Source organism: Mixophyes fleayi, chromosome 12, assembly GCF_038048845.1.
Source record: "Mixophyes fleayi isolate aMixFle1 chromosome 12, aMixFle1.hap1, whole genome shotgun sequence".
In the NCBI taxonomy this organism is placed as follows: domain Eukaryota; kingdom Metazoa; phylum Chordata; class Amphibia; order Anura; family Limnodynastidae; genus Mixophyes; species Mixophyes fleayi.
Window position 1 is genome coordinate 70,901,233 of NC_134413.1, and position 144,179 is coordinate 71,045,411.

The 144,179-nt window shown below is 41.4% G+C and overlaps 3 pseudogenes; 2 read left to right on the forward strand and 1 right to left on the reverse strand.

The window, feature by feature from the left end:
* Window positions 1-12,635: 12,635 nt before the first annotated feature.
* On the forward strand, window positions 12,636-14,244 carry LOC142108629 (uncharacterized; annotated as a pseudogene).
* A 6,145-nt stretch (window positions 14,245-20,389) lies between these two features.
* Window positions 20,390-115,096, reverse strand: LOC142108358 (uncharacterized; annotated as a pseudogene).
* Window positions 101,075-101,994, forward strand: LOC142108939 (uncharacterized; annotated as a pseudogene).
* Window positions 115,097-144,179: the final 29,083 nt, after the last annotated feature.

Below are 144,179 nucleotides of genomic sequence, written 5' to 3' on the forward strand. Positions count from 1 at the left end.
TAAACAGCTGTTTCCAACCAATCAGATTGAAGAGAATTCTGTGACATCACCAACCCAGGTAGCTCAGTGCCCAGTAATCCCTGATCAGCCATTGGTTGAGAGCCGTGTAACTGTAAATGGCCATATGTATGACAGCCCTATGTCTTAGTTATGTACATATGTGTAACATGGATGAACTGTGTGAATCATGGGGAGGTGAAGCCATGACCTGAATGGTTATGTTATAAAAAACTATCTATATATTGGCATAAGACTACTTAGTGGGGTATTTCCCATTGTTGTGTGTGAAACAAGATGAATTTTTACTTTTCCCCCACATTTTGTTTTTTTATGTTTCACTAGAGATGAGCGGTACGGAGATAGAATTAGATAGACAGGAATTTTAGGGTACAGAGTCGAATTGAGACATGACTCAGTGTCTTGCTCCAAATTCCGATCTGAAAATGAGGCAAAATGTCATTTCATGTAAAATGTCAGATCTCGTGAGTATTGGATCGATATCTTCAATGTATAGCCGTCCTTCCTGTTCTCAGCTGCCATTTAGAAGTGATAGCAGGTGGGTAGGACATTTGCTGCAATAATGTGCTCAGAAAGTTGGTTGCTCGGGGTGAAAGAGACAATGTATATTGACATATCTGTGATATTACTGCACAAATCGTAAGTTTATTTACAGATCAGTCTGATGGAAATATGTGCTGATAAATTGGGTGTGAGAGAGTGAAGAGTAGACAATCAGTGGTTACTGGTAGTAATAGTATATTATTAAACTATTTAAGAGTTAACAAAAACTATTCTTTCTTGCTTTTAAAATCAAAGATGTTTAAATCTGATGACAGTAGTGCCAGGGGCAGTATCAGCGACATCTGAAATATTTAGTGGGGAAAAATAGGGAACTGCTTGATTGTGAGCAGCACCCCACCTCCCCCCACAAACAAAATGTATATATATATATATATATATATATATGTTGCTTTTACAATCTATATGTTTGTCTGTGAAGGTAATTGTGTGTGAGGGGCAGCATCACATCTGTCCTAGTGAGCGGCTATATGGCAGGGTGCGGTGAATGACCTGACACTGTGTATTATGCTGGAGGGATGATGATGATGATGCTGCTGCTACAGGCGCTGCTGCACTTGAAGGCGATACACAACCCAGTGGGCTGTCACGGTTATATAGTCTTTTGTTTGACCAGTGACGCTTGTCACATATCTGTAGCTAAGTGGACAGTCGGTACAATGGCATTTTCTAGGGACTGAATGGCTTTTTGTTTAACCTCACAGTACAGCAATTGCTGTTAAGAAGAAATGGGATTGTGATGGAATTTGGTAACGTGGACACATGATCTAAACTAATCGGTTATAACCTGATGCATTGATGGGGAAATTGTACCCACATCCAATGATAATATAGCTGTCATGGCTTTAGTGATCCGCTGTGCAGCAGGATGCTGGCTGTCACACTTGGTTCTTCTTGCGTCTCAGACAATTGTTGATTATAATACAATAAAAAGATTGGTATATCTGCGCAGGCCAACTGAAAGCAGCCTCTGTTCACACACACACAATCCACATACAATATGCTAAAATAACAGTTTTAAAGAGTCAACTGTGAAATAATATATATATATTCTTTCCATCTTGATGTATGTCTTCCACAAATTCCAGAAGTTTGCAGTGATCAAAATAAATTTCAGATTTCTGGCATTCACCACGATTATGGTCACATAAAAAAAGTGAAAAGAAAAAATCATATCATAGCGTAACATATAATATGTGGTTACACCGAAAACCACTAAATATCCCAAGGATCCAGTGGGGGTTGATAATTACGACAAAAACACCACGTGATGGGGGTTCTCAATCCCCTATTGGATATACACTTACAAGATTTCAACCTTGAATCAATATAAGCCAATATTTGTATTATACATTGCTTTTATGCTTCTTTGGTGCCTTGTCAGGTCAGTTGTCACTTGTCTTTTGAGCACCTATCATAAAGGAGATCCAGTAAGAGGACAAGATTCCAGGAGGATATCCATGTATACATATTGGCTTATATTGATTCAAGATTGAAATCTTGTAAGTCTACTACTGTCTTATATCACTGAGGTAGTATCAGTACAAAGTAACATGATAGTATAATGTGGGCAGCGTGTCTTGAATTTGGTTCCAAGTCACCCTAACAAAATAATAACATTAGTTTAGCCATTTATTTTTTATTTTGATAAAATGTACATACGAGGACAAACTTTTAAGAGCTAATTTCTCTTGTGGTTACTCGTTAACAATTCATATGAATGTGTACACATCTAACAACAAGATCATCCTAGGGGGGAATTCAATCGGCTTCTGCACTATCACCGTTGATAACAGTAATTTGAACCCGGACGTCTGCTCGCTGCTCCCTGAGCAAAACAAACAGCGTTAAAACTTACCGCACTAGCGGTAATAATGTGCAGTATTACCGTAGTAACAGTAATAGTGCACAGGCCGTGTTACTTTCAAACATCTCCACCTTTTCTAACCCACAGTTTCGTAAATATACCCCAATGAGTGTGGTGGTCCCGCCAGCCCCTGGATCACTCACCCCCTCCTGGGTCCTCCACTGCTGGGGGAGAACCTTGGCTGGCATAGAAATTACAGGTAAAATACAGACTTGATATACTAAAGATTGAGATGTTTTGGAGAAAGTATAGCAGGCAAAATAATAAAGATGCTGTAATATTAATGGTGAAAGAAATAACTTCTTTATAACAACCCTTCACTCTCAAATATACAAAAAAAAAATCTGCTTTCAGTATGTTGTTTACATCACATTATGTATTGGTTACAAAATATTCAAATATATATTACAAAGCTCAGCTGTCTGTAGTATGTAACAGCGCACACAAATGTCTGATAACGTCCATTTACAATATCAGGTTATATATTCCACTTGCTGGTCCTCATCATAACAAGTGACAACACAACTATCACTCTTCGCGTTAAATTCATCAGGTGGGATAATAACATGAAGTTCAGGAGTAGAAATAAAATAATTAAACTGTTTTTATTATGTTTCTTGTGTACTCCTTCGTTAATATCGCTTGATGAACGGATACTTTAAAGAAGAAAACACATAACAGTCCGCACCAGAACGTGTCCTTTTACCCTCTGGAGCGCAGCTCTGGGAGAAGTAAGTCACAAGCACTATGTGAACTGTCCGGTAAACAGATGAGCTTTCAGCAGGGTCCTGCAGTTAGAGACCATACATGACAGACAGACATTCTGTGAAGATTTCCAGGGGCAGCATTCAAGAAGGGTCGCAGTCCTGAGAGCAGAGGTAACCTAGGAAAAATAAAGCGTCAACGTGAGCAGAGGGTGGGTACGTACAGATTGTGATAATAGATATAACAGGTGGAAATGGATTGGCCAGCTCTAAATACTTTTGCAATGAAAAGATAATTAAAATGGAAAACAAGATGATTTCAGTAGCAGAACAGTAATTAATGATGGAGAGTAGGGAGGTTATTCCTGCAGCGACTATTTGAATGGACTGTAGGGTACCAAAATATCATTACAGCAAGATGGAGGTTGCAGCAGTCTGGATGGTATGTAACAAAAATTGCTTTGTAGTACAAGAAAAAATGCATTTGTAGCTGTACAAAAGGACTCACCGTCCACACATCCAGTGCCCAGTGGGGGCTTATATATACCCAGTAACCCCCACCTGACCCAGGCCCCTTAAGGAAACATGAAGCTGCCCCAACACTAACAAGTAGCCATTCCAACTTGCTAAACCTATCTTCCAGCACTGTGCACTACAGAGCACTGTGAAGCAGTGACGGCCATTCCTGCAATCACTACCTGGGAACATCTGTAGCGTCTATACCTAGGTCCCGCAGAGTTACCCAGCATTGTGAAGGGGGGGGGGGGGGGCACTTAATCTAAACTGAAGGCCTAACAGGAGAGAAGAGTATAGAGCAGGAGGAGTGTCGGTGAACTTCTAGGATGTCTTAAATTGCCCTTTCGCCTGTTCCCTACAATATACTACAGTGGTTCCTGGTATCCACAATCAATGCCTGAAGTATACCAAAACTTAAAGTTATGGATAAGTGAGAAGGCTGAAGTACGCCACCTAAAAACAGTGCATTGAAATCTGGATGTATTGTTATTTTTGTGAGATAATTGAGGTGTCTTATGTACAGTTTGTGACAAAAGCAATTATATTAATGGCCTGTAATGATAATATCATCTAACTAAACTCTGACTAGATACAGTTAAAAAAAGAAAACCCCAACATCTATGGCAACAATGATCTCTGTATTATTATCTCATTCACTGCTAAGGATCTACTCCTCTTTCAAATAAAAGGCGCCTCTTTCATTTTGAAGTAAGAGAGGTGTCAGGATTGAGGCTGCGGGGCCTGTGAGGTAAAAGCTGGTGGGCAGCAGTGAGACACGATTGTGGGCAGGAGGCCTGTCAGGGAAAAGATCATGTAATACGTGTCATGGGGAATATCTGAGAAAAGTTAGCAAGTGTTGTCAGGTTATTGTTGTTTGAGGAGGGGCCGTGTGGGGAAGAGACTTCTCCTTCACATGCCTCATGCTTTAGTCACACATGTCCCCTCTCTGCCCAGCACCTTTAGTCACACATGCCCCCTCTGCCCAGCACCTTTAGTCACACATGTCCCCTCTCTGCCCAGCACCTTTAGTCACACATGCCCCCTCTCTGCCCAGCACCTTTAGTCACACATGTCCCTCTCTCTGCCCAGCACCTTTAGTCACACATGTCCCCTCTCTGTCCAGCACCTTTAGTCACACATGTCCCCTCTCTGCCCAGCACCTTTAGTCACACATGTCCCCTCTCTGCCCAGCACCTTTAGTCACACACGCCCCCTCTGCCCACATGCTTTAATCACACATGTCCCCTCTCTACCAAGCACCTTTAGTCACACATGTCCCCTCTCTGCCCAGCACCTTTAGTCACACATGCCCCCTCTCTGCCCAGCACCTATAGTCACACATGTCCCCTCTCTGCCCAGCACCTTAAGTCACACATGCCCCCTCTCTGCCCAGCACCTATAGTCACACATGTCCCCTCTCTGCCCAGCACCTTTAGTCACACATGTCCCCTCTCTGCCCAGCACCTTTAGTCACACATGTCCCCTCTCTGCCCAGCACCTTTAGTCACACATGTTCCCTCTCTGCCCAGCACCTTTAGTCACACATGTCCCCTCTGCCCAGCACCTTTAGTCACACATGTCCCCTCTCTGCCCAGCACCTTTAGTCACACATGTCCCCTCTCTGCCCAGCACCTTTAGTCACACATGTCCCCTCTCTGCCCAGCACCTTTAGTCACACATGTCCCCTCTCTGCCCAGCACCTTTAGTCACACATGTCCCCTCTCTGCCCAGCACCTTTAGTCACACATGTCCCCTCTCTGCCCAGCACCTTTAGTCACACATGTCCCCTCTCTGCCCAGCACCTTTAGTCACACATGTCCCCTCTCTGCCCAGCACCTTTAGTCACACATGTCCCCTCTCTGCCCAGCACCTTTAGTCACACATGTCCCCTCCCCAGCACCTTTAGTCACACATGTCCCCTCCCCATCACATCACTACTTCTTACCTTTCCTCCACTACACAGGAACAGGAAGTTATCCAGCAACAGCTCCTGCACTGTGTACCATGTGACTACAGCAGTCACATGACCTCGTGATGTCACAGAATTATCTGAAAGGGATTTAGCTTCTAACAGCTAGTAATGAACGTAGCATATAGCTGACCAGCAGCAATGTTATCACTAGAGTAAAATACTTTATTACTGCATTGTCCTTAATGTAGAACAGCGGCGGCCATTTTCCCTTAGTCTCCCAGACATAATACAGCTGATACAGTTATGTACCAGTGACGTTCCAGAGGGGGCGTGGTCACATACTCTTGCAGGAGCCATTTTACAACCTGGAGAGCAGCTTTAACTCATTCATATATAACAACAACATCCAGGACCTGTACAAGGCTGAGGTAATATCTTCTAACAATATATTATTATTATGCTGAGAGCAGAGATATGAAGGATTATTATACAGAGGAGTCTGTATAGGGAGACATTACAGCTCATATAAAATGCTGTTTATAATGGGAGATTATTATTATATAGAGGAGAGGGATGTTGTAATTACTATATATGCAGAGGGATGTGACAGCTCCCAGCACACACACTGTTTATAATGGGTGATTATTATTATTATTATTATTATTATTATTATTATTATTATTATTATTATATAAAGGATAATAATCTATATAGTGATATATAAAGAGTAATAAGACAGTTCCCAGCACACGCACTGTTTATAATGGATGAATATTATAGAAAGGATAATAATCTATATAGTGATATATAACAAGGAATAAAACAGGTCCCATCACACACACTGTGAGCTGTAAAGAAGTAAAAAATTAGTAGGTACAAAGCGTCCCATCCAATCCCGTTTTCAATATATCATAGTAGAGCGGGTGGGTCCCAATCCTGTTGAGAAAATGGTCTGGTCACTACACTTGCATAATGTGAGTCTGTAAAAGTCTAGGTTGCACGGTCTAATCACGTCGTGCAGGTTCCCTGTTTGTTGGAAAGTCAAGGGTTTCTTAGATTGAGTAAGGAACTGCCCCACCGTTCTAACCCCCGCGTCATTCTAGATAGTGAATAGCTAGGCAGCCTCTCCATTCTAAAAACTAGGGTTCCCAAATAGAGGAAGATGGATAGATAAGTAAGGTTTTAGTTTCAATGTATGTATGATGTGCCACAATTTTCTAGTGGACATAAAATGGTGGTTGTCAAGAACTGTCGCTGATACCTTGTGGTCATGTAGATGTAGGAAAGCAGTCAATTTTAGGCCAGGGAGGAAATTTTGTTCTGGTGAGGTATCCGCATAGGTGTCAGACCCTTGTATCAAATCCCTCCGGTACTGAAGTTGAGCAGCCTGATTATAGAGTTCTATATTGGCCAAATGAAATCCAGCATTAGTCCTGGGTTGTTAAAGTTTCAATAGCCCAATTCTTGATTTTTTTCCCCCCAAATGAAGTTTTGAAATACTCTACAAGTCTAGGGGAGGATTTCATCTTAAGTAAATTTGCTCTACCCATTAAGTAAAGACAAAGATGACCCCAGCCCTCAACCTCGTTACTAGGTTCCCAACAACTTTCGAGATATGATGTTGATAGAAGAGACCAAGGTTCTTAGAAAGTTCTATACCTAGATATGGGATAGTGCTTTACGCCAATTTAATTGCTATGTTTCTAGCCAAGTAGCGTCAGGTAAAGCAAGGATCAGGTATAATGCCAGGGATTTATCAAACGGACAGCTTGATAAATACAACACGGACGCCCCGAAATACAGTATGTAGGTCTCAAGCATAGGATCAAGTACTAGGTTGAAGAGTAAGGGTGACATGGGGCAGCCCTAACGTGTACCCCTCGTCATGGGTGCCGCCTCTCCAATCAGGCCATTGATTAGTAGAGAGGTGGTTGGGCAAGAATAGAAAAAGCTTATGGCCCTGAGTCATTAAGGCAGCATACAGAGCGCATCGTGCAGTTGTTCTCAACGTTACGTAAATCATCTCTGCGTACTCCTGGAGTCGGCAAGGAGCGGATCTCAGGATACGTGTGGTGATGACTATGGGCGTAGGGTCACTCTGCTGTACTAGACCAGACACTGCAGGATGCGTACAATATATATGTGGAATATGAAATCTCAAAAGAACCGTAGACCGTCGTAACTGTCATTTGCGTTGGCATACGCAGCGGACTTGCTTTCGTTGACGGCCGAGTGTCCTCGTTCTGGGCATGCGCAGAAGGGAAATGCGTATGATACACACAAATAACAGAGATACGTTCCTTAATGACTCAGGCCCTATCAGAGTAGTGAAATCCTCTCTGAATGCCCCACGTTTGTGTACCTCATACATATAGGGCCAGGATACTGCATCAAACGCCTTATTGGCGTCCAGGCTAAGTAGTATATTCTTGGAAGGATATTGTAAGGACGAGGAGGCCACCGCCGCGATGGCTTATACATATTTCAATCACCGAGTGATGGGAAAATGGACTGTAAACGAGTGGCCATGATTTTAGCCAGCAGCTTAATATCCAAATTAAGTAGTGTGATAGGGCCATAGGAGGCCATGGATTGTGCGTCTTTTCCTCAGTTTCAATATTAGCGTAGTGAATGCTTTATTAAAATTAGGAATGGATTTTGATTTTTAAATTAGTGCAACCCCAACGGGTCTGTGCTAGGTTATGTTTTACTCACTGGAGTTGTACGATTTACTACACTGTTCAAACTGCTGAAATACCAACTCTGATTAAAATGAGTTACAGATTTTGCTATATTTTTAGTTGTAAGTTTTACGATTATAGAATGTTTCCACTTTCCTGGACTTTTTAAATGTGCAAAATGGACAAGAAGGGCTAGTTTTACAAATCCAACCCCTGTCCTACATGTAAGTGTTTCCTATATGGACTGTCTAGTAGAATGTATCTAGCACTTACTTCTCCTATTATCTTCCGTAGGTTGGCCATTCTGAGTCCTCTGTCTACTACAAGAACCCACTTTAAACTTGTCTTTAAAGGTGAACCCACTGAAGGTTTGGGTGATAGGTGAGCCCACTGAGCTGCAGTAGATGTAAATGCTATATACACTCTACTTTCATGTATATATGAAACAGTTACATATAGGATATTGGTTGTATTTGTAAAATATACTATTATTGTATTGTAGTTAACTCCTAAAAATTCCAAATACATGGAGCTTCATTTATCTTTTTATCCAATTCATTTCACAGGATTACACCGTAGTAATAAAGAGATTTGGTGGGCCACCCTCAAGTGTGTCAGGAGTATTGAGCAGGACCCAGAGTCCCATCACGGTTCCTCCACCTCACTCACTGATATATGAGGGAAACAATGACTAGAAGATCCTGGAACTGATCAACAAGATCATTCCGCTGGTGACTGGAGAGGTGACTGCTGGGAATGTGACATAATACAGTAACACCAGGGGATGTGTCTGCGTGATGACTGTATCATTGGGTGTATTAGGTTCCTATAAAGTGTTGGGATGTCACTGTCTATTTATCCATGCAGGAGTGGACGTATTTAAGATTGCAGAAGAGTCTTTTCAAAGACGTAATGATGGAGAATCACTGGATTCTCAAATCACTGGGTAAGAGGAGATTTTCATTTATTGTAGGGGAGAGAACAGTTTTGAAGGCCACCTAGATACACATCATCTGAGAATCACATATAAACAATGTATTCACTCAGTGTATGTTTCCTACAGATGGATCCAGTAACACAAATACCACAGAGAGATGTCCGTGTCCTCTTTATTCACAGGATTGTACAGAGGAAAATCACAGTATTCCACAGGTAGGTGACATTTTAGGGTCTCGCCAAATACCTAAGTGAATTTCCCAATATATGATCTGTAAAAAAAATACTTGTGTGGATCATATACACTGACATTCCTCTGTCTCATCATAAATTATTAAATCAGTTATTATTAAATATATTTGTATTGTTTTGTGGGCTGTTTAGGATGACGTCATGACTGGTATTAAATTAGAATTTATAGAGGGAAGGAAAGAGACGTATGTGAGGGGTGATCAGCAGTGTAAGGAGGAGGAAATCAGCATAGGTGAGTAATAAACACTTATTACAGACAAGAGTCACATATTCTCCTTGTATAAACAATGTAATCAGTCACTGTGTGTTTCCTACAGATGGATCCAGTAACAGAAATACCCCAGAGAGATATCTCCGTACTCTTTATTCACAGAAGTTTCAGGTAGATGACATTTTAGGGTCTTGCCAAATACCTAAATGCCAAAGTGATTTTATTATATTATCTGTAAAAAAACAGCGTGGATCTTATACTCTCATATTCTTCTGTTTCATCTCACATTATTAAATCAGATATTATTTAATATAATATTCTTAAAGGGGTCGTGTCCTGGACATGCATGGAGTACAAGTATGCTTGCTACGTTCTCCATCCTAAAATTCCTGCATTTATCCTCCATTTTGAGTTTGCTGGTTTATTTGGACTCTGTCTAGTCCTGGAGCTTACTTACCCCTCTTGGCATCCTCTGGGGTACTTCTCCTGATCCGCGGCTGCCGCGCTGCTCTTCGAGACCCCAGCCTGGTGTGCGGAGGCTGCTACCTGAGCGGACCCGCTGCAGCCTGACTCCTTGGTGGACAGCGCTTCTGCCTCTCCGTGCTGCCGGCGCTGACTGTTCGTGCGGACACCCCAGGGACCCCTGCTGTGGTGAGACAGATCACCATACTTACCCATCACTGTCAGGTCGTCGGGTGCCGACACTTGCTCAGGCTCTTCCCTTTACTGTGTGCGACTCGAGTACATGACAATGCTGTAGACTATACCCCTCTGCCCTGGGAGCTGGGGACGGACATTTTCTGTTCCTGTCCTGTAATCTGGGCTGACGTCTTGGTAGTGCCCTATTTTCCACCATAGAGAGCGGCGATTTGTCCTCATGCTGCACAGTTCTGTTGCTCCAAGTCAGCCTTCCATCCTGAGATACAGATTGGATCCCCAACAGCTGGGCCTCAGGCTCTGAGTGCATGCAGGTACCTCACACAGTGGCTGTAATTTGACTTATGCTATCTTGCCTGTTTGTGCTGTGATAACATCCTGGCACTTGACATCTAATATATATTACTCCTCTGGGACAGTCATTAGCTTATTTATTGAACCTCATTCCCATATCTGGATTATCCAGTTTGCCTTTTATAAGTGGTGTCTATACTATCTTGACTCTGTTCTATGATCCTGCCTTGGGTACTTTCATGGTAAGACTTTCATACAAGTGTTTATCCATGAAATACAACACTATTATTATACCCATTCCTCTATATTGGGATGTATTTTCCTCGTTATATGATCATGCTGCTCTGGCTGGATGGCTTGACCGGTTTGCCTATTCCTCTACACCCACTGACAGTTCTGGAGAAACTCCATTATGTGTGCCCTCCCAAACTACCACTGTTCCTAATGCACCAACCTCACCTACTTACCCTGAGGTCACATTGCAGCAGCTTCTACAGCTGGCCGACCTTTCCCTTTTTAGACATGATATGCAACAAATCCAATAGTGAGGGGCTGAAGCGGAGACTCTAGAAGATGCTACAGCACCTATGAAGGGTCAAATTGATAATTTGGAAGCTCAGATGTTGGCATGTAAGCAGACGCTTTCTTTTAGTGAGGGGAGTCTCTGATGCAATAATACTCGTTTTGTGGGGCTACCTGAATAAGTGGAGGGGCCTGCTACTGAATGTTTCTTGGAGAAATGGTTAATTCAAGCTTTTGGGAAGGATTCCTTTACGGCTCAGTTCGCAGTGGAGCAAGCTCATCGCATCCCTTCTTAGGCAGCTCCACCCGGGGCACCTCCCCGTGCCTTCATAGCCAAAATCTTACATTAGAAAGACTGATACAACTCTGCGACCATTCCCCTCTTATATTGTCTGTAGACTTTGCCATTACCAGGGGTTCAATCTTTCTGGAACCTGAACTCTTTTAGTTACCTTTAATGGGCAAGGGACCTGATCTGGTTGTCTTGTGGGAAGAGTTCTTTGTGGATAATGCAGAAACAGTCCAGCCCCCTCTTGCCTTTGGCAACTGCCTAAGAACTGTACCTCTAAATCTCCGTACTCTCACCGGTACTGAGGGTTGCAGTTACCCCTGGCAATCGCCTAAGAACTATTTCCCTAAAATCTCTAGACTCTCACCGGTACTGTGGGTTGTAGTTACCCTTGGCTACTGCCTACGTTCAGTTTCATCATCTTTACCTATCACTGTAAGTTCCGTTCCTTTCCGGACAAGTACCGGTACAGAAACCATTGTGGATCAGGGGACTTCTCTATCAACTGTTCCTTATTTATTCCAGTGGCAATGAGTGATATATCAGTCTTGACACCATCCACTCGGTGTCTCACTGGACTCGCTCCTGCACTTCCTACTCTACGGCCTCTGTAACTCTATTCCTGGGTTCTCCCCAGCCAGTGGACATCTCACAACCCTCTGTCTGCAGCCAAGTCTGTCCCAACAGTGAACACCGGACTTTCGGAGCAGACTCCGGGTTTTGCTGTACTGGCTGGAGGGGTTCCTAACAGTTAGCACTTCTGCCTCACAGCACTGGGGTCATGAGTTTGATTCCCAACCATGACCTTATCTGTGTGGAGTTTGTATGTTCTCCCCGTGTTTGCGTGGGTTTCCGCCGGGTGCTCTGGTTTCCTCCCACACTCCATAAACATACTGGTAGGTTAATTGGCTGCTATTAAATTGCCCTTAGTCTCTCTTGGTCTGTGTGTGTATGTTAGGGAATTTAGATTGTAAGCTCCAATGGGGCAGGGACTGATGTGAGTGAGTTCTCTGTGCAGCGCTGTGGAATTAGTGGCATAATATAAAGAAATAGATGATGATGATGATCAGGGGTGCCCATGAGTCCATGGGGACCCATGTCATCTGATATATACTGTATTATTGTCAGTCTTGATATTATTCTGTATGTTTTTGTATACCTGCATAAGTGTTGGAAATTTACTAATCTTTGATGTAATGTGTCACACCCGGTGATTTATATCTATCACGTTTATTCAGAAATAATTATTTTCTTTATGTTCTGTTTTGAAATACCAATAAAAAAACTTGACTAAAAAATGATCATTCTTTTGTGGGCTATTTAGGATGACGTCCTGACTGATATTAAAATAAAAATTATAGAGGGAGAGGAAGAGACGTATGTGAGGGGTGATCAGCAGTGTAAGGAGGAGGAAATCCCTACAGGTATCGGCACAGGTAAGTAATAAAATGTATTACAGTAAAGAGTCATATATTTTGTTTATTGAGTCATTACAAGAATTCCAATTATGACTGCATCTAAGCAATGTGCTGAATAATGCGCTTTTATAATTGTAATGAAGTGTTCGTCAATTGCAAATTGAAGTTAAACAGCTGAACAACTCGCTCATAGTTTGAAAATTTTGGGTATTGTAATCTGCAGCTCAATGTCCTTCCTTACATTTATTTTACTTTCAGCAGATGGATGTAAACGCAAGAATATCTTGGGGGAGAAACTGATTTTATCTACAGATTTTGAAATGAAAGATAACAACATTACTCAAGATTCTACAGGAGAGAACCCAATTACCCTAAATATATATCCAATACTTTACAGTGGAGATAAATTATCTGAACTCTCTAATCATGAGGAATGTAATCCTGATAACATAGATATTGTTACACATCGTACAGCTCATACAGATGATACATTATTTCCATGTTCTGAGGGTGGGAAAAGCTGTACAGTTAAATTATCTCTTCATAAACATCAGAAAAGTCACATAGCTGAGAACCCTTTTACATGTTCTGAGTGTGGGAAATGTTTTGTATATAAATCAAATCTTGTTGAACATCGGAGATCTCACACAGATGAGACACAATTTCCATGTTCTGAGTGTGAGAAATGTTTTTTACAGAAATCAAAACTTATTAGACATCAGAGAACTTACACAGGTGAGAAACCGTTTTCATGTTCTGAATGTGGGAAATGTTTTACACAGAAATCAAATCTTGTTGAACATCGGAGATCTCACACAGATGAGAAACCATTTCCATGTTCTGAGTGTGAGAAATGTTTTGCCGTAAAATCAAAACTTATTAGACATCAGAGAACTCACAGGTGAGAAACCATTTCCATGTTCTGAGTGTGGGAAATGTTTTTCACAGAAATCAAAACTTGTCAAACATCAGAGAATTCACACAGGTGAGAGACCATTTCCATGTTCTGAATGTAGGTTTTTTTTCCACAGAAATCAAAACACATTGAACATCAGAGAATTCACACAGGGGAAAAACCGTTTCCGTGTTCTGAGTGTGGGAAGGGTTTTGCACAGAAGTCAAACCTTGTCAAACATCACAGAACTCACACAGGTGAGAAACCATTTCCATGTTCTGAGTGTGGAAAATGTTTTCCATGGAACTCAAAACTTATCAAACATCAGAGAACCCATGCAGGTGAGAAAACATTCCCATGTTCTGAGTTTGGGAAATGTTTCGGATACAAATCAAATCCTTTTGAGCATCAGATAACAAACCATATCCATGTTCTGAGTAATGAAAATGGTTTACAAACAAATCAGGTCTTGAATATCACATAGGAGAAAAGCAATTAGACATGAAACAATGAGCTGCAGTACTCTTTATATTGTAAAAACAGTTGATTTTATTAATGTAAATTAAACTAAGCATAATATATTTACATAGTTTATACACAAAATTTGATCACTCATGTGTGGAACTATTTTATCTACCAGATATCGTCCACACTGTACACAGTTAAAACAAGAATACCTTGATATATTGGGTACTGAGTAATATATAATTCTGGCAATGGGTTGGAGATATAATGTGGGATCTGAGACACTGTTAAAGTATGTTTGTTCATACTCTCTAATTGAAGGTGTGAGTTCATATAATACTGTAATCTGTAATACTTTGCCATTGGGGATTGAATATGAAGCTTGAAAAATGTGTCCCACGGCCTAAATGCAATATTGTGATGTCATTTTTGTACAAAAGCTCTCATTTATATTGTATGCCCATGGCTAAGTGGGTCAAGATGTGTGTACAGGGGTGCTTCATCTGATGGGGATCTGAAATATAAAAGTTCAGTAGTATTGACTCTTTTCATTTAATCTTTGCAATAAGACTTGTTCAGAGTGATCCGGTTATAGTAGGTCAGACTAGTGCAGGGATTGTTCTACAAGCCTGGTCAGTGATGGGCTCCATTTGTCACAGTGTCTCCCAGCCTCTGACACTGCACAAGTGAAAATTTTAAATGAGTGATGTGCCAGGGTTAATAATGGTACAGTGAGCCCCCGCAGCCACATAACACTACCCAACCCCCTGTATCATGCAGATTCACTTCCTCTATACATAAAATAACTAAGCAGAAGATAATCAGCCATATTGTGCCTGCCTAGTGAAGCCACTGACAGTACACATACCAGAGACATCAACAGCTTCTTACATTTTATAAATTCTAATTTTCCAGCAGTAATTCAGGCGATACCCAAGGGAGAATTAATTAGGGACAAAATTGTTCTGATGATAACATCTATGCTCAAAGATCAAATGAACTGAAATCTAGGCTTGTACGAAAAGCAGAAAGGTCAGTGAACAGCAAATAGCCAATATCTTCCAGAAACATTGGAACATCCTAAAGTCTGATGATGACCTCTAAGAAGTGTTAGAGGATAGGATCTCTATGACATGGTGTAGATCTAAGAATTTGGGGTTTCATTTAGTCCACAGTGTCTCACCATTTGAAAAGAGAATTTCTAATAGACCAATGGGTTTTTTCAAATATGGCGTGTGCCGGGCATGCCAATTTATGATACAAACAAAGGAGTATAAAGATCGGTTCTTGAGAGTTAAATCAAAGGATTCATAAATTGTAGCTCTCCGAATATTATTTACTGCTTAACCTGCCCCTGTAACTTAAACTATGGTGGCATGACAGGCAGGTCACTCAAATATAGAATTTTGGAGCATGTAGGCAACATAAAGAGAGTCAAGAGAAACAAAGATAATTTAAAACAACTAACATATGTTGAAAGGCACTTTATGAAGTGCCATGACTGTGATCCAAGATCACTACAGGCCTTTGTCATGGAACAGATCAAGATGGGTTTGAGAGGAGGAGATCTCCATCGGGAGCTCAAGAGGGAATCAAAGAGAATTCTCCTTATGGATTGTTTAGCTCTTATCTGATACAGGGCAACTCAGTTATGATATAATCACGATAAACATTTGACATTCTTATTCATATGAATACACTAATAAAAACTTTCATTTATCAAAGGTGATTGCTAGATATGGAAAGCAATTGTTATACAGAAAGGTAGTTACTTGCAAACTAATAGATTAGAATGTATAATAGATATTTACTAATGGCATCATTTGGCATTACATATAGGTAATTATAAACTCCACATATCATTGTGTTCTCATTTTTTACACAACTTATGCACTTTCATTTTTGGGGTTTTATTACATTTTATTTTTGCTATCCACTCCATTGAACTCATCTGTGTCAGCAGTGTTTCACAGTCCTGATTTACAGCTCGATCTTGCTCCAGCACCTTCCCTTGTACTGTGTTGCTCTCTAGCTCCAACTCTACACAGTCCACATCTGATATTATACCATCCTCTACTCTGCACTGCCAATCTGTTATACTGGTGAAGGTTGGTACTGCATCCTGTTGCAAACTCCGTAAACCTGCTAAATCTGGTCGAGGTGCATCCTGCATCCCAGTTGCCATAGAGATCTTAGCTCAACATCTCATTGTGTAGTCCAGGGTTTCCCAAACCCAGTCCTCAGGGCTCCCTAACAGTGCAGGTTTTCCGGATCACGTGACATAATTAGGACCACCTGTGGATCTGTTACAATGTGTCATTCAGTAATGAATACACCTGTGCTCCAGGAAGGAGATATGGAAAACCTGCACTGTTGGGGAATTAAGTTACCACTACTCGGGATTAAGTCCTGGTGACAACCAAGCACCGGCAAACACATCTGGTTCTATAGGAAAGGAGGTTGCTAAAGATGAAGCTCTCATCAACGACAGGTTCTGGTAACTGGTAGGGTGACTTGTGACAAAGTAAAAATTATTATATTGTGACTCTATTGTATTGCTGGAAATAGTGTTGATGAATGTGTGTTTTATTCCTGTACATGTCCGATACATCATTTTTGTATTAGCTTCTCAAGTCTTGTTTTTGAAATAAATAAGAATGTTTAGAGAGCTATGTTTATATTTGGATCAAAACTCTCAAAATTCATATCATGTATAGTTATTTAAATTTAAGCCAAAACTTAATTTCAGAAGTTACTTTTGTTTTTGTCATAGGAAATTTTTATTTGGATTTATGCCTTACTTTAGTTTTTATAGTATCATAAACAAATCCGTTTAATATTAAGTTCAAGCCTTGTTTTGGAGCTCAACATAGCTGTATTAGCTCTGCCATATTCCAGCCCACGTCTCATTTTAGTGCTTGAGGTGTTTATATTTTAGCCCTGTTTCCATCTAAGTCCAAGCCTCAGTTTGGAGCTGAATGTGTTTGCGTGTATTAGTTTTCTTTTATTTAAGTCCAAGCCTCGTTTTGGTATTTATATGCATTAAATGTGTTTCTAAATCCAAACCTCATTTTTGACTCCATCTAAAAGAATGCAGCCTCACTTTGAATTTCATTCAAGTTTCATTGTGAGTTATGCGAGGACTTCCGTACAGGATCTTTGTCTCCACGGCGGCACTTTAATGGCTGCTATACACTTTAAAAAGTCAATTAGTAACATTCAGAAAGACTCAAATCTGAGGAGTCAAAACGCGTTGGTAACTGTGGTGATTCCTCGCTGACCAGGATGTTCACTTGGTTGGTGATTTGAAGGAGAATTCCGGGACTAATTTCAGCTTTACCTTCCTCCGTGTCTATTCATGTGAGCTTTGTGGTAGGGTCATCCACCCAATATTTATGTAGATGGTACTTATTTGTGCACCAGTTTTTATCTATATGGAACGTGAGTGTATTTTTAAATATCTGGTATCGGTGTAATAAAGAATAATGCAGTAGATATTTTTAGGTCTTTTTTCACATTTCCATATTGGGAGCTATATACTGAAAGAAGACTCTATGAAGATCAATGTAGAAAATACAACACAATAATACAAGAAGCTTTTAAGGAAGCATATTATATAAGGGGATTACCCCATTCACCTACACGTGGTTCACTGGTTTCCAGAGACAACTGCACCACTAGGAACTGAACACCAGTTATTGTACAAGAAAAATCATTAGTCTTTGGACTTTAATGCTCTTCTGGGTGGAGGATATTTAAGTGTTAACATACTACACTATGTGTTTTATATTATCCAGCTGGGAAGTGTTGCTTTTTGAAGACTTCCACTGGTCTCTTAACCTACATATACTTGTGAGCGCCCAAGTACGTATATAATATATAATAATTATATATATATATATATATATATATATATAATTATTTATATTATTTCACACCAAACCACATATACTATGTGTACCAGATAAATATAAATTATTTTGCTTATCTGTACAGGTTCCTGTTGGCTCAATATTGCTTGTCTAGTTCACACCATACATAGATATAAAGAATGAGAAATCCCATATAGTATCTTTTCATAAAAACAAATTTATTGAATAATATAAAAATTGCACATTCACAAAAAATAAAAGAATAAAAGTCTTATCTGTAATCAAGGTGTAATTATACCAGTACTCACTGTCATTAGTCACCACCAGGGGCAGGCTGGGCTGGGGGGCACCTGCCCACCGGGCCGGTCACATAATGGGCTACCTTGGGCTGGATCACTTAGCCACTAGCCTTTTTTTCCCTTTAAAATGGTCCTAATAGGCTGTTGAATCGAGGTTTCCCCCCAGGGCTAAAATTTGCCACCCCTCCCCTGATCACCACTCAGTGGAGTCAGAAAACAAAAGATTGAATTACTGGTGGTTCAATTCCAATATTGGATACAGAGAAAGTTTGAGAAATATATCACATGTAATGACCTCAACACGTTTCGTCTACTAGAGACTTTATCGGGAGAACAAATTCACCTATATGTGCATTTATTACTTATACTATAGCTGGTGGCCATTTTGCATATGCACAGTTCATATTCTTCAGTGCTCATGCGCGGCTTGAGAATTAAGTGCAGATCGTTCGTGATTGCACCAAGTAAACACCTAGGAATGCCTCACATTACCTGTAAAATATATCAGAAACAGAGGCAGAGGATCTAAGAGACCTCATATATGTGGCTTAACAATTTCTTACAAGTGGCAGCCATAACAATTCCGTGCACGGCACCAGTTAGCTTATTGTGGTGCACACCTGTCTCGTTTACAAATTAGATAAGAGCAACATAACCCATATACACAGCCACAACATTAAAAACACCTGCCTAATATTGTGTAGGTCCCCCTCCCCTTGTGCCAACAAAACTGTTTTGACCATGCGAGGCATGGACTCCACAAGACCTGTGAAGGTGTCCTGTGGGATGTGGCACCAAGACGTTAGCAGATCCTTTAAGTACTGTAAGTTGTAAGGTGGGGCTTCCAAGGCTTGGACTTATTCTTACAGCATATTCCACAGATGCTCGAATGGACTGAGATCTAGGGAATTTGGAGGCCAAGTCAACACCTTGAACTCTTTGTCATGTCCCTCAACCCATTCCTGAACACTTTTTGCAATGTGGCAGGGTGCATTATTTGTGTTGAAACAGGCTACTACATTCAGGGAATACCGCTGCCATGGAGGGGTGTACTTGGTCTGCAACAAAGCTTAGGTAGGTGGTATGTGTCAAAGTAACACCCACATGAATGCCAGGACCCAATGTTTCCCAGTAGATTATAATCTAGAGTATCACAATGCCTCCACCGGCTTGCCTTCTTCCCATTGTACATCCTGGTGACTTCTCTTCCCCATATTAAACGATGCACACGCACCTGGCCATCCATGATGTAAAAGAAAATGCGATTCATCAGACAAGGCCACCGTCTTCTATTGCTCCATGGTCCAGTTCTGGCACTCACTTGCCCATTGTAGGCATTTTGGTGGTGGATCATCATGAGCTCTCTAACCGTTCTGTGGCTGCACAGCCCCATAGGCAGCAACCTTCGATCCACTGTGTGTTCTGACACCTTGCTATCATAGCCAGCATTACCTTTTTCAGAAATTTGTGCTATAGTAGCTCTTCTATGGGATCGGACCAGCCAGGCTAGCCTATGCTCCCCATGCGCTTGGGTGCCCATGACCCTGTCGTTGGTTCACCGGTTGTCCTTTCTTGGACTACTTTTGGTAGGTACTAACCACTGCATACCGCAAACACCCCACAAGATCTGTCGTTTTGGAGATGCTCTGACCCAGTCATCTAGCCATCACAATTTGACTCTTGTCAAAGTCGCTCAGATCCTTACACATACCCATTCTTCCTGCTTCCAACACATCAACTTCAAAAACTAAGTGTTGACTTGCTGTCTAATATATCCCACCACTTAACAGGTGCCATTATAACGAGATAATAACTGTTATTCACTTCACTTGTCAGCGATATTAATATTGTGGACGACTGGACTATATATATGTATTATATATACACACACACGGATCAATTGTTTAATTTACATTAACAGTTAACTGATTTCACAATATTTGGAGAATTGCGGAAAACTTGTTTCATTTCCAATTGCTTTTATCTTGTGTGAAATTTTTGATGTTCAACAAGTTTAAATTTATGTGTAAAACATTTCTAACATTTTCTCACCTGTGTGACTTCTCTGATGTTTAACAAGATTTGATTTCTCTGCAAAACATTTCCCACACTCAGAACATGTATACGGTTTCTCACCTGTGTGACTTCTCTGATGATTAACAAGAGATGATTTATGTATAAAACATTTCCCACATTCAGAACATGGAAATGGTTTCTCACCTGTGTGAATTCTCTGATGTTTAACAAGATTTGATTTCTGTGTAAAACATTTCCCACACTCAGAACATGTAAACAGTTTCTCACCTGTGTGAGTTCTCATATGTAAAACAAGATTTGATTTCCTGCAAAACATTTCCCACACTCAGAACATGTAAATGATTTATCACCTGTGTGAGTTGTCTGATGTCTTAAAAATAAATATTAAAATATTAAAAATATTAAATAAAATAAATATTAATAAAATATTAAAAATAGATATTAAATATTAGATCTGTGTTTAAGTCAAGTTTGTTGTAGGTGTACAAGATGGACATGATAGGAAATGATAAGAGAGCTAGTTGACCTTATGCTAGTGGTCAGTGGATTTGTCCTGTAGAAGGAGAAGAAGGATGATTTTGGAGCAGGATGAGAAGCAGCAGGAAAAGAGAGAGTACACCGAGTAATTCATAGTTCACCAAGGCGTGTTAGAGAGCGGTGTAACCTTTCAGAGAGGCCATTTTGTATGATGACCTTAAAGGTGTTTTGGCACAAATGACAGCTCACAGTCATGTTGTTACTGGGCTTGAGAAATGATTTGCCAGATTGCAATTTTGTTTGCAACTGGTTCTGTTCAGCACCAGTAATGGGCATGGCCAAGGCACACATTGCATGCATTGGAGTGTGCTTCTGAAATCACAGGGCAAAAATACCCAAAATATACATTTTTGCATGTGATGATTCTGAATAGCAAGACATAAAAATAGAGTTTCCCAGAAGAGCCTTTTTCCCAAAATAGATAAATAGAGGATACATGTGCACAAGATATAATAAATATAAATCCTTGTGTATGTAAAGCTGCTGCAGTCTCTTTAGATAAACATAGAAAACTGAGATCTTACATACGACATATACATAAATGTATGTAAGATCTGAGTTCTAATTGGATTCATTGATGGCCCTTACTGATTGGCCAATATACTTTTAGATTTCCAAGCAGAATTTGGGCTCCATCCTTCTGAAAATATTTCACTTGGAGGCGGAGAAACGCGTCATGTTATAGAGTTGTTGGTTGTACACACAAACACTGTGGCCGCTGTTGGGATATCTTCTTATGGCAGACTTATAAGCGCTGCTCTTTCAATGACCGGAAAACTGAAAACTATCATCAGGAGAGAGGTGACATCCAGCAATTAACTCCTAGTTATTGCTTCAGAGCTATTTGAGAATGGAACAATGTTAATGGGAAAAATATAGACAGGACAATCTCTGTCTCTTCTCTCATATCTCCAATATATATCTAATATATTATTCCTCTGGTGTTAGTGAGAATCATACAATAAATGGAAGTAAATGTTCCCTACAGATTGGATTGATCGATATTGAAATGTGAATATCATCATGTAGTTATATATATATATATATATATATATATATATCTAATATATAAATGCTTAGTGGCGTCTGTGTGTGGAAAAAAACAAACAAGTTGCAGCGCCACCTGCTGGGCAGAGTTAAACACTGACCTACTAAATTCTTAGTGTGTGTGGGAAAAAAAATTCAAAAAGGGCTGAAATTTGGTAGGGCTCAAACTTATTTTCGTGAGGTAATTTTACCTCATGAACACACATTAAAAAGGCCGCTTGCATCGGGAACTAACGCTCTTCCCCTGAGGAGGCCTGGGCTAGGTCCAAATGCATGACAAGAGCCTTTTTAAGACCTTAAGTAGCTTGATTTGACTAGAATGCATGAATATCATGCACGGGTTAACTTGTATATATATATGTATATATATATACACACACACATTTATCTATCTAAATATTTATGTATATATATATATATATATATATATATATATATATATATATATATATATATATATATATATATATATATATATATATAAAACCAGTCATTTTTCCTTCCTTGATTCCCACATGCGTGAATATTGCACCAGTCTGCTCTGTATGAACGATTCCAACAGGGCAACGTGTCTGCAGAGTTGCTGTTATTAATGTATTAAGTTAAGTGCTATTTTTTATCACATTATGTATTGTGTATTGGATTCTCTAATTAAACATTTAGAGAAGTATTATCAGTATAACCTATAATTATGACTCACCATAAATTAAGGCATTACCTGGCCTTTCAATCCTCTTCTGTGTCTTCCTGCTTCCAGCTGGATCATCATCATCATCATTTATTTATTGATCATGTTCAGGAGAACTACCAGTGGTAGTTGTGGTAGTTGTTAGTAGAACAGGTACAGGGTATTCGGCCTCTATAACTCTCTTTGTGTGATATTATTTCCCACCTGCTGCACTGTGTCATTAATTCTCATTAAAGGATCATTTAATTTACATACATATCATTTTTTAACTCTTTTTCTGTCTTTCGTCTTGTGCATTATGAATACTTAGTTAGATCTTTCTTAATTGATTAAATTACACATTCCTTTAGTTGAGCCTACCATACTCCCAGCTATACTACTAGGTATCCACCACTTTACCATCTTATTTTCCTTGACTATTCCCTTGTCCACTCTCCTCTTCTTCCTGGGGTACTCTCTGTATACTCCACCATGTCCTCGTACCTTCACCACATTATCTTAGTGTTTTCTGTCTCTCACACCTTCTACTCCAACATCTCATCCCCCTTCTACCTCATTTTCTTTTAACTTTTTATTTGTAACAGCAGATAGATATCAATATACAGCACAACCGTACATGTTGTTGACATTAAATAAGAACCAAGGTTACACAATCTAAAAATCGGAGAGGAAACAAAAAATGAAATAAAACAAAACAAAGCAAAAATACAAATGACTATAGAAATATAGATTATATTCTATGTCACATTCCAATTGGTAGTTGGGAATTAACGGCCTACGTGGTGAGTGTACAAGTGAGGACTTTTCCCGCACCAAAGATAGACCATGTAAGGTTGGATATATATAACAAATAGAACAAACTGCTGTTTTATTTTTTAATTTTTTATGATGAGGGGGAGAAGGGAGAGGGACTGGGGTAGAGGTGGAGGGATTTTCCAAATTGGAAATACATCTCCTACCTCCTTTTCTTAAATCTTTATAGTAGAAACTGGAGCTTTACATAAGATCTGAAACCACTTGATTCCCATTTCCCGATATACATAATCATCTTGTCACTTCAGCCCCAGCTGACAGCCTCCATTGCTGTCCCAATCAGGAAGGAGTGTAACCCATATTCTGCCACTGACCCCCCCAGCTTCCCCATGCACTGTCTGACAATAGATATAAACTGAAAGTGATACAGAAAAGCTGATTGTGCCGAGATAGGATTACAGTTACAATCCCCCCATACAAAGGTATGTATCTGGTCACTAGTATTTGGATATATTGTTATCCCCATTTGGCACATATAATTCCCACTCTAGAATCCAAGACTTCTCCTGCGCTGCCCCCCTTCACTGGAACGACCTCCCTCGCTCCATCCGTCTCTCACCCAACCTGTGCTCCTTCAAACGGGCACTTAAAACTCACCTGTTTCTTAAGGCCTACCAACCATCCACTTAACCTCTCATCTCTTCGGTTCTCCCCTTTGCCTCACTGGCTCCCTTCTGTGCCTGATTCTGTCCACCCTCCCTTAGGATGTAAGCTCGTATGAGCAGGGCCCTCTTTCCTCCTGTCTCCATACCTGTTCTTCCACTCCGTCTCTACTGTATTTGCCTGCCCGGAGTTTACGAAGTATTGTTATTTTATGTTTAATGTTCTGTACTGTTTTGCCCTGTATGGTCTACTGTTTGTACTGTGTACGGGGCTGTGGAAACCATGTGGCGCCTTACAAATAAACGATAATAATAATAATAATAATAATAATAAAGACTCTGTGGATTCATTTGGTTGAAGTATATGGATTTCATAATATGGTTCTGAATGAAGAGTCAATGGACTAAAACTGCAGGTTCATAAATATATCCAGGTGGGCTCCATGTGCCTTATTTGGACTACAAATTGTCTGCTGTACTATATCCTGGCCAGTTACCCCCTCCCTCAGTGAGGACAGGAAGTCTGGAGCAGCTGGAGCCCCTTTCACAACATAAATGTATAGAAGGGATTAAAACAGGAAGTTGCTATTCATCATCTGGGATTAAGCCCTGCAGTAACCAGTTTGCTACTCTATTCTCTCTAGGACTGTGTCAGACTACTATGCACTAGACCAGCTGGGGGGAAACCCATGTGGGGATGACTTTTCTCCACTCCCATATCCAACCCCTGATTTGGGAGCCAATGGCATTCTGTATGGACTTGGGATAACTTTACAGGACGGCATTTCACCTGTGGGAATTCTGAACTGTTTAAAAAGAGCCTGCAAGGAGACCAAGGGTTGTTTATTGGATATCCTTAGCTTGGTATTGAAGATCTGTCTCCTACCAGCTCCAACGTGTGTCCTGATTACAATTTTACATCTAGGCACATCTCTGGCTGAACATGGTGCAACAGTATAACTCTGCCCCATGGGAGCTGCTTGTGCGTCTGCACATCTGGGGGTAAATGTATCAAGCTGAGAGTTTTCCGGCGGGTTTAAAAAGTGGAGATGTTGCCTATTGCAACCAATCAGATTCTAGCTTTCATTTTGTAGAATGCACTAAATAAATGATAGCTATAATCTAATTGGTTTTTCAAACCCGCCGGAAAACTCTCAGCTTGATACATTTACCCCCTGGTGTGCCTACAGGAGTAGGATGACAGGGGTCCAGGCTGCTAACATCTCGGTAGTGAGCATAAGGCCGAGAGGCCAGGACCAGCAAGCCTAGAAGTGTAGAAATCAGAGGAATCTGGAAGACCTGAGTACTGAGCTATTGTGACAAAAGCATCAGGACCAGAGACTTTTTTACAACTTAGCCCGGCCAAAGAAATACTGTTTAAACATATGTAACGGTTCCTCATATCTTTATCTGGGGATGTGTTGGGGAGGTTTTTTAGATGTTGGCGATTTAATATAGTTATTGTGTTACAGTTGTGTTTGCACCTTCTGTAATAAAGGTACTATTATAGCTACCACTCCTCTTTGTCTGCGTGATCCAAAGAACACCAAGGTACCAGGGCTACTCTGTGGGCCTTGACTCTAATGCCCTGGTGTCCTGACACTGATCATCAAAATCTGAGGAGCATGACTGTCCCAATACTATCCCCATTCATTATAGGTTTTCATAAGACGCTGGTCTCGTCACATGAAAAGAAAAATGTCCAGATAGTGGATAACTGACTTGATTCTCATTTCCCCCCTTAGCACCCACTCTTTTAAGGAGGTGAAAGCTTCAGGAAGATGCCTCTTACAGAATGGCCGCATCAAGTGAGGTGTATGATGCAGAACATGTCTCCTTACTGATCCCATATTCATTGCATAAAATAACGTTTCTCCCCTTCATTACTTCTCTGACATACAATACCTTTCTGAATTACTTTGAAACCCTTTCCTACATCAGCACATGAATTTGGCTGTTCCCTAAGTGATTTCTCTGATATTTAACAATTTGGAATATGTGTAAAACATTTACCACATTCAGAGCAAGAATATCTCTCCTGTATGACATGGTCTTTCTCCTGTATGGTGCGCAACAAGAAGTGAATTATGTGATAAATATTTCCAACATTCTGTAATATGGTTTCTTTACGGTATGACTTCTCTGATACTTAAGAAGTAATATTTTAGGAAAACATTTCCCACATTCTGAGCAGGACCAAGATTTACCTGGAGGAGGTGGTAGGGCAGCCATAACCCCTGAGCTGCCTTAACCTTAGACCTCACCTACCTTTCCTTGAACAGTCACAATTTGTGTTGGTCAAATAGGCTGAACCTACTAGGAAAGGTGTTTGGGCTGATCGGGGGGAACTCTTGGCAAACTGTGCATGGTTTGAGTGGATTGGCAATTGGCTTAAATTGTCCTGATTTTGCAATTGGTATTGATAACAGGTATTGCACAGGTACTGGTCCCAGTGTACATCTATTTTGCCTAAGGGAAGCTGACTTGTACAGTCAAACAAATAGCTACAATAAAAAGTGTTGCATCCCTCTCTCTCTGTGTAGTGAATAAAGCTCTTTTGAAATATGCCCATAGCAAGGGAATTTCTTATCCACATAAATATCTAGTTATTGCTACAGTAAGAAGAAAAACACAGACACAATTCTTTCATTAGAAAATGTATTGCATGGAAATGGTAAAATAACCACATGCACAGTGTACACATAACAACATATACAACAAAATCATAACTAGTACAATAAAGACATAATGGGGCTTATTCAGAGTTGGACGCATTTGCGCACCAAACGTACGTTGGAAATAATGTACACAAAAAAGTGGATTTACTCATTGATGTTGAGTCTCAAGACGCCTGCAGCTCAAAAACAGTTTCTTTGTGACCAGTGTAGGTCTGCCCCCCCCCCCCCGATACAGTGGGGTGCAGATATAAAATGTAATTAAAAATGGAAATGTCAATTACGCAATACTCAATCAGCAAATTAGAAACAGCTAAATAGGGCTGATAGTCATCATCATATACCTGCACCAAAAATCTAATACCTGCATGAGGTTTGAGCCCTAAAAGGCGCATTTGCAGATGTTATGTTACAATTACATGAACTCACCCATACTGTGCTCAGCCCATGCATGCTAGTCCCTGCACATCCTTATTCTGCTTTTCCAGACAAAGGCGGACGGATGTCAGCGATATAAATAACTCTATATATGGACATATACTTTCTGGATTTTGGAATCATTGCAGTATGAAAATACACATCTTATGCAAACAATGACGTACGTCTAACTCTAAATGACCCTCAATATATACATTTCCTTTATACAACGATGGTAAAGATATTTTGCATTCCCCACTAGAGCAGATCAAGCTCCACCTAGTTTGATGTCTATGTACTGAAATACCAGCTGTGCAATGTTTTGCTTGTTTGTTCCACCTTCAGATTGCTTTATTTTATCTTGTACACACCATCCTGAAAATGTTACTACAAGCATTTATTTTCTTAGTAGCCTCCTTCCGTGATTTTAGCCATGTATTTATAACATCAGGGAGAGTGGATTATTTTCTTACCCCAGGATACAACATAAAGCTGCTCACTGGGTACAATTATACAGAAAGCAGAGCAGAGCAACACAAACACACAGCTCTGCCCCGTGGTATCACCACATGGGTTAAACGTACAGAGGGAAACCAGGACGTAAAAGTTGTGTATTTACTAAAACTTGGAGTAAAGCCTATACAAGCCATTAAATACATGTGATGGTTGGAAACCCCTTTAATTATGCTTCTGAAAGGATTTTATTTTATACAGGGCTTTGTCACTAAAAACAATACATTGGGTATAGTGAAACCACCTAAAAAGCCTTGACATAATTGAGATTAAAGTTGCATTATCAAATAATTGTTACATGTTACTTATTTGCCCCTTTCCAGCTCCAGGGTCTGCTCTATGCAGCCGCTTTTCCCGGGACACCTTCGTTTCTGTCTCCTCCATGTACATATGGCTGTGGCAGTGGCTTGTGAGCAGGAGGTCCAATCAGAAGCCACAATCTCCATGACTCAACTCCTGATTGATCATCCTGCTTACTCATACTTCTACCTCGGGGAGATCAAAAGGGGGCGGGGTGAGTCGATCGCATAATTTGGCCCTGCGCCAAAATGTCAATTTAGTCAGAGCTGTGAGATGAACCACGGAACCACAGGAAACACTGGTGCATGGAGCGGGCCCCGAGGCTCCAGAGAGAGGAGGAGCAGGTGAGTAACATGATAACATGCAACAATTAGGTGGTAATGCAGATTTAGGTGCTCCTCTGCTGCAGCATATCACTATCATGACAGTGTATTGTCTTGGCATCACAATATTCAACAGAAAGGGACTTTTAAAGAATATATATACATGATAGAGCACCAGCATACACGTGTACAGCAGCTGTAGCAGTTAATAGATTGGAGAGAACATGAGGACTGGAATATCCAAATCAGTTTAAGACAAAGAATAAGACTCTAGAAACACTGTATCTACTTAATCAGGGAATTTATTTTACATCTAGATAACATTTAACATGTTTCATTCCTACAGATTAAATTTTGTTGTCTCTGAGATACAAAATGAATAATGAACATCATGAAAATTACTAAACAATTGGTTATTTTAATAAAAATATAATTAATTATGTGGTAGTACAATGTAAGGAATGTGAAGAAAGTATAATATCATATAAAACACAAGGCATCGGAAAGTATAGAAAATATATATTATATTTAAACTTGGAAGTTTTATATATATATATATATATATATATATATAAAACTCTTGGGAAAATGCGAACTGTCAGATACTGTACAACAAAGTAGGATTATATTAAATTTTAACACACTGGCAGAGTGATTGCATAATTCTGATCTTAATAAGATGTAGTTAGTAGATTTTACCATACCCTGTGGCTGGTTTCCCATCCGTGTAAACATTAAACCTTCCAATGCTGCGGTGCCAATTGGGTTAACCCCCCAGTGCTATGTGCTGAAGGTGCAATGTATTTTAAAGTGTATTTTAATAAATATATAAATGTAGATATTGGCGCTTAAAGGGTTAGCCCAGGAGTAGAAATGTATAAAGTGATATGTGTGTTTATAAAATGTTATTTCAAATGTGTATAAAACAAAAGAAATTGCTTCTCACCCCACTGCTGGTCCAGTGAGGATCGGAGCTCAGCCAGAGCTTTAATTCCTCCACTCCGGTTCCCATTTATAAGTACAGGATGACTGGAGTGTCGGAGGGGTCTCCAATCCCTGATGGTACAGTGGGGGCTGCAGGAGCAGCCCCTGGATAAAGTAGGAGCCAGGAGCTCTCTGTGTGTAAACTCCGCTGGCAGCTGTAGTTCAGTGGCTTCTGGAGGAGACTTGCAGAGGCGCCTCCTAGATTCACACATGAATCCAGGAGTCCCAGTCTGCAGAGCACCATACTGGAGCTCAAAGAGCCTGGGGACAGCTGGTGGCAACACTATTCTCCTACAACTCATGTGCAGTTGGCATTCACAGTCGGTGAATATCTGCTGACAGGTGACATAAGTAGAAGTGGTCAGTAACAGCCAGATACAGACAGTAAGAAGGAAACCCAACTAAACTGTTTAAGATCTCCCTCTCCAAACACTGGGTAGCAGAGTAAGCCCATCCAGTCACAGTTTATAACTGGTGGCAAGCAATTTGATAATGCTAGGGTTTTTTTTTGGAGAGCCGAGTTACTCAAGTGAAGAGCTCCTTCCACACAAGGGAATGCAAAAGATGGTTAACTACACCGCAATGTCCAAGGTAGATCTCGAAATCCTGTGCAAAGCAAGAAAAATTGTACAGTAAAAAGTCATTATCTGCTGCACCATGATTTGGGTCCTGTCACTTTACCGAATTTGAGGACGGTGTTGGAGACAGTGATCTACACTTGCAGGTGTTTGGAATGATTTCTAAACTCCATGCTTTGTCCAAAAAGGAGTGGGTCAATTATTTGGTCCTTACAATGCAAGGGCGTGCATTAGAGGCCTATTGTGTATTGACCCCAGATGACTGTGCAGACTCTGAAGTGGTAAAGAAAGTTCTCTTTAAGTGCTACATTATTACCCCAGGAACCTACTGGCAGAAATGTGAGGATCTGGCAGAAGCCTTCTCATCAACCATGAGGAATTTGCTAACCAGCTGTGGCAGTTCGTGATGAGATGTATGAATGGATCTGGTGTCAAGACCTGGGTGGATTTAAATGGTTTAATTTGCAGGGAGCAGTTGTCTCGCCGGTGCACACAGAGGGTGAAAAAATTGGTACTGGACCACAACACAATAATATTTGAAGTAGCGGACCAGTTGGCAAATCAAAATGTAGTGGTTTGGCCACCCTGGCAGAAGCGCCAGTCTAGCAGCCAACACCAAAGAATTTTATGAATTGAAGAACATCCCTCTGCTGTTGATCACTCCGCCAAGCAAGTAGTTACAATCCTGTTCCACAAACTAGGTCCTTGTAATTAAAGCCACGGAGCCAGAAATATATTGAAAGTATTAAACTGTTTAATGTAGTGAAAAACACAGTCCATGTGATGCAAGTTAAACACAGGCCAGATCAGTGAATAAACAGACTTCCAGGTATAAGGCAAATATCAGGTTTACCTCCAAGTGACAAGATAGAGATGAATGCTAAATGCTTACAGAAAAGCAGAAACTGGCTAAGCAAGGATTTCCACAGGAAAAGAGAAAAAGCAAGGCAGTTAGTCCAAGGGTAAATAAACATTACAGGCACAGAAACATTAATGACCATCAAAGGAAACTGGGAGAGGCAGGCATATATAGGAGACAATCAGGTGCGAATGATTAACATAGTGCAGCTAGTAGTCCCTGATAGTGAGAAGAGAAGGCAGAATAACAGCACCTCTGGTGGTTCACAGGTACTGCAGGGTCAATATAATAATAAATATAGTCCCAGAGGCAGGAGCTAAAGCAGCATCATGAGGCAGATCCTAACTGTAGCCACTAACCCAGGTGCTTGTAGCTAGCTGCAATTCCACCCTGTTCCTGGAAGTCATCAGACTAGACTGGATAGGAAGTGTTATGGCTGTGGGAAAACCGGTCACCTAAGGCCAGACTGTCCCACAGGCTGACTTGCATACCCGACTAAGGGAGGTGGGCCTAAAAAGATTGTTCTTGCCCCAGAAAGTCCAGTGGCGTATGTCACAGAGAAAAGTGACTCAGTGAAGAGGCCAAAAAGACACCCAAAAAGAGGTGGAAGCACCCAAGTTGGACAATTGCAGGGAGAAGGCCTGAGAGTCTCAGGGACCTCAATCACTGTGGTGAGCCCCCCATCCTTGCTGAACCTGCTGCAGCATTGCCAGGCTAGACTGCCAAAGTCACAGTTCCAGATGGACTCGAAGTGCCCACGGTGAGGGTACGTCTCGATTCGGGAGCTGGCAAATAAATGTGAGATGTGCTCCTGGGAAACGATCTTGGTCATGGGATGTGGACAGGTTTTTGTCATCCCCATTACCCAGAGTCAAGCTGTCAGACTACATGCTACAGGAGTGGCAGTCTAGAGGAAAAGACCCAAGCTACTAGACAACAAGAGCTGCAACAACATTTTCCAGCCCAAAAGAAAAGGTTGAAGCTGCTAGATCATCAGGACTTAGCCAGCTCTTTACCACAGAAAATACCCCATTCCCCAGCAATGCAAAGTATGTTGTTTCCAGCACATCTGCAATTAAATATGGTGGAAAATATTACGTTATGAACTTGATATTGAGGCTGGTTGGGTGAAATAGACCTTTTATTAAATGGAAATGCTATTAATTTAATTTTTGGGCTGGTGGGGGTGAAATTGATTTAAAAATCAAATCGGAATGTTATTAATCTAATGTTGGGGAAGGTTGGGAGGAAGGAAGTTTATTTATTAAACATAAACACTAAGAATATACTGTTGGGGTTTTTAGGGGGGAGGAGGCCTAATTATTAAACATGGGAGCTATTAATTTAAGGTTGGGGCTGTTTGGGGGGTAGGAGGCTTATTTATTAAATTTAAGTATTTATTTAAGTATTTAAGTATATTAATTTAATGCCGGGCTGGTTGGGGTAAAATATCCTAATTATTAAATGTGTACTAATTTATTGTTTTGGACTGGTTGGGTGGGGGGGGGGGTTTGGGTTTGTTTAACTGTTAATGCTGAGAATGCTATTAATTTAATTTTAGTTCTGGTTGGGGTAAGAAGGCCTATTTATTAAATACAGAACACTAGTAATGCCATGGTGGTTGGGTGCCTAGAGTGTTGATTATAAGCACTGAAGGGCACCCAAACTTTATCTCGCTATCCCTTAGAATCTTTAATAGCGTCGCCCAACGTAAACCCCTAAAACCTAACCATCTAACTGAATCTGCCCGGGGAAATTTGCTCAAATCATGAGCAGGACCACTCTTACCGGCCCAAAAAACAAATGAATGGCCGACCAGCCAAAAATGCTTCCCATCCTGCCGTAAACCTGCAACATGGAGTAAAATGCACATAAAACAAATTTCAAGACATAATACATGGTATTAGAGAAAGAAACTACTATATATTTGCGCGCAACGCAGGGTGACGCATGCGGAGCTAAAACCGGAAACCCCGGGGTGCCACAAGCCAATCAGGCCCCCGGGGAAAAGAAATGGCAAATCCCTCCAAGCCTCCTTTTAACAAGACAAGCAACGCATGTCATGGGTCAGCCTTACCACATTGCATTATTAAGCCTAAAGCGCAACAGCTGGCCTAACATACTGTTTGAAACACTTAGACCTTCACCTACCCGAAGCCACGATACTCTGTTCCGACACACCCTCCTCCGCCGCTACTGTAGCCGCTCCTATTCTAAAAGAATGAGTCCCATAGTCTGCTGTATCCAATCCAAGTTTAGCAATACAATTCTTAAAGACCGCGGAAAACTGGACCTTCGTAAGGGGGTACCTATCATGGTGCCTAAGCCAATTACCACCAGGAGCAGGGGACATATCTCTATACAATCTTGTAAACTCAAGCGGGCAAACTGCAATATCCTGATTACGATGCTAGGTAATCCACCGCCCCCTACCCAAAGGATCAGTCTTCAATCTATGGATCTTACAAGCTATGTTATCATTCTTAACCACAACATTTCTGTGAAGTAACCCTGAACCGATTGCCGATCTAGATGAAGCTAACAACTCACCTGTAAACCGCTTATGGTGGACAACCTTCTATACCATCTTTAACCTTTACCAGAGTTAACTTAACAACTAAAATAACGACACAGAGACTTGAATTGGCGTTTGAAAGGTCAGGAATTTATTATAGGCGAAACCTGCTGGGGAAAAATTGGTGGCCAACATAAACAGACCAATCAGCATCCAGGCCACACCTACTAGTTGTAAATTCCGTCCAAACTAATTTGGACTCGACTAGGCGTAAAATGCCAAACTCCCCCATTTGGCATATTAGCTGAGGCCCGCCCGCCTAAGCGGAGCCCCTTAAACCCGAAGTGCTATTCTGCTAATTGCCCAATCCCTTTAAGAGGAGAGTGCCTACTACGCCTTCAATGTAACAAAATGGCCGCTGATTGGGCTGCTTACTGCTACAGCTAAGGTTTCCCACCAGGAACCGCAGCCCGCCACCAACCGACCTCTCATAGCCAAACAAGAAAACCAAATATCTGCTCTATAAAGTATCCCATACCCAAATCAGACAAATGTACACCATCGGGCCTATAGTACTGCGTCAACACAGCCCTTATGGACGGATAACTAATGCAGCCACCACCTACTTCCTGAAAGGTCTTCCGAACCGCCCTATTTACCTTCCCACAAGCTTTCTCAATCCGTGCTGGTTTATCCGCCCCTCTCCAATTGCGCCTAGGGATAATATCGGACCATGTAAGGTGAACTGTTGGCCAATGTAACTTAATGGCCCCGACATCAGATCTTATATGTTCAATGAGCTCTAAACTGGACCACTTACCCAGGTCATTCCCCCCAAGGTGAATTACAAGTTCTAAAGGGCGCCCAAACCTACTCTCTGTGTCTTTTAGTATCTTCAACAGAGATTCCCAACGCATACCCCTAACACCTATCCATCTAATTGACTCCGCCCTGGAAAATTTGCTCACATCATGAGCAGGGCCGCTCTTACCGGCCCAAAAAACAAATGAATGGCCTACCAGTCAAATACTCCTCCCATCCTGAAGTACACCTGCAACATGGAGTAATTTATTAGTAGTAAATTAAATGGCAAAACGTAAAACATAATTAATACTGAAAACAAAAAAATGCCACATTCGCGCATAACGCAGGGTGACCCATGCGGAGGTAAAACCGGAAACCCCGGGGTGCCACCGCCAATCAGGCCCCCGGAGAAAAGAAATGGCAAAACCCTCCGCGCTCCCTTTCAACAAGGTAAGCAACGCAACGTCATAGGTCAGCCTTATTACATCGCCCTGTCTAAGGCTAGAGCGCCACAGCTGGCCTGAAATACCGCTTAAAACACTTAGACTTCCATCTACCCAAAGCCATAATGCTCTGCTCAGACACACCTTCTTCTGCCGCTACCGTAGCTGCCCCTATCCTAAAGGAATGCGTCCCATAGTCCGCTGCACTCAAACCAAGCTTAACCACGCATATTTTGAATACCGCTGAAAATTGAAACTTTGTAAGGGGAAAACCATTACTATGTCTAAGCCAATAACCACCGGGAGTAGGAGACATATCCCTATACAACCTTGTCAATTCTACTGGGCTGCAGGGGCATCCACGGGCGCTCCTGGAGCGCCCGCATCTAACATGGCCGCCGGAATCGGGATGGACTGACGCGCATGCGCGCGCGTCTGCGTGCGTGCGCGTCGTCGCGCATGCGCATAAACTTTTCTAGCCGCCGAGCCGCAGCGGAACCGCCGGGGACATCCACCCCACTACCCAAGAGGGGGGAAGAGGAAACACCCGTCGGCGAGGCCCGGATCTGGGCTCGCCGCTTACTAAGGGCCGAGGGGGGGGGAACAAGCCTCAGGGAGGCGGTGGGGTGGAACCCTAACTCTCTTGGCCCGGAGCATAATGGGGGAAGGAAAAGGTAACAAAAAACAAACAAGAAAAAGAGAGAGGGGAAAGTGGGGGGGGCAGGGACAAGAACTAGGGGAAAAAGATAAGGTGGAGAAAACAAGGAGGAGAATGGATTGGGAAGAAATGTGAAAAGAAAAGAACACTGAAAATACAACTTAAATAAACACGATCACAGCAATAAATGCAATACCAAAAACAGTATAACACAGTTAAAAAACACAGTGAAAAAACAGTTTATGTAGCAATACTTACCAGGACAGCAGAGAGCCCATACTCACTTAACAAATCTATCCGGCAAGAGGAAGTCACATCCTTTTCCTATATGTTATAAGCCTCCTCAGGAAAGCAAACCCCTCCCCTTCCGGCTCCACTGATTGGATAACTCAGATTTCTACCACAACCCAGATAAGTTAACTCCTGGTATGCCTGTACTTTTTCCTCTGCCTGCCCCCTCAGTGTTTATATCACCTCGGTCTCATTCAATCCCTCTGTTGTATTTCTGTAAGCCATGAAAAAAGCCTTTACACACTCAAGCCGAAACAAAGCAGCTTCAAACTCATTTAAAATTTTCCAAGAACATGCACCACATAGCCATATAATCTCTAATTTCCTTGGATATCCTCACAAAATGCCTTGCTTTTGTAATCCCAACCGTAGCCCTCTCTAACTTCTGGCAAAAAACCCTACCCATGGGTATCACTCTACAAGCAAAATTAAGCAGGCCAAGCAGTGACTGCACCTGTTTTTACTGCACCTTACACTCACCCTGAAACGAATCAATCACACCCCTCAACTTAGCTACTTCCTCCATTGGAAGCTTACAACACCCTGCAACAGTGTCAATTTCAATAACCAGGTATGACAATTTCTCGATATGCCTCGTCAACACGCCAGAGCGTGACCTTGATGCTGCCAAATCATCTGTAGCCTTATTAGTGATGGCAAACATATCCACAAAACAACCTGTGCCTATCTTACCACACACCCGGCACCTAATATCCCCCTGACGGCTGTATTGGAACAGCGCACCACATCGTCCCTCAATATCCTGCTTCCTTCATTGGAACCAACACCTTCCAACCCCGCCCTATGGCAGGTACTACACAACTTCCTCTCCAGGAGCTTCATCAATCTTGTGTCTGCCCTCCCAGACCTGTCCGGAACCTCACTCCCAGAGGTAGAAGAGCTGGAATCAGAGCTAGAACCAGACACCCTACTGGCATGCTCACCAACTGATCCACGACTACCACCTTCCACACGTGATGACGGGCCCACCAGGGCCGTAGATGCGGCTTCCGCATAAGAAGCACGCCCAGACCTCTGACCTGATGTCACACAACTAGCCGAACCTGCAGAGGGAGAAACAGAAAGAGAGCTCCCCGACCCAGGAGCCGCAGTCCCCGCATCCACCAACAGTGCTAAAGTAAACAAACTACGGTCAGCCGACCGCGACTGGACCTGCTCGCTGACCTGGGTCAACTAAATTTGAGGCAATCATGCAGGGGACACTCGATGACCTGCCAGGGAGGACGCATGATCCTGCCCTGAACCTGACCCGCCAGTCACCTTAACCTTTTCATCTACATGCACCCTCAGTGTTTATATCACTTCTAATCCCAGCCCTCTCTTACTCTTATAATAATTTTTTTGTTTTTTTTGTTTTTTTGTAACTACCAATATTTTAAGCATAATACATAAACATCTATATCTGTATATCTAAATGAAACAAATAGATCTATATATTTATATATCTATATATCTATATGAAACATCTGGTGTTAAATCAGCAACAGTGTCCATCTTTCCGTGCTCATGAACAGGGGAAATGTCTTGCACTGACGGATACAGTCACCAGTCCTCTTCTATCAGATAATTTCATGTTTCTAATACATTTGTAGTATGTGCAGGTTTTATATGAAGAATTAAAGATCTCTGGTAGATTTGGTTAAATCCATACTTAAGACCACTAATTTATGTAAATATATTGTATCTTTAGATGGCTGATGGTGAAGGAAAGAGTAAAACTAGAAGACTTATGTTACAGCTATATTTCTAAATGTGGAAAATGTATTATATGTAAAATATATTGATGTACAGAATCCTGAATTTGGATTAAAATGTGGATAATTCCTAGCAGGTTTAGGAAGATTTGTGTTCAGTTGAATCCTTGGGATTCAGCCAACAGAATCTGATTATTATTTTCTTGGTGTATATATGTGTAGCACATTGTGGATAGTGCATCAGTACAATAAAGGTGTTTCCTAGGTTAGTATGTGTAGAATCAGACAACTTAACCCTTCAGTGCAAGACATGAGCTCACCCTGTATGCCGCATGATGGTATGTCTCAGTTCCCAGCGCTGCCATTGTCTTGGTTTCCACTGATGTTGCTCGCAGAAACCACCCTTCCACATCTTTTACGAATCCACCTCCACAGGGACTGAAGACGAGATCTCCGGGGGCCAGATGTTTGCTGTTGCCTCCGCTGCTGCTGGTCTGCTGGAAGGCAGCACCATGAGCACAAACAGAAGAATGAAAAATCTGCTTGTGCATCATTCTCGATGGTGATCTCTCTTGTGTCCACCTGCGGTGATGTAGTGATGACCACGGGAACGGAAGAAGGGATGTTGTCAATTGAGGCATGCGGTCTTTCTGGTGGGGATGGTGTACAGTCTGAGACCAAGCTGCATAGAGCATGAAGACGTTCTGTTGCTGTCTGTTTCTCATGTGTATTCTGTAGGGGGAAAAAGTTTGAGTCCAAGCCTGCTAAGAAAACTGATACTGATCTTAGTAAATGTAACAAGGATTAGTTATTATCGCAGGCCTGGATGTTCTATGGGGGAATTTAATTGGCAGCGTTACTCGTGAGAATAACGCAGCCCACGCCCTATTATCGTTAGTACGATAATTTTAACGCGGCTCTCTACTCAAGGCTTTCAGAGCTGCAAGCAAAAATCAATGTTGAGATTACCGTACTAACGGTAATAATGTGCACTATTACCGTAGTAACATTAATAGTGCAAGGAACGCGTTATTCTCACGAGTAATGCTGTCAATTGAATTCCCTCCTCTGAATGTAACTTAATTAAAGAGCACAAATTGTGCGGACATAATGAATTTTACCAGCTTCCTTCACCATTATGTGTTCTAATAAAGTCATGTGATGAACTACAGAAGCTCTAAGGCTCATATACAAACATCAAAACATTCAGTTGCTTCCCTAAATGCAGCTTCTCCTCCCAAACTAGCTCATTAAAATAACAGTGCAAAACTAGACACAGTTGTGCGCCTTATCTGCACTTAGCAAAGCCGCCCCCTGATCTATCTGTTTCCTCCAATCAGACCTTTTGCAGAGGATAATAGAATCCATCTAAATATGAAGTCAAAAAGCCACCATACCTCATTGATGGGAACTTCACATCCAGCATCTTCAGTTGTCTTCACTTCATCAGATGCTGAGAATTCTGACTGTTGATAAAATGTATGCATATGAAAAGAATGACTACACAATGGGGTAAACCATGTACACAGGTACAATATCCTAACCATGAAGCAACCATTAGTTTTACGCAATTCACTCCTGGGGCTGCATGTGCATTAAGTTGTTTTGTTTTTTTAAGCTGATGGAGATATCACAGATGAGCTGTAACTTGCAGTAACCAATCATAACAAGACATTCCCAGTAGTAGAAGTAGACGGCATTGGACAGAAATTAAAAAGAGGACATATATATAGCAGAATGTCAGCTTAATAAAAGAAACAGGTAGACAAAGCCAAAAGGACATGCGCATGGTTTAACAAACAAGGCAGATTATATTTGTGTTGCGTCTGTTATATTAATCTACATGCGGAAGCCAAATACCAATAATGGACTGAAATTTTAGGAGCTACAGCCAAAGATACATTCCTAGTACTCGTAAAACAGGATAGCACTTCACGTGAACCAAACAAATGAGAAGACCATCCCCAGACTAATAGTAGGATATCATAGTAGCTGATAGTGTAATTTAGCAGATATTTACAAACATTGCATGAAATGGGAAACCCTCAGGAATCAAACACTCGATCCTAAAGAGATCAATTTTATCAGGAGGTAGAAGATTTCCCGATGTCCAGCTCTACTCCTGGGCTTTGTGTTGACTTTTGCTACCTCTGGTACTATCATCATCATCATTTATTTATATAGCGCCAGCATATTCCATAGTGCTTTACAAATGGATACAAACACAGTAATAAAACAGTACTGGGTAATACAGACAGACAGAGAAGTAAGAGGACCCTGCTCACAAGCTTACAACCTATGGGACAATGTAAGTTTGATACATGAGGTTAAGTGCTATATATTGTATATTGGTCAGATTGCAACTGTAAAAAGTGCTCAGTGGGCTATATGATCCAGTCACACAGCAATGTTGGTCAGGGGGTCAGAGAGATAGAGATGGGATGTGGGGAATAAAGGATAGTTTTGAGCCAAAGATCACACCTAGGCAGCAAGTGTGGGGTAGGATATTTTGTCATGTTCTCAACAGAAATCTAAATGTTTTGCAAGCCCAGATATAAAAATTACTAATATAAGCAGAAGCATAATAGAAATCTGATTTTTCCACATATCCTCTGCTGTACCTGGTATCTGATCTGGATTCCATTTTTCTGCCCCACCCCTCCACCCCTCCACCCAGCTTGCTGTTGCTTTAGACCTCCCACCGCCACCACCACCAAGGCCCAATGGCCTCAACTTCAATTATGTTCCATCTGTGTAAAATTAATATAATGTGAAGTGGTCACTGATGGGAAGACTTATATTTTTAGAAAGTTGTATCTTAGTAAATACCTCCGAGCTGTTATCCAGATAAAATCCTGGGGGCGGTGACTCCAGTCTTGGTGCGCACTAATAGGACAACAAGGAGCAGAAAAAGTAAATGTTATTACAGAGAGAGAATATGGGTTTTTAAAATGAATACAGAGAAAATCCAGTGAATTGTTATAACAAGAGTAGGAGTTACTAGGGTCTAGGATGATATTGCAAATTTGAATTTATGTAAATTTTACATTTCATACATAGATTACTACATTACTACATTATTATTATATATATATATATATATATATATATATATATGATTTTATATATATATATATATATATATATATATATATATACATACACACATGACATTTAATAGTGTATTATTGTAGTAGGTTTAGAACTATGTGACTTAGTAACTCTCTCCCTGAATGATGGCACTGTGCTGTTAACGTTAGACCATAGGGCCCCCCTCTCTTAAGTACCCTGGGCCCCCCAAATCCTTAATCTAACTCTGCCTCCTTTGCTACATTCACAATATGATGACAGCAGGTCAACCAGATCTTATGAGTAATGACCTCAAAGTCCGAAAAATGTCACCTGACTGCCCAACTTCTTATGTCTTTAAAGCAAGAAAGAGTGACCTGTATAATTCTCTTATCTTAGAAGTTCCTGGGTGCAGATTGCTGCCATGTGCTTCTCTATAGGAGGCACTGGCCTGGCCCTGTGTTTCTGCACTGGGTGGAGTAACTTGCCCTTTAACATCATACTATCACCATCACCATACTATCACCATGGTCAGGGATTGAGGCATCACTGTCAGTCATCCAGCAGTGCACCATGGCCACATAACAAGCACTCTCTGTACGGAACCTTTTCTTATTCAATTTGATTCCAGAGAACTCTATTATAGATGTGAGATCTCTGTTCTCAAACATCTTTCCCCATAGTGGCCTTATGAACTGTCAGATCTATTCAGGTCGAAATGATCTACTGAAGGAGATTACTTTACACCTCATCCACTCATACTCATACAAGTGGGTGAGTAAGAAGAAGACAGAATATTTTATACATTGTGATGACTGCGCAGCATAGTTTTATCAGGTGCAGATATAGAAATTATTCATATTAACAGGAGCATAATAGATATCTGATATGTACACATTGCTGTAGACCACCCACCACCAAACCATCACCAACCAGCAAGGCCCATGACCTCAACCATATTCCATCTGTGTTAAATAAATATAATATGGAGAGTCTTCTGATGGGAAGACTTATATTTTAAAAAGTTGTATATCTAGAACATACCTTAAAGGTGTAATTCAGAAGATATTTTTCTAAAGCTGTATCCGGTGTTGGTGCACAACACTAAGAAAACAGGATGCAGAAAAAGTAAATGTCATTATAAACATGAGACATCTCTGTTCTCAAACATCATTCACCAAAATGACCTCACAGACCGTTGGGAATATTCATATCTAACTGATCTACTCTTGTAGATTATGTTACACCTCTTCCATTCATACTTATACAAGTAAGTGGAAGGGAGTTCTATGAATCCAGGACAAGAAAGAAAACGGGAGACAGTATATTTCGGTCATTGTGACGACTGAACAGGATAGTTTTCTCAAGGTCAGATATAGAAATGACCCATATTAGCAGACAGATAATAGAGATCGGATGTTTGCATCTGGTACCTGAGAAGTACTGGATTTCATCTTTGCTCCAGCCCTCCCTCCACCCAGCTCGCTGTTGGTGTAGACCACCCACCGCTAACAAGCCCCATCAACCTCAACCATATTCAATCTGTGAAGAGTCCGCTGATGGGAAGATTTATATGTTTAGAAAGCTGTATACCTAGACAATACTTACCGCCAAGCTGGAATCCAAATGTACTCCTGGAGGTGCTGATCCGGCGCTTGGTACATCTTCCTAAGACAATCGGGGGCAGTAAAAGTAATTGTCATTACAAACATATTGTAGGAGGAAGTATATGGGTTTTAAAAATGAAAGTCTCTCAACACATGGCTTCAACCTCAAACATATACCATTGGTGTAAAATAAATAAATATAAAATGAAGAGTCCGCTGATGGGAAGACTTATATCTTTAGAAAGTTAAATATGTAGAAAATACCTCCGAGCTGGAGCCCATATAAAATACCCGCGGTGGTGACTGCGGTCTTGATACACTCTCCTAAGACAACCGGGAACATAAAAAGTAAATATGGTTAACCCCAGATATGTGATGCTCGCCTATACAGTCTGTCCTATTTCCTAAATAAGTTGCATCTACCATTAACTTATACAAGTTGAGAATGTTACATTTTAGCAGATACACAGATCACGCCGGGGTTCTCCTTTAAAAATTGCCATCTTAATTGCCAGCAGCACCTAGTCCCAGATGTGACTGTATGCAGGGGCCCCCGGCTCCCCTAAGTATGACAGCGTTATTACGTCACGTCCAGGGGCCTCCCTGCACACACTGCGTGAACAGGTGCTGGACACAAGAGAGACGAAAAAAGAGAGAAACCCTAAAATAATTATATCATTAAGGGGGCACTATTATAATTTATAATCATCAAGGGGGCACTAATAATAATTAATATCATTTAGGGATTAATTATGAACAACAAGGGGGCAATCATTTTAATTACACTTATCCAGGGGACTGGATTTCATTTTTTGTCTTACCCCTCCACACAGTTTGATGTTGCTGTAGACCACCCACCATCACATCACCACCAGGACCTATGGCTTCAACCTCAACCATATACCATTGGTGTAAAATAAGTAAATATAAAATGAAGAGTCCACTGATGGAAAGACTTATATCTTTAGAAAGTTATATATGTAGAAAATACCTCCGAGCTGGAGCCCACATAAAATCCCTGTGGTGGTGACTTCGGGCTTGATACACTCTCCTAAGACAACCGGGAAAATAAAAAGTAAATGTCATTACAAACATACTGTAGGAGGGAAACAAATGAATGACTCTCAATACAAAGGAAAGCCAGTGAATTGGAATAACAAGGACAGAGGTTACTAGAGACTATTAATACATTTCAACTTTGAATTTAAGTGATGAAATTTACATGATACTGGTATAAAAATGACTGCTGATTCATACCACAGGCTCTTTGCAAGATGGATGTTAAAGAACCATTGGTGGGAATAACTGGTACCTGGACCACTACCTGGTGAGGATCATGTTAGGGAAACATGAGAACCTTGAAGAGGAGGCTCATATAGGGCCTGATTCAATTCCGAACGCAACTTGCACCTAACTTGCTCTTAAGAAAAGATCACGGAACCCATATTCAAATCCAAGCGGACATCAAGATGTGTTTCAGTTTGAATCTGGGTGTAAGTGCAATCTGCCTAAACGTTACATGTTGTACATTAACAGAGCACAGCGCAGTATACACACAAGCGTATGTGCAATATAAGGTATTTAAATAAAGCCTAGAAAAAAAATGATGAACAACTCTAAACAGTATAATCATATTTATATTTTTTTTACATTAAATACATAAATCAAGATCTCCTTAATGCATATTGTACATACAATGGGCCTGATTCGTTAAGGAAAAGAAAATAAGTAAAAAAAGGAGTAACATTGCATCTTGGCAAAACCATGTTGCCTTGGAGTGGGAGGCAAATTTAAAATGTCATGGTAGATTTATAGTTGGGGTTGGGCATGTCCTAGATCAACTTTAAATTTCAGTGTAAAATTAAAGCTATCAAGTATTTGTGTGTTACATGAAAAACAGCCAGTATTTATCTTATGTGCTAAATAATAACCCTATTTTCACCATTTGCATTGTAACATGGTTTTGTCCAGGAGAAAAACCTTGCCACCATTGTTCCCTTATGTGTTGTAGGCAGTCGTAAGTGTCATTTGCTTTGGACATGAATTACATGCAATTGCGTTAATTGGAGTAAAGTCCGTTTTGGAGCAAGCGCAGGTCTATTTCACGCAAGATAAGTCTGAACATGAATCTGGCCCATAATATTACATGTACATCTTTATACATAGAAGAGACTAAAATCTTTGGCGTTGTTAGGGGAGGATGGTAAAGGGTGCCCATGAGGGTGTGGCCACGCACCCATTGTGATGTGACCACACCTCCATTTATGGACGCACCGCTGCAAACTGTGTTTTGTTTTGATTCGGGGATTGCAAAAGTTGGGAGGCATGGAATAAAGACTGAATATTACTTATAATATAACTAAAATGTAACAATATTACAACATAAGCGCATTGTCACATGTGTTGAAGCTTAACCTGTGCCTCAATTTAGAATTGAACAACGATCTTCCATATATAATATAGTAGACAAGACATTTTACCTCAGCGATGGAATGTCCAGCGATGTTTTCCTTATTCCTCCGGGAGGTGTCATTGGGATCTCCAACGAGGGTCTCCATTACAGCTTCTGGCACTGGGGAGACAAGAATATTCATTATCAGCTAATATATTCTCAATGATGGGTGACTTTGTTTTACTATAAATTATCATTAATTTACCCATGGTATTAGCAATATAAAATCTGTTAAACATGTTCCTTATGTGTCTGATCTTCATCCATGTGTTTGTTCATTATCCCTGTTTTGTGCCTTTCACCCTTAGTTCCTCCCCAGTTGTCTCTTATGTGCGTTCCTTTGTGTGCAATAGCTCCCTCTTGTGTGTAGATCCAGTCTGCACCGTCTGACACTCAGGTGGGATAAGGGACTTTCAATTTGAACATCGCTTCTGTGAAATTTTCCGATTAGAATGTGGCCTATGCCGATAGAGAGTCCATAACTGATCTACATGGAAAAGCTAGCTACCGCGGCATAACCGTGGACCTTGGCTAGTACATGAGTCCCATTAATTATTATTACTATCGTAGTTGATATGTAATATAACACAGTGATCGGCAGAACAGGTATTGGGAAAAACAGAGTATACAAAATACAGGGACATACAAAGTAGACAAACATGACCACATCTTGATGGGGCGTGGTCAAGGCACAGTGAGGGCGTGGTCATTAGCTATCGCCCTTATCCCAACATTCCCACTAGCTGGACAAATATGTCCCCGGGCAGGATAGTGGACTCTTCTGCTGAAATTGGGACATTTGGGAGGTAACTACCATACTGCTTATCAATTGTGGTGAAACTATACCATAAACAAGGAAAAAACACATACTGAGAGGCATTGGCGCAAACATGATATAGGGAGGAACCAAAATATATCTTACCAGAAAAAGCCCATATCCAGTTGGAGGAAATCTGCTATTTTATATATGTAAAGCAGCTCCCATATAATATTTAGTGATAACGTTAAAAAATTGTCACTGGATTATAGCATCAGTCATAGAAAACGGGGCCATAATCTGTTAATAAACACACAAATGGAGCCATAATTTGCTGACAATCATAGAAAACAAACTACCCTGCAAACTCTCCTGTCAGGGCCCGGAGCAGTTCTTCTCTTACCCCTAACTGGCAGTTTGCTCTCCTACAGCCAGAGACCAGGGCAGGACCGGAAGGTGAGCGCTATCTGTCTGTAACAGAACATGCTGACAGCGGCTTCAGGACTCAACAAGTTACATCGGACTTACATGAAAGATGGGGGATGGGGGGTGCTGGGTGTACCACTGGGTGCCCTAAATGTCCGTATTAAATTCTTGTTTGATATTACCACTGGGTTCCCCGCCCTAACGAACACATTTATATTTTTCTTACATCTGGAAGAACTGCGGATGACAGGTTTGTCTTCACTCATTTTTCTGTCTCTTGTCAGACTTAGCGATCAATCTGTTGTTAGGAAAATTATTAAAAACATGGTTACTTTCAGAGCTCTTCATTATTTAATAAAAAAAGTTACTAAAAGCAGGTCTCAAAAAATGTGTCCCAAAGGTACTGGGTCTAATTCATTAAGAAAAGAAAAGCAAAATAAATGAGTAACTTTGCACCTTGGCAAAACCATGTTGCATTGGAGAGTGAGGTAAATTTAGGGGTAGGGCATGTCCTAGTTCAGCTTTAAAATTCGGTGTAAAAATAAAGCTATCAAGTATTTGTTTGCTACATGAAAAAACAGCCAGTATTTAACTTATATGCAAAATAATAAACTCATTTGCACCCCTTGCATTTTAACCTGGTTTTGTCTAGGATCAAATATAGTCCTTTATTGCTTTGTTCTCCTTAATGAATCAGGCCCACTGTGTTTAAATGTATTCTACACTTTACCCCCAACCTTGTCTTGTCTCCCCTCGCTCATCCTTCTCCCCTCACCCCATTACTTCCTCATCCTTTCCACTCACCCCCTTTCTCTCCATCCATCTTTGGTTCTCTATCACGGGGGCTCAAGATGGACTAAAATCATTTTGTTAGTTCTGGATTAGTTTAGTTCACATTGGGGCTAATGCACATGGGCACCATTACAGTCCTGTAGATTCACTCTTTTATTATATACAGGTTACTCTGCTGTTCCCCCTGTGACCCCACAAGTGGGCTTACCTGAATAAAGGGCTGGAGACTATCACTAGGGCCCATAGAATGTCAGACCTGGTGTAGGAAATGCACAAGGCACTAACTGGGGCATTTTTTATTAGCTATGGGGCATTTTTGGCTTATACATTATTTGCTGCACTTTGATTGTTCTCATTAGATTGTAAGCTCTCTCCCTACCCTTGGTTTTTATATTGGCTTTTATTTTATCTATATTGTATGTACCTGTTTCATGTATGACATGTTTTACTCACTAATCTGTAAAGCACAGTTGGCCTTAAAAATTTATAATAATAATAATAATAATAATAATAATACACATTTTCTGTAAAACCATTTTAGAAAATGTTCCCCTTTGTGTTCACCTTTCAATTCTTAGAGATATTTGGGTTTAAAATCAGGTCCAAGTTTTCATACTTATACTGTACTGTAAATATTGTTACCAGGCTAAAGCCATTAACACAGGGCTTAGAGATGGGTAAACCAGGAATACACAGACTGTAAATTATTCTCACCCCCTGAATATATCCCATTTATAATATAATCCCCGTCCCAGTCTTGTTACATTACCTGTGGAGATGACTGATGCTCTGTTTGAAATTCAAGTGTAAACAGCTGTTTCCAACCAATCAGATTGAAGAGAATTCTGTGACATCACCAACCCAGGTAGCTCAGTGCCCAGTAATCCCTGATCAGCCATTGGTTGAGAGCTGTGTAACTGTAAATGGCCATATGTATGACAGCCCTATGTCTTAGTTATGTACATATGTGTAACATGGATGAACTGTGTGAATCATGGGGAATTACTTGTGAATCTGCCAATCTATTAGGTCAAACACAATCTCGTTAGTCACTACTCATAGGCAAACCACAAAGTAATCTCCCCCAGTTATCTTGAATTCTGTACCTCTTAACAATTCTGATGGCAGGTAGGAGGTATCCTAATGACCAGTCTATGGGTAACCTGCATTAGGACCTTACACCAGACTACAATAATCACCTTGGCAAGTGCTTACCCAGTGTGCCAAAATCAAACATTCTCATGTGTAACGTTCTAATGTAAACTGCAGCATTAAATATAGTTCTTGTAAAAATATGATAGTGACTGTTTCCCACTAAGCTTGTTACTTACTGTCATAGGAAATTAAATCAATGGCAGAAGTAGCTACATGAAGATATGCTTCATGTAAAGTATTTGACATTACTCAAATATCTATTTTCCACATTACTTTTTAATTGGATTTTTACATGTATTTGGGTTTAAAATCAGGTCCACATTCTTTTTATACTTATACTGTACTGTAAATATTGTTACCAGGTTAAAGCCATTAACACAGGGCTTAGAGATGGGTAAACCAGGAATACACAGACTGTAAATTATTCTCACCCCCTGAATATATCCCATTTATAATATAATCCCCGTCCCAGTCTTGTTACATTACCTGTGGAGATGACTGACGCTCTGTTTGAAATTCAAGTGTAAACAGCTGTTTCCAACCAATCAGATTGAAGAGAATTCTGTGACATCACCAACCCAGGTAGCTCAGTGCCCAGTAATCCCTGATCAGCCATTGGTTGAGAGCCGTGTAACTGTAAATGGCCATATGTATGACAGCCCTATGTCTTAGTTATGTACATATGTGTAACATGGATGAACTGTGTGAATTATAGGGAAGTGAAGCCATGACCTGAATGGTTATGTTATAAAAAAAACTATCTATATATTGGCATAAGACTACTTAGTGGGGTATTTCTCATTGTTGTGTGTGAAACAAGAAGAATTTTTACTTTTCCCCCACATTTTGTTTTTTTATGTTTCACTAGAGATGAGCAGTACGGAGATAGAATTAGATAGACAGGAATTTTAGGGTACAGAGTCGAATTAAGACATGACTCAGTGTCTTGCTCCAAATTCCGATCTGAAAATGAGGCAAAATGTCATTTCATGTAAAATGTCAGATCTCGTGAGTATTGGATCGATATCTTCAATGTATAGCCGTCCTTCCTGTTCTCAGCTGCCATTTAGAAGTGGAAGCAGATGGGTATATTATTAAACTATTTAAGAGTTAACAAAAACTATTCTTTCTTAATTTTAAAATCAAAGATGTTTAAATCTGATGACAGTAGTGCCAGGGGCAGTATCAGCGACATCTGAAATATTTAGTGGGGAAAAATAGGGAACTGTTTGATTGTGAGCAGCACCCCCCCTCCCCCCAAAAACAAAATGCATATACTGTATATATATATATATATATAATATATATATATTTATATATGTTGCTTTTACAATCTAAATGTTTGTCTGTGAAGGTAATTGTGTGTGAGGGGCAGCATCACATCTGTCCTAGTGAGCGGCTATATGGCAGGGTGCGGTGAATGACCTGGCACTGTGTATTATACACAACCCAGTGGGCTGTCACAGTTATATAGTCTTTTGTTTGACCAGTGACGCTTGTCACATATCTGTAGCTAAGTGGACAGTCGGTACAATGAAATTTTCTAGGGACTGAAGGACTTTTTGTTTAACCTCACAGTACAGCAATTGCTGTTAAGAAGAAATAAGATTGTGATGGAATTTGGTAACGTGGACACATGATCTCAACTAATCGGTTATAACCTGATGCATTGATGGGGAAATTGGACTCACATCCAGTGATAACATAGCTGTCATGGCTTTAGTGATCCGCTGTGCAGCAGGATGCTGGCTGTCATACTTGGTTCCTCTTTTGCGTCTCAGACAATTGTTGATTATAATACAATAAAAAGATTGGTATATCTGCGCAGGCCAACTGAAAGCAGCCTCTGTTCTCTCTCACACACACACACACACACACACACACAATCCACATACAATGTGCAAAAATAAAAAAACTGTAAAAATAACCAATGGTGACAGAGCTGGCGCTAACAGTTTTAAAGAGTCAACTGTGAAATAATATATATATATATATATATATATATATATATATATATATATATATATATATATATATATATATATATATATTCTTTCCATCTTGATGTATGTCTTCCACAAATTCCAGAAATTTGCAGTGATCAAAGTAACTTACAGATTTCTGGCATTCACCACGATTGTGGTCACATAAAACAAGTGAAAAGAAAAAAATCATATCATAGCGTAACATATAATATGTGGTTACACCGAAAACCACTAAATATCCCAAGGATCCAGTGGGGGTTGTTAATTACGACAAAAACACCACATGATTGGTGTTCTCAATCCCCTATCGGATATACACTTACAAGATTTCAATCTTGAATCAATATAAGCCAATATTTGTATTATACATTGCTTTTATGCTTCTTTGGTGCAATAAAACTTTGGCTACGTGAGATAATGCACTATCAGTTGTCACTTGTCTTTTGAGCACCTATCATAAGGAGATCCAGTAAGAGGACAAGATTCCAGGAGGATATCCATGTATACATATTGGCTTATATTGATCCAAGATTGAAATCTTGTAAGTCTACTACTGTCTTATATCACTGAGGTAGTATCAGTACAAAGTAACATGATAGTATAATGTGGGCAGCGTGTCTTGAATTTGGTTCCAAGTCACCCTAACAAAATAATAACATTAGTTTAGCCATTTATTTTTTATTTTGAGAAAATGTACATACGAGGACAAACTTTTAAGAGCTAATTTCTCTTGTGGTTACTCGTTAACAATTCATATGAATGTATAGAAGGGATTGAAACAGGAAGTTGCTATTCATCATCTGGGATTAAGCCCTGCAGTAACCAGTTTGCTACTCTATTGTTCTCTCTAGGACTGTGTCAGACTACTATGCACTAGACCAGCTGGGGGGAAACCCATGTGGGGATGACTTCTCTCCACTCCCATATCCAACCCCTGATTTGGGAGCCAATGGCATTCTGTACGGACTTACAGGACGGGATTTCACCTGTGGGAATTCTGAACTGTTTAAAAAGAGCCTGCAAGGAGACCAAGGGTTGTTTATTGGATATCCTGAGCTTGGTATTGAAGATCTGTCTCCTACCAGCTCCAACGTGTGTCCTGATTACAATTTTACATCTAGGCACATCTCTGGCTGAACATGGTGCAACAGTATAACTCTGACCCATGGGAGCTGCTTGTGCGTCTGCACATCTGGGGGTAAATGTATCAAGCTGAGAGTTTTCCGGCGGGTTTGAAAAGTGGAGATGTTGCCTATTGCAACCAATCAGATTCTAGCTTTCATTTTGTAAAATGCACTAAATAAATGATAGCTAGAATCTGATTGGTTTTTCAAACCCGCCGGAAAACTCTCAGCTTGATACATTTACTCCCTGGTGTGCCTACAGGAGTAGGGTGACAGGGGTCCAGGCTGCTAACATCTCGGTAGTGAGCTTAAGGCCGAGAGGCCAGGACCAGCAAGCCTAGAAGTGTAGAAATCGGAGGAATCTGGAAGACCTGAGTACTGAGCTATTGTGACAAAAGCATCAGGACCAGAGACTTTTTTACAACTTAGCCCGGCCAAATAAATACTGTTTAAACATATGTAACGGTTCCTCATATCTTTATCTGGGGATGTGTTGGGGAGGTTTTTAGTAGGGATGAGCGCACTCGGATTTATGAAATCCGAGCCCACCCGAACGTTGTGGATCCGAGTCGGATCCGAGACAGATCCGGGTATTGGCGCCAAATTCAAATGTGAAACTGAGGCTCTGACTCATAATCCCGTTGTCGGATCTCGCGATACTCGGATCCTATAAATTCCCCGCTAGTCGCCGCCATCTTCACTCGGGCATTGATCAGGGTAGAGGGAGGGTGTGTTAGGTGGTCCTCTGTGCTGTTTAGTTCTGTGCTGTTTAGTTCTGTGCTGTGCTGTGCTGTGCTGTGCTGTGCTGTGCTGTGCTGTGTTCTGCAGTATCAGTCCAGTGGTGCTGTGTGCTGTGCTCTGTCCTTCTGAGGTCAGTGGTGCTGCTGGGTCCTGTGCTGTGTCCTGTTCAGTCCAGTGGTGCTGTGTCCTGTGCTCTGTGCTTCTAAGGGCATAGTTATTTCCCCAATATTCCCCTGTGTTTAAAAAAATAAAAAAAAGTTTTTTTAAAAAATACCAAAAACTACTTTAATTTTTTTTAATTACCACAAAATTTGCACAACCAATCCTGCAGTATAAGCCCATTGGTACTGCAATATTACCAAGTTCACACATTCAGCAGTAAAAGTCCAGTGGTACTGCAATATTACAAAGTTTACACATTCTGCAGTATCAGTCCAGTGGTGCTGTGTCCTGTGCTCTGTCCTGCTGAGTTCCGTAGTGCTGCTGGGTCCTGTGCCGTGTCCTGTTCAGTCCAGTGGTGCTGTGTCCTGTGCTCTGTGCTTCTAAGGGCATAGTTATTTCCCCATTATTCCCAAGTTTTTAAAAAATAAAAAAAAAGTAAAAAAAAATAAAAAATTTAAAAAAAAAAAAAAATATATAATAATTATAACCAAATTTGCAAAACCAATCCAGCAGTATAAGTCCATTGGTACTGCAATATTACAAAGTTCACACATTCTGCAGTATCAGTCCAGTGGTGCTGTGTCCTGTGCTCTGTCCTGCTGAGTTCCGTAGTGCTGCTGGGTCCTGTGCCGTGTCCTGTTCAGTCCAGTGGTGCTGTGTCCTGTGCTCTGTGCTTCTAAGGGCATAGTTATTTCCCCACTATTCCCAAGTTTTTTAAAAATAAAAAAAAAGTAAAAAAAAATAAAAAATTTAAATAAAAAAAAATATATAATAATTATAACCAAATTTGCAAAACCAATCCAGCAGTATAAGTCCATTGGTACTGCAATATTACCAAGTTCACACATTCTGCAGTATCTTGTGCTACATATAATGGAGACCAAAAATTTGGAGGATAAAGTAGGGAAAGATCAAGACCCACTTCCTCCTAATGCTGAAGCTGCTGCCACTAGTCATGACATAGACGATGAAATGCCATCAACGTCGTCTTCCAAGCCCGATGCCCAATCTCATAGTACCGGGCATGTAAAATCCAAAAAGCCCAAGTTAAGAAAAAGTAGCAAAAAGAGAAACTTTAAATCATCTGAGGAGAAACGTAAAGTTGCCAATATGCCATTTACGACACGGAGTGGCAAGGAACGGCTTAGGCCCTGGCCCGTGTTCATGACTAGTGGTTCAGCTTCACCCACGGATCTTAGCCCTCCTCCTCCTCCCCCCCCCTACAAAAAATTGAAGAGAGTTATGCTGTCAGCAACAAAACAGCAAACAACTCTGCCTTCTAAAGAGAAATTATCACAAATCCACAAGGCGAGTCCAAGGATGTTGGTGGTTGTCAAGCCTGACCTTCCCATCACTGTACGGGAAGAGGTGGCTCGGGAGGAGGCTATTGATGATGTAGCTGGCGCTGTGGAGGAACTTGATGATGAGGATGGTGATGTGGTTATTGTAAATGAGGCACCAGGGGGGGAAACAGCTGATGTCCATGGGATGAAAAAGCCCATCGTCATGCCTGGTCAGAAGACCAAAAAATGCACCTCTTCGGTCTGGAGTTATTTTTATCCAAATCCAGACAACCAATGTATGGCCATATGTAGCTTATGTAAAGCTCAAATAAGCAGGGGTAAGGATCTTGCCCACCTAGGAACATCCTCCCTTATACGTCACCTGAATAACCTTCATAGTTCAGTGGTTAGTTCAGGAACTAGGGCTAGGACCCTCATCGATACAGGGACACCTAAATCCCGTGGTCCAGTTGGATACACACCACCAACACCCTCCTCGTCAACTTCCTCCACAATCTCCATCAGATTCAGTCCTGCAGCCCAAGTCAGCAGCCAGACTGAGTCCTCCTCAATACGGGATTCATCCGAGGAATCCTGCAGCGGTACGCCTACTACTGCCACTGCTGCTGTTGCTGCTGTTAGTCGGTCATCTTCCCAGAGGGGAAGTCGTAAGACCGCTAAGTCTTTCACAAAACAATTGACCGTCCAACAGTCGTTTGCCATGACCACAAAATACGATAGTAGTCACCCTATTGCAAAGCGTATAACTGCGGCTGTAACTGCAATGTTGGTGTTAGACGTGCGCCCGGTGTCCGCCATCAGTGGAGTGGGATTTAGAGGGTTGATGGAGGTATTGTGTCCCCGGTACCAAATCCCCTCGAGATTCCACTTCACTAGGCAGGCGATACCAAAAATGTACAGAGAAGTACGATCAAGTGTCCTCAGTGCTCTAAAAAATGCGGTTGTACCCACTGTCCACTTATCCACGGACATGTGGACAAGTGGTTCTGGGCAAACGAAGGACTATATGACTGTGACAGCCCACTGGGTAGATGCATCCCCTTCCGCAGCAACAGCAACAGCTGCACCAGTAGCAGCAACTACAAAATGGCGGCTCGTGCAAAGGCAGGCAACATTGTGCATTACAGGCTTTAATAAGAGGCACAATGCTGACAACATATTAGAGAAAATGAGGGAAATTATCTCCCAGTGGCTTACCCCACTTAGACTCTCATGGGGATTTGTGGTGTCAGACAATGCCAGTAACATTGTGCGGGCATTAAATATGGGCAATTTCCAGCACGTCCCATGTTTTGCCCACACCATTAATTTGGTGGTGCAGCATTACCTCAAGAGTGACAGGGGTGTGCAGGAGATGCTTGCGGTGGCGCGCAAAATTGCTGGACACTTTCGGCATTCAGCCAGTGCCTACCGCAGACTAGAGGCACATCAAAAAAGCATGAACCTGCCCTGCCATCACCTCAAACAAGAGGTTGTGACGCGCTGGAACTCCACCCTCTATATGCTGCAGAGGATGGAGGAGCAGCAAAAGGCCATTCAGGCCTACACAGCCACCTACGACATAGGCAAAGGAGTGGGGATGCGCCTCAGTCAAGCGCAGTGGAGACTGATTTCCGTGTTGTGCAAGGTTCTGCAGCCATTTGAACTTGCCACACGAGAAGTCAGTTCCGACACTGCCAGCTTGAGTCAGGTCATTCCCCTGATCAGGCTGTTGCAGAAGCAGCTGGAGAAAGTGAGGGAGGAGCTGGTAAGCCATTGCGATTACACCAAGCATGTAGCTCTTGTGGATGTAGCCCTTCGTACGCTTTGCCAGGATCCGAGGGTGGTCACTCTTTTAAAGTCAGAGGAATACATTCTGGCCACCGTGCTCGATCCTCGGTTTAAAGCGTATGTTGTGTCTCTGTTTCCGGCGGACACAAGTCTACAGCGGTGCAAAGACCTGCTGGTCAGGAGATTGTCCTCTGAAGAGGACCGTGACATCCCAACAGCTCCACCCTCATTTTCTTCCACATCTATGGCTGCGAGGAAAAAGCTCAGTTTTCCCAAAAGAGGCACTGGCGGGGATGCTGATAACATCTGGTCCGGACTGAAGGACCTGCCAACCATTGCAGACATGTCTACTCTCGCTGCATTGGATGCTGTCACAATAGAAAAAATTGTGGATGATTACTTTGCTGACACCATCCAAGTAGACATGTCAGACAGTCCATATTGTTACTGGCAGGAAAAAAAGGCAGTTTGGAAGCCCCTGTACAAACTGGCTCTATTTTACCTGAGTTGTCCCCCCTCCAGTGTGTACTCGGAAAGAGTTTTTAGTGCAGCGGGGAACCTGGTCAGTGAGCGGCGAAGGAGGTTGCTTCCTCAGAACGTTGAAAAAATGATGTTTATAAAAATGAATAATCAATTCCTCAATGAAGTACAGCACTGCCCTCCAGACAGTACAGAGGGACCTGTGGTTGTGGAGTCCAGCGGGGACGAATTGATAATGTGTGATGAGGAGGAAGTACACACTGTAGGGGGAGAGGAATCAGAGGTTGAGGATGAGGACGACATCTTGCCTCAGTAGAGCCTGTTTAGTCTGTACAGGGAGAGATGAATAGCTTTTTTGGTGTGGGGGCCCAAACAAACCAATCATTTCAGCCAAAGTTGTTTGGTAGGCCCTGTCGCTGAAATGATTGGTTTGTTAAAGTGTGCATGTCCTATTTCAACAACATAAGGGTGGGTGTGAGGGCCCAAGGACAATTCCATCTTGGACCTTTTTTTTTTTGCATTATATGACCAATCAACAGTCGTTTGCCATGTTCAAAAAGTAAAACCAAATTTAAAAAAATACAAGAAATTAAACCAAAAGTAAAATGCCGTGTCATAATTTAAAACAAGAGGTATTGACGTGCTCTAAAACTACTGTATTGTTGTTTATATTTTATAAACACTACACTTGAAAGCTTGAGTCTTTCAATAAAAAAGTAACTGTCCATTGCACGAATATTTGCAACAGGGACAATTTTAGGGTTAAGAAAGTCAACTAATAACACTTCGACGCTGTCTGTCTTTATAAACACTACACTTGGAAGTTGGAGGAGGTATTGTGGCCCCGGCACCAAATTTACTACCGGGGCCACTCCACTGTGCAGTCCATATTTAGGTGTATCAGATATTAAACAACGGTGACAGTTGATGCCCAATTTTTTAATTATATTGTGGCCTCGGTACCAAATTGTGTACCGGGGCCACCACACTACGCAGTCCAGATACTTGTTTGGTGGAATTCAGACCAGTTGAGGGTTTTATTATTATTATATTGTGTGGACCACTCTATCTATACCACACTACAACTCTATATACCACTCTATTTCATACTTTAATTCTATTTCATACTTTAATTCTATTTCATACTTTAATTCAATTTCATACTTTAATTCAATTTCATACTTTAATTCTATTACTAATTACCATAAAGAGGAACAAAATAAACCAATTTTACCAAAAGTATAATATGACTTAGACTTACAAACACTACACTTGAAAGATCGTGCCTTTAAATGAAAAAGTCAGTCTTCATTGCACGACTATGTGCAACATGGACAGTTTTTTGGGTTTACAAAGTCAAACAATAACACTTTGACCCTGTCTGTCTGGGATCTCAATGACGAATTGTCTGTACCATGTTTGGAGGAGGTATTGTGGCCCCGGAATCAAATTGGGTACCGGGGCCACCCCACTATGCAGTCCAGATACTTGTTTGGTGGAATTCTGACACGTGGAGGGTTTTTTAATTATATTGTGGCCTCGGTACCAAATTGTGTACCGGGGCCACCACACTACGCAGTCAAGATAGATAGATGCGTATCATAGATAAAGTACATTCAGTGGTGTGGGGCAAATTGAAAAATATTCAAAATGCACTGACATTATCAAAAACAAGAGGTTGTCACACGCTAAAACTCCAACATGTATATGATGGAGAGGATGGAGGAGCAGCCGTATGTGTAGTGTAATGCAGATCTGTTGAAGGTTTTTTATATATTTTATTGTGGTGCCCAGTGCCCACTCCTCTACGCAGTCCAGGTACATTTATTGGTGCGATTCATAAAAGTTCAGGGTTTTTAAGATATTGTGGTGACCCACTCCTCTACGCAGTCCAGGTACATTTATTGGTGCGATTCATAAAAGTTCAGGGATTTTAATATATTGTGGTGACCCACTCCTCTACGCAGTCCAGGTACATTTATTGGTGCGATTCATAAAAGTTCAGGGTTTTTAATATATATTGTGGTGACCCACTCCTCTACGCAGTCCAGGTACATTTATTGGTGCGATTCATAAAAGTTCTGGGTTTTTAAGATATTGTGGTGACCCACTCCTCTACGCAGTCCAGGTACATTTATTGGTGCGAATCATAAAAGTTCAGGGTTTTTAATATATATTGTGGTGACCCACTCCTCTACGCAGTCCAGGTACATTTATTGGTGCGATTCATAAAAGTTCTGGGTTTTTAAGATATTGTGGTGACCCACTCCTCTACGCAGTCCAGGTACATTTATTGGTGCGAATCATAAAAGTTCAGGGTTTTTAATATATATTGTGGTGACCCACTCCTCTACGCAGTCCAGGTACATTTATTGGTGCGATTCATAAAAGTTCAGGGTTTTTAAGATATTGTGGTGACCCACTCCTCTACGCAGTCCAGGTACATTTATTGGTGCGATTCATAAAAGTTCAGGGTTTTTAATATATTGTGGTGACCCACTCCTCTACGCAGTCCAGGTACATTTATTGGTGCGATTCATAAAAGTTCAGGGTTTTTAATATATATTGTGGTGACCCACTCCTCTACGCAGTCCAGGTACATTTATTGGTGCGATTCATAAAAGTTCAGGGTTTTTAAGATATTGTGGTGACCCACTCCTCTACGCAGTCCAGGTACATTTATTGGTGCGATTCATAAAAGTTCAGGGTTTTTAATATATATTGTGGTGACCCACTCCTCTACGCAGTCCAGGTACATTTATTGGTGCGATTCATAAAAGTTCAGGGTTTTTAATATATATTGTGGTGACCCACTCCTCTACGCAGTCCAGGTACAATTATTGGTGCGAATCATAAAAGTTCAGGGTTTTTAATATATATTGTGGTGACCCACTCCTCTACGCAGTCCAGGTACATTTATTGGTGCGAATCATAAAAGTTCAGGGTTTTTAAGATATTGTGGTGACCCACTCCTCTACGCAGTCCAGGTACATTTATTGGTGCGATTCATAAAAGTTCAGGGTTTTTAATATATATTGTGGTGACCCACTCCTCTACGCAGTCCAGGTACAATTATTGGTGCGAATCATAAAAGTTCAGGGTTTTTAATATATATTGTGGTGACCCACTCCTCTAGGCAGTCCAGGTACATTTATTGGTGCGATTCATAAAAGTTCTGGGTTTTTAAGATATTGTGGTGACCCACTCCTCTACGCAGTCCAGGTACATTTATTGGTGCGATTCATAAAAGTTCAGGGTTTTTAATATATATTGTGGTGACCCACTCCTCTACGCAGTCCAGGTACATTTATTGGTGCGATTCATAAAAGTTCAGCATTTTTAATATATATTGTGGTGACCCACTCCTCTACGCAGTCCAGAAAGATACCTTGTTGCAACGTTTTGGACTAATAACTATATTGTGAGGTGTTCAGAATACACTGTAAATTAGTGGAAATGCTTGTTATTGAATGTTATTGAGGTTAATAATAGCCTAGGAGTGAAAATAAGCCCAAAAACTTGATTTTTAAAGTTTTTATGTTTTTTTGCAAAAAAATCCGAATCCAAAACCTTAAATCCGAACCGAGACCTTTCGTCAAGTGTTTTGCGAGACAAATCCGAACCTCAAAAATAACGAAAATCCGGATCCAAAACACAAAACACGAGACCTCAAAAGTCGCCGGTGCACATCCCTAGTTTTTAGATGCTGGCGATTTAATATAGTTATTGTGTTACAGTTGTGTTTGCACCTTCTGTAATAAAGGTACTATTATAGCTACCACTCCTCTTTGTCTGCGTGATCCAAAGAACACCAAGGTACCAGGGCTACTCTGTGGGCCTTGACTCTAATGCCCTGGTGTCCTGACACTGATCATCAAAATCTGAGGAGCATGACTGTCCCAATACTATCCCCATTCATTATAGGTTTTCATAAGACGCTGGTCTCGTCACATGAAAAGAAAAATGTCCAGATAGTGGATAACTGACTTGATTCCCATTTCCGCCCTTAGCACCCACTCTTTTAAGGAGGTGAAAGCTTCAGGAAGATGCCTCTTACAGAATGGCCGCATCAAGTGAGGTGTATGATGCAGAACATGTCTCCTTACTGATCCCATTAGTCACCGAATCTTTCTTTGGAATTGACAAATGATGAATCAGGCTGAATATTCTGGGCTTTGTTTTAGGGACCATTTACAGTGCATAATGCATGGCTGACATCAAATATCCGTACAGTTTCAACTCTTTGGACTCCCTATAAGGAACTCTAAAAACATTCTTAAACCCATTCTCCAATAATAATGCTGCCTCCCTGTCTGGATGTCTCCTAAGTCAGGGATGCTTTGTATCTATATTTAATTTATGTCTTTTTCAAGCAGGTTTCCCATGCCTGAACTGTCTTCCGATCTTAAAAACACTTAGCAAGCGGCTGCCCTCCACCACAGCTGAATATTCATGTCTGAGTCTGCATGGGGCCACATACATTGGCCATCAATAAACTGCCAGCATGTTCCCTTTCTTGCTCCTACCAACACCACAGCAGGCCCAGGAGAAGACCACTGCCAACCCATTGCAGGAAATCCCAACCTCATTTATAGCCACATGGGACATCCAGACAGCAAGAACTTGTAAAACATGCCCATATTCAGGGCATAAAATAACGTTTCTCCCCTTCATTACTTCTCTGACATACAATACCTTTCTGAATTACTTTGAAACCCTTTCCCACATCAGCACATGAATTTGGCTGTTCCCTAAGTGATTTCTCTGATATTTAACAATTTGGAATATGTGTAAAACATTTACCACATTCAGAGCAAGAATATCTCTCCTGTATGACATGGTCTTTCTCCTGTATGGTGCGCAACAAGAAGTGAATTATGTGCTAAATATTGCCAACATTCTGTAATATGGTTTCTTTACGGTATGGCTTCTCTGATACTTAAGAAGTAATATTTTAGAAAAACATTTCCCACATTCTGAGCAGGACCAAGATTTACCTGGAGGAGGTGGTAGGGCAGCCATAACCCCTGAGCTGCCTTAACCTTAGACCTCACCTACCTTTCCTTGAACAGTCACAATTTGTGTTGGTCAAATAGGCTGAACCTACTAGGAAAGGTGTTTGGGCTGATCGGGGGGAACTCCTGGCAAACTGTGCATGGTTTGAGTGGATTGGCAATTGGCTTAAATTGTCCTGATTTTGCAATTGGTATTGATGACAGGTATTGCACAGGTACTGGTCCCAGTGTACATCTATTTTGCCTAAGGGAAGCTGACTTGTACAGTCAAACAAATAGCTACAATAAAAAGTGTTGCATCCCTCTCTCTCTGTGTAGTGAATAAAGCTCTTTTGAAATATGCCCATAGCAAGGGAATTTCTTATCCACATAAATATCTAGTTATTGCTACAGTAAGAAGAAAAACACAGACACAATTCTTTCATTAGAAAATGTATTGCATGGAAATGGTAAAATAACCACATGCACAGTGTACACATAACAACATATACAACAAAATCATAACTAGTACAGTAAAGACATAATGGGGCTTATTCAGAGTTGGACGCATTTGCGCACCAAACGTACGTTGGAAATAATGTACACAAAAAAGTGGATTTACTCATTGATGTTGAGTCTCAAGGCGCCTGCAGCTCAAAAACAGTTTCTTTGTGACCAGTGTAGGTCTGCCCCCACCCACCCCCCCCCCCCCCCCCGATACAGTGGGGTGCAGATATAAAATGTAATTAAAAATGGAAATGTCAATTACGCAATACTCAATCAGCAAATTAGAAACAGCTAAATAGGGCTGATAGTCATCATCATATACCTGCACCAAAAATCTAATACCTGCATGAGGATCGAGCCCTAAAAGGCGTATTTGCAGATGTTATGTTACAATTACATGAACCCACCCATACTGTGCTCAGCCCATGCATGCTAGTCCCTGCACATCCTTATTCTGCTTTTCCAGACAAAGGCGGACGGATGTCAGCGATATAAATAACTCTATATATGGACATATACTTTCTGGATTTTGGAATCGTTGCAGTATGAAAATACACATCTTATGCAAACAATGACGTACGTCTAATTCCAAATGAGCCCCAATATATACATTTCCTTTATACAACGATGGTAAAGATATTTTGCATTCCCCACTAGAGCAGATCAAGCTCCACCTAGTTTGATGTCTATGTACTGAAATACCAGCTGTGCGATGTTTTGCTTGTTTGTTCCACCTTCAGATTGCTTTATTTTATCTTGTACACACCATCCTGAAAATGTTACTACAAGCATTTATTTTCTTAGTAGCCTCCTTCCGTGATTTTAGCCATGTATTTATAACATCAGGGAAAGGGGATTATTTTCTTACCCCAGGATACAACATAAAGCTGCTCACTGGATACAATTATACAGAAAGCAGAGCAGAGCAACACAAACACACAGCTCTGCCCCGTGGTATCACCACACGGGTTAAACGTACAGAGGGAAACCAGGACGTAAAAATTGTGTATTTACTTAAACTTGGAGTAAAGCCTATACAAGCCATTAAATACATGTGATGGTTGGAAACCCCTTTAATTATGCTTCTGAAAGGATTTTATTTTATACAGGGCTTTGTCACTAAAAACAATACATTGGGTATAGTGAAACCACCTAAAAAGCCTTGACATAATTGAGATTAAAGTTGCATTATCAAATAATTGTTACATGTTACTTATTTGCCCCTTTCCAGCTCCAGGGTCTGCTCTATGCAGCCGCTTTTCCCGGGACACCTTCGTTTCTGTCTCCTCCATGTACATATGGCTGTGGCAGTGGCTTGTGAGCAGGAGGTCCAATCAGAAGCCACAATCTCCATGACTGCAACTCCTGATTGATCATCCTGCTTACTCATACTTCTACCTTGGGGACCAAAATGTCAATTTAGTCAGAGCTGTGAGATGAACCACGGAACCACGGGAAACACTTGTGCATGGAGCAGGCCCCGGGGCTCCAGAGAGAGTAGGAGCAGGTGAGTAACATGATAACATGCAACAATTAGGTGGTAATGCAGATTTAGGTGCTCCTCTGCTGCAGCATATCACCATCATGACAGTGTATTGTCTTGGCATCACAATATTCAACAGAAAGGGACTTTTAAAGAATATATATACATGATAGGGCACCAGCATACACGTGTACAACAGCTGTAGCAGTTAATAGATTGGAGAGAACATGAGGACTGGAATATCCAAATCAGTTTAAGACAAAGAATAAGACTCTAGAAACACTGTATCTACTTAATCAGGGAATTTATTTTACATCTAGATAACATTTAACATGTTTCATTACTACAGATTAAATTTTGTTGTCTCTGAGATACAAAATGAATAATGAACATCATGGGAATTACTAAACAATTGGTTATTTTAATAAAAGTATAATTAATTATGTGGTAGTACAATGTAAGGAATGTGAAGAAAGTATAATATCATATAAAACACAAGGCATCGGAAAGTATAGAAAATATATATTATATTTGAACTTGGAAGTTTTATATATATATATATATATATATATATATATATATATATATAACTCTTGGGAAAATGCGAACTGTCAGACACTGTACAACAGTAAATTTTAACACACTGGCAGAGTGATTGCATAATTCTGATCTTAATAAGATGTAGTTAGTAGATTTTACCATACCCTGTGGCTGGTTTCCCATCCGTGTAAAGATTAACCCTTCCAATGCTGCGGTGCCAATTGGGTTAACCCCCCAGTGCTATGTGCTGGAGGTGCAATGTATTTTAAAGTGTATTTTAATAAATATATAAATATAGATATTGGCGCTGAAAGGGTTAGCCCAGGAGTAGAAATGTATAAAGTGATATGTGTGTTTATAAAATGTTATTTCAAATGTGTATAAAACAAAAGAAATTGCTTCTCACCCCACTGCTGGTCCAGTGAGGATCGGAGCTCAGCCAGAGCTTTAATTCCTCCACTCCGGTTCCCATTTGTAAGTACAGGATGACTGGAGTGTCGGAGGGGTCTCCAATCCCTGATGGTACAGTGGGGGCTGCAGGAGCAGCCCCTGGATAAAGTAGGAACCAGGAGCTCTCTGTGTGTAAACTCCGCTGGCAGCTGTAGTTCAGTGGCTTCTGGAGGAGACTTGCAGAGGCGCCTCCTAGATTCACACATGAATCCAGGAGTCCCAGTCTGCAGAGCACCATACTGGAGCTCAAAGAGCCTGGGGACAGCTGGTGGCAACACTATTCTCCTACAACTCATGTGCAGTTGGCATTCACAGTCGGTGAATATCTGCTGACAGGTGACACCAGTAGAAGTGGTCAGTAACAGCCAGATACAGACAGTAAGAAGGAAACCCAACTAAACTGTTTAAGATCTCCCTCTCCAAACACTGGGTAGCAGAGTAAGACCATCCAGTCACAGTTTATAACTGGTGGCAAGCAATTTGATAATGCTAGGGTTTTTTTTTTGGAGAGCCGAGTTACTCAAGTGAAGAGCTCCTTCCACACAAGGGAATGCAAAAGATGGTTAACTACACCGCAATGTCCAAGGTAGATCTCGAAATCCTGTGCAAAGCAAGAAAAATTGTACAGTAAAAAGTCATCATCTGCTGCACCATGATTTGGGTCCTGTCACTTTACCGAATTTCAGGACGGTGTTGGAGACAGTGATTTACACTTGCAGGTGTTTGGAATGATTTCTAAACCCCATGCTTTGTCCAAAAAGGAGTGGGTCAATTATTTGGTCCTTACAATGCAAGGGCGTGCATTAGAGGCCTATTGTGTATTGACCCCAGATGACTGTGCAGACTCTGAAGTGGTAAAGAAAGTTCTCTTTAAGTGCTACATTATTACCCCAGGAACCTACTGGCAGAAATGTGAGGATCTGGCAGAAGCCTTCTCATCAACCATGAGGAATTTGCTAACCAGCTGTGGCAGTTCGTGATGAGATGTGTGAATGGATCTGGTGTCAAGACCTGGGTGGATTTAAATGGTTTAATTTGCAGGGAGCAGTTATCTCGCCGTTGCACACAGAGGGTAAAAAAATTGGTACTGGACCACAACACAATAATATTTGAAGTAGCGGCCCAGTTGGCAAATCAAAATGTAGTGGTTTGGCCACCCTGGCAGAAGCGCCAGTCTAGCAGCCAACACCAAAGAATTTTATGAATTGAAGAACATCCCTCTGCTGTTGATCACTCCGCCAAGCAAGTAGTTACAATCCTGTTCTACAAACTAGGTCCTTGTAATTAAAGCCACGGAGCCAGAAATATATTGAAAGTATTAAACTGTTTAATGTAGTGAAAAACACAGTCCATGTGATGCAAGTTAAACACAGGCCAGATCAGTGAATAAACAGACTTCCAGGTATAAGGCAAATATCAGGTTTACCTCCAAGTGACAAGATAGAGATGAATGCTAAATGCTTACAGAAAAGCAGAAACTGGCTAAGCAAGGATTTCCACAGGAAAAGAGAAAAAGCAAGGCAGTTAGTCCAAGGGTAAATAAACATTACAGGCACAGAAACATTAATGACCATCAAAGGAAACTGGGAGAGGCAGGCATATATAGGAGACAATCAGGTGCGAATGATTAACATAGTGCAGCTAGTAGTCCCTGATAGTGAGAAGAGAAGGCAGAATAACAGCACCTCTGGTGGTTCACAGGTACTGCAGGGTCAATATAATAATAAATATAGTCCCAGAGGCAGGAGCTAAAGCAGCATCATGAGGCAGATCCTAACAGTAGCCACTAACCCAGGTGCTTGTAGCTAGCTGCAATTCCACCCTGTTCCTGGAAGTCATCAGACTAGACTGGATAGGAAGTGTTATGGCTGTGGGAAAACCGGTCACCTAAGGCCAGACTGTCCCACAGGCTGACTTGCATACCCGACTAAGGGAGGTGGGCCTAAAAAGATTGTTCTTGCCCCAGAAAGTCCAGTGGCGTATCTCACAGAGAAAAGTGACTCAGTGAAGAGGCCAAAAAGACACCCAAAAAGAGGTGGAAGCACCCAAGTTGGACCATTGCAGGGAGAAGGCCTGAGAGTCTCAGGGACCTCAATCACTGTGGTGAGCCCCCCATCCTTGCTGAACCTGCTGCAGCATTGCCAGGCTAGACTGCCAAAGTCACAGTTCCAGATGGACTCGAAGTACCCACGGTGAGGGTGCGTCTCGATTCGGTAGCTGGCAAATAAATGTGAGATGTGCTCCTGGGAAACGATCTTGGTCATGGGATGTGGACAGGTTTTTGTCATCCCCATTACCCAGAGTCAAGCTGTCAGACTACATGCTACAGGAGTGGCAGTCTAGAGGAAAAGACCCAAGCTACTAGACAACAAGAGCTGCAACAACATTTTCCAGCCCAAAAGAAAAGGTTGAAGCTGCTAGATCATCAGGACTTAGCCAGCTCTTTACCACAGAAAATACCCCATTCCCCAGCAATGCAAAGTATGTTGTTTCCAGCACATCTGGGTTTGTTTAACTGTTAATGCTGAGAATGCTATTAATTTAATTTTAGTTCTGGTTGGGGTAAGAAGGCCTATTTATTAAATACAGAACACTAGTAATGCCATGGTGGTTGGGTGCCTAGAGTGTTGATTATAAGCACTGAAGGGCACCCAAACTTTATCTCGCTATCCCTTAGAATCTTTAATAGCGTCGCCCAACGTAAACCCCTAAAACCTAACCATCTAACTGAATCTGCCCGGGGAAATTTGCTCAAATCATGAGCAGGACCACTCTTACCGGCCCAAAAAACAAATGAATGGCCGACCAGCCAAAAATGCTTCCCATCCTGCCGTAAACCTGCAACATGGAGTAAAATGCACATAAAACAAATTTCAAGACATAATACATGGTATTAGAGAAAGAAACTACTATATATTTGCGCGCAACACAGGGTGACGCATGCAGAGCTAAAACCGGAAACCCCGGGGTGCCACAAGCCAATCAGGCCCCCGGGGAAAAGAAATGGCAAATCCCTCCACGCCTCCTTTTAACAAGACAAGCAATGCATGTCATGGGTCAGCCTTACCACATTGCATTATTAAGCCTAAAGCGCAACAGCTGGCCTAACATACTGTTTGAAACACTTAGACCTTCACCTACCCGAAGCCACGATACTCTGTTCCGACACACCCTCCTCCGCCGCTACTTTAGCCGCTCCTATTCTAAAAGAATGAGTCCCATAGTCTGCTGTATCCAATCCAAGTTTAGCAATACAATTCTTAAAGACCGCGGAAAACTGGACCTTCGTAAGGGGGTACCTATCATGGTGCCTAAGCCAATTACCACCAGGAGCAGGGGACATATCTCTATACAATCTTGTAAACTCAAGCGGGCAAACTGCAATATCCTGATTACGATGCTAGGTAATCCACCGCCCCCTACCCAAAGGATCAGTCTTCAATCTATGGATCTTACAAGCTATGTTATCATTCTTAACCACAACATTTCTGTGAAGTAACCCTGAACCGATTGCCGATCTAGATGAAGCTAACAACTCACCTGTAAACCGCTTATGGTGGACAACCTTCTATACCATCTTTAACCTTTACCAGAGTTAACTTAACAACTAAAATAACGACACAGAGACTTGAATTGGCGTTTGAAAGGTCAGGAATTTATTATAGGCGAAACCTGCTGGGGAAAAATTGGTGGCCAACATAAACAGACCAATCAGCATCCAGGCCACACCTACTAGTTGTAAATTCCGTCCAAACTAATTTGGACTCGACTAGGCGTAAAATGCCAAACTCCCCCATTTGGCATATTAGCTGAGGCCCGCCCGCCTAAGCGGAGCCCCTTAAACCCGAAGTGCTATTCTGCTAATTGCCCAATCCCTTTAAGAGGAGAGTGCCTAATACGCCTTCAATGTAACAAAATGGCTGCTGATTGGGCTGCTTACTGCCACAGCTAAGGTTTCCCACCAGGAACCGCAGCCCGCCACCAACCGACCTCTCATAGCCAAACAAGAAAACCAAATATCTGCTCTATAAAGTATGCCATACCCAAATCAGACAAATGTACACCATCGGGCCTATAGTACTGCGTCAACACAGCCCTTATGGACGGATAACTAATGCAGCCACCACCTACTTCCTGAAAGGTCTTCTGAACCGCCCTATTTACCTTCCCACAAGCTTTCTCAATCCGTGCTGGTTTATCCGCCCCTCTCCAATTGCGCCTAGGGATAATATCAGACCATGTAAGGTGAACTGTTGGCCAATGTAACTTAATGGCCCCGACATCAGATCTTATATGTTCAATGATCTCTAAACTGGACCACTTACCCAGGTCATTCCCCCCAAGGTGAATTACAAGTTCTAAAGGGCGCCCAAACCTACTCTCTGTGTCTTTTAGTATCTTCAACAGAGATTCCCAACGCATACCCCTAACACCTATCCATCTTATTGACTCCGACCTGGAAAATTTGCTCACATCATGAGCAGGGCCGCTCTTACCGGCCCAAAAAACAAATGAATGGCCTACCAGTCAAATACTCCTCCCATCCTGACGTACACCTGCAACATGGAGTAATTTATTAGTAGTAAATTAAATGGCAAAACGTAAAACATAATTAATACTGAAAACAAAAAAATGCCACATTCGCGCATAACGCAGGGTGACCCATGCGGAGGTAAAACCGGAAACCCCGGGGTGCCACCGCCAATCAGGCCCCCGGAGAAAAGAAATGGCAAAACCCTCCGCGCTCCCTTTCAACAAGGTAAGCAACGCAACGTCATAGGTCAGCCTTATTACATCGCCCTGTCTAAGGCTAGAGCGCCACAGCTGGCCTGACATACCGCTTAAAACACTTAGACTTCCATCTACCCAAAGCCATAATGCTCTGCTCAGACACACCTTCTTCTGCCGCTACCGTAGCTGCCCCTATCCTAAAGGAATGCATCCCATAGTCCGCTGCACTCAAACCAAGCTTAACCACGCATATTTTGAATACCGCTGAAAATTGAAACTTTGTAAGGGGAAAACCATTACTATGTCTAAGCCAATAACCACCGGGAGCAGGAGACATATCCCTATACAACCTTGTCAATTCTACTGGGCTGCAGGGGCATCCACGGGCGCTCCTGGAGCGCCTGCATTTAACATGGCCGCCGGAATCGGGATGGACTGACGCGCATGCGCGCGCGTCTGCGTGCGTGCGCGTCGTCGCGCATGCGCATAAACTTTTCTAGCCGCCGCGGCCGCAGCGGAACCGCCGGGGACACCCACCCCACTAACCGAGAGGGGGGAAGAGGAAACACCCTTCGGCGAGGCCCGGATCTGGGCTCGACGCTTGCTAAGGGCCGAGGGAGGGGGGAACAAGCCTCAGGGAGGCGGTGGGGTGGAACCCTAACTCTCTTGGCCCGGAGCATAATGGGGGAAGGAAAAGATAACAAAAAACAAACAAGAAAAAGAGAGAGGGGAAAGGGGGGGGGGGCAGGGACAAGAACTAGGGGAAAAAGATAAGGTGGAGAAAACAAGGAGGAGAATGGATTGGGAAGAAATGTGAAAAGAAAAGAATACTGAAAATACAACTTAAATAAACACGATCACAGCAATAAATGCAATACCAAAAACAGTATAACACAGTTAAAAAACACAGTGAAAAAACAGTTTATGTAGCAATACTTACCAGGACAGCAGAGAGCCCATACTCACTTAACAAATCTATCCGGCAAGAGGAAGTCACATCCTTTTCCTATATGTTATAAGCCTCCTCAGGAAAGCAAACCCCTCCCCTTCCGGCTCCACTGATTGGATAACTCAGATTTCTACCACAACCCAGATAAGTTAACTCCTGGTATGCCTGTACTTTTTCCTCTGCCTGCCCCCTCAGTGTTTATATCACCTCGGTCTCATTCAATCCCTCTGTTGTATTTCTGTAAGCCATGAAAAAAGCCTTTACACACTCAAGCCGAAACAAAGCAGCTTCAAACTCATTTAAAATTTTCCAAGAACATGCACCACATAGCCATATAATCTCTAATTTCCTTGGATATCCTCACAAAATGCCTTGCTTTTGTAATCCCAACCGTAGCCCTCTCTAACTTCTGGCAAAAAACCCTACCCATGGGTATCACTCTACAAGCAAAATTAAGCAGGCCAAGCAGTGACTGCACCTGTTTTTACTGCACCTTACACTCACCCTGAAACGAATCAATCACACCCCTCAACTTAGCTACTTCCTCCATTGGAAGCTTACAACACCCTGCAACAGTGTCAATTTCAATAACCAGGTATGACAATTTCTCGATATGCCTCGTCAACACGCCAGAGCGTGACCTTGATGCTGCCAAATCATCTGTAGCCTTATTAGTGATGGCAAACATATCCACAAAACAACCTGTGCCTATCTTACCACACACCCGGCACCTAATATCCCCCTGACGGCTGTATTGGAACAGCGCACCACATCGTCCCTCAATATCCTGCTTCCTTCATTGGAACCAACACCTTCCAACCCCGCCCTATGGCAGGTACTACACAACTTCCTCTCCAGGAGCTTCATCAATCTTGTGTCTGCCCTCCCAGACCTGTCCGGAACCTCACTCCCAGAGTCCCCGCATCCACCAACAGTGCTAAAGTAAACAAACTACGGTCAGCCGACCGCGACTGGACCTGCTCGCTGACCTGGGTCAACTAAATTTGAGGCAATCATGCAGGGGACACTCGATGACCTGCCAGGGAGGACGCATGATCCTGCCCTGAACCTGACCCGCCAGTCACCTTAACCTTTTCATCTACATGCACCCTCAGTGTTTATATCACTTCTAATCCCAGCCCTCTCTTACTCTTATAATAATTTTTTTGTTTTTTTTGTTTTTTTGTAACTACCAATATTTTAAGCATAATACATAAACATCTATATCTGTATATCTAAATGAAACAAATAGATCTATATATTTATATATCTATATATCTATATGAAACATCTGGTGTTAAATCAGCAACAGTGTCCATCTTTCCGTGCTCATGAACAGGGGAAATGTCTTGCACTGACGGATACAGTCACCAGTCCTCTTCTATCAGATAATTTCATGTTTCTAATACATTTGTAGTATGTGCAGGTTTTATATGAAGAATTAAAGATATCTGGTAGATTTGGTTAAATCCATACTTAAGACCACTAATTTATGTAAATATATTGTATCTTTAGATGGCTGATGGTGAAGGAAAGAGTAAAACTAGAAGACTTATGTTACAGCTATATTTCTAAATGTGGAAAATGTATTATATGTAAAATATATTGATGTACAGAATCCTGAATTTGGATTAAAATGTGGATAATTCCTAGCAGGTTTAGGAAGATTTGTGTTCAGTTGAATCCTTGGGATTCAGCCAACAGAATCTGATTATTATTTTCTTGGTGTATATATGTGTAGAACATTGTGGATAGTGCATCAGTACAATATAGGTGTTTCCTAGGTTAGTATGTGTAGAATCAGACAACTTAACCCTTCAGTGCAAGACATGAGCTCACCCTGTATGCCGCATGATGGTATGTCTCAGTTCCCAGCGCTGCCATTGTCTTGGTTTCCACTGATGTTGCTCGCAGAAACCACCCTTCCACATCTTTTACGAATCCACCTCCACAGGGACTGAAGACGAGATCTCCGGGGGCCAGATGTTTGCTGTTGCCTCCGCTGCTGCTGGTCTGCTGGAAGGCAGCACCATGAGCACAAACAGAAGAATGAAAAATCTGCTTGTGCATCATTCTCGATGGTGATCTCTCTTGTGTCCACCTGCGGTGATGTAGTGATGACCACGGGAACGGAAGAAGGGATGTTGTCAATTGAGGGATGCGGTCTTTCTGGTGGGGATGGTGTACAGTCTGAGACCAAGCTGCATAGAGCATGAAGACGTTCTGTTGCTGTCTGTTTCTCATGTGTATTCTGTAGGGGGAAAAAGTTTGAGTCCAAGCCTGCTAAGAAAACTGATACTGATCTTAGTAAATGTAACAAGGATTAGTTATTATCGCAGGCCTGGATGTTCTATGGGGGAATTTAATTGGCAGCGTTACTCGTGAGAATAACGCAGCCCACGCCCTATTATCGTTAGTACGATAATTTTAACGCGGCTCTCTACTCAAGGCTTTCAGAGCTGCAAGCAAAAATCAATGTTGAGATTACCGTACTAACGGTAATAATGTGCACTATTACCGTAGTAACATTAATAGTGCAAGGAACGCGTTATTCTCACGAGTAATGCTGTCAATTGAATTCCCTCCTCTGAATGTAACTTAATTAAAGAGCACAAATTGTGCGGACATAATGAATTTTACCAGCTTCCTTCACCATTATGTGTTCTAATAAAGTCATGTGATGAACTACAGAAGCTCTAAGGCTCATATACAAACATCAAAACATTCAGTTGCTTCCCTAAAAGCAGCTTCTCCTCCCAAACTAGCTCATTAAAATAACAGTGCAAAACTAGACACAGTTGTGCGCCTTATCTGCACTTAGCAAAGCCGCCCCCTGATCTATCTGTTTCCGCCAATCAGACCTTTTGCAGAGGATAATAGAATCCATCTAAATATGAAGTCAAAAAGCCACCATACCTCATTGATGGGAACTTCACATCCAGCATCTTCAGTTGTCTTCACTTCATCAGATGCTGAGAATTCTGACTGTTGATAAAATGTATGCATATGAAAAGAATGACTACACAATGGGGTAAACCATGTACACAGGTACAATATCCTAACCATGAAGCAACCATTAGTTTTACGCAATTCACTCCTGGGGCTGCATGTGCATTAAGTTGTTTTGTTTTTTTAAGCTGATGGAGATATCACAGATGAGCTGTAACTTGCAGTAACCAATCATAACAAGACATTCCCAGTAGTAGAAGTAGACGGCATTGGACAGAAATTAAAAAGAGGACATATAGATAGCAGAATGTCAGCTTAATAAAAGAAACAGGTAGACAAAGCCAGAAGGACATGCGCATGGTTTAACAAACAAGGCAGATTATATTTGTGTTGCGTCTGTTATATTAATCTACATGCGGAAGCCAAATACCAATAATGGACTGAAATTTTAGGAGCTACAGCCAAAGATACATTCCTAGTACTCGTAAAACAGGATAGCACTTCACGTGAACCAAACAAATGAGAAGACCATCCCCAGACTAATAGTAGGATATCATAGTAGCTGATAGTGTAATTTAGCAGATATTTACAAACATTGCATGAAATGGGAAACCCTCAGGAATCAAACACTCGATCCTAAAGAGATCAATTTTATCAGGAGGTAGAAGATTTCCCGATGTCCAGCTCTACTCCTGGGCTTTGTGTTGACTTTTGCTACCTCTGGTACTATCATCATCATCATTTATTTATATAGCGCCAGCATATTCCATAGTGCTTTACAAATGGATACAAACACAGTAATAAAACAGTACTGGGTAATACAGACAGACAGAGAAGTAAGAGGACCCTGCTCACAAGCTTACAACCTATGGGACAATGTAAGTTTGATACATGAGGTTAAGTGCTATATATTGTATATTGGTCAGATTGCAACTGTAAAAAGTGCTCAGTGGGCTATATGATCCAGTCACACAGCAATGTTGGTCAGGGGGTCAGAGAGATAGAGATGGGATGTGGGGAATAAAGGATAGTTTTGAGCCAAAGATCACACCTAGGCAGCAAGTGTGGGGTAGGATATTTTGTCATGTTCTCAACAGAAATCTAAATGTTTTGCAAGCCCAGATATAAAAATTACTAATATAAACAGAAGCATAATAGAAATCTGATTTTTCCACATATCCTCTGCTGTACCTGGTATCTGATCTGGATTCCATTTTTCTGCCCCACCCCTCCACCCCTCCACCCAGCTTGCTGTTGCTTTAGACCTCCCACCGCCACCACCACCAAGGCCCAATGGCCTCAACTTCAATTATGTTCCATCTGTGTAAAATTAATATAATGTGAAGTGGTCACTGATGGGAAGACTTATATTTTTAGAAAGTTGTATCTTAGTAAATACCTCCGAGCTGTTATCCAGATAAAATCCTGGGGGCGGTGACTCCAGTCTTGGTGCGCACTAATAGGACAACAAGGAGCAGAAAAAGTAAATGTTATTACAGAGAGAGAATATGGGTTTTTAAAATGAATACAGAGAAAATCCAGTGAATTGTTATAACAAGAGTAGGAGTTACTAGGGTCTAGGATGATATTGCAAATTTGAATTTATGTAAATTTTACATTTCATACATAGATTACTACATTACTACATTATATATATATATATATATATATATATATATACATACACACATGACATTTAATAGTGTATTATTGTAGTAGGTTTAGAACTATGTGACTTAGTAACTCTCTCCCTGAATGATGGCACTGTGCTGTTAACGTTAGACCATAGGGCCCCCCTCTCTTAAGTACCCTGGGCCCCCCAAATCCTTAATCTAGCTCTGCCTCCTTTGCTACATTCACAATATGATGACAGCAGGTCAACCAGATCTTATGAGTAATGACCTCAAAGTCCGAAAAATGTCACCTGACTGCCCAACTTCTTATGTCTTTAAAGCAAGAAAGAGTGACCTGTATAATTCTCTTATCTTAGAAGTTCCTGGGTGCAGATTGCTGCCATGTGCTTCTCTATAGGAGGCACTGGCCTGGCCCTGTGTTTCTGCACTGGGTGGAGTAACTTGCCCTTAAACATCATACTATCACCATCACCATACTATCACCACGGTCAGGGATTGAGGCATCACTGTCAGTCATCCAGCAGTGCACCATGGCCACATAACAAGCACTCTCTGTACGGAACCTTTTCTTATTCAATTTGATTCCAGAGAACTCTATTATAGATGTGAGATCTCTGTTCTCAAACATCTTTCCCCATAGTGGCCTTATGAACTGTCAGATCTATTCAGGTCGAAATGATCTACTGAAGGAGATTACTTTACACCTCATCCACTCATACTCATACAAGTGGGTGAGTAAGAAGAAGACAGAATATTTTATACATTGTGATGACTGGGCAGCATAGTTTTATCAGGTGCAGATATAGAAATTATTCATATTAACAGGAGCATAATAGATATCTGATATGTACACATTGCTGTAGACCACCCACCACCAAACCATCACCAACCAGCAAGGCCCATGACCTCAACCATATTCCATCTGTGTTAAATAAATATAATATGGAGAGTCTACTGATGGGAAGACTTATATTTTAAAAAGTTGTATATCTAGAACATACCTTAAAGGTGTAATTCAGAAGATATTTTTCTAAAGCTGTATCCGGTGTTGGTGCACGACACTAAGAAAACAGGATGCAGAAAAAGTAAATGTCATTATAAACATGAGACATCTCTGTTCTCAAACATCATTCACCAAAATGACCTCACAGACCATTGGGAATATATTCATATCTAACTGATCTACTCTTGTAGATTATGTTACACCTCTTCCATTCATACGTATACAAGTAAGTGGAAGGGAGTTCTATGAATCCAGGAAAAGAAAGAAAACGGGAGACAGTATATTTCGGTCATTGTGACGACTGAACAGGATAGTTTTCTCAAGGTCAGATATAGAAATGACCCATATTAGCAGACAGATAATAGAGATCGGATGTTTGCATCTGGTACCTGAGAAGTACTGGATTTCATCTTTGCTCCAGCCCTCCCTCCACCCAGCTCGCTGTTGGTGTAGACCACCCACCGCTAACAAGCCCCATCAACCTCAACCATATTCAATCTGTGAAGAGTCCGCTGATGGGAAGATTTATATGTTTAGAAAGCTGTATACCTAGACAATACTTACCGCCAAGCTGGAATCCAAATGTACTCCTGGAGGTGCTGATCCGGCGCTTGGTACATCTTCCTAAGACAATCGGGGGCAGTAAAAGTAATTGTCATTACAAACATATTGTAGGAGGAAGTATATGGGTTTTAAAAATGAAAGTCTCTCAACACATGGCTTCAACCTCAACCATATACCATTGATGTAAAATAAATAAATATAAAATGAAGAGTCCGCTGATGGGAAGACTTATATCTGTAGAAAGTTATATATGTAGAAAATACCTCCGAGCTGGAGCCCATATAAAATACCCGCGGTGGTGACTGCGGTCTTGATACACTCTCCTAAGACAACCGGGAACATAAAAAGTAAATATGGTTAACCCCAGATATGTGATGCTCGCCTATACAGTCTGTCCTATTTCCTAAATAAGTTGCATCTACCATTAACTTATACAAGTTGAGAATGTTACATTTTAGCAGATACACAGATCACGCCGGGGTTCTCCTTTAAAAATTGCCATCTTAATTGCCAGCAGCACCTAGTCCCAGATGTGACTGTATGCAGGGGCCCCCGGCTCCCCTAAGTATGACAGCGTTATTACGTCACGTCCAGGGGCCTCCCTGCACACACTGCGTGAACAGGTGCTGGACACAAGAGAGACGAAAAAAGAGAGAAACCCTAAAATAATTATATCATTAAGGGGGCACTATTATAAATTATAATCATCAAGGGGGCACTAATATTAATTAATATCATTTAGGGATTAATTATGAACAACAAGGGGGCAATCATTTTAATTACACTTATCCAGGGGACTGGATTTCATTTTTTGTCTTACCACACCACACAGTTTGATGTTGCTGTAGACCACCCACCATCACATCACCACCAGGACCTATGGCTTCAACCTCAACCATATACCATTGGTGTAAAATAAGTAAATATAAAATGAAGAGTCCACTGATGGAAAGACTTATATCTTTAGAAAGTTATATATGTAGAAAATACCTCCGAGCTGGAGCCCACATAAAATCCCTGTGGTGATGACTTCGGGCTTGATACACTCTCCTAAGACAACCGGGAAAATAAAAAGTAAATGTCATTACAAACATACTGTAGGAGGGAAACAAATGAATGACTCTCAATACAAAGGAAAGCCAGTGAATTGGAATAACAAGGACAGAGGTTACTAGAGACTATTAATACATTTCAACTTTGAATTTAAATGATGAAATTTACATGATACTGGTATAAAAATGACTGCTGATTCATACCACAGGCTCTTTGCAAGATGGATGTTAAAGAACCATTGGTGGGAATAACTGGTACCTGGACCACTACCTGGTGAGGATCATGTTAGGGAAACATGAGAACCTTGAAGAGGAGGCTCATATAGGGCCTGATTCAAGTCCGAACGCAACTTGCACCTAACTTGCTCTTAAGAAAAGATCACGGAACCCATAAGTAAAAAAAGGAGTAACATTGCATCTTGGCAAAACCATGTTGCCTTGGAGTGGGAGGCAAATTTAAAATGTCATGGTAGATTTATAGTTGGGGTTGGGCATGTCCTAGATCAACTTTAAATTTCAGTGTAAAATTAAAGCTATCAAGTATTTGTGTGTTACATGAAAAACAGCCAGTATTTATCTTATGTGCTAAATAATAACCCTATTTTCACCCCTCTCATTGTAACATGGTTTTGTCCAGGAGAAAAACCTTGCCACCATTGTTCCCTTATGTGTTGTAGGCAGTCGTAAGTGTCATTTGCTTTGGACATGAATTACATGCAATTGCGTTAATTGGAGTAAAGTCCGTTTTGGAGCAAGCGCAGGTCTATTTCACGCAAGATAAGTCTGAACATGAATCTGGCCCATAATATTACATGTACATCTTTATACATAGAAGAGACTAAAATCTTTGGCGTTGTTAGGGGAGGATGGTAAAGGGTGCCCATGAGGGTGTGGCCACGCACCCATTGTGATGTGACCACACCTCCATTTATGGACGCACTGCTGCAAACTGTGTTTTGTTTTGATTCGGGGATTGCAAAAGTTGGGAGGCATGGAATAAAGACTGAATATTACTTATAATATAACTAAAATGTAACAATATTACAACATAAGCGCATTGTCACATGTGTTGAAGCTTAACCTGTGCCTCAATTTAGAATTGAACAACGATCTTCCATATATAATATAGTAGACAAGACATTTTACCTCAGCGATGGAATGTCCAGCGATGTTTTCCTTATTCCTCCGGGAGGTGTCATTGGGATCTCCAACGAGGGTCTCCATTACAGCTTCTGGCACTGGGGAGACAAGAATATTCATTATCAGCTAATATATTCTCAATGATGGGTGACTTTGTTTTACTATAAATTATCATTAATTTACCCATGGTATTAGCAATATAAAATCTGTTAAACATGTTCCTTATGTGTCTGATCTTCATCCATGTGTTTGTTCATTATCCCTGTTTTGTGCCTTTCACCCTTAGTTCCTCCCCAGTTGTCTCTTATGTGCGTTCCTTTGTGTGCAATAGCTCCCTCTTGTGTGTAGATCCAGTCTGCACCGTCTGACACTCAGGTGGGATAAGGGACTTTCAATTTGAACATCGCTTCTGTGAAATTTTCCGATTAGAATGTGGCCTATGCCGATAGAGAGTCCATAACTGATCTACATGGAAAAGCTAGCTACCGCGGCATATCCGTGGACCTTGGCTAGTACATGAGTCCCATTAATTATTATTACTATCGTAGTTGATATGTAATATAACACAGTGATCGGCAGAACAGGTATTGGGAAAAACAGAGTATACAAAATACAGGGACATACAAAGTAGACAAACATGACCACATCTTGATGGGGCGTGGTCAAGGCACAGTGAGGGCGTGGTCATTAGCTATCGCCCTTATCCCAACATTCCCACAAGCTGGACAAATATGTCCCCGGGCAGGATAGTGGACTCTTCTGCTGAAATTGGGACATTTGGGAGGTAACTACCATACTGCTTATCAATTGTGGTGAAACTATACCATAAACAAGGAAAAAACACATACTGAGAGGCATTGGCGCAAACATGATATAGGGAGGAAAATATATCTTACCAGAAAAAGCCCATATCCAGTTGGAGGAAATCTGCTATTTTATATATGTAAAGCAGCTCCCATATAATATTTAGTGATAACGTTAAAAAATTGTCACCGGATTATAGCATCAGTCATAGAAAACGGGGCCATAATCTGTTAATAAACACACAAATGGAGCCATAATTTGCTGACAATCATAGAAAACAAACTACCCTGCAAACTCTGCTGTCAGGGCCCGGAGCAGTTCTTCTCTTACCCCTAACTGGCAGTTTGCTCTCCTACAGCCAGAGACCAGGGCAGGACCGGAAGGTGAGCGCTATCTGTCTGTAACAGAACATGCTGACAGCGGCTTCAGGACTCAACAAGTTACATCGGACTTACATGAAAGATGGGGGATGGGGGGTGCTGGGTGTACCACTGGGTGCCCTAAATCTCCGTATTAAATTCTTGTTTGATATTACCACTGGGTTCCCCGCCCTAACGAACACATTTATATTTTTCTTACATCTGGAAGAACTGCGGATGACAGGTTTGTCTTCACTCATTTTTCTGTCTCTTGTCAGACTTAGCGATCAATCTGTTGTTAGGAAAATTATTAAAAACATGGTTACTTTCAGAGCTCTTCATTATTTAATAAAAAAAGTTACTAAAAGCAGGTCTCAAAAAATGTGTCCCAAAGGTACTGGGTCTAATTCATTAAGGAAAGAAAAGCAAAATAAATGAGTAACTTTGCACCTTGGCAATACCATGTTGCATTGGAGAGTGAGGTAAATTTAGGGGTAGGGCATGTCCTAGTTCAGCTTTAAAATTCGGTGTAAAAATAAAGCTATCAAGTATTTGTTTGCTACATGAAAAAACAGCCAGTATTTAACTTATATGCAAAATAATAAACTCATTTGCACCCCTTGCATTTTAACCTGGTTTTGTCTAGGATCAAATATAGTCCTTTATTGCTTTGTTCTCCTTAATGAATCAGGCCCACTGTGTTTAAATGTATTCTACACTTTACCCCCAACCTTGTCTTGTCTCCCCTCGCTCATCCTTCTCCCCTCACCCCATTACTTCCTCATCCTTTCAAATCTCTGTTACTTTCCACTCACCCCCTTTCTCTCCATCCATCTTTGGTTCTCTATCACGGGGGGCTCAAGATGGACTAAAATCATTTTGTTAGTTCTGGATTAGTTTAGTTCACATTAGGGATGTGCACCGGCGACTTTTGAGGTCTCGTGTTTTGTGTTTTGGATCCGGATTTTCGTTATTTTTGAGGTTCGGATTTGTCTCGCAAAACACTTGAGGAAAGGTCTCGGTTCGGATTTAAGGTATTGGATTCGGATTTTTTTTGAAAAAAACATAAAAAGTTTAAAAATCAAGTTTTTGGGCTTATTTTCACTCCTAGGCTATTATTAACCTCAATAACATTCAATAACAAGCATTTCCACTAATTTACAGTGTATTCTGAACACCTCACTTAGTCCAAAACGTTGCAACAAGGTATCTTTCTGGACTGCGTAGAGGAGTGGGTCACCACAATATCTTAAAAACCCTGAACTTTTATGATTCGCACCAATAATTGTACCTGGACTGCGTAGAGGAGTGGGTCACCACAATATATATTAAAAACCCTGAACTTTTATGATTCGCACCAATAATTGTACCTGGACTGCGTAGAGGAGTGGGTCACCACAATATCTTAAAAACCCTGAACTTTTATGATTCGCACCAATAATTGTACCTGGACTGCGTAGAGGAGTGGGTCACCACAATATCTTAAAAACCCTGAACTTTTATGATTCGCACCAATAATTGTACCTGGACTGCGTAGAGGAGTGGGTCACCACAATATCTTAAAAACCCTGAACTTTTATGATTCGCACCAATAATTGTACCTGGACTGCGTAGAGGAGTGGGTCACCACAATATCTTAAAAACCCTGAACTTTTATGATTCGCACCAATAATTGTACCTGGACTGCGTAGAGGAGTGGGTCACCACAATATCTTAAAAACCCTGAACTTTTATGATTCGCACCAATAATTGTACCTGGACTGCGTAGAGGAGTGGGCACTGGGCACCACAATAAAATATATAAAAAACCTTCAACAGATCTGCATTACACTACACATACGGCTGCTCCTCCATCCTCTCCATCATATACATGTTGGAGTTTTAGCGTGTGACAACCTCTTGTTTTTGATAATGTCAGTGCATTTTGAATATTTTTCAATTTGCCCCACACCACTGAATGTACTTTATCTATGATACGCAATACGCATCTATCTATCTTGACTGCGTAGTGTGGTGGCCCCGGTACACAATTTGGTACCGAGGCCACAATATAATTAAAAAACCCTCCACGTGTCTGAATTCCACCAAACAAGTATCTGGACTGCATAGTGGGGTGGCCCCGGTACCCAATTTGATACCGGGGCCACAATACCTCCTCCAAACATGGTACAGACAATTCGTCATTGAGAGACCCCAGACAGACAGGGTCGAAGTGTTATTGTTTGACTTTGTAAACCCAAAAAAATGTCCCTGTTGCACATAGTCGTGCAATGAAGACTGACTTTTTCATTTAAAGGCACGATCTTTAAAGTGTAGTGTTTGTAAGTCTAAGTCATATTATACTTTTGGTAAAATTGGTTTATTTTGTTCCTCTTTATGGTAATTAATTAGTAATAGAATTAAAGTAGGAAATAGAATTAAAGTATGAAATAGAATTAAAGTAGGAAATAGAATTAAAGTATGAAATAGAATTAAAGTAGGAAATAGAGTGGTATAGAGTTGTAGTGTGGTATAGATAGAGTGGTCCACACAATATAATAATAAAACCCTCAACTGGTCTGAATTCCACCAAACAAGTATCTGGACTGCGTAGTGGGGTGGCCCCGGTACACAATTTGGTACCGGGGCCACAATACCTCCTCCAAACATGGTACAGACAATTCGTCATTGAGAGACCCCAGACAGACAGGGTCGAAGTGTTATTGTTTGACTTTGTAAACCCAAAAAAATGTCCCTGTTGCACATAGTCGTGCAATGAAGACTGACTTTTTCATTTAAAGGCACGATCTTTAAAGTGTAGTGTTTGTAAGTCTAAGTCATATTATACTTTTGGTAAAATTGGTTTATTTTGTTCCTCTTTATGGTAATTAATTAGTAATAGAATTAAAGTAGGAAATAGAATTAAAGTATGAAATAGAATTAAAGTAGGAAATAGAATTAAAGTATGAAATAGAATTAAAGTAGGAAATAGAGTGGTATAGAGTTGTAGTGTGGTATAGATAGAGTGGTCCACACAATATAATAATAAAACCCTCAACTGGTCTGAATTCCACCAAACAAGTATCTGGACTGCGTAGTGGGGTGGCCCCGGTACACAATTTGGTACCGGGGCCACAATACCTCCTCCAAACATGGTACAGACAATTCGTCATTGAGAGACCCCAGACAGACAGGGTCGAAGTGTTATTGTTTGACTTTGTAAACCCAAAAAAATGTCCCTGTTGCACATAGTCGTGCAATGAAGACTGACTTTTTCATTTAAAGGCACGATCTTTAAAGTGTAGTGTTTGTAAGTCTAAGTCATATTATACTTTTGGTAAAATTGGTTTATTTTGTTCCTCTTTATGGTAATTAATTAGTAATAGAATTAAAGTAGGAAATAGAATTAAAGTATGAAATAGAATTAAAGTAGGAAATAGAATTAAAGTATGAAATAGAATTAAAGTAGGAAATAGAGTGGTATAGAGTTGTAGTGTGGTATAGATAGAGTGGTCCACACAATATAATAATAAAACCCTCAACTGGTCTGAATTCCACCAAACAAGTATCTGGACTGCGTAGTGGGGTGGCCCCGGTACACAATTTGGTACCGGGGCCACAATACCTCCTCCAAACATGGTACAGACAATTCGTCATTGAGAGACCCCAGACAGACAGGGTCGAAGTGTTATTGTTTGACTTTGTAAACCCAAAAAAATGTCCCTGTTGCACATAGTCGTGCAATGAAGACTGACTTTTTCATTTAAAGGCACGATCTTTAAAGTGTAGTGTTTGTAAGTCTAAGTCATATTATACTTTTGGTAAAATTGGTTTATTTTGTTCCTCTTTATGGTAATTAATTAGTAATAGAATTAAAGTAGGAAATAGAATTAAAGTATGAAATAGAATTAAAGTAGGAAATAGAATTAAAGTATGAAATAGAATTAAAGTAGGAAATAGAGTGGTACAGAGTTGTAGTGTGGTATAGATAGAGTGGTCCACACAATATAATAATAAAACCCTCAACTGGTCTGAATTCCACCAAACAAGTATCTGGACTGCGTAGTGGGGTGGCCCCGGTACACAATTTGGTGCCGGGGCCACAATACCTCCTCCAACTTCCAAGTGTAGTGTTTATAAAGACACACAGCGTCGAAGTGTTATTATTAGTTGACTTTCTTAACCCTAAAATTGTCCCTGTTGCAAATATTCGTGCAATGGACAGTTACTTTTCTATTAAAAGACTCAAGCTTTCAAGTGTAGTGTTTATAAAATATAAACAACAATACAGTAGTTTTAGAGCACGTCAATACCTCTTGTTTTAAATTATGACACGGCATTTTACTTTTGGTTTAATTTCTTGACTTTTTTTACATTTGGTTTTACTTTTTGAACATGGCAAACGACTGTTGCTTGGTCATATAATGCAAAAAAAAAAGTTCCAAGATGGAATTGTCCTTGGGCCCTCACACCCACCCTTATGTTGTTGAAATAGGACATGCACACTTTAACAAACCAATCATTTCAGCGACAGGGCCTACCAAACAACTTTGGCTGAAATGATTGGTTTGTTTGGGCCCCCACACCAAAAAAGCTATTCATCTCTCCCTGTACAGACTAAACAGGCTCTACTGAGGCAAGATGTCGTCCTCATCCTCAACCTCTGATTCCTCTCCCCCTACAGTGTGTACTTCCTCCTCATCACACATTATCAATTCGTCCCCGCTGGACTCCACAACCACAGGTCCCTCTGTAGTATCTGGAGGGCAGTGCTGTACTTCATTGAGGAATTGATTATTCATTTTTATAAACATCATTTTTTCAACGTTGTGAGGAAGCAACCTCCTTCGCCGCTCACTGACCAGGTTCCCCGCTGCACTAAAAACTCTTTCCGAGTACACACTGGAGGGGGGACAACTCAGGTAAAATAGAGCCAGTTTGTACAGGGGCTTCCAAACTGCCTTTTTTTCCTGCCAGTAACAATATGGACTGTCTGACATGTCTACTTGGATGGTGTCAGCAAAGTAATCATCCACAATTTTTTCTATTGTGACAGCATCCAATGCAGCGAGAGTAGACATGTCTGCAATGGTTGGCAGGTCCTTCAGTCCGGACCAGATGTTATCAGCATCCCCGCCAGTGCCTCTTTTGGGAAAACTGAGCTTTTTCCTCGCAGCCATAGATGTGGAAGAAAATGAGGGTGGAGCTGTTGGCATGTCACGGTCCTCTTCAGAGGACAATCTCCTGACCAGCAGGTCTTTGCACCGCTGTAGACTTGTGTCCGCCGGAAACAGAGACACAACATACGCTTTAAACCGAGGATCGAGCACGGTGGCCAGAATGTATTCCTCTGACTTTAAAAGAGTGACCACCCTCGGATCCTGGCAAAGCGTACGAAGGGCTACATCCACAAGAGCTACATGCTTGGTGTAATCGCAATGGCTTACCAGCTCCTCCCTCACTTTCTCCAGCTGCTTCTGCAACAGCCTGATCAGGGGAATGACCTGACTCAAGCTGGCAGTGTCGGAACTGACTTCTCGTGTGGCAAGTTCAAATGGCTGCAGAACCTTGCACAACACGGAAATCAGTCTCCACTGCGCTTGACTGAGGCGCATCCCCACTCCTTTGCCTATGTCGTAGGTGGCTGTGTAGGCCTGAATGGCCTTTTGCTGCTCCTCCATCCTCTGCAGCATATAGAGGGTGGAGTTCCAGCGCGTCACAACCTCTTGTTTGAGGTGATGGCAGGGCAGGTTCATGCTTTTTTGATGTGCCTCTAGTCTGCGGTAGGCACTGGCTGAATGCCGAAAGTGTCCAGCAATTTTGCGCGCCACCGCAAGCATCTCCTGCACACCCCTGTCACTCTTGAGGTAATGCTGCACCACCAAATTAATGGTGTGGGCAAAACATGGGACGTGCTGGAAATTGCCCATATTTAATGCCCGCACAATGTTACTGGCATTGTCTGACACCACAAATCCCCATGAGAGTCTAAGTGGGGTAAGCCTCTGGGAGATAATTTCCCTCATTTTCTCTAATATGTTGTCAGCGTTGTGCCTCTTATTAAAGCCTGTAATGCACAATGTTGCCTGCCTTTGCATGAGCAGCCATTTTGTAGATGCTGCTACTGATGCAGCTGTTGCTGTTGCTGCGGAAGGGGATGCATCTACCCAGTGGGCTGTCACAGTCATATAGTCCTTCGTTTGCCCAGAACCACTTGTCCACATGTCCGTGGTTAAGTGGACAGTGGGTACAACCGCATTTTTAAGAGCACTGAGGACACTTGATCGTACTTCTCTGTACATTTTTGGTATCGCCTGCCTAGTGAAGTGGAATCTCGAGGGGATTTGGACACAATACCTCCATCAACCCTCTAAATCCCACTCCACTGATGGCGGACACCGGGCGCACGTCTAACACCAACATTGCAGTTACAGCCGCAGTTATACGCTTTGCAATAGGGTGACTACTATCGTATTTGGTGGTCATGGCAAACGACTGTTGGACGGTCAATTGTTTTGTGAAAGACTTAGCGGTCTTACGACTTCCCCTCTGGGAAGATGACCGACTAACAGCAGCAACAGCAGCAGTGGCAGTAGTAGGCATACCGCTGCAGGATTCCTCGGATGAATCCCGTATTGAGGAGGACTCAGTCTGGCTGCTGACTTGGGCTGCAGGACTGAATCTGATGGAGATTGTGGAGGAAGTTGACGAGGAGGGTGTTGCTGGTGTGTATCCAACTGGACCACGGGATTTAGGTGTCCCTGTACCGATGAGGGTCCTAGCCCCAGTTCCTGAACTAACCACTGAACTATGAAGGTTATTCAGGTGACGTATAAGGGAGGATGTTCCTAGGTGGGCAAGATCCTTACCCCTGCTTATTTGAGCTTTACATAAGCTACATATTGCCATACATTGGTTGTCTGGATTTGGATAAAAATAACTCCAGACCGAAGAGGTGCATTTTTTGGTCTTCTGACCAGGCATGATGATGGGCTTTTTCATCCCATGGACATCAGCTGTTTCCCCCCCTGGTGCCTCATTTACAATAACCACATCACCATCCTCATCATCAAGTTCCTCCACAGCGCCAGCTACATCATCAATAGCCTCCTCCCGAGCCACCTCTTCCCGTACAGTGATGGGAAGGTCAGGCTTGACAACCACCAACACCCTTGGACTCGCCTTGGGGATTTGTGATAATTTCTCTTTAGAAGGCAGAGTTGTTTGCTGTTTTGTTGCTGACAGCATAACTCTCTTCAATTTTTTGTAGGGGGGGGGAGGAGGAGGAGGGCTAAGATCCGTGGGTGAAGCTGAACCACTAGTCATGAACACGGGCCAGGGCCTAAGCCGTTCCTTGCCACTCCGTGTCGTAAATGGCATATTGGCAACTTTACGTTTCTCCTCAGATGATTTTAAGTTTCTCTTTTTGCTACTTTTTCTTAACTTGGGCTTTTTGGATTTTACATGCCCGGTACTACGAGATTGGGCATCGGGCTTGGAAGACGACGTTGATGGCATTTCATCGTCTATGTCATGACTAGTGGCAGCAGCTTCAGCATTAGGAGGAAGTGGGTCTTGATCTTTCCCTACTTTATCCTCCAAATTTTTGGTCTCCATTATATGTAGCACAAGATACTGCAGAATGTGTGAACTTGGTAATATTGCAGTACCAATGGACTTATACTGCTGGATTGGTTTTGCAAATTTGGTTATAATTATTATATATTTTTTTTTTTTAAATTTTTTTATTTTTTTTTACTTTTTTTTTATTTTTAAAAACTTGGGAATAGTGGGGAAATAACTATGCCCTTAGAAGCACAGAGCACAGGACACAGCACCACTGGACTGAACAGGACACGGCACAGGACCCAGCAGCACTACGGAACTCAGCAGGACAGAGCACAGGACACAGCACCACTGGACTGATACTGCAGAATGTGTGAACTTGGTAATATTGCAGTACCAATGGACTTATAATGCTGGATTGGTTTTGCAAATTTGGTTATAATTATTATATATATTTTTTTTTTTTAATTTTTTATTTTTTTTTACTTTTTTTTTATTTTTTAAAAACTTGGGAATAATGGGGAAATAACTATGCCCTTAGAAGCACAGAGCACAGGACACAGCACCACTGGACTGAACAGGACACGGCACAGGACCCAGCAGCACTACGGAACTCAGCAGGACAGAGCACAGGACACAGCACCACTGGACTGATACTGCAGAATGTGTAAACTTTGTAATATTGCAGTACCACTGGACTTTTACTGCTGAATGTGTGAACTTGGTAATATTGCAGTACCAATGGGCTTATACTGCAGGATTGGTTGTGCAAATTTTGTGGTAATTAAAAAATATTAAAGTAGTTTTTGGTATTTTTTAAAAAAACTTTTTTTTATTTTTTTAAACACAGGGGAATATTGGGGAAATAACTATGCCCTTAGAAGCACAGAGCACAGGACACAGCACCACTGGACTGAACAGGACACAGCACAGGACCCAGCAGCACCACTGACCTCAGAAGGACAGAGCACAGCACACAGCACCACTGGACTGATACTGCAGAACACAGCACAGCACAGCACAGCACAGCACAGCACAGAACTAAACAGCACAGAACTAATCAGCACAGAACTAAACAGCACAGAACTAAACAGCACAGAGGACCACCTAACACACCCTCCCTCTACCCTGATCAATGCCCGAGTGAAGATGGCGGCGATTAGCGGGGAATTTATAGGATCCGAGTATCGCGAGATCCGACAACGGGATTATGAGTCAGAGCCTCAGTTTCACTTTTGAATTTGGCGCCAATACCCGGATCTGTCTCGGATCCGACTCGGATCCGCAACGTTCGGGTGGGCTCGGATTTCATAAATCCGAGTGCGCTCATCCCTAGTTCACATTGGGGCTAATGCACATGGGCACCATTACAGTCCTGTAGATTCACTCTTTTATTATATACAGGTTAATCTGCTGCTCCCCCTGTGACCCCACAAGTGGGCTTACCTGAATAAAGGGCTGGAGACTATCACTAGGGCCCATAGAACGTCAGACCTGGTGTAGGAAATGCACAAGGCACTAACTGGGGCATTTTTTATTAGCTATGGGGCATTTTTGGCTTATACATTATTTGCTGCACTTTGATTGTTCTCATTAGATTGTAAGCTCTCTCCCTACCCTTGGTTTTTATATTGGCTTTTATTTTATCTATATTGTATGTACCTGTTTCATGTATGACATGTTTTACTCACTAATCTGTAAAGCACAGTTGGCCTTAAAAATTTATAATAATAATAATAATAATAATAATAATAATAATACACATTTTCTGTAAAACCATTTTAGAAAATGTTCCCCTTTGTGTTCACCTTTCAATTCTTAGAGATATTTGGGTTTAAAATCAGGTCCAAGTTTTCATACTTATACTGTACTGTAAATATTGTTACCAGGCTAAAGCCATTAACACAGGGCTTAGAGATGGGTAAACCAGGAATACACAGACTGTAAATTATTCTCACCCCCTGAATATATCCCATTTATAATATAATCCCCGTCCCAGTCTTGTTACATTACCTGTGGAGATGACTGATGCTCTGTTTGAAATTCAAGTGTAAACAGCTGTTTCCAACCAATCAGATTGAAGAGAATTCTGTGACATCACCAACCCAGGTAGCTCAGTGCCCAGTAATCCCTGATCAGCCATTGGTTGAGAGCTGTGTAACTGTAAATGGCCATATGTATGACAGCCCTATGTCTTAGTTATGTACATATGTGTAACATGGATGAACTGTGTGAATCATGGGGAATTACTTGTGAATCTGCCAATCTATTAGGTCAAACACAATCTCGTTAGTCACTACTCATAGGCAAACCACAAAGTAATCTCCCCCAGTTATCTTGAATTCTGTACCTCTTAACGATTCTGATGGCAGGTAGGAGGTATCCTAATGACCAGTCTATGGGTAACCTGCATTAGGACCTTACACCAGACTACAATAATCACCTTGGCAAGTGCTTACCCAGTGTGCCAAAATCAAACATTCTCATGTGTAACGTTCTAATGTAAACTGCAGCATTAAATATAGTTCTTGTAAAAATATGATAGTGACTGTTTCCCACTAAGCTTGTTACTTACTGTCATAGGAAATTAAATCAATGGCAGAAGTAGCTACATGAAGATATGCTTCATGTAAAGTATTTGACATTACTCAAATATCTATTTTCCACATTACTTTTTAATTGGATTTTTACATGTATTTGGGTTTAAAATCAGGTCCACATTCTTTTTATACTTATACTGTACTGTAAATATTGTTACCAGGTTAAAGCCATTAACACAGGGCTTAGAGATGGGTAAACCAGGAATACACAGACTGTAAATTATTCTCACCCCCTGAATATATCCCATTTATAATATAATCCCCGTCCCAGTCTTGTTACATTACCTGTGGAGATGACAGACGCTCTGTTTGAAATTCAAGTGTAAACAGCTGTTTCCAACCAATCAGATTGAAGAGAATTCTGTGACATCACCAACCCAGGTAGCTCAGTGCCCAGTAATCCCTGATCAGCCATTGGTTGAGAGCCGTGTAACTGTAAATGGCCATATGTATGACAGCTCTATGTCTTAGTTATGTACATATGTGTAACATGGATGAACTGTGTGAATTATAGGGAAGTGAAGCCATGACCTGAATGGTTATGTTATAAAAAAACTATCTATATATTGGCATAAGACTACTTAGTGGGGTATTTCTCATTGTTGTGTGTGAAACAAGAAGAATTTTTACTTTTCCCCCACATTTTGTTTTTTTATGTTTCACTAGAGATGAGCGGTACGGAGATAGAATTAGATAGACAGGAATTTTAGGGTACAGAGTCGAATTGAGACATGACTCAGTGTCTTGCTCCAAATTCCGATCTGAAAATGAGGCAAAATGTCATTTCATGTAAAATGTCAGATCTCGTGAGTATTGGATCGATATCTTCAATGTATAGCCGTCCTTCCTGTTCTCAGCTGCCATTTAGAAGTGATAGCAGATGGGTATATTATTAAACTATTTAAGAGTTAACAAAAACTATTCTTTCTTAATTTTAAAATCAAAGATGTTTAAATCTGATGACAGTAGTGCCAGGGGCAGTATCAGCGACATCTGAAATATTTAGTGGGGAAAAATAGGGAACTGTTTGATTGTGAGCAGCACCCCCCCTCCCCCCACAAACAAAATGCATATACTGTATATATATATATATTATATATATATATTTATATATGTTGCTTTTACAATCTAAATGTTTGTCTGTGAAGGTAATTGTGTGTGAGGGGCAGCATCACATCTGTCCTAGTGAGCGGCTATATGGCAGGGTGCGGTGAATGACCTGAAACTGTGTATTATACACAACCCAGTGGGCTGTCACAGTTATATAGTCTTTTGTTTGACCAGTGACGCTTGTCACATATCTGTAGCTAAGTGGACAGTCGGTACAATGACATTTTCTAGTGACTGAAGGACTTTTTGTTTAACCTCACAGTACAGCAATTGCTGTTAAGAAGAAATAAGATTGTGATGGAATTTGCTAACGTGGACACATGATCTCAACTAATCGGTTATAACCTGATGCATTGATGGGGAAATTGGACTCACATCCAGTGATAACATAGCTGTCATGGCTTTAGTGATCCGCTGTGCAGCAGGATGCTGGCTGTCATACTTGGTTCCTCTTGCGTCTCAGACAATTGTTGATTATAATACAATAAAAAAGATTGGTATATTTGTGCAGGCCAACTGAAAGCAGCCTCTGTTCTCACACACACACACACAATCCACATACAATGTGCTAAAATAACAGTTTTAAAGAGTCAACTGTGAAATAATATATATATATTCTTTCCATCTTGATGTATGTCTTCCACAAATTCCAGAAGTTTGCAGTGATCAAAGTAACTTTCAGATTTCTGGCATTCACCACGATTATGGTCACATAAAAAAAAGTGAAAAGATAAAATCATATCATAGCGTAACATATAATATGTGGTTACACCGAAAACCACTAAATATCCCAAGGATCCAGTGGGGGTTGATAATTACGACAAAAACACCACGTGATGGGTGTTCTCAATCCCCTATTGGATATACACTTACAAGATTTCAACCTTGAATCAATATAAGCCAATATTTGTATTATACATTGCTTTTATGCTTCTTTGGTGCCTTGTCAGGTCAGTTGTCACTTGTCTTTTGAGCACCTATCATAAAGGAGATCCAGTAAGAGGACAAGATTCCAGGAGGATATCCATGTATACATATTGGCTTATATTGATTCAAGATTGAAATCTTGTAAGTCTACTACTGTCTTATATCACTGAGGTAGTATCAGTACAAAGTAACATGATAGTATAATGTGGGCAGCGTGTCTTGAATTTGGTTCCAAGTCACCCTAACAAAATAATAACATTAGTTTAGCCATTTATTTTTTATTTTGATAAAATGTACAAACGAGGACAAACTTTTAAGAGCTAATTTCTCTTGTGGTTACTCGTTAACAATTCATATGAATGTGTACACATCTAACAACAAGATCATCCTAGGGGGGAATTCAATCGGCTTCTGCACTATCACCGTTGATAACAGTAATTTGAACCCGGACGTCTGCTCGCTGCTCCCTGAGCAAAACAAACAGCGTTAAAACTTACCGCACTAGCGGTAATAATGTGCAGTATTACCGTAGTAACAGTAATAGTGCACAGGCCGTGTTACTTTCAAACATCTCCACCTTTTCTAACCCACAGTTTAGTAAATATACCCCAATGAGTGTGGTGGTCCCGCCAGCCCCTGGATCACTCACCCCCTCCTGGGTCCTCCACTGCTGGGGGAGAACCTTGGCTGGCATAGAAATTACAGGTAAAATACAGACTTGATATACTAAAGATTGAGATGTTTTGGAGAAAGTATAGCAGGCAAAATAATAAAGATGCTGTAATATTAATGGTGAAAGAAATAACTTCTTTATAACAACCCTTCACTCTCAAATATACAAAAAAAAAAATCTGCTTTCAGTATGTTGTTTACATCACATTATGTATTGGTTACAAAATATTCAAATATATATTACAAAGCTCAGCTGTCTGTAGTATGTAACAGCGCACACAAATGTCTGATAACGTCCATTTACAATATCAGGTTATATATTCCACTTGCTGGTCCTCATCCTAACAAGTGACAACACAACTATCACTCTTCGCGTTAAATTCATCAGGTGGGATAATAACATGAAGTTCAGGAGTAGAAATAAAATAATTAAACTGTTTTTATTATGTTTCTTGTGTACTCCTTCGTTAATATCGCTTGATGAACGGATACTTTAAAGAAGAAAACACATAACAGTCCGCACCAGAACGTGTCCTTTTACCCTCTGGAGCGCAGCTCTGGGAGAAGTAAGTCACAAGCACTATGTGAACTGTCCGGTAAACAGATGAGCTTTCAGCAGGGTCCTGCAGTTAGAGACCATACATGACAGACAGACATTCTGTGAAGATTTCCAGGGGCAGCATTCAAGAAGGGTCGCAGTCCTGAGAGCAGAGGTAACCTAGGAAAAATAAAGCGTCAACGTGAGCAGAGGGTGGGTACGTACAGATTGTGATAATAGATATAACAGGTGGAAATGGATTGGCCAGCTCTAAATACTTTTGCAATGAAAAGATAATTAAAATGGAAAACAAGATGATTTCAGTAGCAGAACAGTAATTAATGATGGAGAGTAGGGAGGTTATTCCTGCAGCGACTATTTGAATGGACTGTAGGGTACCAAGATATCATTACAGCAAGATGGAGGTTGCAGCAGTCTGGATGGTATGTAACAAAAATTGCTTTGTAGTACAAGAAAAAATGTATTTGTAGCTGTACAAAAGGACTCACCGTCCACACATCCAGTGCCCAGTGGGGGCTTATATATACCCAGTAACCCCCACCTGACCCAGGCCCCTTAAGGAAACATGAAGCTGCCCCAACACTAACAAGTAGCCATTCCAACTTGCTAAACCTATCTTCCAGCACTGTGCACTACAGAGCACTGTGAAGCAGTGACGGCCATTCCTGCAATCACTACCTGGGAACATCTGTAGCGTCTATACCTAGGTCCCGCAGAGTTACCCAGCATTGTGAAGGGGGGGGGGGGCACTTAATCTAAACTGAAGGCCTAACAGGAGAGAAGAGTATAGAGCAGGAGGAGTGTCGGTGAACTTCTAGGATGTCTTAAATGGCCCTTTCGCCTGTTCCCTACAATATACTACAGTGGTTCCTGGTATCCCCAATTAATGCCTGAAGTATACCAAAACTTAAAGTTATGGATAAGTGAGAAGGCTGAAGTATGCCACCTAAAAACAGTGCATTGAAATCTGGATGTATTGTTATTTTTGTGAGATAATTGAGGTGTCTTATGTACAGTTTGTGACAAAAGCAATTATATTAATGGCCTGTAATGATAATATCATCTAACTAAACTCTGACTAGATACAGTTAAAAAAAGAAAACCCCAACATCTATGGCAACAATGATCTCTGTATTATTATCTCATTCACTGCTAAGGATCTACTCCTCTTTCAAATAAAAGGCGCCTTTTTCATTTTGAAGTAAGAGAGGTGTCAGGATTGAGGCAGCGGGGCCTGTGAGGTAAAAGCTGGTGGGCAGCAGTGAGACACGATTGTGGGCAGGAGGCCTGTCAGGGAAAAGATCATGTAATACGTGTCATGGGGAATATCTGAGAAAAGTTAGCAAGTGTTGTCAGGTTATTGTTGTTTGAGGAGGGGCCGTGTGGGGAAGAGACTTCTCCTTCACATGCCCCCTCTGCCCACATGCTTTAGTCACACATGTCCCCTCTCTGCCCAGCACCTTTAGTCACACATGTCCCCTCTCTGCCCAGCACCTTTAGTCACACATGTCCCCTCTCTGCCCAGCACCTTTAGTCACACATGTCCCCTCTCTGCCCAGCACCTTTAGTCACACATGTCCCCTCTCTGCCCAGCACCTTTAGTCACACATGTTCCCTCTCTGCCCAGCACCTTTAGTCACACATGTCCCCTCTCTGCCCAGCACCTTTAGTCACACATGTCCCCTCTGCCCAGCACCTTTAGTCACACATGTCCCCTCCCCATCACATCACTACTTCTTACCTTTCCTCCACTACACAGGAACAGGAAGTTATCCAGCAGCAGCTCCTGCACTGTGTACCATGTGACTACAGCAGTCACATGACCTCGTGATGTCACAGAATTATCTGAAAGGGATTTAGCTTCTAACACCTAGTAATGAACGTAGCATATAGCTGACTAGCAGCAATGTTATCACTAGAGTAAAATACTTTATTACTGCATTGTCCTTAATGTAGAACAGCGGCGGCCATTTTCCCTTAGTCTCCCAGACATAATACAGCTGCTACAGTTATGTACCAGTGACGTTCCAGAGGGGGCGTGGTCACATACTCTTGCAGGAGCCATTTAACAACCTGGAGAGCAGCTTTAACTCATTCATATATAACAACAACATCCAGGACCTGTACAAGGCTGAGGTAATATCTTCTAACAATATATTATTATTATGCTGAGAGCAGAGATATGAAGGATTATTATACAGAGGAGTCTGTATAGGGAGACATTACAGCTCATATAAAATGCTGTTTATAATGGGAGATTATTATTATATAGAGGAGAGGGATGTTGTAATTACTATATATGCAGAGGGATGTGACAGCTCCCAGCACACACACTGTTTATAATGGGTGATTATTATTATTATTATTATTATTATTATTATTATTATTATTATTATTATTATTATTATATAAAGGATAATAATCTATATAGTGATATATAAAGAGTAATAAGACAGTTCCCAGCACACGCACTGTTTATAATGGATGAATATTATAGAAAGGATAATAATCTATATAGTGATATATAACAAGGAATAAAACAGGTCCCATCACACACACTGTGAGCTGTAAAGAAGTAAAAAATTAGTAGGTACAAAGCGTCCCATCCAATCCCGTTTTCAATGTATCATAGTAGAGCGGGTGGGTCCCAATCCTGTTGAGAAAATGGTCTGGTCACTACACTTGCATAATGTGAGTCTGTAAAAGTCTAGGTTGCACGGTCTAATCACGTCGTGCAGGTTCCCTGTTTGTTGGAAAGTCAAGGGTTTCTTAGATTGAGTAAGGAACTGCCCCACCGTTCTAACCCCCGCGTCATTCTAGATAGTGAATAGCTAGGCAGCCTTGCCATTCTAAAAACTAGGGTTCCCAAATAGAGGAAGATGGATAGATAAGTAAGGTTTTAGTTTCAATGTATGTATGATGTGCCACAATTTTCTAGTGGACATAAAATGGTGGTTGTCAAGAACTGTCGCTGATACCTTGTGGTCATGTAGATGTAGGAAAGCAGTCAATTTTAGGCCAGGGAGGAAATTTTGTTCTGGTGAGGTATCCGCATAGGTGTCAGACCCTTGTATCAAATCCCTCCGGTACTGAAGTTGAGCAGCCTGATTATAGATTTCTATATTGGCCAAATGAAATCCAGCATTAGTCCTGGGTTGTTAAAGTTTCAATAGCCCAATTCTTGATTTTTTTTCCCCCCCAAATGAAGTTTTGAAATACTCTACAAGTCTAGGGGAGGATTTCATCTTACGTAAATTTGCTCTACACATTAAGTAAAGTCAAAGTTGAACCCAGCCCTCAACCTCGTTACTAGGTTCCCAACAACTTTCGAGATATGATGTTGATAGAAGAGACCAAGGTTCTTAGAAAGTTCTATACCTAGATATGGGATAGCATTGTGCGCCAATTTAATTGCTATGTTTCTAGCCAAGTAGCGTCAGGTAAAGCAAGGATCAGGTATAATGCCAGGGATTTATCAAACGGACAGCTTGATAAATACAACACCGAAGCCCCTAAATACATTATGTAGGTCTCAAGCATAGGATCAAGTACTAGGTTGAAGAGTAAGGGTGACATGGGGCAGCCCTAACGTGTACCCCTCGTCATGGGTGCCGCCTCTCCAATCAGGCCATTGATTAGTAGAGAGGTGGTTGGGCAAGAATAGAAAAAGCTTATGGGCCTGAGTCATTAAGGCAGCATACAGAGCTCATCGTGCAGTTGTTCTCAACGTTACGTAAATCATCTCTGCGTACTCCTGGAGTCGGCAAGGAGCGGATCTCAGGATACGTGTGGTGATGACTATGGGCGTAGGGTCACTCTGCTGTACTAGACCAGACACTGCAGGATGCGTACAATATATATGTGGAATATGAAATCTCAAAAGAACCGTAGACCGCCGTAACTGTCATTTGCGTTGGCATACGCAGCGGACTTGCTTTCGTTGACGGCCGAGTGTCCTCGTTCTGGGCATGCGCAGAAGGGAAATGCGTATGATACACACAAATAACAGAGATACGTTCCTTAATGACTCAGGCCCTATCAGAGTAGTGAAATCCTCTCTGAATGCCCCACGTTTGTGTACCTCATACATATAGGGCCAGGATACTGCATCAAATGCCTTATTGGCGTCCAGGCTAAGTAGTATATTCTTGGAAGGATATTGTAAGGACGAGGAGGCCACCGCCGCGATGGCTTATACATATTTCAATCACCGAGTGATGGGAAAATGGACTGTAAACGAGTGGCCATGATTTTAGCCAGCAGCTTAATATCCAAATTAAGTAGTGTGATAGGGCCATAGGAGGCCATGGATTGTGCGTCTTTTCCTCAGTTTCAATATTAGCGTAGTGAATGCTTTATTAAAATTAGGAATGGATTTTGATTTTTAAATTAGTGCAACCCCAACGGGTCTGTGCTAGGTTATGTTTTACTCACTGGAGTTGTACGATTTACTACACTGTTCAAACTGCTGAAATACCAACTCTGATTAAAATGAGTTACAGATTTTGCTATATATTTAGTTGTAAGTTTTACGATTATAGAATGTTTCCACTTTCCTGGACTTTTTAAATGTGCAAAATGGACAAGAAGGGCTAGTTTTACAAATCCAACCCCTGTCCTACATGTAAGTGTTTCCTATATGGACTGTCTAGTAGAATGTATCTAGCACTTACTTCTCCTATTATCTTCCGTAGGTTGGCCATTCTGAGTCCTCTGTCTACTACAAGAACCCACTTTAAACTTGTCTTTAAAGGTGAACCCACTGAAGGTTTGGGTGATAGGTGAGCCCACTGAGCTGCAGTAGATGTAAATGCTATATACACTCTACTTTCATGTATATATGAAACAGTTACATATAGGATATTGGTTGTATTTGTAAAATATACTATTATTGTATTGTAGTTAACTCCTAAAAATTCCAAATACATGGAGCTTCATTTATCTTTTTATCCAATTCATTTCACAGGATTACACCGTAGTAATAAAGAGATTTGGTGGGCCACCCTCAAGTGTGTCAGGAGTATTGAGCAGGACCCAGAGTCCCATCACGGTTCCTCCACCTCACTCACTGATATATGAGGGAAACAATGACTAGAAGATCCTGGAACTGATCAACAAGATCATTCCGCTGATGACTGGAGAGGTGACTGCTGGGAATGTGACATAATACAGTAACACCAGGGGATGTGTCTGCGTGATGACTGTATCATTGGGTGTATTAGGTTCCTATAAAGTGTTGGGATGTCACTGTCTATTTATCCATGCAGGAGTGGACGTATTTAAGATTGCAGAAGAGTCTTTTCAAAGACGTAATGATGGAGAATCACTGGATTCTCAAATCACTGGGTAAGAGGAGATTTTCATTTATTGTAGGGGAGAGAACAGTTTTGAAGGCCACCTAGATACACATCATCTGAGAATCACATATAAACAATGTATTCACTCAGTGTATGTTTCCTACAGATGGATCCAGTAACACAAATACCACAGAGAGATGTCCGTGTCCTCTTTATTCACAGGATTGTACAGAGGAAAATCACAGTATTCCACAGGTAGGTGACATTTTAGGGTCTCGCCAAATACCTAAGTGAATTTCCCAATATATGATCTGTAAAAAAAATACTTGTGTGGATCATATACACTGACATTCCTCTGTCTCATCATAAATTATTAAATCAGTTATTATTAAATATATTTGTATTGTTTTGTGGGCTGTTTAGGATGACGTCATGACTGGTATTAAATTAGAATTTATAGAGGGAAGGAAAGAGACGTATGTGAGGGGTGATCAGCAGTGTAAGGAGGAGGAAATCAGCATAGGTGAGTAATAAACACTTATTACAGACAAGAGTCACATATTCTCCTTGTATAAACAATGTAATCAGTCACTGTGTTTCCTACAGATGGATCCAGTAACAGAAATACCCCAGAGAGATATCTCCGTACTCTTTATTCACAGGAGTTTCAGGTAGATGACATTTTAGGGTCTTGCCAAATACCTAAATGCCAAAGTGATTTTATTATATTATCTGTAAAAAAACAGCGTGGATCTTATACTCTCATATTCTTCTGTTTCATCTCACATTATTAAATCAGATATTATTTAATATAATATTCTTAAAGGGGTCGTGTCCTGGACATGCATGGAGTACAAGTATGCTTGCTACGTTCTCCATCCTAAAATTCCTGCATTTATCCTCCATTTTGAGTTTGCTGGTTTATTTGGACTCTGTCTAGTCCTGGAGCTTACTTACCCCTCTTGGCATCCTCTGGGGTACTTCTCCTGATCCGCGGCTGCGGCGCTGCTCTTCGAGACCCCAGCCTGGTGTGCGGAGGCTGCTATCTGAGCGGACCCGCTGCAGCCTGACTCCTTGGTGGACAGCGCTTCTGCCTCTCCGTGCTGCCGGCGCTGACTGTTGGTGCGGACACCCCAGGGACCCCTGCTGTGGTGAGACAGATCACCATACTTACCCATCACTGTCAGGTCGTCGGGTGCCGACACTTGCTCAGGCTCTTCCCTTTACTGTGTGCGACTCGAGTACATGACAATGCTGTAGACTATACCCCTCTGCCCTGGGAGCTGGGGACGGACATTTTCTGTTCCTGTCCTGTAATCTGGGCTGACGTCTTGGTAGTGCCCTATTTTCCACCATAGAGAGCGGCGATTTGTCCTCATGCTGCACAGTTCTGTTGCTCCAAGTCAGCCTTCCATCCTGAGATACAGATTGGATCCCCAACAGCTGGGCCTCAGGCTCTGAGTGCATGCAGGTACCTCACACAGTGGCTGTAATTTGACTTATGCTATCTTGCCTGTTTGTGCTGTGATAACATCCTGGCACTTGACATCTAATATATATTACTCCTGTGGGACAGTCATAAGCTTATTTATTGAACCTCCTTCCCATATCTGGATTATCCAGTTTGCCTTTTATAAGTGGTGTCTATACTATCTTGACTCTGTTCTATGATCCTGCCTTGGGTACTTTCATGGTAAGACTTTCATACAAGTGTTTATCAATGAAATACAATACTATTATTATACCCATTCCTCTATATTGGGATGTATTTTCCTCGTTATATGATCATGCTGCTCTGGCCGGATGGCTTGACCGGTTTGCCTATTCCTCTACACCCACTGGCAGTTCTGGAGAAACTCCATTATGTGTGCCCTCCCAAACTACCACTGTTCCTAATGCACCAACCTCACCTACTTACCCTGAGGTCACATTGCAGCAGCTTCTACAGCTGGCCGACCTTTCCCTTTTCAGACATGATATGCAACAAATCCAATAGTGAGGGGCTGAAGCGGAGACTCTAGAAGATGCTACAGCACCTATGAAGGGTCAAATTGATAATTTGGAAGCTCAGATGTTGGCATGTAAGCAGACGCTTTCTTATAGTGAGGGGAGTCTCTGATGCAATAATACTCGTTTTGTGGGGTTACCTGAATAAGTGGAGGGGCCTGGTACTGAATGTTTCTTGGAGAAATGGTTAATTCAAGCTTTTGGGAAGGATTCCTTTACGGCTCAGTTCGCAGTGGAGCAAGCTCATCGCATCCCTTCTTAGGCGGCTCCACCCGGGGCACCTCCCTGTGCCTTCATAGCCAAAATCTTACATTAGAAAGACTGATACAACTCTGCGACCATTCCCCTCTTATATTGTCTGTAGACTTTGCCATTACCAGGGGGTCAATCTTTCTGGAACCTGAACCCTTTTAGTTACCTTTAATGGGCAAGGGACCTGATCTGGTTGCCTTGTGGGAAGAGTTCTTTGTGGATAATGCAGAAACAGTCCAGCCCCCTCTTGCCTTTGGCAACTGCCTAAGAACTGTACCCCTAAATCTCCGTACTCTCACCGGTACTGAGGGTTGCAGTTACCCCTGGCAATCGCCTAAGAACTATTTCCCTACAATCTCTAGACTCTCACCGGTACTGTGGGTTGTAGTTACCCTTGGCTACTGCCTACGTTCAGTTTCATCATCTTTACCTATCACTGTAAGTTCCGTTCCTTTCCGGACAAGTACCGGTACAGAAATCGTTGTGGATCAGGGGACTTCTCTATCAACTGTTCCTTATTTATTCCAGTGGCAATGAGTGATATATCAGTCTTGACACCATCCACTCGGTGTCTCACTGGACTCGCTCCTGCACTTCCTACTCTACGGCCTCTGTAACTCTATTCCTGGGTTCTCCCCAGCCAGTGGACATCTCACAACCCTCTGTCTGCAGCCAAGTCTGTCCCAACAGTGAACACCGGACTTTCGGAGCAGACTCCGGGTTTTGCTGTACTGGCTGGAGGGGTTCCTAACAGTTAGCACTTCTGCCTCACAGCACTGGGGTCATGAGTTTGATTCCCAACCATGACCTTATCTGTGTGGAGTTTGCATGTTCTCCCCGTGTTTGCGTGGGTTTGCGCCGAGTGCTCTGGTTTCCTCCCACACTCCATAAACATACTGGTAGGTTAATTGGCTGCTATTACATTGCCCTTAGTCTCTCTTGGTCTGTGTGTGTATGTTAGGGAATTTAGATTGTAAGCTCCAATGGGGCAGGGACTGATGTGAGTGAGTTCTCTGTGCAGCGCTGTGGAATTAGTGGCGTAATATAAAGAAATAGATGATGGTGATGACCAGGGGTGCCCATGAGTCCATGGGGACCCATGCCATCTGATATATACTGTATTATTGTCAGTCTTGATATTATTCTGTATGTTTTTGTATACCTGCATAAGTGTTGGAAATTTACTAATCTTTGATGTAATGTGTCACACCCGGTGATTTATATCTATCACGTTTATTCAGAAATAATTATTTTCTTTATGTTCTGTTTTGAAATACCAATAAAAAAACTTGACTAAAAAATGATCATTCTTTTGTGGGCTATTTAGGATGACGTCCTGACTGATATTAAAATAAAAATTATAGAGGGAGAGGAAGAGACGTATGTGAGGGGTGATCAGCAGTGTAAGGAGGAGGAAATCCCTACAGGTATCGGCACAGGTGAGTAATAAAATGTATTACAGTAAAGAGTCATATATTTTGTTTATTGAGTCATTACAAGAATTCCAATTATGACTGCATCTAAGCAATGTGCTTAATAATGCGCTTTTATAATTGTAATGAAGTGTTCGTCAATTGCAAATTGAAATTAAACAGCTGAACAACTCGCTCATAGTTTGAAAATTTTGGGTATTGTAATCTGCAGCTCAATGTCCTTCCTTACATTTATTTTACTTTCAGCAGATGGATGTAAACGCAAGAATATCTTGGGGGAGCAACTGATTTTATCTACAGATTTTGAAATGGAAGATTACAACATCACTCAAGATTCTACAGGAGAGAACCCAATTACCCTAAATATATATCCAATACTTTACAGTGGAGATAAATTATCTGAACTCTCTAATCATGAGGAATGTAATCCTGATAACATAGATATTGTTACACATCGTACAGCTCATACAGATGATACATTATTTCCATGTTCTGAGGGTGGGAAAAACTGTACAGTTAAATTATCTCTTCATAAACATCAGAAAAGTCACATAGCTGAGAACCCTTTTACATGTTCTGAGTGTGGGAAATGTTTTGTATATAAATCAAATCTTGTTGAACATCGGAGATCTCACACAGATGAGACACAATTTCCATGTTCTGAGTGTGAGAAATGTTTTTTACAGAAATCAAAACTTATTAGACATCAGAGAACTTACACAGGTGAGAAACCGTTTTCATGTTCTGAATGTGGGAAATGTTTTACACAGAAATCAAATCTTGTTGAACATCGGAGATCTCACACAGATGAGAAACCATTTCCATGTTCTGAGTGTGAGAAATGTTTTGCCGTAAAATCAAAACTTATTAGACATCAGAGAACTCACAGGTGAGAAACCATTTCCATGTTCTGAGTGTGGGAAATGTTTTTCACAGAAATCAAAACTTGTCAAACATCAGAGAATTCACACAGGTGAGAGACCATTTCCATGTTCTGAATGTAGGTTTTTTTTCCACAGAAATCAAAACACATTGAACATCAGAGAATTCACACAGGGGAAAAACCGTTTCCGTGTTCTGAGTGTGGGAAGGGTTTTGCACAGAAGTCAAACCTTGTCAAACATCACAGAACTCACACAGGTGAGAAACCATTTCCATGTTCTGAGTGTGGAAAATGTTTTCCATGGAACTCAAAACTTATCAAACATCAGAGAACCCATGCAGGTGAGAAAACATTCCCATGTTCTGAGTTTGGGAAATGTTTCGGATACAAATCAAATCCTTTTGAGCATCAGATAACAAACCATATCCATGTTCTGAGTAATGAAAATGGTTTACAAACAAATCAGGTCTTGAATATCACATAGGAGAAAAGCAATTAGACATGAAACAATGAGCTGCAGTACTCTTTATATTGTAAAAACAGTTGATTTTATTAATGTAAATTAAACTAAGCATAATATATTTACATAGTTTATACAGAAAATTTGATCACTCATGTGTGGAACTTTTTTTATCTACCAGATATCGTCCACACTGTACACAGTTAAAACAAGATTACCTTGATATATTGGGTACTGAGTAATATATAATTCTGGCAATGGGTTGGAGATATAATGTGGGATCTGAGACACTGTTAAAGTATGTTTGTTCATACTCTCTAATTGAAGGTGTGAGTTCATATAATACTGTAATCTGTAATACTTTGCCATTGGGGATTGAATATGAAGCTTGAAAAATGTGTCCCACGGCCTAAATGCAATATTGTGATGTCATTTTTGTACAAAAGCTCTCATTTATATGGTATGCCCATGGCTAAGTGGGTCAAGATGTGTGTACAGGGGTGCTTCATCTGATGGGGATCTGAAATATAAAAGTTCAGTAGTATTGACTCTTTTCATTTAATCTTTGCAATAAGACTTGTTCAGAGTGATCCCGTTATAGTAGGTCAGACTAGTGCAGGGATTATTCTACAAGCCTGGTCAGTGATGGGCTCCATTTGTCACAGTGTCTCCCAGCCTCTGACACTGCACAAGTGAAAATTTTAAATGAGTGATGTGCCAGGGTTAATAATGGTACAGTGAGCCCCCGCAGCCACATAACACTACCCAACCTCCTGTATCATGCAGATTCACTTCCTCTATACAGAAAATAACAAAGCAGAAGGTAATCAGCCATATTGTGCCTGCCTAGTGAAGCCACTGACAGTACACATAGCAGAGACATCAACAGCTTCTTACATTTTATAAATTCTAATTTTCCAGCAGTAATTCAGGCGATACCCAAAGGAGAATTAATTAGGGACAAAATTGTTCTGATGATAACATCTATGCTCAAAGATCAAATGAACTGAAATCTAGGCCTGTACGAAAAGCAGAAAGGTCAGTGAACAGCAAATAGCCAATATCTTCCAGAAACATTGGAACATCCTAAAGTCTGATGATGACCTCTAAGAAGTGTTAGAGGATAGGATCTCTATGACATGGTGTAGATCTAAGAATTTGGGGTTTCATTTAGTCCACAGTGTCTCACCATTTGAAAAGAGAATTTCTAATAGACCAATGGGTTTTTTCAAATATGGCGTGTGCCGGGCATGCCAATTTATGATACAAACAAAGGAGTATAAAGATCGGTTCTTGAGAGTTAAATCAAAGGATTCATAAATTGTAGCTCTCCGAATATTATTTACTGCTTAACCTGCCCCTGTAACTTAAACTATGGTGGCATGACAGGCAGGTCACTCAAATATAGAATTTTGGAGCATGTAGGCAACATAAAGAGAGTCAAGAGAAACAAAGATAATTTAAAACAACTAACATATGTTGAAAGGCACTTTATGAAGTGCCATGACTGTGATCCAAGATCACTACAGGCCTTTGTCATGGAACAGATCAAGATGGGTTTGAGAGGAGGAGATCTCCATCAGGAGCTCAAGAGGGAATCAAAGAGAATTCTCCTTATGGATTGTTTAGCTCTTATCTGATACAGGGCAACTCAGTTATGATATAATCACGATAAACATTTGACATTCTTATGATTCATATGAATACACTAATAAAAACTGTGTTTCATTTATCAAAGGTGATTGCTAGATATGGAAAGCAATTGTTATACAAAAAGGTAATTACTTGCAAACTAATAGATTAGAATGTATAATAGATATTTACTAATGGCATCATTTGGCATTACATATAGGTAATTATAAACTCCACATATCATTGTGTTCTCATTTTTTACACAACTTATGCACTTTCATTTTTGGGCTTTTATTACATTTTATTTTTGCTATCCACTCCATTGAACTCATCTGTGTCAGCAGTGTTTCACAGTCCTGATTTACAGCTCGATCTTGCTCCAGCACCTTCCCTTGTACTGTGTTGCTCTCTAGCTCCAACTCTACACAGTCCACATCTGGTATTATACCATCCTCTACTCTGCACTGCCAATCTGTTATACTGGTGAAGGTTGGTACTGCATCCTGTTGCAAACTCCATATACCTGCTAAATTTGGTCCTGGTGCATCCTGCATCCCAGTTGCCATAGAGATCTCAGCTCAACATCTCATTGCGTAGTCCTCTGTGGTGCCCACTTACCTGAATTAAGTTACCGCTACTCGAGATTAAGCCCTGGGGACAACCGAGCACCGGCAAACACATCTGGTTCTATAGGAAAGGAGGTTGCTAAAGATGAAGCTCTCATCAACGACAGGTTCTGGTAACTGGTAGGGTGACTTGTGACAAAGTAAAAATATTTATATTGTGACTCTATTGTATCGCTGGAAATAGTGTTGATGAATGTGTGTTTTATTCCTGTACATGTCCGATACATCATTTTTGTATTAGCTTCTCAAGTCTTGTTTTTGGGATAAATAAGAATGTTTAGAGAGCTATGTTTATATTTGGATCAAAACTCTCAAAATTCATATCATGTATAGTTCTGTTTAAATTCAAGCCAAAACTTCATTTCAGAAGTTAATTTTTTTTTTATTATAGAAAAGTTTTATTTAGATTTATGCCTTATTTTAGTTTTTATAGTATCATAAACAAATCCGTTTAATATTGAGTTCAAGCCTCGTTTTGGAGCTCAACATAGCTGTAAGTATTAGCTCTGCCATATTCCAGCCCACGTCTCGTTTTAGTGCTTGAGGTCTTTATGTTTTAGCCCTGTTTCCATCTAAGTCCAAGCCTCGGTTTGGAGCTGAATGTGTTTGCGTGTATTAGTTTTCTTTTATTTAAGTCCAAGCCTCGTTTTGGTATTTATATGCCGGGCCGGTCACATAATGGGCTACCTTGGGCTGGATCACTTAGCCACTAGCCTTTTTTTCCCTTTAAAATGGTCCTAATAGGCTGTTGAATCGAGGTTTCCCCCCAGGGCTAAAATTTGCCACCCCTCCCCTGATCACCACTCAGTGGAGTCAGAAAACAAAAGATTGAATTACTGGTGGTTCAATTCCAATATTGGATACAGAGAAAGTTTGAGAAATATATCACATGTAATGACCTCAACACGTTTCGTCTACTAGAGACTTTATCAGGAGAACAAATTCACCTATATGTGCATTTATTACTTATACTATAGCTGGTGGCCATATTGCACATGCACAGTTCATATTCATCAGTGCGCATGCGCGGCTTGAGAATTAAGTGCAGATTGTTCGTGATTGCACCAAGTAAACACCTAGGAATGCCTCACATTACCTGTAAAATATATCAGAAACAGAGGCAGAGGATCTAAGAGACCTCATATATGTGGCTTAACAATTTCTTACAAGTGGCAGCCATAACAATTCCGTGCACGGCACCAGTTAGCTTATTGTGATGCACACCTGTCTCGTTCGCAAATTAGATAAGGGCAACATAACCAATATACACAGCCACAACATTAAAACCACCTGCCTAATATTGTGTAGGTCCCCCTCCCCTTGTGCCAGCAAAACTGTTTTGACCATGCGAAGCATGGACTCCACAAGACCTGTGAAGGTGTCCTGTGGTATGTGGCACCAAGACGTTAGCAGATCCTTTAAGTACTGTAAGTTGTAAGGTGGGGCTTCCAAGGCTAGGACTTATTCTTACAGCATATTCCACAGATGCTCGAATGGACTGAGATCTAGGGAATTTGGAGGCCAAGTCAACACCTTGATCTCTTTGTCATGTCCCTCAACCCATTCCTGAACACTTTTTGCAATGTGGCAGGGTGCATTATCCTGTTGAAACAGGTTACTACATTCAGGGAATACCGCTGCCATGGAGGGGTGTACTTGGTCTGCAACAAAGCTTAGGTAGGAGGTATGTGTCAAAGTAACACCCACATGAATGCCAGGACCCAATGTTTCCCAGTAGATTATAATCTAGAGTATCACAATGCCTCCACCGGCTTGCCTTCTTCCCATTGTACATCCTGGTGACTTCTCTTCCCCATATTAAACGATGCACACGCACCTGGCCATCCATGATGTAAAAGAAAATGCGATTCATCAGACAAGGCCACCGTCTTCTATTGCTCCATGGTCCAGTTCTGGCACTCACTTGCCCATTGTAGGCATTTTGGTGGTGGATCGGCATGAGCTCTCTAACCGTTCTGTGGCTACACAGCCCCATAGGCAGCAACCTTCGATCCATTGTGTGTTCTGACACCTTGCTATCATAGCCAGCAATACCTTTTTCAGAAATTTGTGCTATAGTAGCTCTTCTATGGGATCGGACCAGCCAGGCTAGCCTATGCTCCCCATGCGCTTGGGTGCCCATGACCCTGTCGTTGGTTCACCAGTTGTCCTTTCTTGGACTACTTTTGGTAGGTACTAACCACTGCATACCGCAAACACCCCACAAGATCTGTCGTTTTGGAGATGCTCTGACCCAGTCATCTAGCCATCACAATTTGACTCTTGTCAAAGTCGCTCAGATCCTTACGCATACCCATTCTTCCTGCTTCCAACACATCAACTTCAAAAACTAAGTGTTGACTCGCTGTCTAATATATCCCACCACTTAACAGGTGCCATTATAACGAGATAATAACTGTTATTCACTTCACTTGTCAGCGATATTAATATTGTGGACGACTGGACTATATATATGTATTATATATACACACACACACACGGATCAATTGTTTAATTTACATTAACAGTTAAATGATTTCACAATATTTGGAGAATTGCGGAAAACTTGTTTCATTTCCAATTGCTTTTGTCTTGTGTGAAATTTTTGATGTTCAACAAGTTTAAATTTCTGTGTAAAACATTTCCAACATTTTCTCACCTGTGTGACTTCTCTGATGTTTAACAAGATTTGATTTCTCTGCAAAACATTTCCCACACTCAGAACATGTATACGGTTTCTCACCTGTGTGACTTCTCTGATGTTTAACAAGAGATGATTTATGTATAAAACATTTCCCACATTCAGAACATGGAAATGGTTTCTCACCTGTTTGAATTCTCTGATGTTTAACAAGATTTGATTTCTGTTAAAAACATTTCCCACACTCAGAACATGTAAACGGTTTCTCACCTGTGTGAGTTCTCATATGTAAAACAAGATTTGATTTCTCTGCAAAACATTTCCCACACTCAGAACATGTAAATGATTTATCACCTGTGTGAGTTGTCTGATGTCTTAAAAATAAATATTAAAATATTAAAAATATTAAATAAAATAAATATTAATAAAATATTAAAAATAGATATTAAATATTAGATCTGTGTTTAAGTCAAGTTTGTTGTAGGTGTACAAGATGGACATGATAGGAAATGATAAGAGAGCTAGTTGACCTTATGCTAGTTGTTAGTGGATTTGTCCTGTAGAAGGAGAAGAAGGATGATTTTGGAGCAGGATGAGAAGCAGCAGGAAAAGAGAGAGTACACCGAGTAATTCATAGTTCACCAAGGCGTGTTAGAGAGCGGTGTAACCTTTCAGAGAGGCCATTTTGTATGATGACCTTAAAGGTGTTTTGGCACAAATGACAGCTCACAGTCATGTTGTTACTGGGCTTGAGAAATGATTTGCCAGATTGCAATTTTGTTTGCAACTGGTTCTGTTCAGCACCAGTAATGGGCATGGCCAAGGCACACATTGCATGCATTGGAGTGTGCTTCTGAAATCACAGGGCAAAAATACCCAAAATATACATTTTTGCATGTGATGATTCTGAATAGCAAGACATAAAAATAGAGTTTCCCAGAAGAGCCTTTTTCCCAAAATAGATAAATAGAGGATACATGTGCACAAGATATAATAAATATAAATCCTTGTGTATGTAAAGCTGCTGCAGTCTCTTTAGATAAACATAGAAAACTGAGATCTTACATACGACATATACATAAATGTATGTAAGATCTGAGTTCTAATTGGATTCATTGATGGCCCTTACTGATTGGCCAATATACTTTTAGATTTCCAAGCAGAATTTTGGCTCCATCCTTCTGAAAATATTTCACTTGGAGGCGGAGAAACGCGTCACGTTATAGAGTTGTTGGTTGTACACACAAACACTGTGGCCGCTGTTGGGATATCTTCTTATGGCAGACTTATAAGCGCTGCTCTTTCAATGACCGGAAAACTGAAAACTATCATCAGGAGAGAGGTGACATCCAGCAATTAACTCCTAGTTATTGCTTCAGAGCTATTTGAGAATGGAACAATGTTAATGGGAAAAATATAGACAGGACAATCTCTGTCTCTTCTCTCATATCTCCAATTTATTGCAATATATTATTCCTCTGGTGTTAGAGACAATCATACAATAAATGGAAGTAAATGTTCCCTACAGATTGGATTGATCGATATTGAAATGTGAATATCATCATGTAGTTACATATATATATATATATATATATATATATATATATATATATATATATATATTTATATATCTAATATATAAATGCTTAGTGGCGTCTGTGTGTGGAAAAAAAAAAAACAAGTTGCAGCGCCACCTGCTGGGCAGAGTTATACACTGACCTCTTAGTGTGTGTGGGAAAAAAAAATCAAAAAGGGCTGAAATTTGGTAGGGCTCAAACTTATTTTCGTGAGGTAATTTTACCTCATGAACACACATTAAAAAGGCCGCTTGCGTCGGGCACTAACGCTCTTCCCCTGAGGAGGCCTGGGCTAGGTCCAAATGCATGACAAGAACCTTTTTAAGACCTTAAGTAGCTTGATTTGACTAGAATGCATGAGTATCATGCACGGGTTAACTTGTATATATATATATATATATATATATATATATATATAAACATTTATCTATCCATTTTATATATATATATATATATATATATATACACACACATTTATCTATCTAAATATTTATGTTTATATATATATATAAAACCAGTCATTTTTCCTTCCTTGATTCCCACATGCGTGAATATTGCGCCAGTCTGCTCTGTATGAACGATTCCAACAGGGCAACATGTCTGCAGAGTTGCTGTTATTAATGTATTAAGTTAAGTGCTATTTTTTATCACATTATGTATTGTGTATTGGATTCTCTAATTAATCATTTAGAGAAGTATTATCAGTATAACCTATAATTATGACTCACCATAAATTAAGGCATTACCTGGCCTTTCATTCCTCTTCTGTGTCTTCCTGCTTCCAGCTGGATCATCATCATCATTTATTTATTGATCATGTTCAGGAGAACTACCAGTGGTAGTTGTGGTAGTTGTTAGTAGAACAGGTACAGGGTATCCGGCCTCTATAACTCTCTTTGTGTGATATTATTTCCCACCTGCTGCACTGTGTCATTAATTCTCATTAAAGGATCATTTAATTTACATACATATACTTTTTTAACTCTTTTTCTGTCTTTCGTCTTGTGCATTATGAATACTTAGTTAGATCTTTCTTAATTGATTAAATTACACATTCCTTTAGTTGAGCCTACCATACTCCCAGCTATACTACTAGGTATCCACCACTTTACCATCTTATTTTCCTTGACTATTCCCTTGTCCACTCTCCTCTTCTTCCTGGGGTACTCTCTGTATACTCTACCATGTCCTCGTACCTTCACCACATTATCTTAGTGTTTTCTGTCTCTCACACCTTCTACCCCAACATCTCATCCCCCTTCTACCTTCTTTTCTTTTAACTTTTTATTTGTAACAGCAGATAGATATCAATATACAGCACAACCGTACATGTTGTTGACATTAAATAAGAACCAAGGTTACACAATCTAAAAATCGGAGAGGAAACAAAAAATAAAATAAAACAAAACAAAGCAAAAATACAAATGACTATAGAAATATAGATTATATTCTATGTCACATTCCAATTGGTAGTTGGGAATTAACGGCCTACGTGGTGAGTGTACAAGTGAGGACTTTTCCCGCACCAAAGATAGACCATGTAAGGTTGGATATATATAACAAATAGAACAAACTGCTGTTTTATTTTTTAATTTTTTATGATGAGGGGGAGAAGGGAGAGGGACTGGGGTAGAGGTGGAGGGATTTTCCAAATTGGAAATACATCTCCTACCTCCTTTTCTTAAATCTTTATAGTAGAAACTGGAGCTTTACATAAGATCTGAAACCACTTGATTCCCATTTCCCGATATACATAATCATCTTGTCACTTAAGCCCCAGCTGACAGCCTCCATTGCTGTCCCAATCAGGAAGGAGTGTAACCCATATTCTGCCACTGACCCCCCCAGCTTCCCCATGCACTGTCTGACAATAGATATAAACTGAAAGTGATACAGAAAAGCTGATTGTGCCGAGATAGGATTACAGTTACAATCCCCCCATACAAAGGTATGTATCTGGTCACTAGTATTTGGATATATTGTTATCCCCATTTGGCACATATAATTCCCACTCTAGAATCCAAGACTTCTCCTGCACTGCCCCCCTTCACTGGAACGACCTCCCTCGCTCCATCCGTCTCTCACCCAACCTGTGCTCCTTCAAACGGGCACTTAAAACTCACCTGTTTCTTAAGGCCTACCAACCATCCACTTAACCTCTCATCTCTTCGGTTCTCCCCTTTGCCTCACTGGCTCCCTTCTGTGCCTGATTCTGTCCACCCTCCCTTAGGATGTAAGCTCGTATGAGCAGGGCCCTCTTTCCTCCTGTATCCATACCTGTTCTTCCACTCCGTCTCTACTGTATTTGCCTGCCCGGAGTTTACGAAGTATTGGTATTTTATGTTTAATGTTCTGTACTGTTTTGCCCTGTATGGTCTACTGTTTGTACTGTGTACGGCGCTGTGGAAACCATGTGGCGCCTTACAAATAAATGATAATAATAATAATAATAATAATAATAATAATAATAAAGACTCTGTGGATTCATTTGGTTGAAGTATATGGATTTCATAATATGGTTCTGAATGAAGAGTCAATGGACTAAAACTACAGGTTCATAAATATATATCCAGGTGGGCTCCATGTGCCTTTTTTGGATTACAAATTGTCTGCTGGACTATATCCTGGCCAGTTACCCCCTCCCTTAGTGAGGACAGGAAGTCTGGAGCAGCTGGAGCCCCTTTCACAACATAAATGTATAGAAGGGATTGAAACAGGAAGTTGCTATTCATCATCTGGGATTAAGCCCTGCAGTAACCAGTTTGCTACTCTATTGTTCTCTCTAGGACTGTGTCAGACTACTATGCACTAGACCAGCTGGGGGGAAACCCATGTGGGGATGACTTCTCTCCACTCCCATATCCAACCCCTGATTTGGGAGCCAATGGCATTCTGTATGGACTTGGGATAACCTTACAGGACGGGATTTCACCTGTGGGTATTCTGAACTGTTTAAAAAGAGCCTGCAAGGAGACCAAGGGTTGTTTATTGGATATCCTGAGCTTGGTATTGAAGATCTGTCTCCTACCAGCTCCAACGTGTGTCCTGATTACAATTTTACATCTAGGCACATCTCTGGCTGAACATCGTGCAACAGTATAACTCTGCCCCAATGGGAGCTTGTGAGTCTGCACATCTGGGGGTAAATGTATCAAGCTGAGAGTTTTCTGGCGGGTTTGAAAAGTGGAGATGTTGCCTATTGCAACCAATCAGATTCTAGCTTTCATTTTGTAGAATGCACTAAATAAATGATAGCTAGAATCTGATTGGTTTTTCAAACCCGCCGGAAAACTCTCAGCTTGATACATTTACTCCCTGGTGTGCCTACAGGAGTAGGGTGACAGGGGTCCAGGCTGCTAACATCTCGGTAGTGAACATGAGGCCGGGAGGCCAGGACCAGCAAGCCTAGAAGTGTAGAAATCGGAGGAATCTGGAAGACCTGAGTACTGAGCTATTGTGACAAAAGCATCAGGACCAGAGACTTTTTTACAACTTAGCCCGGCCAAAGAAATACTGTTTAAACATATGTAACGGTTCCTCATATCTTTATCTGGGGATGTGTTGGGGAGGTTTTTAGATGTTGGCGATTTAATATAGTTATTGTGTTACAGTTGTGTTTGCACCTTCTGTAATAAAGGTACTATTATAGCTACCACTCCTCTTTGTCTGCGTGATCCAAAGAACACCAAGGTACCAGGGCTACTCTGTGGGCCTTGACTCTAATGCCCTGGTGTCCTGACACTGATCATCAAAATCTGAGGAGCATGACTGTCCCAATACTATCCCCATTCATTATAGGTTTTCATAAGACGCTGGTCTCGTCACATGAAAAGAAAAATGTCCAGATAGTGGATAACTGACTTGATTCCCATTTCCCCCCTTAGCACCCACTCTTTTAAGGAGGTGAAAGCTTCAGGAAGATGCCTCTCACAGAATGGCCGCATCAAGCGAGGTGTATGATGCAGAACATGTCTCCTTACTGATCCCATTAGTCACCGAATCTTTCTTTGGAATTGACAAATGATGAATCAGGCTGAATATTTTGGGCTTTGTTTTAGGGACCATTTACAGTGCATAATGCATGGCTGACATCAAATATCCGTACAGTTTCAACTCTTTGGACTCCCTATAAGGAACTCTAAAAACATTCTTAAACCCATTCTCCAATAATAATGCTGCCTCCCTGTCTGGATGTCTCCTAAGTCAGGGATGCTTTGTATCTATATTTAATTTGTTATGTCTTTTTCAAGCAGGTTTCCCATGCCTGAACTGTCTTCCGATCTTGAAAACACTTAGCAAGCGGCTGCCCTCCACCACAGCTAAACATTCATGTCTGAGTCTGCATGGGGCCACATACATTGGCCATCAATAAACTGCCAGCATGTTCCCTTTCTTGCTCCTACCAACACCACAGCAGGCCCAGGAGAAGACCACTGCCAACCCATTGCAGGAAATCCCAACCTCATTTATAGCCACATGGGACATCCAGACAGCAAGAACTTGTAAAACATGCCCATATTCAGGGCATAAAATAACGTTTCTCCCCTTCATTACTTCTCTGACATACAATACCTTTCTGAATTACTTTGAAACCCTTTCCCACATCAGCACATGAATTTGGCTGTTCCCTAAGTGATTTCTCTGATATTTAACAATTTGGAATATGTGTAAAACATTTAGCACATTCAGAGCAAGAATATCTCTCCTGTATGACATGGTCTTTCTCCTGTATGGTGCGCAACAAGAAGTGAATTATGTGCTAAATATTTCCAACATTCTGTAATATGGTTTCTTCACGGTATGACTTCTCTGATACTTAAGAAGTAATATTTTAGGAAAACATTTCCCACATTCTGAGCAGGACCAAGATTTACCTGGAGGAGGTGGGAGGGCAGCCATAACCCCTGAGCTGCCTTAACCTTAGACCTCACCTACCTTTCCTTGAACAGTCACAATTTGTGTTGGTCAAATAGGCTGAACCTACTAGGAAAGGTGTTTGGGCTGATCGGGGGGAACTCTTGGCAAACTGTGCATGGTTTGAGTGGATTGGCAATTGGATTAAATTGTCCTGATTTTGCAATTGGTAATAATGACAGGTATTGCACAGGTACTGGTCCCAGTATACATCTATTTTCCCTAAGAGAAGCTGACTTGTACAGTCAAACAAATAGCTACAATAAAAAGTGTTGCATCCCTCTCTCTCTGTGTAGTGAATAAAGCTCTTTTGAAATATGCCCATAGCAAGGGAATTTCTTATCCACATAAATATCTAGTTATTGCTACAGTAAGAAGAAAAACACAGACACAATTCTTTCATTAGAAAATGTATTGCATGGAAATGGTAAAATAACCACATGCACAGTGTACACATAACAACATATACAACAAAATCATAACTAGTACAATAAAGACATAATGGGGCTTATTCAGAGTTGGACGCATTTGCGCACCAAACGTACGTTGGAAATAATGTACACAAAAAAGTGGAATTACTCATTGATGTTGAGTCTCAAGACGCCTGCAGCTCAAAAACAGTTTCTTTGTGACCAATGTAGGTCTGCCCACCCCCCCCCCCCCCCCCCCCGATACAGTGGGGTGCAGATATAAAATGTAATTAAAAATGGAAATGTCAATTACACAATACTCAATCAGCAAATTAGAAACAGCTAAATAGGGCTGATAGTCATCATCATATACCTGCACCAAAAATCTAATACCTGTATGAGGTTCGAGCCCTAAAAGGCGTATTTGCAGATGTTATGTTACAATTACATGAACTCACCCATACTGTGCTCAGCCCATGCATGCTAGTCCCTGCACATCCTTATTCTGCTTTTCCAGACAAAGGCGGACGGATGTCAGCGATATAAATAACTCTATATATGGACATATACTTTCTGGATTTTGGAATCATTGCAGTATGAAAATACACATCTTATGCAAACAATGACGTACGTCTAACTCTAAATGACCCCCAATATATACATTTCCTTTATACAACGATGGTAAAGATATTTTGCATTCCCCACTAGAGCAGATCAAGCTCCACCTAGTTTGATGTCTATGTACTGAAATACCAGCTGTGCGATGTTTTGCTTGTTTGTTCCACCTTCAGATTGCTTTATTTTATCTTGTACACACCATCCTGAAAATGATACTACAAGCATTTATTTTCTTAGTAGCCTCCTTCCGTGATTTTAGCCATGTATTTATAACATCAGGGAGAGTGGATTATTTTCTTGCCCCAGGATACAACATAAAGCTGCTCACTGGGTACAATTATACAGAAAGCAGAGCAACACAAACACACAGCTCTGCCCCGTGGTATCACCACACGGGTTAAACGTACAGAGGGAAACCAGGACGTAAAAGTTGTGTATTTACTAAAACTTGGAGTAAAGCCTATACAAGCCATTAAATACATGTGATGGTTGGAAACCCCTTTAATTATGCTTCTGAAAGGATTTTATTTTATACAGGGCTTTGTCACTAAAAACAATACATTGGGTATAGTGAAACCACCTAAAAAGCCTTGACATAATTGAGATTAAAGTTGCATTATCAAATAATTGTTACATATTACCTTTTTGCCCCTTTCCAGCTCCAGGGTCTGCTCTATGCAGCCGCTTTTCCCGGGACACCTTCGTTTCTGGCTCCTCCGTGTACATATGGCTGTGGCAGTGGCTTGTGAGCAGGAGGTCCAATCAGAAGCCACAATCTCCATGACTGCAACTCCTGATTGATCATCCTGCTTACTCATACTTCTACCTCGGGGAGATCAAAAGGGGGCGGGGTGAGTCGATTGCATAATTTGGCCCTGCGCCAAAATGTCAATTTAGTCAGAGCTGTGAGATGAACCACGGAACCACGGGAAACACTTGTGCATGGAGCAGGCCCCGGGGCTCCAGAGAGAGGAGGAGCAGGTGAGTAACATGATAACATGCAACAATTAGGTGGTAATGCAGATTTAGGTGCTCCTCTGCTGCAGCATATCACTATCATGACAGTGTATTGTCTTGGCATCACAATATTCAACAGAAAGGGACTTTTAAAGAATATATATACATGATAGGGCACCAGCATACACGTGTACAGCAGCTGTAGCAGTTAATAGATTGGAGAGAACATGAGGACTGGAATATCCAAATCAGTTTAAGACAAAGAATAAGACTCTAGAAACACTGTATCTACTTAATCAGGGAATTTATTTTACATCTAGATAACATTTAACATGTTTCATTCCTACAGATTAAATTTTGTTGTCTCTGAGATACAAAATGAATAATGAACATCATGGGAATTACTAAACAATTGTTTATTTTAATAAAAGTATAATTAATTATGTGGTAGTACAATGTAAGGAATGTGAAGAAAGTATAATATCATATAAAACACAAGGCATCGGAAAGTATAGAAAATATATATTATATTTGAACTTGGAAGTGTTATATATATAACTCTTGGGAAAATGCGAACTGTCAGATACTTTACAACAGAGTAGGATTATATTAAATTTGAACACACTGGCAGAGTGATTGCATAATTCTGATCTTAATAAGATGTAGTTAGTAGATTTTACCATACCCTGTGGCTGGTTTCCCATCTGTGTAAAGATTAACCCTTCCAATGCTGTGGTGCCAATTGGGTTAACCCCCCAGTGCTATGTGCTGAAGGTGCAATGTATTTTAAAGTGTATTTTAATAAATATATAAATATAGATATTGGCGCTGAAAGGGTTAGCCCAGGAGTAGAAATGTATAAAGTGATATGTGTGTTTTTAAAATGTTATTTCAAATGTGTATAAAACAAAAGAAATTGCTTCTCACCCCACTGCTGGTCCAGTGAGGATCGGAGCTCAGCCAGAGCTTTAATTCCTCCACTCCGGTTCCCATTTGTAAGTACAGGATGACTGGAGTGTCGGAGGGGTCTCCAATCCCTGATGGTACAGTGGGGGCTGCAGGAGCAGCCCCTGGATAAAGTAGGAGCCAGGAGCTTTCTGTGTGTAAACTCCGCTGGCAGCTGTAGTTCAGTGGCTTCTGGAGGAGACTTGCAGAGGCGCCTCCTAGATTCACACATGAATCCAGGAGTCCCAGTCTTCAGAGCACCATACTGGAGCTCAAAGAGCCTGGGGACAGCTGGTGGCAACACTATTCTCCTACAACTCATGTGCAGTTGGCATTCACAGTCGGTGAATATCTGCTGACAGGTCACACCAGTAGAAGTGGTCAGTAACAGCCAGATACAGACAGTAAGAAGGAAACCCAACTAAACTGTTTAAGATCTCCCTCTCCAAACACTGGGTAGCAGAGTAAGCCCATCCAGTCACAGTTTATAACTGGTGGCAAGCAATTTGATAATGCTAGGGGTTTTTTTTTGGAGAGCCGAGTTACTCAAGTGAAGAGCTCCTTCCACACAAGGGAATGCAAAAGATGGTTAACTACACCGCAATGTCCAAGGTAGATCTCGAAATCCTGTGCAAAGCAAGAAAAATTGTACAGTAAAAAGTCATCATCTGCTGCACCATGATTTGGGTCCTGTCACTTTACCGAATTTCAGGACGGTGTTGGAGACAGTGATTTACACTTGCAGGTGTTTGGAATGATTTCTAAACTCCATGCTTTGTCCAAAAAGGAGTGGGTCAATTATTTGGTCCTTACAATGCAAGGGCGTGCATTAGAGGCCTATTGTGTATTGACCCCAGATGACTGTGCAGACTCTGAAGTGGTAAAGAAAGTTCTGTTTAAGTGCTACATTATTACCCCAGGAACCTACTGGCAGAAATGTGAGGATCTGGCAGAAGCCTTCTCATCAACCATGAGGAATTTGCTAACCAGCTGTGGCAGTTCGTGATGAGATGTGTGAATGGATCTGGTGTCAAGACTTGGGTGGATTTAAATGGTTTAATTTGCAGGGAGCAGTTGTCTCGCCGGTGCACACAGAGGGTAAAAAAATTGGTACTGGACCACAACACAATAATATTTGAAGTAGCGCCCCAGTTGGCAAATCAAAATGTAGTGGTTTGGCCACCCTGGCAGAAGCGCCAGTCTAGCAGCCAACACCAAAGAATTTTATGAATTGAAGAACATCTCTCTGCTGTTATAATATCAGCAGGAAATAGCTGATAAAGTGTGCCTTCCATATTGTTAAGTTGTCAAAGTAATATTACTTGGCAGATCAGAAAATCTATATAGGGAAAACCCTTCTAAGTGTGATATAAGAGAAAGAGGGCATCAAACTGGAAGAATAAAATATGTACATTCTTGATGCACTTGGATTAAATAGCAGATCAAATAGAACAGGTATACATGTGACAACTGGGATTGTACTGACAAAAGATAGTACTTGTGACAGTTCATATAGTCTGAAACCTGAAAATAAATTCAAAGGTTCACATAAATGTGGCAGGTGTAAAGCTTGTCCTTATATGAAAAAAACCTATACAGTCATAGATAGGTATGGTTCTACACATATGATAGACAACTTCATGCTACAGGAGTGGCAGTCTAGAGGAAAAGACCCAAGCTACTAGACAACAAGAGCTGCAACAACATTTTCCAGCCCAAAAGAAAAGGTTGAAGCTGCTAGATTATCAGGACTTAGCCAGCTCTTTACCATAGAAAATACCCCATTCCCCAGCAATGCAGAGTATGTTGTTTCCAGCACATCTGCAATTAAATATGGTGGAAAATATTACGTTATGAACTTGATATTGAGGCTGGTTGGGTGAAATAGACCTTTTATTAAATGGAAATGCTATTAATTTAATTTTTGGGCTGGTGGGGGTGAAATTGATTTAAAAATCAAATCGGAATGTTATTAATCTAATGTTGGGGAAGGTTGGGAGGAAGGAAGTTTATTTATTAAACATAAACACTAAGAATATACTGTTGGGGTTTTTAGGGGGGAGGAGGCCTAATTATTAAACATGGGAGCTATTAATTTAAGGTTGGGGCTGTTTGGGGGGTAGGAGGCTTATTTATTAAATTTAAGTATTTATTTAAGTATTTAAGTATATTAATTTAATGCCGGGCTGATTGGGGTAAAATATCCTAATTATTAAATGTGTACTAATTTATTGTTTTGGACTGGTTGGGTGGGGGGGGGGTTGGGTTTGTTTAATTATTAATGCTGAGAATGCTATTAATTTGGGGTAAAGAGGCCTATTTATTAAATACAGAACACTAGTAATGCCATGGTGGTTGGGTGCCTAGAGTGTTGATTATAAGCACTGAAGGGCGCCCAAACGTTATCTCGCTATCCCTTAGAATCTTTAATAGCGTCGCCCAACGTAAACCCCTAAAACCTAACCATCTAACTGAATCTGCCCGGGGAAATTTGCTCAAATCATGAGCAGGACCACTCTTACCGGCCCAAAAAACAAATGAATGGCCGACCAGCCAAAAATGCTTCCCATCCTGCCGTGAACCTGCAACATGGAGTAAAATGCACATAAAACAAATTTCAAGACATAATACATGGTATTAGAGAAAGACACTACTATATATTTGCGCGCAACGCAGGGTGACCCATGCGGAGGTAAAACTGGAAACCCCGGGTGCCACAAGCCAATCAGGCCCCTGGGGAAAAGAAATGGCAAATCCCTCCACTCCTCCTTTTAACAAGACAAGCAACGCATGTCATGGGTCAGCCTTACCACATTGCATTATTAAGCCTAAAGCGCAACAGCTGGCCTAACATACTGTTTGAAACACTTAGACCTTCACCTACCCGAAGCCACGATACTCTGTTCCGACACACCCTCCTCCGCCGCTACTGTAGCCGCTCCTATTCTAAAAGAATGAGTCCCATAGTCTGCTGTATCCAATCCATGTTTAGCAATACAATTCTTAAAGACCGCGGAAAACTGGACCTTCGTAAGGGGGTACCTATCATGGTGCCTAAGCCAATTACCACCAGGAGCAGGGGACATATCTCTATACAATCTTGTAAACTCAAGCGGGCAAACTGCAATATCCTGATTACGATGCTAGACAATCCACCGCCCCCTACCCAAAGGATCAGTCTTCGATCTATGGATCTTACAAGCTATGTTATCATTCTTAACCACAACATTACTGTGAAGTAACCCTGAACCGATTGCCGATCTAGATGAAGCTAACAACTCACCTATAAACCGCTTATGGTGGACAACCTTCTATACCATCTTTAACCTTTACCAGAGTTAACTTAACAACTAAAATAACGACACAGAGACTTGAACTGGCGTTTGAAAGGTCAGGAATTTATTATAGGCGAAACCTGCTGGGGAAAAATTGGTGGCCAACATAAACAGACCAATCAGCATCCAGGCCACACCTACTAGTTGTAAATTCCGTCCAAACTAATTTGGACTCGACTAGGCGTAAAATGCCAAACTCCCCCATTTGGCATATTAGCTGAGGCCCGCCCACCTAAACGGAGCCCCTTAACCCTGAAGGGCTATTCTGCTAATTGCCCAATCCCTTTAAGAGGAGAGTGCCTACTACGCCTTTAATGTAACAAAATGGCTGCTGATTGGGCTGCTTACCGCCACTTGCAAACACAAGTCCAATATCAATACCACAATATGAGATGGGTGGGTGGGTAACAAATCTATCCGGCAAGAGGAAGTCACATCCTTTTCCTATATGTTATAAGCCTCCTCAGGAAAGCAAACCCCTCCCCTTCCGGCTCCACTGATTGGATAACTCAGATTTCTACCACAACCCAGATAAGTTAACTCCTGGTATGCCTGTACTTTTTCCTCTGCCTGCCCCCTCAGCGTTTATATCACCTCGGTCTCATTCAATCCCTCTGTTGTATTAAACCGCTTATGGTGGACAACCTTCTATACCATCTTTAACCTTTACCAGAGTTAACTTAACAACTAAAATAACGACACAGAGACTTGAATTAGCGTTTAAAAGGTTAGGAATTTATTATAGGCGAAACCTGCTGGGGAAAAATTGGTGGCCAACATAAACAGACCAATCAGCATCCAGGCCACACCTACTAGTTGTAAATTCCGTCCAAACTAATTTGGACTCGACTAGGCGTAAAATGCCAAACTCCCCCATTTGGCATATTAGCTGAGGCCCGCCCGCCTAAACGGAGCCCCCTAACCCCGAAGGGCTATTCTGCTAATTGCCCGAACCCTTTAAGAGGAGAGTGCCTACTACGCCTTCAATGTAACAAAATGGCCGCTGATTGGGCTGCTTACTGCCACAGCTAAGGTTTCCCACCAGGAACCGCAGCCCGCCACCAACCGACCTCTCATAGCCAAACAAGAAAACCAAATATCTGCTCTATAAAGTATGCCATACCCAAATCAGACAAATGTACACCATCGGGCCTATAGTACTGCGTCAACACAGCCCTTATGGACGGATAACTAATGCAGCCACCACCTACTTCCTGAAAGATCTTCCGAACTGCCCTATTTACCTTCCCACAAGCTTTCTCAATCCGTGCTGGTTTATCCGCCCCTCTCCAATTGCGCCTAGGGATAATATCGGACCATGTAAGGTGAACTGTTGGCCAATGTAACTTAATGGCCGCGACATCAGATCTTATATGTTCAATGAGCTCTAAACTGGACCACTTACCCAGGTCATTCCCCCCAAGGTGAATTACAAGTTCTAAAGGGCGCCCAAACCTACTCTCGGTGTCTTTTAGTATCTTCAACAGAGATGCCCAACGCATACCCCTAACACCTATCCATCTTATTGACTCCGCCCTGGAAAATTTGCTCACATCATGAGCAGGGCTGCTCTTACCGGCCCAAAAAACAAATGAATGGCCTACCAGTCAAATACTCCTCCCATCCTGACGTACACCTGCAACATGGAGTAATTTATTAGTAGTAAATTAAATGGCAAAACGTAAAACATAATTAATACTGAAAACAAAAAACTGCCACATTCGCGCATAACGCAGGATGACCCATGCGGAGGTAAAACCGGAAACCCCGGGGTGCCACCGCCAATCAGGCCCCCGGGGAAAAGAAATGGCAAAACCCTCCGCGCTCCCTTTCAACAAGGTAAGCAACGCAACGTCATAGGTCAGCCTTATTACATCGCCCTGTCTAAGGCTAGAGCGCCACAGCTGGCCTGACATACAGCTTAAAACACTTAGACTTCCATCTATCCAAAGCCATAATGCTCTGCTCAGACACACCTTCTTCTGCCGCTACCGTAGCTGCCTCTATCCTAAAGGAATGCGTCCCATAGTCCGCTGCACTCAAACCAAGCTTAACCACGCAATTTTTGAGTACCGCTGAAAATTGAAACTTTGTAAGGGGAAAACCATTACTATGTCTAAGCCAATAACCACCGGGAGCAGGAGACATATCCCTATACAACCTTGTCAATTCTACTGGGCTGCAGAGGCATCCACGGGCGCTCCTGGAGTGCCCGCATCTAACATGGGCGCCGGAATCGGGATGGACTGACGCGCATGCGCGAGCGAACTCGTGCTCGTCGTCGCGCATGCGCAGAAACTTTTCTAGCCGCCGCGGCTGCAGCGGAACCGCCGGGGACACGCACCCCACTACCCGAGAGTGGGGAAGAGGAAACACCCGTCGGCGAGGCCCGGATCTGGGCTCGCCGCTTACTAAGGGCCGAGGAGGGGGAACAAGCCTCAGCGAGGTGGTGGGGTGGAACACTAACTCTCTTGGCCCGGAGCATAATGGGGGAAGGAAAAGGTAACAAAAAACAAACAAGAAAAAGAGAGAGGGGAACGGGGGGGAGGCAGGGACAAGAACTAGGGGAAAAAGATAAGGTGGAGAAAACAAGGAGGAGAATGGATTGGGAACAAATGTGAAAAGAAAAGAACACTGAAAATAAACACGATCACAGCAATAAATGCAATACCAAAAACAGTAAAACACAGTGAAAAAACACAGTGAAAAAACAGTTTATGTAGCAATACTTACCAGGACAGCAGAGAGCCCATACTCACTTAACAAATCTATCCGGCAAGAGGAAGTCACATCCTTTTCCTATATGTTATAAGCCTCCTCAGGAAAGCAAACCCCTCCCCTTCCGGCTCCACTGATTGGATAACTCAGATTTCTACCACAACCCAGATAAGTTAACTCCTGGTATGCCTGTACTTTTTCCTCTGCCTGCCCCCCCAGCGTTCATATCACTTCGCTCTCATTCAATCCCTCTGTTGTATTTCTGAAAGCCATGAAAAAAGCCTTTATAAACTCAAGCCGAAACAAAGCAGCTTCAAACTCATTTAAAATTTTCCAAGAACATGCACCACATAGCCATATAATCTCTAATTTCCTTGGATATCCTCACAAAATGCCTTGCTTTTGTAATCCCAACCGTAGCCCTCTCTAACTTCTGGCAAAAAACCCTACCCATGGGTATCACTCTACAAGCAAAATTAAGCAGGCCAAGCAGTGACTGCACCTGTTTTTACTGCACCTTACACTCACCCTGAAATGAATCAATCACACCCCTCAACTTAGCCACTTCCTCCATTGGAAGCTTACAACACCCTGCAACAGTGTCAATTTCAATAACCAGGTATGACAATTTCTCGATATGCCTCGTCAACACGCCAGAGCGTGACCTTGATGCTGCCAAATCATCTGTAGCCTTATTAGTGATGGCAAACATATCCACAAAACAACCTGTGCCTATCTTACCACACACCCGGCAACTAATATCCCCCTGACGGCTGTATTGGAACAGCGCACCACATCGTCCCTCAATATCCTGCTTCCTTCATTGGAACCAACACCTTCCAACCCCGCCCTATGGCAGGTACTACACAACTTCCTCTCCAGGAGCTTCATCAATCTTGTGTCTGCCCTCCCAGACCTGGCCGGAACCTCACTCCCAGAGGTAGAAGAGCTGGAATCAGAGCTAGAACCAGATACCCTACTGGCATGCTCACCAACTGACCCACGACTACCACCTTCCACACGTGATGACGGGCCCACCATGGCCGTAGATGCGGCTTCCGCATAAGAAGCACGCCCAGACCTCTGACCTGATGTCACACAACCAGCCGAACCTGCAGAGGGAGAATGTCAGGCGCCGTTCCGCACGGCCGCCTGTCTGCTGACAGCGCGTCTGGTTGCATAGCAACCAGACGCATCACTTCCGGATCCCCCTGCCGTCTGACCTCTGGGTGTGATGACGCGCCCCGTTGCTAGGCAACGGGACGCTATGAAGGATTCCCGGCGGCAGGTATGACAGCGCTGCAGCGCTGATTCTGATTGGGTTACCACAGTATTTAAACCTCTTCCTGCCCTCTCACCAGTGCCAGAGTATCAGGTCTTCCTGCCTCCAGCGTTTGTGTATACCAGTTGCTGTATTCGTTCCTGACTATCCTCGTGCTGCTTGTGACCTTTTGACCCGGACCGTTTGACCACCCCTATTTGGATTCTGCCTTTGTACTGTTCTCCCTGAAAGTTACCGACCCGGCTTGCCTCACCATTCTTCTGGATTTCCCTTTGTACCTCTTCTACCTGAACGTTGCTGACCCGGCCTGTCTGACACCTCCTTGTATCTCGCTGTGGACTCTAGGAAGGACCGCGACCTGCGTGTCCCTGCAGCGGAGTCCATACTTCCTTGCGGGGGTTCCTGGTGAATACCAGGGGCACGTTAGACTCCGCGCCTTCCTCTGAGTTGCGCCAACAACAGCAGGTACCCACTATCAGTCGTGACAGTATACTCTGGCCATGACAACGGAGGGGTCTGGTGAACCGTCTGCTCGAGACCTACTCCTGCATTTGGCTCAACGAGTGGAGCAACAAGAAGCAGCCCAAGCGCATCTCCTACAATGTGTCCAAGGGATTGCTACCCGCTTCGATACATTTCAGAATGCTTCACCCGCTACACCAGCCATAACCTCTTCTGCATCCACAGCATCCAGTGTGGTTACGGTCTCTACAGCGGCCTTCGGTTTACGCATCCCGACACTCAAAAAGTTTGACGGTGATCCCAAGAAGTGCAGGGGCTTTCTGAACCAATGTGCCATTCAATTTGAGTGCAACCCAGGGGCCTTTTCTTCAGAACGCACCAAAGTAGCCTTTCTCATCTCCCTCCTCAGTGGTCAAGCCCTTGCCTGGGCCTCACCTTTATGGGAACAAGGGGGTCCACTTCTTAATAGCTCCAACTCCTTCATTGAAGCTTTCAGAAAAGTCTTCGATGATCCCGGAAGAGTTGCTTCTGCAGCTACTAGCTTGTTAAACCTCCGCCAAGGTGACCTGTCCGTGGGGCAATACGCAGTTCAATTTCGGACCCTGGCTTCCGAGTTAAAATGGAATAACGAAGCACTGGTGGCAACCTTTTGGCAAGGTCTGGTTGACCGGATTAAGGATGAGCTAATTTCCAGAGAACTCCCGGCCGAGTTAGATTCCCTCATCTCCATGTGCATAAAGGTGGATTTGCACTACCAAGAGCGCACGCAGGAACGCTCTCCTGGCAAACGGTTCATACCACGGCTAGCACCCCAGTTCCAAAATCCCATCCTGCCAGTGGACGAACCAATGCAAGTAGGACGCTCTAAATTATCCCTTGAAGAGAGGGAGAGACGCTTCAAACAACGCCTGTGTCTGTATTGTGGAGATCCGGGACACCTGCTAAGAGTTTGTCCCAAGAAACCGGGAAACTCTTCCTCCTAAACGGTGGCGGGGAGGCCGTTTTAGGAGAATCCACAGTTGCTCCCTATTCTAAAGAAAATTCCCCAGAATTTCAGATGTCTGTCATCCTGAGCACCCCCAAGGGTACCTTTTCCACCACGGCCTTTGTGGACTCCGGCTCCTCCGGGAACTTCATTTCGGCGGATCTAGCTTTGCAGCTCCAAATACCTTTAAACCCATTGCCTCAACCGTTATCTCTGATGGCAGTCGACGGTAGTCGTGTCACCCACGGCTCCATCTCCTCCGTGACTTCTCCTGTTCGGTTGATGGTAGGAGTACTTCATAGTGAGATGATCCAACTTTTGGTGTTGCCGAGGTCCATTAATCCCCTCATCTTGGGGCTACCGTGGCTGAGAAAGCATTCTCCTCAGATGGATTGGGACCACGCTCAAGTTATGTCGTGGGGTTCAGGATGTCGCTTTGAATGTCTGTCTAGAGTCTTGCCTTCAAAATGTCAAGTAATGGCTCATTCCGAGCTAACCCATCTTCCTGAGGCCTATATGGAATTCCAAGATGTATTCAGTAAGGTGGAAGCGGAGATCTTGCCTCCTCATCGTCCCTGGGATTGCGCTATTGTTTTATCTCCTGACCAACCCATCCCCAAAGGGCGGACCTACCCTTTATCTCGTCCAGAGACGTCAGCCATGTCTCAATATATTTCGGAAAACCTGAAACGGGGATTTATCCGCAAATCCACTTCCCCAGCGGGTGCAGGGTTTTTTTTCGTTAAGAAGAAGGATGGGTCTCTTTGGCCTTGTATTGATTATCGTCCTCTCAACCGCATCACTGTCAAAAATCGATATCCACTACCTCTCATCTCCGACCTCTTTGACAAACTCAGTGGATCTCAAATTTTTTCCAAATTAGATCTCCGTGGGGCCTATAATTTGATTCGCATCAAGAAGGGGGACGAATGGAAAACGGCCTTTAACACCAGAGATGGACATTTCGAGTACCTGGTGATGCCCTTCGGCCTCTGCAATGCCCCAGCCATCTTCCAAACCTTTGTTAACGATATCTTTCATGACCTGTTATACACTTCTGTGGTAGTGTATTTAGACGATATATTAATATTTTCTAAAGATCTGAAAACTCATCGGGAACAAGTAAAGGAGGTCTTACGTAGACTCCGGAAACATCACCTCTACTGCAAGCTGGAGAAATGTGTGTTTGAGATTAGCCAGGTACCTTTTCTTGGTTTCATTGTGTCGGGTCAAGGTCTTTGTATGGATCCCACCAAGGTGTCAGCTATTCTGGACTGGCCTCAGCCACAAGGCCTTAAAGCGATTCAAAGGTTCATTGGCTTTGCAAACTATTATCGCCAATTTATTTAGGGATTCTCCACCATTATAGCACCCATTACAGCTTTAACCAGGAAGACTGCCAACCCCAGGGTTTGGTCCTCGGAAGCCATGTCTGCCTTCATAACGTTAAAGAAAGCATTTTCTTCAGCTCCAGTTCTGTCCCAGCCAGATCAAGAACGACCTTTCTTCTTAGAGGTAGATGCATCCTCTGTAGGCATTGGGGCGGTGCTTTTTCAAGAGTCTCCTGCTGGCTCACACAACCCGTGTGGGTTTTTCTCCAGACGATTTCTTCCAAGTGAATGTAATTATGGAATAGGGGACAAGGAGTTACTGGCCATCAAGGCGGCTCTGGAGGAATGGCGACATCTGTTGGAGGGGGCTATATTTCCTGTTACTGTGTTTACCGACATCGGAACCTAGTGTTCATTCAAGAGGCTCGTTGCCTTAATCCTCGGCAAGCCCGCTGGGCATCCTTCTTTGCTCGATTTAACATGAAGCTCACATTCTGCCCTGGAGCCAAGAACGGACGTGCCGATGCATTATCTCGCTCATTTGACGATTCCGATCGTTTAAGACCGTTGGTTCCTCAGCATATTATTGATCCTTCTAATATTGTAGCCCTCACTAGGACCAAAACGTCCTCTCCTCCTCCAGGCCGGTCATTCGTGGAACCTCATCTCCGGCTCAAGACCCTGCAGTGGGCTCATTCATCCCGCATTGCCGGCCATGCTGGAATAAAGAAGACAACATCGTTGCTTTGCCGTCGCTTCTGGTGGCCTACTGTACGTGCCGATATTTGTAAATTTATTGCTTCCTGCACTACTTGTGCTCAACACAAGACTTGTAGAAGAGTCCCGGCAGGCCTTCTTCGTCCACTCCCTATCCCCGATGCTCCTTGGGAAAGTGTGGCCATGGATTTTATCACAGACCTACCCCACAGTGCAGGGTTTACCACTATCTGGGTGGTTATTGATCGATTTTCGAAGACGGCACATTTTATTCCTCTAACTGGACTGCCCACGGCCAGTCGTCTGGCAGATATCTTTATCAAGGAGATATTCAGATTACATGGTTGCCCGAAGGAGATCATTTCGGACCGTGGAGTCCAATTCACATCCCGTTTTTGGAGAACCTTTTGTAGGAAATTGAACATAGAATTGAAATTCTCTTCGGGATATCATCCTCAAACCAATGGACAGACGGAGCGAATCAATCAGGACCTCGAGACATTTCTTTGCTGTTTTACCTCTGACAATCAGAATAAATGGTCTCAATTCCTTCCTTGGGCGGAGTTCTCCCATAACCAACACATTCATGAGTCTACCGGATTCTCCCCATTCTTTATTGTATATGGAAGTCATCCTGTGTTTCTGGATCCTTTTCCAGTGTCCTCTTCACCGGTTCCAGCCGTAGATACTCTTTATCGGGAGTTTTCTCTCATTTGGGCTAAGACTAAGATGGCTTTACTCAAGGCTACTCAGCATCACAAAATCTTTGCAGATCGTCATCGGAGGGCCACTCCTCTCTTAAAGGTGGGAGACCAAGTATGGCTATCCACCCGGGACCTAAGACTAAAAGTTCCTTCTATGAAGATGGCTCCTCGATTTATTGGCCCGTACACCATCATGCAAGTAATTAATCCTGTATGCTTTAAATTGAAACTTCCTCCTTCTCTGAGATGTCATAATACTTTTCATGTCTCATTACTACGACCAGTGGTACTCAATAAATTCTATCGACCTCCCTCTCGTCCCCCACCAATACAAACCTCTTCTGGAACAGAATTCGAAGTCAATCGGATCTTGGCCTCTCGCATTCTTCGTGGCAAACAGCAATTTCTTGTCCATTGGAAAGGATTTGGCCCAGAGGAGAGATCATGGGTGGACAAGCAGGACCTTCACGCTCCTAGAATTCTTAAAAGGTTCCTTCAAACAGGAGGAGGAAGAGGAGGGTATACTGTCAGGTGCCGTTCCGCACGGCCGCCTGTCTGCTGACAGCGCGTCTGGTTGCATAGCAACCAGACGCATCACTTCCGGATCCCCCTGCCGTCCGACCTCTGGGTGTGATGACGCGCCCCGTTGCTAGGCAACGGGACGCTATGAAGGATTCCCGGCGGCAGGTATGACAGCGCTGCAGCGCTGATTCTGATTGGGTTAACACAGTATTTAAACCTCTTCCTGCCCTCTCACCAGTGCCAGAGTATCAGGTCTTCCTGCCTCCAGCGTTTGTGTATACCAGTTGCTGTATTCGTTCCTGACTATCCTTGTGCTGCTTGTGACCTTTTGACCCGGACCGTTTGACCACCCCTATTTGGATTCTGCCTTTGTACTGTTCTCCCTGAAAGTTACCGACCCGGCTTGCCTCACCATTCTTCTGGATTTCCCTTTGTACCTCTTCTACCTGAACGTTGCTGACCCGGCCTGTCTGACACCTCCTTGTATCTCGCTGTGGACTCTAGGAAGGACCGCGACCTGCGTGTCCCTGCAGCGGAGTCCATACTTCCTTGCGGGGGTTCCTGGTGAATACCAGGGGCACGTTAGACTCCGCGCCTTCCTCTGAGTTGCGCCAACAACAGCAGGTACCCACTATCAGTCGTGACAGAGAAACAGATAGAGAGCTCCCCGGCCAAGGAGCCGCAGTCCCCGCATCCACCAACAGTGCTAAAGTAAACAAACTACGGTCAGCCGACCGCGACTGGACCTGCTCGCTGACCTGGGTCAACTAAATTTGAGGCAATCGTGCAGGGGACACTCGATGACCTGCCAGGGAGGACGCATGATCCTGCCCTGAACCTGACCCGCCAGTCACCTTAACCTTTTCATCTACATGCACCCTCAGTGTTTATATCACTTCTAATCTCAGCCCTCCCTTACTCTTATAATAATTTTTTTGTTTTTTTTGTTTTTTTGTAACTACCAATATTTTAAGCATATTACATAAACATCTATATCTGTATATCTAAATTAAACAAATAGATCTATATATTTATATATCTATATATCTATATGAAACATCTGGTGTTAAATCAGCAACAGTGTCCATCTTTCCGTGCTCATGAACAGGGGAAATGTCTTGCACTGACGGATACAGTCACCAGTCCTCTTCTATCAGATAATTTCATGTTTCTAATACATTTGTAGTATGTGCAGGTTTTATATGAAGAATTAAAGATCTCTGGTAGATTTGGTTAAATCCATACTTAAGACCACTAATTTATGTAAATATATTGTATCTTTAGATGGCTGATGGTGAAGGAAAGAGTAAAACTAGAAGACTTATGTTACAGATATATTTCTAAATGTGGAAAATGTATTATATGTAAAATATATTGATGTACAGAATCCTGAATTTGGATTAAAATGTGGATAATTCCTAGCAGGTTTAGGAAGATTTGTGTTCAGTTGAATCCTTGGGATTCAGCCAACAGAATCTGATTATTATTTTCTTGGTGTATATATGTGTAGAACATTGTGGATAGTGCATCAGTACAATATAGGTGTTTCCTAGGTTAGTATGTGTAGAATCAGACTATGTAACAACTTAACCCTTCAGTGCAAGACATGAGCTCACCCTGTATGCCGCATGATGGTATGTCTCAGTTCCCAGCGCTGCCATTGTCTTGGTTTCCACTGATGTTGCTCGCAGAAACCACCCTTCCACATCTTTTACGAATCCACCTCCACAGGGACTGAAGACGAGATCTCCGGGGGCCAGATGTTTGCTGTTGCCTCCGCTGCTGCTGGTCTGCTGGAAAGCAGCACCATGAGCACAAACAGAAGAATGAAAAATCTGCTTGTGCATCATTCTCGATGGTGATCTCTCTTGTGTCCACCTGCGGTGATGTAGTGATGACCACGGGAACGGAAGAAGGGATGTTGTCAATTGAGGCATGCGGTCTTTCTGCTGGGGATGGTGTACAGTCTGAGACCAAGCTGCATAGAGCATGAAGACGTTCTGTTGCTGTCTGTTTCTCATGTGTATTCTGTAGGGGGAAAAAGTTTGAGTCCAAGCCTGCTAAGAAAACTGATACTGATCTTAGTAAATGTAACAAGGATTAGTTATTATCGCAGGCCTGGATGTTCTATGGGGGAATTTAATTGTCAGCGTTACTCGTGAGAATAACGCAGCCCACGCCCTATTATCGTTAGTACGATAATTTTAACGCGGCTCTCTACTCAAGGCTTTCAGAGCTGCCAGCAAAAATCAATGTTGAGATTACCGTACTAACGGTAATAATGTGCACTATTACCGTAGTAACATTAATAGTGCAAGGAACGCGTTATTCTCACGAGTAATGCTGTCAATTGAATTCCCTCCTCTGAATGTAACTTAATTAAAGAGCACAAATTGTGCGGACATAATGAATTTTACCAGCTTCCTTCACCATTATGTGTTCTAATAAAGTCATGTGATGAACTACAGAAGCTCTAAGGCTCATATACAAACATCAAAACATTCAGTTGCTTCCCTAAAAGCAGCTTCTCCTCCCAAACTAGCTCATTAAAATAACAGTGCAAAACTAGACACAGTTGTGCGCCTTATCTGCACTTAGCAAAGCCGCCCCCTGATCTATCTGTTTCCTCCAATCAGACCTTTTGCAGAGGATAATAGAATCCATCTAAATATGAAGTCAAAAAGCCACCATACCTCATTGATGGGAACTTCACATCCAGCATCTTCAGTTGTCTTCACTTCATCAGATGCTGAGAATTCTGACTGTTGATAAAATGTATGCATATGAAAAGAATGACTACACAATGGGGTAAACCATGTACACAGGTACAATATCCTAACCATGAAGCAACCATTAGTTTTACGCAATTCACTCCTGGGGCTGCATGTGCATTAAGTTGTTTTGTTTTTTTAAGCTGATGGAGATATCACAGATGAGCTGTAACTTGCAGTAACCAATCATAACAAGACATTCCCAGTAGTAGAAGTAGACGGCATTGGACAGAAATTAAAAAGAGGACATATAGATAGCAGAATGTCAGCTTGATAAAAGAAACAGGTAGACAAAGCCAAAAGGACATGCGCATGGTTTAACAAACAAGGCAGATTATATTTGTGTTGCGTCTGGTATATTAATCTACATGCGGAAGCCAAATACCAATAATGGACTGAAATTTTAAGAGCTACAGCCAAAGATACATTCCTAGTACTCGTAAAACAGGATAGCACTTCACGTGAACCAAACAAATGAGAAGACCATCCCCAGACTAATAGTAGGATATCAGTGTAATTTAGCAGATATTTACAAACGTTGCATGAAATGGGAAACCCTCAGGAATCAAACACTCGATCCTAAAGAGATCAATTTAATCAGGAGGTAAAAGATTTCCCGATGTCCAGCTCTACTCCTGGGCTTTGTGTTGACTTTTGCTACCTCTGGTACTATCATCATCATCATTTATTTATATAGCGCCAGCATATTCCATAGTGCTTTACAAATGGATACAAACACAGTAATAAAACAGTACTGGGTAATACAGACAGACAGAGAAGTAAGAGGACCCTGCTCACAAGCTTACAACCTATGGGACAATGTAAGTTTGATACATGAGGTTAAGTGCTATATATTGTATATTGGTCAGATTGCAACTGTAAAAAGTGCTCAGTGGGCTATATGATCCAGTCAAACAGCAATGTTGGTCAGGGGGTCAGAGAGATAGAGATGGGATGTGGGGAATAAAGGATAGTTTTGAGCCAAAGATCACACCTAGGCAGCAAGTGTGGGGTAGGATATTTTGTCATGTTCTCAACAGAAATCTAAATGTTTTGCAAGCCCAGATATAAAAATTACTAATATAAGCAGAAGCATAATAGAAATCTGATTTTTCCACATATCCTCTGCTGTACCTGGTATCTGATCTGGATTCCATTTTTCTGCCCCACCCCTCCACCCCTCCACCCAGCTTGCTGTTGCTTTAGACCTCCCACCGCCACCACCACCAAGGCCCAATGGCCTCAACTTCAATTATGTTCCATCTGTGTAAAATTAATATAATGTGAAGTGGTCACTGATGGGAAGACTTATATTTTTAGAAAGTTGTATCTTAGTAAATACCTCCGAGCTGTTATCCAGATAAAATCCTGGGGGCGGTGACTCCAGTCTTGGTGCGCACTAATAGGACAACAAGGAGCAGAAAAAGTAAATGTTATTACAGAGAGAGAATATGGGTTTTTAAAATGAATACAGAGAAAATCCAGTGAATTGTTATAACAAGAGTAGGAGTTACTAGGGTCTAGGATGATATTGCAAATTTGAATTTATGTAAATTTTACATTTCATACATAGATTACTACATTACTACATTATTTTTTATATATATATATATATATATATATATATATATATATATATATATATATATATGATTTTATATATATATATATATATATATATATATATATACACACATGACATTTAATAGTGTATTATTGTAGTAGGTTTAGAACTATGTGACTTAGTAACTCTCTCCCCGAATGATGGCACTGTGCTGTTAACGTTAGACCATAGGGCCCCCCTCTCTTAAGTACCCTGGGCCCCCCAAATCCTTAATCTAACTCTGCCTCCTTTGCTACATTCACAATATGATGACAGCAGGTCAACCAGATCTTATGAGTAATGACCTCAAAGTCCGAAAAATGTCACCTGACTGCCCAACTTCTTATGTCTTTAAAGCAAGAAAGAGTGACCTGTATAATTCTCTTATCTTAGAAGTTCCTGGGTGCAGATTGCTGCCATGTGCTTCTCTATAGGAGGCACTGGCCTGGCCCTGTGTTTCTGCACTGGGTGGAGTAACTTGCCCTTAAACATCATACTATCACCATCACCATACTATCACCATGGTCAGGGATTGAGGCATCACTGTCAGTCATCCAGCAGTGCACCATGGCCACATAACAAGCACTCTCTGTACGGAACCTTTTCTTATTCAATTTGATTCCAGAGAACTCTATTATAGATGTGAGATCTCTGTTCTCAAACATCTTTCCCCATAGTGGCCTTATGAACTCTCAGATCTATTCAGGTCGAAATGATCTACTGAAGGAGATTACTTTACACCTCATCCACTCATACTCATACAAGTGGGTGAGTAAGAAGAAGACAGAATATTTTATACATTGTGATGACTGGGCAGCATAGTTTTATCAGGTGCAGATATAGAAATTATTCATATTAACAGGAGCATAATAGATATCTGATATGTACACATTGCTGTAGACCACCCACCACCAAACCATCACCAACCAGCAAGGCCCATGACCTCAACCATATTCCATCTGTGTTAAATAAATATAATATGGAGAGTCTACTGATGGGAAGACTTATATTTTAAAAAGTTGTATATCTAGAACATACCTTAAAGGTGTAATTCAGAAGATATTTTTCTAAAGCTGTATCCGGTGTTGGTGCACAACACTAAGAAAACAGGATGCAGAAAAAGTAAATGTCATTATAAACATGAGACATCTCTGTTCTCAAACATCATTCACCAAAATGACCTCACAGACCGTTGGGAATATTCAGATCTAACTGATCTACTCTTGTAGATTATGTTACACCTCTTCCATTCATACGTATACAAGTAAGTGGAAGGGAGTTCTATGAATCCAGGAAAAGAAAGAAAACGGGAGACAGTATATTTCGGTCATTGTGACGACTGAACAGGATAGTTTTCTCAAGGTCAGATATAGAAATGACCCATATTAGCAGACAGATAATAGAGATCGGATGTTTGCATCTGGTACCTGAGAAGTACTGGATTTCATCTTTGCTCCAGCCCTCCCTCCACCCAGCTCGCTCTTGGTGTAGACCACCCACCGCTAACAAGCCCCATCAACCTCAACCATATTCAATCTGTGAAGAGTCCGCTGATGGGAAGATTTATATGTTTAGAAAGCTGTATACCTAGACAATACTTACCGCCAAGCTGGAATCCAAATGTACTCCTGGAGGTGCTGATCCGGCGCTTGGTACATCTTCCTAAGACAATCGGGGGCAGTAAAAGTAATTGTCATTACAAACATATTGTAGGAGGAAGTATATGGGTTTTAAAAATGAAAGTCTCTCAACACATGGCTTCAACCTCAACCATATACCATTGGTGTAAAATAAATAAATATAAAATGAAGAGTCCGCTGATGGGAAGACTTATATCTGTAGAAAGTTATATATGTAGAAAATACCTCCGAGCTGGAGCCCATATAAAATACCCGCGGTGGTGACTGCGGTCTTGATACACTCTCCTAAGACAACCGGGAACATAAAAAGTAAATATGGTTAACCCCAGATATGTGATGCTCGCCTATACAGTCTGTCCTATTTCCTAAATAAGTTGCATCTACCATTAACTTATACAAGTTGAGAATGTTACATTTTAGCAGATACACAGATCACGCCGGGGTTCTCCTTTAAAAATTGCCATCTTAATTGCCAGCAGCACCTAGTCCCAGATGTGACTGTATGCAGGGGCGCCCGGCTCCCCTAAGTATGACAGCATTATTACGTCACGTCCAGGGGCCTCCCTGCACACACTGCGTGAACAGGTGCTGGACACAAGAGAGACGAAAAAAGAGAGAAACCCTAAAATAATTATATCATTAAGGGGGCACTATTATAATTTATAATCATCAAGGGGGCACTAATAATAATTAATATCATTTAGGGATTAATTATGAACAACAAGGGGGCAATCATTTTAATTACACTTATCCAGGGGACTGGATTTCATTTTTTGTCTTACCACACCACACAGTTTGATGTTACTGTAGACCACCCACCATCACATCACCACCAGGACCTATGGCTTCAACCTCAACCATATACCATTGGTGTAAAATAAGTAAATATAAAATGAAGAGTCCACTGATGGAAAGACTTATATCTTTAGAAAGTTATATATGTAGAAAATACCTCCGAGCTGGAGCCCACATAAAATCCCTGTGGTGGTGACTTCGGGCTTGATACACTCTCCTAAGACAACCGGGAAAATAAAAAGTAAATGTCATTACAAACATACTGTAGGAGGGAAACAAATGAATGACTCTCAATACAAAGGAAAGCCAGTGAATTGGAATAACAAGGACAGAGGTTACTAGAGACTATTAATACATTTCAACTTTGAATTTAAGTGATGAAATTTACATGATACTGGTATAAAAATGACTGCTGATTCATACCACAGGCTCTTTGCAAGATGGATGTTAAAGAACCATTGGTGGGAATAACTGGTACCTGGACCACTACCTGGTGAGGATCATGTTAGGGAAACATGAGAACCTTGAAGAGGAGGCTCATATAGGGCCTGATTCAAATCCGAACGCAACTTGCACCTAACTTGCTCTTAAGAAAAGATCACGGAACCCATAAGTAAAAAAAGGAGTAACATTGCATCTTGGCAAAACCATGTTGCCTTGGAGTGGGAGGCAAATTTAAAATGTCATGGTAGATTTATAGTTGGGGTTGGGCATGTCCTAGATCAACTTTAAATTTCAGTGTAAAATTAAAGCTATCAAGTATTTGTGTGTTACATGAAAAACAGCCAGTATTTATCTTATGTGCTAAATAATAACCCTATTTTCACCCCTTGCATTGTAACATGGTTTTGTCCAGGAGAAAAACCTTGCCACCATTGTTCCCTTATGTGTTGTAGGCAGTCGTAAGTGTCATTTGCTTTGGACATGAATTACATGCAATTGCGTTAAATGGAGTAAAGTCCGTTTTGGAGCAAGCGCAGGTCTATTTCACGCAAGATAAGTCTGAACATGAATCTGGCCCATAATATTACATGTACATCTTTATACATAGAAGAGACTAAAATCTTTGGCGTTGTTAGGGGAGGATGGTAAAGGGTGCCCATGAGGGTGTGGCCACGCACCCATTGTGATGTGACCACACCTCCATTTATGGACACACTGCTGCAAACTGTGTTTTGTTTTGATTCGGGGATTGCAAAAGTTGGGAGGCATGGAATAAAGACTGAATATTACTTATAATATAACTAAAATGTAACAATATTACAACATAAGCGCATTGTCACATGTGTTGAAGCTTAACCTGTGCCTCAATTTAGAATTGAACAACGATCTTCCATATATAATATAGTAGACAAGACATTTTACCTCAGCGATGGAATGTCCAGCGATGTTTTCCTTATTCCTCCGGGAGGTGTCATTGGGATCTCCAACGAGGGTCTCCATTACAGCTTCTGGCACTGGGGAGACAAGAATATTCATTATCAGCTAATATATTCTCAATGATGGGTGACTTTGTTTTACTATAAATTATCATTAATTTACCCATGGTATTAGCAATATAAAATCTGTTAAACATGTTCCTTATGTGTCTGATCTTCATCCATGTGTTTGTTCATTATCCCTGTTTTGTGCCTTTCACCCTTAGTTCCTCCCCAGTTGTCTCTTATGTGCGTCCCTTTGTGTGCAATAGCTCCCTCTTGTGTGTAGATCCAGTCTGCACCGTCTGACACTCAGGTGGGATAAGGGACTTTCAATTTGAACATCGCTTCTGTGAAATTTTCCGATTAGAATGTGGCCTATGCCGATAGAGAGTCCATAACTGATCTACATGGAAAAGCTAGCTACCGCGGCATAACCGTGGACCTTGGCTAGTACATGAGTCCCATTAATTATTATTACTATCGTAGTTGATATGTAATATAACACAGTGATCGGCAGAACAGGTATTGGGAAAAACAGAGTATACAAAATACAGGGACATACAAAGTAGACAAACATGACCACATCTTGATGGGGCGTGGTCAAGGCACAGTGAGGGCGTGGTCATTAGCTATCGCCCTTATCCCAACATTCCCACAAGCTGGACAAATATGTCCCCGGGCAGGATAGTGGACTCTTCTGCTGAAATTGGGACATTTGGGAGGTAACTACCATACTGCTTATCAATTGTGGTGAAACTATACCATAAACAAGGAAAAAACACATACTGAGAGGCATTGGCGCAAACATGATATAGGGAGGAAAATATATCTTACCAGAAAAAGCCCATATCCAGTTGGAGGAAATCTGCTATTTTATATATGTAAAGCAGCTCCCATATAATATTTAGTGATAACGTTAAAAAATTGTCACCGCATTATAGCATCAGTCATAGAAAACGGGGCCATAATCTGTTAATAAACACACAAATGGAGCCATAATTTGCTGACAATCATAGAAAACAAACTACCCTGCAAACTCTGCTGTCAGGGCCCGGAGCAGTTCTTCTCTTACCCCTAACTGGCAGTTTGCTCTCCTACAGCCAGAGACCAGAGCAGGACCGGAAGGTGAGCGCTATCTGTCTGTAACAGAACATGCTGACAGCGGCTTCAGGACTCAACAAGTTACATCGGACTTACATGAAAGATGGGGGATGGGGGGTGCTGGGTGTACCACTGGGTGCCCTAAATGTCCGTATTAAATTCTTGTTTGATATTACCACTGGGTTCCCCGCCCTAACAAACACATTTATATTTTTCTTACATCTGGAAGAACTGCGGATGACAGGTTTGTCTTCACTCATTTTTCTGTCTCTTGTCAGACTTAGCGATCAATCTGTTGTTAGGAAAATTATTAAAAACATGGTTACTTTCAGAGCTCTTCATTATTTAATAAAAAAAGTTACTAAAAGCAGGTCTCAAAAAATGTGTCCCAAAGGTACTGGGTCTAATTCATTAAGGAAAGAAAAGCAAAATAAATGAGTAACTTTGCACCTTGACATAACCATGTTGCATTGGAGAGTGAGGTAAATTTAGGGGTAGGGCATGTCCTAGTTCAGCTTTAAAATTCGGTGTAAAAATAAAGCTATCAAGTATTTGTTTGCTACATGAAAAAACACCCAGTATTTAACTTATATGCAAAATAATAAACTCATTTGCACCCCTTGCATTTTAACCTGGTTTTGTCTAGGATCAAATATAGTCCTTTATTGCTTTGTTCTCCTTAATGAATCAGGCCCACTGTGTTTAAATGTATTCTACACTTTACCCCCAACCTTGTCTTGTCTCCCCTCGCTCATCCTTCTCCCCTCACCCCATTACTTCCTCATCCTTTCAAATCTCTGTTACTTTCCACTCACCCCCTTTCTCTCCATCCATCTTTGGTTCTCTATCACGGGGGGCTCAAGATGGACTAAAATCATTTTGTTAGTTCTGGATTAGTTTAGTTCACATTGGGGCTAATGCACATGGGCACCATTACAGTCCTGTAGATTCACTCTTTTATTATATACAGGTTAATCTGCTGCTCCCCCTGTGACCCCACAAGTGGGCTTACCTGAATAAAGGGCTGGAGACTATCACTAGGGCCCATAGAACGTCAGACCTGGTGTAGGAAATGCACAAGGCACTAACTGGGGCATTTTTTATTAGCTATGGGGCATTTTTGGCTTATACATTATTTGCTGCACTTTGATTGTTTTCATTAGATTGTAAGCTCTCTCCCTACCCTTGGTTTTTATATTGGCTTTTATTTTATCTATATTGTATGTACCTGTTTCATGTATGACATGTTTTACTCACTAATCTGTAAAGCACAGTTGGCCTTAAAAATTTATAATAATAATAATAATAATAATAATAATAATAATAAAACACATTTTCTGTAAAACCATTTTAGAAAATGTTCCCCTTTGTGTTCACCTTTCAATTCTTAGAGATATTTGGGTTTAAAATCAGGTCCAAGTTTTCATACTTATACTGTACTGTAAATATTGTTACCAGGCTAAAGCCATTAACACAGGGCTTAGAGATGGGTAAACCAGGAATACACAGACTGTAAATTATTCTCACCCCCTGAATATATCCCATTTATAATATAATCCCCGTCCCAGTCTTGTTACATTACCTGTGGAGATGACTGATGCTCTGTTTGAAATTCAAGTGTAAACAGCTGTTTCCAACCAATCAGATTGAAGAGAATTCTGTGACATCACCAACCCAGGTAGCTCAGTGCCCAGTAATCCCTGATCAGCCATTGGTTGAGAGCTGTGTATCTGTAAATGGCCATATGTATGACAGCCCTATGTCTTAGTTATGTACATATGTGTAACATGGATGAACTGTGTGAATCATGGGGAATTACTTGTGAATCTGCCAATCTATTAGGTCAAACACAATCTCGTTAGTCACTACTCATAGGCAAACCACAAAGTAATCTCCCCCAGTTATCTTGAATTCTGTACCTCTTAACGATTCTGATGGCAGGTAGGAGGTATCCTAATGACCAGTCTATGGGTAACCTGCATTAGGACCTTACACCAGACTACAATAATCACCTTGGCAAGTGCTTACCCAGTGTGCCAAAATCAAACATTCTCATGTGTAACGTTCTAATGTAAACTGCAGCATTAAATATAGTTCTTGTAAAAATATGATAGTGACTGTTTCCCACTAAGCTTGTTACTTACTGTCATAGGAAATTAAATCAATGGCAGAAGTAGCTACATGAAGATATGCTTCATGTAAAGTATTTGACATTACTCAAATATCTATTTTCCACATTACTTTTTAATTGGAGTTTTACATGTATTTGGGTTTAAAATCAGGTCCACATTCTTTTTATACTTATACTGTACTGTAAATATTGTTACCAGGTTAAAGCCATTAACACAGGGCTTAAAGATGGGTAAACCAGGAATACACAGACTGTAAATTATTCTCACCCCCTGAATATATCCCATTTATAATATAATCCCCGTCCCAGTCTTGTTACATTACCTGTGGAGATGACAGACGCTCTGTTTGAAATTCAAGTGTAAACAGCTGTTTCCAACCAATCAGATTGAAGAGAATTCTGTGACATCACCAACCCAGGTAGCTCAGTGCCCAGTAATCCCTGATTAGCCATTGGTTGAGAGCCGTGTAACTGTAAATGGCCATATGTATGACAGCCCTATGTCTTAGTTATGTACATATGTGTAACATGGATGAACTGTGTGAATTATAGGGAAGTGAAGCCATGACCTGAATGGTTATGTTATAAAAAAACTATCTATATATTGGCATAAGACTACTTAGTGGGGTATTTCTCATTGTTGTGTGTGAAACAAGAAGAATTTTTACTTTTCCCCCACATTTTGTTTTTTTATGTTTCACTAGAGATGAGCGGTACGGAGATAGAATTAGATAGACAGGAATTTTAGGGTACAGAGTCGAATTGAGACATGACTCAGTGTCTTGCTCCAAATTCCGATCTGAAAATGAGGCAAAATATCATTTCATGTAAAATGTCAGATCTCGTGAGTATTGGATCGATATCTTCAATGTATAGCCGTCCTTCCTGTTCTCAGCTGCCATTTAGAAGTGATAGCAGATGGGTATATTATTAAACTATTTAAGAGTTAACAAAAACTATTCTTTCTTAATTTTAAAATCAAAGATGTTTAAATCTGATGACAGTAGTGCCAGGGGCAGTATCAGCGACATCTGAAATATTTAGTGGGGAAAAATAGGGAACTGTTTGATTGTGAGCAGCACCCCCCCTCCCCCCACAAACAAAATGCATATACTGTATATATATATATTATATATATATATTTATATATGTTGCTTTTACAATCTAAATGTTTGTCTGTGAAGGTAATTGTGTGTGAGGGGCAGCATCACATCTGTCCTAGTGAGCGGCTATATGGCAGGGTGCGGTGAATGACCTGACACTGTGTATTATACACAACCCAGTGGGCTGTCACAGTTATATAGTCTTTTGTTTGACCAGTACCGCTTGTCACATATCTGTAGCTAAGTGGACAGTCGGTACAATGACATTTTCTAGGGACTGAAGGACTTTTTGTTTAACCTCACAGTACAGCAATTGCTGTTAAGAAGAAATAAGATTGTGATGGAATTTGGTAACGTGGACACATGATCTCAACTAATCGGTTATAACCTGATGCATTGATGGGGAAATTGGACTCACATCCAGTGATAACATAGCTGTCATGGCTTTAGTGATCCGCTGTGCAGCAGGATGCTGGCTGTCATACTTGGTTCCTCTTGCGTCTCAGACAATTGTTGATTATAATACAATAAAAAGATTGGTATATTTGCGCAGGCCAACTGAAAGCAGCCTCTGTTCTCACACACACACACAATCCACATACAATGTGCTAAAATAACAGTTTTAAAGAGTCAACTGTGAAATAATATATATATATTCTTTCCATCTTGATGTATGTCTTCCACAAATTCCAGAAGTTTGCAGTGATCAAAGTAACTTTCAGATTTCTGGCATTCACCACGATTATGGTCACACAAAAAAAAGTGAAAAGATAAAATCATATCATAGCGTAACATATAATATGTGGTTACACCGAAAACCACTAAATATCCCAAGGATCCAGTGGGGGTTGATAATTACGACAAAAACACCACGTGATGGGTGTTCTCAATCCCCTATTGGATATACACTTACAAGATTTCAACCTTGAATCAATATAAGCCAATATTTGTATTATACATTGCTTTTATGCTTCTTTGGTGCCTTGTCAGGTCAGTTGTCACTTGTCTTTTGAGCACCTATCATAAAGGAGATCCAGTAAGAGGACAAGATTCCAGGAGGATATCCATGTATACATATTGGCTTATATTGATTCAAGATTGAAATCTTGTAAGTCTACTACTGTCTTATATCACTGAGGTAGTATCAGTACAAAGTAACTTGATAGTATAATGTGGGCAGCGTGTCTTGAATTTGGTTCCAAGTCACCCTAACAAAATAATAACATTAGTTTAGCCATTTATTTTTTATTTTGATAAAATGTACATACGAGGACAAACTTTTAAGAGCTAATTTCTCTTGTGGTTACTCGTTAACAATTCATATGAATGTGTACACATCTAACAACAAGATCATCCTAGGGGGGAATTCAATCGGCTTCTGCACTATCACCGTTGATAACAGTAATTTGAACCCGGACGTCTGCTCGCTGCTCCCTGAGCAAAACAAACAGCGTTAAAACTTACCGCACTAGCGGTAATAATGTGCAGTATTACCGTAGTAACAGTAATAGTGCACAGGCCGTGTTACTTTCAAACATCTCCACCTTTTCTAACCCACAGTTTCGTAAATATACCCCAATGAGTGTGGTGGTCCCGCCAGCCCCTGGATCACTCACCCCCTCCTGGGTCCTCCACTGCTGGGGGAGAACCTTGGCTGGCATAGAAATTACAGGTAAAATACAGACTTGATATACTAAAGATTGAGATGTTTTGGAGAAAGTATAGCAGGCAAAATAATAAAGATGCTGTAATATTAATGGTGAAAGAAATAACTTCTTTATAACAACCCTATGTATGTTGTTTACATCACATTATGTATTGGTTACAAAATATTCAAATATATATTACAAAGCTCAGCTGTCTGTAGTATGTAACAGCGCACACAAATGTCTGATAACGTCCATTTACAATATCAGGTTATATATTCCACTTGCTGGTCCTCATCATAACAAGTGACAACACAACTATCACTCTTCGCGTTAAATTCATCAGGTGGGATAATAACATGAAGTTCAGGAGTAGAAATAAAATAATTAAACTGTTTTTATTATGTTTCTTGTGTACTCCTTCGTTAATATCGCTTGATGAACGGATACTTTAAAGAAGAAAACACATAACAGTCCGCACCAGAACGTGTCCTTTTACCCTCTGGAGCGCAGCTCTGGGAGAAGTAAGTCACAAGCACTATGTGAACTGTCCGGTAAACAGATGAGCTTTCAGCAGGGTCCTGCAGTTAGAGACCATACATGACAGACAGACATTCTGTGAAGATTTCCAGGGGCAGCATTCAAGAAGGGTCGCAGTCCTGAGAGCAGAGGTAACCTAGGAAAAATAAAGCGTCAACGTGAGCAGAGGGTGGGTACGTACAGATTGTGATAATAGATATAACAGGTGGAAATGGATTGGCCAGCTCTAAATACTTTTGCAATGAAAAGATAATTAAAATGGAAAACAAGATGATTTCAGTAGCAGAACAGTAATTAATGATGGAGAGTAGGGAGGTTATTCCTGCAGCGACTATTTGAATGGACTGTAGGGTACCAAGATATCATTACAGCAAGATGGAGGTTGCAGCAGTCTGGATGGTATGTAACAAAAATTGCTTTGTAGTACAAGAAAAAATGCATTTGTAGCTGTACAAAAGGACTCACCGTCCACACATCCAGTGCCCAGTGGGGGCTTATATATACCCAGTAACCCCCACCTGACCCAGGCCCCTTAAGGAAACATGAAGCTGCCCCAACACTAACAAGTAGCCATTCCAACTTGCTAAACCTATCTTCCAGCACTGTGCACTACAGAGCACTGTGAAGCAGTGACGGCCATTCCTGCAATCACTACCTGGGAACCTCTGTAGCGTCTATACCTAGGTCCCGCAGAGGAACCCAGCATTGTGAGGGGGGGGCACTTAATCTAAACTGAAGGCCTAACAGGAGAGAAGAGTATAGAGCAGGAGGAGTGTCGGTGAACTTCTAGGATGTCTTAAATGGCCCTTTCGCCTGTTCCCTACAATATACTACAGTGGTTCCTGGTATCCCCAATTAATGCCTGAAGTATACCAAAACTTAAAGTTATGGATAAGTGAGAAGGCTGAAGTACGCCACCTAAAAACAGTGCATTGAAATCTGGATGTATTGTTATTTTTGTGAGATAATTGAGGTGTCTTATGTACAGTTTGTGACAAAAGCAATTATATTAATGGCCTGTAATGATAATATCATCTAACTAAACTCTGACTAGATACAGTTAAAAAAAGAAAACCCCAACATCTATGGCAACAATGATCTCTGTATTATTATCTCATTCACTGCTAAGGATCTACTCCTCTTTCAAATAAAAGGC